At 44.1% G+C, this 127,906-nt stretch overlaps 1 protein-coding gene across 1 annotated transcript; it reads right to left on the reverse strand.

Annotated features, from left to right (window-relative positions):
• Window positions 1-2,574: 2,574 nt before the first annotated feature.
• On the reverse strand, window positions 2,575-116,455 carry PIK3AP1 (phosphoinositide-3-kinase adaptor protein 1). The gene is made up of 17 exons (XM_082611352.1): window positions 116,382-116,455; window positions 108,756-109,172; window positions 63,395-63,531; window positions 60,814-60,958; window positions 58,574-58,716; window positions 58,313-58,445; window positions 55,930-56,126; window positions 53,082-53,271; window positions 37,214-37,309; window positions 31,753-31,950; window positions 27,835-27,900; window positions 25,792-25,997; window positions 22,915-22,987; window positions 16,230-16,385; window positions 11,331-11,401; window positions 9,886-10,004; window positions 2,575-3,006 (listed from the first exon to the last, which is right to left on the reverse strand). Exons 1-17 carry the CDS (start codon window positions 116,392-116,394, stop codon window positions 2,949-2,951), a joined length of 2,418 nt encoding a protein of 805 aa, XP_082467478.1. The 5' UTR covers window positions 116,395-116,455; the 3' UTR covers window positions 2,575-2,948.
• Window positions 116,456-127,906: the final 11,451 nt, after the last annotated feature.

The raw sequence follows: 127,906 nt of genomic DNA on the forward strand, positions 1-127,906 counted from the left end.
GATTCTTCAAAATTGAGGATTGATTTTTAGGATGAATCTTCTAGAGTTATCCAAATTAGCTACTTGTCTTTCTTAGAAATAAATCTGTTACTAATGCTTCTTCAGCCAACCAGCTGCAAAACCACACACTATGCTTTGAAAGACAGCACAGAAAACCAACTTACTTCCAGGGGCAAATGGGAGAGGGATCTAAAATCCCAGTTATTGACGTGATGTAGGACAGAGTAGGATCTCTCTTTTTTAATAACAAAGTAAGACAAAAGAGGGGGAGAGGGTAGGTAACTTAGCTTGACTTGTAAAAATATTCATTGAAGTCATTTACATACTATTACTTTGCCCAATTATGGCAAAGCATTAGAGATTATTCACATCATTAAATACGTCAAGTTAAATTATTTGATTGCAACACAAACCCCCTGTTCAGAGTCTCTCAGGATTCATACTCTGTTGCTCATATAGTTGGGTTGTCTGTTCACAGGTTTTAACATAAGATGAAGGAACAGTGCTGTCCTGGGAACTGGAGGACAATGTACCTTGCACAGTTAGAGGCAAAGGCAATGGCAGTGAATATGACCAATAGCTTCCCTGTCTATTGAGCCAGTTTGTAAAATCTTGGGGAAGGATGGTGGCCACACAGCTGTCTCCCAAGGCATCATATAGAGAACTTTTTAACTGTCTCTTTGGACACCTAGCTACAATTTAGTTTCTGATTCTCACTGTATTTAAATTCATGGTTTTGTTACATAATGTATTCCTAAAAATGTATACAAAAGTTGAGTGTGTGGAAGTTGAATAAATTTACATTATAATGGGTGGTTCTGTTTCTAGAGAATGAAAAATTTCACGCCAGCATTAGAGACATTCTTTGATAACATGGTCCCAGTGTTTCATCCAAAGTTTTCATTTTCCTCTTTTACTTTTACACACAACCAATCATTTTGGACGTTCAATGAACATTCAGTGAGGATTTAAGACTTGTCATTTTTGACTTGGCACTCCTGATCATTTCCTTCTGTGTCCCAAGTGTGTGTCACATTTATGAAACCCAGGTATCTCATAAGCACTTTCAATTTTATGTTTTCCACTTATTTTCATATAAGAATAAAAATGCAATAAAAGATTCCAATATTGCACAGTGATGTGCATACAAAGATGGTAACACCATTGGCTGGCAGCAGATTTTGCCATGTTACTGATCTAAATGCTTGTTAATCAAAGAATGTAAAAAAAAAATAATCTAAATTTCGCATCCAAAAGGGAGCTTAGAGGTACTAAATATCTTTAAAAGTATAGCTCTTATCAAGATCAAATGTGCTTAAAATAGAGACTATCAATAAGAGGAAGGATAACAATATCAACATTGTATTTCTCGTTCTCCTTTATCTCATATTACCCTATTTCTCCCAGATAAGTGACAAGGAGAGTAAAGGGACCATTGCAAAATGGCTACTATGTGCCAGGCATTGTGGTAGGTAAAATTTCCACAAATACTCTCTTAATGGCCAGAGCCAATAGTGTATTTTATGTCAGAAAAAACAAAACAAAACAAAAAAACAGAAAAACAAAAACCCAAGATCTCAGAAGCTATTAACTTCAATAAGTCCTTGTTTGCTGGACTGAGGAATTTGATTGAAAGGACCCCATAAAACTGTACTTAAATGGATCTTTAATAGTATGGCTTTTATATCTTTGTGTGGGATGGAGAATAATTTCATGGAGAAGCACCAGATTTCTGATAATTTTTAAAGAAATAGGTCTGATACTAATTTTACTCTATGTTTAAGCATCAGTTAAGGGCCTGTGCTTTGAAGGTAGATTTATGTGCTAGGGACTTAAAATTAATGATATGTTTAAGGCTCTACATTCTCTGCACAAATTTCCCAAGCCTGGTGGTAATAACGTGTATATAACGAAACAGATAACTATTTCTATTTTAAGTTCCTCCTTCTTCTTCTGACCACTCAGCAGAGTAAAAGTCGAGGGTCCTCCTCTCTCCTATAGCCAGAACTAAGATCTACTGCTCTGTATCTAAGTGTGCAGAGCAATAAGTGGGGTCCCTGGCATCCCAAGCTTCTGGTTGCCAACCATTTTTTAGATGTTCTTTGGTAGCATCCCTGTTTTGCAAGCATACTGACTTATAAATGCTCCAAATACTTGATAGTCCCATACCTGGGAGATATGGAAGAAGGAAACTTCTGGAAGGCCAACAGTCAGTCACTGACCAAATTTCTACATCTGGGCATTTCTTGAGGGAGAGAGCTTGGCTATTTGGAGATGGAAAATATGGTGACCTGATATCAGCAGGTCCTGATTCTAGACCCACCTCTTCGTCTAACCAACTGAGTGTACTTGGTTCCAGGCTTCTGCGAAACCTCAGATTTGTCTTCTATATAAAAGGAGTTAGGACTAATCCCTCTCTAAAGTCCTTTTGAGTTTATTGTATGTGACCAGCCCTGGCATTTAAACACCCTCCTGAAGCTAGAGAAAAGCTGAAGAATCATTTAAAAATTAGGACATATCTTCTTACTTGAATACTGTAAGTCAAATCATAATCACTTCTAGAAATTAGATTGGACTAGCAAATAAGTAAGACCTAATATAAGTACATTTCAGTAAAATCACTTGTACATTTCTGAACAACCTTTTCAGGCTCCTGACATGCCAAATTAGAGGTAAGTATTCCAATTAAGTCGTCATCCTTTTGGCAAACAAGAATAGGGATCAATATACTTGATGATGGTGAATGAAGTCCTTAGTTTCACCTCTTTGTGCCTTAATAATATCTTCTTCAAGGAAAGCCCAGACCAGCAGGGCTGCAACAATATCAGCAATGAGACTGGGTCTTAAGGTCAGCAGTCAGGCTATAAAACTCAACATGAAGACATCATTAACAGGCTGAAAACCAAAAGTCTCAAGGTCCCGAAGTAGGCAGGCTTTAGGAGGTGGAATCAGCGACCTCTGGGTGGAATAGGTGGAGGAGGATGGAAGGTCTCCCTGGTCAGAGGCCTGAAATGAAAGATAACGCAATTATTATCAAACGAATTTAATTAACTAGTTCTTAGGCATCCATGATTGGTTGCAAACTTGGTATACTATGCAAAGGACATGTTCTTCAATGAATAAAAGTGGAGAAACATACGGACCTTTCAGTGGCACACATGCTAAGCTGTGGCTTGCAATCCTAGCTGCACATTAGAATCACCAGCGGAGCTTTGAAAAATAACAGTTGCCAGGCTCAATCCCAGACCTATACCATCATAATCTCTGGAGGATAGGGTTCAAGCATCACAACTTTTAAGTACTGTCCCACCTTCAACCAGTTATATTAACCATGTCGTTTATTTTCTGAGGCTTTGACATCTGGGCCCTGGATGATCCTGGAGGGCCTGCCCCTCCTAGGGAAAGCTAATTCCTAGAGATAGCAAACAACCTGCAGTGAGCACACCTTTCACATGCAAACTAACCAGTCCAGAGCCCATACCCCAACCACGTCCTTTAATGGGACTCTCACATTCGGGACCACTATCCACTGCCCTAATCACCCCAGGGCCAGGTGCCAGACAACTGGAGACAGCCCCTTTGCCCCAGAGCCTGCTGAAATTATTCAAACTAGCCAATCCTTAATCTGCCTAGCCTGCCTCACTTGTTCCTTCCTGCAGAACCCAAAATAAAGCCTCTTGCCCATGTTTCTCCCCTCCCTGACATTTCTCCTGCCTAAACCTGGGGCTTTCCTGTGTGCCCTACCCCAGCATAATGTGCCCCCCTCCTCTTGGGATCTAGGAGTATTACAAACTCCCTATTCAAAGGCAGTCGTCTTCTGATCTGCTGACCTTGCCATACCTAAATAATAATAAAACCTATATTTTAAAACTCCAGTGATTCAAATATGCAGCCAGGCAGGAGACACACTGCAGTGGGGAGATCCCTTGAGAGAGGACTTAAGAATTTCTAAAGTCGGCTTCTCACAACTACGTCCACCCGGGATCACTAAGTGTGTTGTCCCAACTCCATGTCTGCTTTCCTAGAAGCCTCCCTCCACATTCGTCTAGATGGTTTTTGAACAGTACTAAATGATACTCCAGACAGACCTGGGTGAATGTATTTACAGAGGGTTCAACAACTGCAGATGGTATTTTCACATGTGTGCTGTAAAACCAATATTTAATTCTCTTGGAAGCAAGTCAATAAGTCAAGAAAGAGAGCTTTGTCAGGTGCTCTAATTGAACTGTGCTACCCTGGAACTGCCTACTTGAGGACTGAATGAATCAATGAGTAAATATTTACTAAATGTCTCTTGAATGCAAGTTTGCGTAGGTCAAGGAAACGACAAAAGAGTTGGGAAAAGAGAGGCCATTTCAGGAGCCAGAGAGGGAGGCAGAAGTAGAAAAGAATAACAGCAGACATCCTCAGGAGGGTCTGCAGTGGCACCTGGGAGTAGATGGTTTTGTGTGGTTGTCTCTTTTTCCAGAGAAAACAAATGGACAGTCTCCTTCCATTGCTCGACCTGCCCTGTGAACCATGGGCTTAAAGGAGGAAGCTGAAGGACAGTCAGGTGATACCACTTATCACTTGAGTACGCTTAGACTGGCTTCCTTGCTTCCTTCCTTCCTCTCAACAAACATTTATCTACTGTGCATCTACTCCTGGGTGTGGGATATAACAGCAAGTAAAAGGGGCATGGACCTTTCCCTCAAGGTGCTGAGAATATAATGGATGAGACAGACAATAGGGAAAATCAGTACACTGCACTGAAAGTTTTGATAGGGCACATTCAGAACCTATGAGAACATATGGCAGAGGCATTTATGCACACATCTGGAGAGTAAGTTCAACTCCTCTGAACCTCTTTCTCATCTGCCAGACAGAGGTAAAGATACCTATGGAGATATAGGTATCTATATTGGAATTACAGATACCTATACTGTGTGAGATGACAGTTGGAAAGTGGATAGCACTTTCTGGCTTAGAGTAGGCACTCAAGAGGTAAAGCTAATAATTTTATTATTATGATTAAAGATGTATTCTTAGGGCTTCCCTGGTGGCGCAGTGGTTGAGAGTCCGCCTGCCGATGTGGGGGACACAGGTTCGTGCCCTGGTCCGGGAAGATCCCACATGCCGCAGAGCGGCTGGGCCCGTGAGCCATGGCCGCTGAGCCTGTGCGTCCGGAGCCTGTGCTCCGCAATGGAAGATGTATTCTTAGACCTTTTCCCCATGTATGCCCCATAAGCCTTACATTTTACCTTCCATCACAAAGAGAGTCACGATTCCCTACTGGTCTCTCTTCCTCTGCTGCCCGACTCTGCAGTTGGGGCAAGTCTACAAGCAAACCATCTCCACATTTCATTCTGATGAACAACCCAGCTAAGGATTGGAAGCCCCATCTCAGGGAAATGGGTTTGTGATTACAGACATATCAGAACCATGGAAGTAAAGGTTATTAAATCAGAATCAAGTGGTGGTCTGTGGGGGAGACGGCCTCTCCAGGACGCTGGGAAGCTGGAGCTGGAGACAGGGTTGTCCAGTCCAGAGACCTGGGCACTGGCTGCTTTCTCCTCCGTGTTGAGGGTGAGGTCTGTGCTGATGATAAGTTTGCTTCAAGAACCCAGCAATCCTAATGTTGGTTACATTCTTTTAAAGCAGGCCTATTATTCAGATGGTATGCTTTTGTATGATCACAACATTGTTAAAAATATCTTTAAGCTTCCCTATTAGTAAATAGCCTCCGGCCCAAGTCCCCTTACTCTCTGACCACTACCCCCCATCCCCCAGGGACTTCACAGATCTCTTTACAAGTCAGCAGCTAAAGGATTAACTCTTGGTACTCCAGGAGGCCTTCAGAAGTATGTTCTGATTTGGCAGTACCTAGGCTACGCCTTCAAGGGGAATGCATAGATTGTTAGTGATTGTCAAATCACTAGTAAATGGTAAAACATATGAAAAAACAAGGGGGCAATGGCTCAGCAAGATGTTGGCTTTTTTTTTTTCTCTCTCTACTGGCAGGACTTTACCTATGAAGAGTGTAATATTGTCAGCTGCCCACTCTATAGGGACTAATGCCCTGCAAGGGAAATGCCATGCAAAGATATAATGCATCTGCTCCTGTTCTTGTCACCATCTGCCTTTCCTAACTTTGCAGTATAAATATATTAGGAACTTACAGCAGGTGGGAATGTGAAGCTTCTTTCCACTAATCTGTAAGCCACCTGCACCGTGGTACACGACTTGACGGCTAGCTGTCAGCCCAAGCAGCAGCAGTCTATCCATCCATCCATTCACTCACTTGCATGATAAATATTTGTTAAATTCCTAGCAGGCGCCAATTACTGATTTAACTCCATTCTGTGCTGGGGAGAGTAGAAAAACATTTTTTTCTTATCAAAAATCTCTAGGGACTTCCCTGCAGTGGTTAAGAATCCACCAGCCAATACAGGTGACGACGGTTCGATCCCTGGTCCGGGAAGATCCCACATGCTGCAGAGCAACAAAGCCAGTGTGCCACAGCTACTGAAGTCCCCGCGCCTAGAGCCTGTGCTCCCCAACAAGAGAAGCCACCGCAACGAGAAGGCTTCGCACCGCAGCGAGAAGCCTGCGCACTGCAGCGAAAGAGAAGACCCTGCTCGCCGCAGCAGGAGGAAGCCCGCGCGCAGCAGCGAAGACCCAAAGCAGCCAAAAATAAATAAATATATAAAATTTTAAAAACAAACGAAAACAATCTCTATTCTTTTGAGGTTTACCATCTACTTGAGGAGACATATGTAAACAAGGGCCACAACATGGGATGAATTATAATGGAGGTATTTGGGGAACCACAAGAAGGTTCACTCTGCATAGGAACATCAGGGAAGGCTTCACAGAAGAGGTAATGTTTGGACAGAGTCCTAAAGGATGTGTAGGAATTTTCTAAGCAGAGATCGGAAGGGAGTAGGAAGACAGCATTCCAGGCAAAAGGAACAGATTGAGCAAAGACAGCACAAAATGACACAGCTCCCTAGGAATTCTTAAGGGGGAAACATCAGTGACTACAAGAGAGGGGTGGGACTCAGGGTCACGGCATGCTAAAAAATACAGAATTAAATTTAAGGCTTTCATGCCAGGAAGTGACATCACCAGCTATTTCTGTTCTAGAAAGGGCACTCTCTGGTGCGGTGGAGGAGGGACTGACCCTCCGGTCAGGGAGGTGAGTGTGGGCCTACAGGGGTGAACTTAGGCACTGGCACATGGAGAGGAGGGGTAGACCTGAAAGCTGCAAGGGCAGCAAAATGAACAGAGCCTGGGGAGCTGCGAGGGAGGCAGGGATGGAGGCCGACTCCAGGGCAGGCACTTGGGGAAGAGAGAGAATAGTGCCACGTCTCAGGCTGGGAAATGGTGAGAAGAAGGCAGTTTGGGGCAGAGGATGGCAGGTTGGATGATGAGTTCAGTTTTGCATGGGCTGTGTCTGAGATCTTGGTTGGACACCTGGTGGAGTTCCCAATGAACAGTAGGAAACAGAAGACCAAGGTACAGATGGCGATGGAGACTTGGAGTCATTGCTGACAATTCAAGCTCTGGGGGCAGCATGCAGAGTGAGAAGAGGGAGGGACCAGGACTGGAGAGAGTGATGAGCAGGATGTGCTGTTTGAGAGAAAGCGGGGTTCAGGAGAACATGAGAGGGGAAGAGCTGCCAATTCCCAGATCTGGAAGTGGAGTGGAGACCACCAAGGTCAGCCTCCCCTCCTGTCCGTCAGTGGGTCAAGCATTCAGGAGAGAGGCCCATTTTATTCTTTGCTCAAACATCTCCTCATTTTATTATGAAAATTACATACACACTTTCAGAACAATTGCATCTTTTCCAATCTTCACACCAAAAATGCACCCAAACCCCGTTTCTATCAAGATTTCTTTGCAAACACCATTTCTTTCGTAACATATGTTTTCCTCCTTTTCTCTCCCCATCTTGATCACAACATGCTTCCAGACTCCCCCAAAACAATTCATCTGCCATCTCTCTTTACACATTAAATGCATCCCAGTTTCCAGCCTTTAATTTCTGGAACCCATTTCCCTGGTTGTTCTCTCTCCTGTAGACAAAATCCCACAGAGTCTTTGTAGCTATATATTCGAGATTGACATTCTTTTTAATCTTGGTACAATTAGATAACTGCCTCCAAAGTCTTTACCTTCAGGAATAAAAGGTCTTAGATCTTGTATCTTCTCCCATGACACCTGGACCTCCTTGGACAGGTGTAACAAAATGACTAAAAGACTGGACCCTGGAGTCAGGCACACATAGGTTTGCCACAGACATAAAGTCTCCATCCAGTCTTAAGCCCCAGTTTTTACATCTGCAAAATGGGATAACACTAAACATCTACCACCTAGAGTTGTGAAGAGAATTAAATGAGCTAATGCATTTAGTGTGTTTAACAGAACACCTGGCACATAGTAAGCGCTCAATAAATATTAGCGTTTATTACCACAATTGCTCTGCACAAACACCCCTCCCCAATCCCCAACTATATATAATTTTCAAGCAACAGAACATTATGCAAATTCAGGTGATTGGACTAGGTGATCGCTAAGGTTCCTTCTAGGGCTAATGTTCTAATATGTGAACTCTATTCTACACCAGGGAAACATGCTCCGTGAGTGTGGAGCAGCTTAGGACCGAGGGAGGCTTGTGTAGCAAGTGTCAGTATGTGAATGTTGCTGGGAGCACACGGAAAAGTGGTAAGAGCAAGGGGAGAAATGGAAAGATCCTCAGCGCAGGGTCAGCTGCTCTTTCCAGAAAAGCAGAAGAAAAGCCTCCTTGTGGTACTTTCTCAACAAATTTCACTGGTGAGGTTCATTTGAGTTACAAAGTTTCTAATTGCAAAAAAAAAAAAAAAAAAATCTTAGTTTAAAAAAAATTTCATCCTTTTAATCTCCCCCCGCCCACCCCCACCCCCGCCCCACATTGTATTTCACACATCAAAGAATTAAACTCCCAAGGCAAGCCCAGGCTTTTATTCCCAAAGGCTCCTTTCTGCCTTGGCAGACAAGCTAGCTTTGACCACCTCTTCTGTGACTCCAGAAGACCTTAAAAAGGTTCCTGCCAGAAGCCTGAACACAAACAAAGACATACATCAGAGCCCCATAAGTCAGTCACACTCTTTTGTCTAATGCCCAGCTCCAAATCTCCACAGGCTCATCCTTCTGCATAAAAAACACTCAGACTGTTGTGCTCTTACTAAGGGCCAGAAACACAATCCTTACGACTCTGTGAGGAAGTTCATTGACAATCTCCGTTTTTTTTTTTTTTTTTTTGGCCACACCACGCGCAGCATGAGGGATCTTAGCTCCCGGACCAGGGATCAAACCCGAGCCCCCGGCAGTGGAAGCTCAGCGTCTTAACCACTGGACCGCCAGGGAAGTTCCTACTATCTCCATTTTATGGACAAGGAAATTAAGGCACATGACAGTTAAATAATTCACCCAAGTTCACAGGTGGCTGCCGGAGACTTCCCCAGGCAGTGCTTCCCCACCACCACACCTTGCTGCCTCTCACCTTTACTTCCACTCCCAATTCCTTCTTATCTCCTGGTCCCCAAAAGGCACTGACCCCACTATGCGGCCAAGGGAATTAGTTATTCGGGAGCTGAATTCTAACCAGATAAAAATTATGCAAAACATTGACCTTTACCGATGTATTTCACTGACAAAATATTGCATTTGTTATTTAGAGTATGTGCAACTGAATAAAGCATCCCTTAAGTTAATGAAGAGTCCACATTGAAATGTGTCCAAAGTATGCCTTTCAGTGAGTCTAGCTCTGCGCTTATTCTTAGGTCATTTTAGATGTCCCCAGATCCTACACTCTGCTGAAACTCAGAGAGTGAGGAAAAAATGTCCCGTCAGCTTCGATGTTACCTCTGTGAGGCGGCTCGGGGTGGCACCCTGGGGGGCCTCTCAAGGGGCACGATGGGTGTGCTGTCCACTGGTGGGGGGCCTGGACTACGACTTCTGGCAACCTCGGGGGCTTCATTATCCTACAGCAAAAAAGATGAGAAAGAAGGGTGAAAATCACACTAAGCAACAGCATAGTTGGACACTGCCATCCCACAAGCTCCTCAGCCCTCCCCAGGCTTTGGCTGAAGGTTAGTTACTGACTGATAATCAACCCAGCAATACCAGGGCAGTTTTCCACTGACACTGACTCCCAGAGTCACTGAGGAGACCATCAGACCCAAATTATCATTAGCAATTCGAGCTCTTGTCCCTCACTCCTCAGTGTGACATGTGGGCCACCAACATAACCATCGCCTGGGGGCTTGTGAGAGCCACAGGGTCCCAGGCTCCTCCCCACACCTGCTCCATCAGAGCCCACATTTTCACAAGATCCTAGGTATTTCTTATGCATGTTAAAGTTTGAGGAGCATTGCTCTATGTAACCAGATAGGGCTGGAGAAATTTTATTTTTAAACAAAAGTCCCTTTTTGGGACAACAGAACGGTGACTGGTCCTCAGTCACAGGGTCATACAAGCTGTGCTCTGGTGGGCAGCCCACCCCTAGGACCCTACCTCAGGGAGTCTCCTGGGTTGGCAGTGACCCATGTGACCTCACCCGCACATCCCAGTCGCTGGTCACTGGATCAGGATACACACCCTAACACAAATTGGGCCTCAGCCTAAGGCAGTAACTTACACTCTGCTCAGAGACCTTGAGGCTCTCGGGGGACTGTCTGCCACTATCCATGTGGAGAAGCAGAAAAGGCCAGTGCGCAGTGAGAGAAAAAGGAGATACCCACAGGGAAGAGGAGACGAAATAGCGTGTGGCCTCAGGGGGTACAGTGAAGAGTGGCTACGGCTGTGACATGCCCCGCTCCTGACCCAAGCCCCGAAAGGCGACCACTGCCCCTGGAATCCCTGATACTCATCCAGTTCCCTCTCACCCCTTTTGGCTTAACCCTTCCTCCTTCCCTCTCTTCCTTTCTTCCCCTTTTTTAATTGAGGTGAAATCCACATAACATAAAATGAACCATTTTAAAGTGAACAATCAGTGGCATTTAGTACATTCACAATATTGTGCAACCACCATCTCTATCTAGTCCCCAAACATTTTCATGACCCCCCAAAGGAAACACTGTACCCCTTAACCCCTTAAGCAGTTTACCCGCATTTCCCCTACCCCCAGGCCTGGTAACCACCAATCTGCATTCTGTCTCTATGGATCTACCTTTTCTGGACATTTCATATACACGGAATCCTACAATAGGTGACCTTTTGTGTTGGGCTTCTTTCACCTGGGTTTCCATTTCCTGCAGTGAAACGACCCCCGGGACAAGACCTATGGGGGTGCGGGCCCCGGCTCTCACCTCGTTGTCCCCCTCCATCCCGCTGCTCACACTGAGGAGGCTCCGGGTGCTGGATCGGTTACTCGCGCTGCCTAAAGGGCGCAAACAAAATTAGCTGGACTGTGGATTGTCTCAAGGTAAAGTAAATGCAGAACTCTAGCTCTCACTTACGGATAGAAACAATACACAAGCTGTGCATACGGGCTTCTTCAAAATGCTGCCGTCTAATAACTCTACCATGTTATTAGAGTTCAGTTTTTCTTTCAGCATAAAATGAAATGTCATCTTTGTATTTCCACTTTTTGCTTTATAGCTACCATTTACTGAGGGCTTACCCCACATTATGTGCTTTAAAAGCACGACTGCATTTAATCCCTATGAAAACCCTACCTGATATTAGAGCTCCGATCTGACAGACAAGAAAACAGAGATGCTCTAGTTCTCACGTGTTCAGTGGTATTTCTAAAATCTGCAAACAACTTTCGTTGCTAAAGTTTTTTTTTTACCTATTTAGAAATTACAGCATGTGTGAGTATCACACATGTATACATACCTTCTAAAAAGGGGCCAGTGTGACACAAAACACAAAGCACAGATTCAAAAGTATAATTTACATGCAGGGTAGGAATTGTGACTCTGTGAGTTTAGGTGCTCAAGGATGTAAGTTGGGGATTTATCACCTACCTCGTTGAAACAGCATTATCCAATAGAACTTTCGGGAAATGTTCTGTTGTGTGCTATCCAATTTGGTAGCTAGTAAGACACATGGCTAATGCAACTGAGGAACTAAATTTTATTTACTTTTAATGAACTTAAATTTAAATAGCCACATGTAGCTAGGGGTTATGGTATCGGACAGCACAGCATTAGAACAAGCTCAAGAACGTGATTGGTCTAGCAGTGAAGAAGGAAGAGAAACAGTTAATCAACTAAAACTTTGACTTTAATTTACCAGTATTGCCTTTAACGGTATTGCCAGATCTTAGGTCTGCTGAATTTCCACTCAAAATAGCTCCTCATCATATTAGTTTATAGGTAAATTGCCTTAGTTTTGACTTCATTATGGTACCAACTTTGACCTAATTAATTTAGATGTTAGCTTGATGACAGTAGGTTAAGATTATAATTTTGGATTGTTTCTCGGAGGCAGATTTTTAAATTTAAAATAATGTGTCGAAAATATTTCTAGAAACCAGGGGATTCAGAGTTAGTCTATTAAGGAGCACGTGACCCTGTTTCTTTCTCTCCAGCTACCCACACATAACACTGCTTGCTCAGCCAGAATGTCCTTTTCTCCCTGCTCCCCCCAGCCCACCCCTATCCACAAATCGAAAAGCTCCTGTCCCCAGTGTTCAGGACAAATGCTATCGAAACCTTCCCAGATCCCCCCAAATGGAAGTAAACCCTCCCATCCACAGGCTCCCACCCCTGTGGAGCCAAGCCTCCCAGGTCATTCATCATTGTTCATCCCCTTCCCTTACAACGAACCAGACTCCTTCCAAAGTTTATCCACTAGGAGGGAGCAAAAAGCTGTCCAGGCACTGGTTCCAGGATCCTGGAAATTCGCACAAGCCAGCTCCCCTTGTCCCTTCCCTTGGTGTTCTTGAATTTTTAACTCTCACCCTTTGGCTGTGAGCCTTTGCTCCTGGTTTATCAGCCCTGTCTGGCCCTCTCCTCTCTCCAAGGCTGATGACCTGCTTGGCCACAACCTGCCTGGACTGCATCACTAGTAGGAGGCTCTGGCCCCAGCCCCATCATCTTCACTCTTGCTGGGGGAAGGGGGCAGTGCCCAACCCCTTGCCACGCTTCTGTCACCAGGGAAGAAGGATCAGACAAGCATCTAACTGGTACTATTTTTTGTGTGTGTGGTACACGGGCCTCTCACCACTGTGGCCTCTCCCGCCGCGGAGCACAGGCCCTGGACGCGCAGGCCCAGCGGCCGTGGCTCACGGGCCCAGCCGCTCCACGGCATGTGGGATCTTCCCGGACCGGGGCACGAACCCTCGTCCCCTGCATCGGCAGGCAGACTCTCAACCACTGCGCCACCAGGGAAGCCCTGGTACTATTTTTATACCTTCTCTCCTCCATTATAAGTCCCCTGAGGACAGACCCTATTTCTTTTTCAGCTTTATGTCTCCAGTATACAGTCTAGCTCCATATGCACAGAGCTGTCCTCAATATTTGGTGGAGGAATGAATGAGAGAAAAAAAATGACCCTATATATATGACCCTTAAGAAACTTGAACCAGACAATTTAGAAGAAGGTCAATGGTCTTTCTGTAATGAAACTTTTGTTCTCTTAAACATAACACTAATATTTTGTGCTTAAAATTATAGTCACAACCAGAATTAACCTGCAACTGTTTTCCTGTAGTTCCCAAGAGATGACAGCTGCACCATAATAAAATAGTGCTGTTTTTAGGGTATGACTCCAGGGGTTGAGGGGCCGTTGGTGGATCAGAGCTGGGCCATCCTCCCTCTCCCTTTTTGCCCTGGGAACTGTTTCTCTTTGGAAGGCAGTATGTCCCCATGGTTGAGCACACAGAGAGATCTGGATGTGAATCCCAGATGCCCTGCTTAATTTCCAAGTGACTCAGGGTAAGATGCCTAACCTAAGCCTCTGTTCCCTGGTCTCACAGCACTGCTGTATAGAGTAAGACCGCACGGTAACAGGCTTGGCACAGAGCCTGTAAGAGCAAGCATTTGATTAATTATAGCAGCTATCATCATCATCATCATCACCAGTCTCAAAATGGCAGATTATCCACTAATGGCCCAAGGGCCCTCACCTCCAGTGTCCACACCTTTGTATAGCCTCCTCCTCACCTCCCTCTCGGCTTAGCCATGTGACTTACTTTGGCCAATATGACGTTAGCAAGTGTGATGCAAGCCAAAGCTCGATAAGTACTTGAACACTGGGGCTTGTCCTTCTGGAATGCTCCCTTTATGGATCTTGTTATCATACAAGAAGTTCAGGCTATTGAATTAGAGGCCATATGTAGAGAGTCCCTGAAGAGTGAGAGGCCATCGTGGATGCTCCAGCCCGTGCCAAGCTTACAGCTGAATACAGTCACATGAGTGACCCTAACTGACCACAGGGGGTGGAGGTGAACAATTCCCACTTGACTCCTGGCCAAGTTTAGAATCAGACATAAATAAATGATTATGTTTCAAGCCACTGCATTTTGGGATAGTTTGTTACATAGCAATAGATAACTGTACAACAGGGCCTGGATGCGGTCTACAGCAACAGAGTAAAATAAAATCCTCTGGTCTGTCATTTAATAACATTTTCTACCCCAATAAGATAGCCGTCTCTGGGCAGTAAACCACCAGACAAGGTAAGAAGCACAGTTTATGCTTCCCAGTCTATTCTCACTCCAAGCTAACTCAAAGTGAAACATATGCATAAAATGGTTTAAATGAATCTGAACCTGAAGTGAGTACTCTGCATTTATCTTGTTAAATTTCCCCTTCCCCCACCCCAGAAAGCCCTGCCCTCACCCCAAAAGTGTCTATACCACTTCTCCTCTCCTCTGTGACACGTCTGAGTCAGCTGCCTGCCTGTCCCTTGCTTCCTCTGCCACCTGTGATGACTCCCATTTATCAGAATTCTCTAAATTGTCTAAAGGTGGGGTGATACACATTATCACCCCCATAATGTAAGGGGAAGTTTTCTTCTCTGTTAAGTCTAGGCTTGTCATGTGGTTGTATGATATGCTTTGGGTCTGTCTCAACAGGTAACAGTGGCAGAGAGAAGAGCTGGGTTCTACTCTCATTTTGCCATTGACTGGCTGTGGGACCTTGGGCAAAACCCTTTCCCTTTCTGGGTTACAAATACTCTATTAATAAAGTAAGGAGGGGGAATAGTTCAGAGGATCTTGACCTAAGTCCATGGATGGGCAAAATTGTGTGTGTGTATGTGTGTGTGTGTGTGTAAACACATGCATGTGCATTTTTATAGGAAGCACATCCAGAGCATATACCAGCCTCTCAAAGGGGTATGTGATACAGAAAAGATTAAGAACCCCTGGGTTAGGTGAACTTCCGGTTCCTACATCCATGTGGGGGTCCTCCACCTGACATTTAAGGAGACGTGAGTCCTGAAATTCAGCTTGTCTCTTGCTCTTTCACTTCTCTCCTAGCTGTTTTGATAACACTGAAATGTTTGAAAGCAGGGAAACTCGATCTATTTGGCTTGTGAAGCTAGTGTGTCTGAAGTCAGCTAATACCGCCCTGGATCTGGAAACAAAGCACCAGCTCCTGCCTGCACATCAGCGTGTGTTGCCTTGTTGCAATCAGACTCCTAATCAAGCTGTCAAGCCAAAAGGAAGACATTTCCAAATTAGATCCTCAACTTGCCTATAAAGTTGGAATTCTCAAATCCGAGTTCACTGTTTTCTAATGTTTCTGACTTTGTGCCCTTTCCTTCCCCTTCCCACAGATGAAGCAAAAAGAACAGTAGGCAAGAGTCTTGGCCCTGGATTCAGTCCACCTGAGTTCAAATCCCAGCGCTACCACTTGTTAGCTATTTAACCTAGAGGAAGGCACTAAGTTTCCAGTTTCCTCCTCGGTAAATAGAGGCGATAATACCTATCCTGTAGAGTGATTATGAGAATTAAATCAGAGAATCTGTGGAAGAGGCTTAGCATATAGTAAATGCTCAATAAATATTAACAAGTATTATGATTAGGATTTTTCATGTATAAAAGCAATAGAGTAATAATTATCATGCAAGCTGGCTTCACGGGATATTTGTATAAAGGATCTTTGGCGCCCTGAAAAAGGCAAACCTCACAGGCTAAATGTCCCCCATTTCTTACACCTCCCAAGCCCAGATCAGGCTCCAAGTAAGACCTTCTGGGCTCATAACAGAGCACATTTCCAAGGCCCAAAGGCACCTGTGGGTCACCTGCTTACTTGCTGTGCTGGAGGTACTGTCTGTTTTCCAGTCTCCTCGTCTTAGCTCTGTCCTTGCGGGAAAGACGCTTTTCCTGGGGCCACTCTCATAGACTCCAAACTCCACTTTCCCTGGCAGGTGCTGTGAGTGCCGAATTGGGACTGTGATCTCCAAGTCTGGAATCAGAGGGAAAAGGGATAATAAGCTTTAAGGCACCAGGATGCCATTTACAAAACTGCTGGGCTGCTCCCTCTCTCCACCCACCTCCTCCACCTGAATCTGGAGGGTGCCTGGAGGGGAGGAGAGGGGGAAGGAGGAGGAGAAAGGGAGGAGGAAGAGGGTGGGGTCCTGTCCAATTCAGCACTGAAACTCCACAGACTACTGTGTGGCAACGGTTGACAGAAAGTTGGGGTGCAGGAATGTTAGAAAGGGCAGAGAAATGCTTTTGCATCAGGTACAAGAAAGAACATGTGATTAGGGAAAGATCCGGGGCCCCGGCTCCACCACTCACCAGCTGTGGAGCTTGAGTTAAGTCAGTCGACCCCTCTGAATTACTTCCCTTTCTGAGGAGGGGTTGCGAATGCCATTGATTGTAATAATAGGTTATCCTGTGCATCACGCAGAGTTCTAAGAGCTTCCGTATTTTTAGCTCCTTGAATCCTCCCGACACCCATGAAATAAATACTATTGTCAACAGTCTCAATAGAAACTAAGGTACAGAAAAGTGAAGTAGCGTGTCCCATGTCCCTGTCACACAGTCGGTAAGGGGGACAGCTGGGATTTGAACCCAGGCTCCAAAGTCCAGGCCCTTAATCACTACTCAGACTGCCTCTCAATCCCTTAATAAGTGATGGATGAAGGGTGGGTGGTCCACAATGACAGCAATGATCCAGAAAGTTCACGAAAGGGGGTCCATCAGGCCCATGAAAGATTTGGTGACTTGCAAAGCTCATCAGTGGTTTGAGACCCCCCAGATTCAGAAGGATAGATTATCCCTTTGCCCTGCAAAGCGTTAACCTAACCTCTTTACTGGCTTAGCCCTGCCCAGTGGTTGGTCTTTCTTCCTCCCTAGATTTCCACCCCTGGGTGCTATGAGCAGGGAACAACTCCAGCTGACAAGTGGAACAAAACATCTGTGCGGGCCCAAACCAGCTTCCTCGCCAGGGAAGTGGGAGAGCCAGGTGATCTCCTGTCACAGGGCTCCCCTTGAGGCCCTGGACCTTCCCAAGACCTGGGGTGGGGCTCCTGCGAAGAGGTGTAAGCGCGGGGGGCACTTCTGGGGACATGTAGTCTCATTCTCGAGGAACCACTTCCTCCTGGCCTCTCCTCTGCTAGGGGATGGGTGTGGCAGGAAGTTCAGGGAGCGCAGCGTCAGGGGTGGCTCCGCTTGCCAAAGCCAGAGGTCTGCCAAGAAGGGTAAACAGGTTAAACGGGTAAACAAGCACAGGTGCAAGGACAGGGTAGACCAAGCGTGCTCAACATGCTGCATGCAGAATATTAAAACAGTGGACTGCTGGTTTGCGTGAGCTCGAGCTTCCCTCATCCTAGAGACTCTGGTTCCAAGTGTAGTGTCTGGTCCTAGTACTAACCCAGCTTTCCAGGTCTCGGTGGAACACAGATCTTTTTCATGTCCTTGGGCTCTCTTGCTTACAACTGAGCCATGGAGGCACCCACCCAAGCTTGGAAGCACTTGGGTAGAGACTAGCTGGTGTACCCACACGTGGGTGTGAGCCCATGGTGGCTCAGAGCCCAAACAGGTGACACTTCTTCCCCCCCGCCACCAGCTTTCACCGAGCTGATTAACAGCAGTCTCTTAAAGGGAGGTTCCTGTCTGCTTAATTCACTTCAATGAAGCAATTTTCGACTCTGAACAGTTCGAGGAGGAAGGAAAATAAAATACACAGGAAAAATGTTGGGAGTCAACAGTTCAAAAAATCAAGTAGAGCCGGTCTAAGTGTCTACAAAATGCTGATATTCTTTGAATAAAGGGACACTGCCCGGAAAAATAATTATCGTCACTATACTGCGTAGTACTTTTGCCAGAGTGCATTCACATGTGTTACTATTCCTCCTTTGAACTTTGCTACTCCGTGAAGCAGACAAGCTGGGTGTAACCACAGATGAGGAAACTGAGGCACAGAGGGGTTAGAGGAAAAGGCCTGGATCATGAAGTGATTCAGTGACAAAGCAGGGATCAGAACACAGGCCTCCTGGGACCCAGCCTGCTTCTCCAGGTCCCGCTGTGCACCGGCCACAGACACGCCCAGAACACAAATATTGATATTCTCCTCCACGGGGCCAGGCTGTTCAGCAAGTCGGGAGTCAGCCAGACCTCCTCTGATTCCCTACACCATCAGCGCTCTGCACTTCTCAGCGAGAGGAAAACAACTCCCCGGGGCTGAAGAAAGACTGGCAGGTTATTGTGGACAATCTGTTACTTTTTAATCGTCCTTGGTCTTTTAACACAAATTAAAGAAAAATCACCATTGTTTTTCTTTTCTAAGGCAAATGAGGTTTCCAAATGAATAGAGTCAGTCCTTGAGTGGAGTGGCCTCCATTCCTGGAAAAGGTCCTTCAAGCAGAAATGCCATTCATTGGCCCTAATTTTCCTATAGGTCAATGTTATCCTGTGTCGATGGTTTTCAAATGTTCTTTTGTTTTTTGTGAAGCAGGATTCTTTCCTCTAGTGAAAACAGAAGCTCAGTATAGAAAATGGATTTTTTAAAAAGGAGCTGCAATGGTTGAAGCAGAGTAAGTGGCCCCAAACCCTGTTCCAATCCTAATCTACTCCCCTACCCCATCCCCAACTGCCCCCCAGTTCCTACCTGCTACCCCTACAAGCATGGATGCAGCAGCACTGGAGCACCTGAGTGTGAAAATCCCCAGAATAGGCAATTTCAAGTTAGAATGTACTAAGTACACAATCGAGTTTTATGCAAAGATCTAGTATATCATATTTACTCAACCATAAATGATGCCTTCTCTTTGATGCTCTGATGACCTTGGGCCTCACCAGGCAGTACAGGGTCCAACTTCCAACTGCGTGAGCTTTCTCTGGGAGCCAGATTACAAGCGCCCGTCTCCCAGCAGGCCTCACCCAAAGACACGGGAGCTGGTGTCTAAATGCCCCACGGGAGGGATAACTCTTCCAGTGTTCTCCATTGACTCTCAGAGTCTCTGGGGAGATGAAACTGCAGTCTCCATGGTGCTAACTGCACGCTGCTGGCCGCCTTGCCTTCCTCTCTCACTTCCCACCCGCTCCTGTGTTTTCTAGGATCACCTCCCATATCAGCTCAAATCCTTGTCAGGGAAGAAAAAGTTCTAGAAATGGATAGTGTTCATGGCTGTACGTTATTTTGAGTGTACTCAATGCCACCAAATTTTACATTTACATGCAAATAGGAAATTTTATCTTATGTATATTTTACCAAAATAAAAAACAAAAATATAGGGAGACTCTTGGTGCTGATGGATAGAACATTCTCCCCATGTGGGCTACTTGTGGTCCCCAGCCGTTCTTGCTCAGTGTCAAATTATACATAATTTAATCTTTTAATAGTTATGACATTAATTAAAACCCTCGATGTAAAAAGAAAAAAAAACGTAACCCTTCACCACCACCACCCCCAAATCCTGGTCAGGGGTCTGCTTCTTGAAGAGTAGGGTAGCAGGGAAGGTAGGGCATCTAAACCATGTTCCTTTGGAAAAATTTAGACATTGACCATTCCAATCTAGACTAGAGCCACTGGTGGGTATCACTTATTCGGAGCCTGATTAGCCTTGAGTGAACTTTGTAAAATGTGTCAAAAGCCACGATTCCAGGCCTGGCCCCCCGATGGTGAGCCCCAGCTCAGCACACTCTCCCTGGGAAGCCCTGGCTAAGAGGATGCCAGCTGATGTGCGGGTGGTTTTTAGAGTGCCTCCATGTGCCGGGCACTGTGCCTGACCCCAGTTATGCCCTAACTCATTGAATCTTCAGAGAGACTCTCCTGGATGGGCACTTTTATTTGTGCCATTTTGCAGATGAGCACGGAGGCTCAGGCAGGTGAAGTATCTTGCCCATGGTTCCCAGCTAGTTAGGGGTGAACAGTGAGCAGGAACTTGACCTCAACCCTGCTAGCCCCAGGGCCCATGCCTGCAACCCTCTACTCCTCGGCATGCATGTCTGTCTTGCTTCCATCTCTCCAGTGGGCCCAGGTGGAGCCTGGGTGGGTGGTACATGTGTGATGACACCAGTAGCTCAGTCCTGGAGCCCAGGCTGCTGAGCACACATGACTCCAACGCTACGACTCACCGGCCTTCAAACACCACATGCCCCACCAAATCGCAATTCTCTTGATACTACCTATATTTAAAAGCTTGAAATGTTTCATTCAATTAAGGCTTCTATTGACCTCTGGGTTCATGTGCTCTAGTTTTAAAAAGCACCTCAGCCCTCTACCACCGAGAACCCTATTGTCTGACCCTAGGATGACTGCAGCTCTTGAAACAGATTTTCTCCCTTCTCTCCTTTTTCCTCCTCTCAAATAGGAGGCAGACAAGTATGAGGGAGGCTAGTGGCAGCATACATTTAAAACTTAGTCACCCAGGCAGGAGTCTGAGGATGACCCCTCTGACCTTCTGCCACGGTTGTATCCTCTTTACCCCTCTCCTTCCAAAAAGTCAAAATCAATAATATTCACTAGGCTACATTGCTTGCAAAACACTGTGCTAGGCATTGTGGGACAGGCTGTAGCTGGGAAAACCAGACCTACACAAATAAAAGACTAACTCATGAGCTACCAGATGGTGAAGATTGCATCTTACAGGTCTCTGTATTTGGCTGGGTGCCTGGTGCTCAGTAAGTATCTGTGGAATGAATGAATGGTGTCACCAAACGTTTCACTCAAACCAACCATTCCAACAGAGATTTCTTGAGTTCCACCAACGTACTGTGCTACATGCTGGGGATTCAGCAGAGCACAAAACAGACAAGTTCTTGTCCTCACAGAGCTTATGCAGGTGGTGGTGGCAGGGTTCGGGGGAGAAGGGGTGTGGAAAATAACCATGAGAACAGAAACATAATTCCAGTCTGTGATTTGTGAGAAGAGGGTGAGCAAAGGCACAGGAGGTGAGTCGTGGAGGGCTACTCTGGAGAGAATGGCCTAACTCTGAGGGATGAAAAAGAGCCAGTGGGTAAGGATGTGGGAAAAGAAGTGGAGGGGGGACAGCAAGTGCAAAGGCCCTGGGCAGAATGCCCTTGGCATAACAGAGCAACAAAAAGCAGTCCATTGCAACTGGAACACAGGGTGTGAGAGAAAGTGGAGGATGAGCTCAGGCATCACATCATGCAGGGTCTTGTAGGTCACAATGAAGAGTGTGATTTTACTCTTGGGACAAGAGCCTCCAAGGGTTTTGAGCAAGAGAGTGACATCACCTGATTTTTATTTTTGAAAGGTTGTTGACTACAGTTTGTAGGATTAACTGTAGAGGAATAAGAATGGACACAGGGAGACAATTGAAGAGGCTTCTGCATTAATCCAGGAAGAGATGATGGTGGCTTGGATGCAGCTGTGGCATGGAGGGTCTTCAGAAATGATAACATGTACTTTGGAGGCAGAACTTCTGGGAATTGCTGATGGTTTGAAGGAATGAAGTAATAACAACCAGAGGCAACAGAAAAGAAGTGCCAGGTGGATGGAAGGGATACTAAGTTCTATAGATGCTCAAATGAAGAAGGAGTACAATGGCCAGGAGTGATCCAGGAAGGCTTCACTGAGAAGGGGCTGTCAGGGCTGGGTCTCTCAGCACCGGTAGTTTCATACAGGTGAGGAGGGAGAGGCATGAGCAAGGGGCCTGTGGCAGGAAGAGGTCCTGTTTGAAGACCAGGGTATTACCAGACTGACCAGGTTCATGGAAAGTCGGGCCGTGGATGGCAGCTGGAGACAAACTACAGAAGTTATGCACCAGCATAGTTCTTTATGCAATGGAGCGCCATTCAAGATCTGAATGCTTCTGAAAGTCTTTTCTTGCCAGCTCTTCTTGGTATAAGGCTGGCCAGTGTAAATAACAGAGACCCACCATGCCAGAGGCTCTCAGCGAGGATATGCAGTGTGGGCAAATGCGCATTCCTTGCTCAGGGGTGGTGGTGCCACATGGGTAGCACCTGGGGGAGGGAGGGTCAAGGGGAACAGAGGGGCCTGGTCCTCGGTGAGAACAACTGGAATCCATGGCGCTGCTATTGGGCCCCCACCACACACGGCAGGAGCCCTGTTGCACCTGAGACCGGGGCTTCCAAAGCAGTGTTTGGTGTGGACACTGATGACACAGTGCCCTGCTTGAATCAGAAACAGACACTATGTGAATGGGATTTTCTCTTTTGTCTGCTCAAAAAAAAGTGTCTTCCTAAATGCCAAGGGGAGAGTCAGGTGCCTGGGGAGAAAGCATTATCATCCTCTTTCATGGGAGGAGGGATGCAGAGTTCAAGCCTTCCTTTCATTCATTTGCTGACATGCCTTATGTGCCAGGTACTAGATTTATAGAATTAACAAGACAAAGCCGTTGCCCCCAAAGACCTCATAGCCTAGTGGGGGACCCAGATCTATAGACAGGTGACAGGTGCTGGGCAAGCATTCTGCCCACTCAGGCCCCAGCAGAAAGGAGAGTCAATGACAACAGACCACAGCAAAGCCCCCCAGCATGCAGCACCCCCAGGAAGCCATATACCTGTCTGCTTCCCGGATTTTTGCTTTTCTCTCTGTCTTCGGGTGATGCTATCTCTTAGCCGTTTAAGATTTTCCTGGAAAAAAATTTAGTTTATTTTAAAATATACACCAGAATTATACCCTCTGGGCATTAGAGTTTATTCCTGATTTTATGACATTTGCAAGATATATCACATTGCAATAACATTTCCAACGTGCAGATGAGGCTGGAGTGCACTTGCAATCGGCTCCCAGAGAAATTCAAGCCCTCTTAGAAGCTGTGCCTGAAGAGAAGACATCTTGTCCACAGCAAAGTATTTCCCCTCCTCTCTGGTTCTCAGCTCCTTCCCAGCCCTATAACCCACCACCCACTTTGCACGCCCCTTAGAAAAGCCTGTCTCCTACTTGCTTACAAGCTCTCCACCTACATTCCTACCTCTGAGACTGTGTTCTCACACATTCCCCTGACCCTGAGGGACACGGATTCCATGACTTCGTTCCAAGTCTGGGTCAAGGCCCGCCTTCTAAGCGCCCCCTCCCATACTGCTCCAGTCCTTACTGCTGCCCACGCCATCTGCCACTGGGCTACACTGCCTTACCCTGTGTGTGTGAGTGTGTGCACGCGTGCGCGTGTGTGGTCTCTTCAGAGGTACTGTGAGCTCTCAAAGGGCAAGAGACCAGGTCTCGGACCTTTCTGTAATCCTGCAGTCTGGTCTATCGCAGTCATTCAATAAATGTTGAACAGACGTGTGAGGGTCAAGATTTGCTGCTATTTTAGTCAATAAATAACGATCAGCTTGAAGTTAAGTGTCTGAGCATTCTAGGGAAATGCCCCAGGGACCCACATCCAGACCATCTGGTTGGAGCAGAAGGTTCCAGGGAGGGAGCCACGGAGGCAGGACTGAAAGGCTGGTTGGGGTGTGACTGCAGCTGAGAGACTGAGATTGGTCCAGAAAGCAGCAGGGAAACATGGGAGGTTGTGGGCTGGCCATAGCTTTAAGGTCTGGCAGAGAGGAGGGGGAAGGAGTTGGAGGCAAGGAGACCCACCAGGAGACAATGTGATAGGGCAGAGGTAGGCGATACAGGCCAGCACGGGGATGTGGCAGAGGGAATGCAAAGAAAGGAGCAGAGGCAAGAGGGAGAACGTGACGGAGCAAGACCAAGCGAGACCCACAGCCGGCTGGATGCGGGGGAGTGTGGAGGAAGAGCCCAAGAGGGGCTGACGCCTGAACCTCAGCGTCTGGAAGATAACAGTGCAGTGAACAGACACAGGGCGTCGGGAAAGGGCAGCAGCCTCGAGCGACGGCTTGCTGTTGGATGTGCTGCAGGTCTAGGGTGCTTCAGGGGACACACCCAGCTGGTGGCTGGAAAGGTGTTACAGAGACACAGACTCAAGAGTCACGTGCACGGAGAAGGAGCTGAAGGGAACCTGGGCGGTACCTGCTCACGGGAGGGGAAGTGAAGGAGACAGAGGCGTGGAGGAAAAGCACGGTGGGGCAGCCCCAGGAATAGTCTTCACACCCCCCAGTCCTTGGATGGAGGGTGCTCTGGAAGCACCAGGAGGCTGTCAGAGCATGGAGTACTCTCAGCATTTACTATGTGTCAGGCATGCTGAGGGCTTTACAAGGTTTACATCGTCTAGTCCTCTCCCTTCTCATTTCAGAGATGGGAGAGTGGAGGTACAGAGAGGCCAAGGTCATCCAGCCCGAAGAGGCAGAATAAGGCTGAACTCAGGCTGCCTGGCTTTGGAGCCCCGGCTTCTCCTAACTACCGTGCCACGCGACACCAACTTGACAAGAAAGAAAAGCGGTGTTTGGCCAGGACCAGCCTGTTCCCCGCAGCCCCGCAGCCTCCCTGGGTCTCCGGGGTGACGAGGGCCCTGGGTTCCTGCATCCAGACCCCCAAAGGGAAGGGGGGCAGGCTGGGAGAGCAGGTGACCCTGTTTAAGGGAGCGCTCAGAAGGCAGAAGGTGTGGTGCAGGGAGCACAGGCTCTGGAGCGAGAAGGGGCTCGTCGGAATCCTGACTCTGCCCCCTCACCTCTCTGAGCCTCACTTTTCTGTAAAATGGGAGCAATGACACGTATTTCAACACAGGCTGTGAGGGGTAGAAGGGATTAGGTCCACGCAGCGCTTAGCACAGTGCCTCAGGTTGTTGTCAGAGATGGACAAATGCAGCTTTAGGACTCACGTCCCCACTTCTCACTGTGTGGAGTTACATATCCTCACGCTAATAGCAAGAGTCTCCTGACAGCCCAGCCCTCCAATCCCAGTCTCCTCTTGAGTGGTAGCCATTCGGATGGGTGTGGGCTAGCTGTTCCCAGATTTTTGTCTTTGCATTTGCATACATGCCTACAGTTTGTGTGTGTATGTCTGTGTGTGTGTGTACGTCTGTGTGTGTGGGGGGGTGTGTATGCATGTGAATGCGTTTTAACTTGAGTGGTTTTATGTCTGAGACTTGTTTTGTTCACCTAATCATAATTCTTGGGAGTTGTCCCAGTTCTCTTTGAGTTCTAAAGTATGATAGTTCTGTGGGGGTGTTGGCAGTAGGGGTAGAGAGAAGGCCTCTGAGAAAAAAGGTGGAAAGCAAAAGTATAGGGCCACACACAGAGGGAAGAGGCAGGCACAGAACTGGGAGCTGCAGTTGACTCTTGGTTCCTGATCTCTAGCCTCACGACAACAAGAAAAGCCATCCAGCTCTCAGCCAGGGAGCCATGTGGTTAATGACAACAGGTGACAAATACACATATGCACTGACTCACCGTGACACCCAAACAAATGTTCTCAGGCCCAGTCACAGGTGTGCAGCTACAGCAATACACAAGACAGCCACGGACCCAGCCGTCCTCCACTGTCTAGCAGAGAAACAGACATAAAACGAAGTCCATCTGGAGCCAGTTACCTGCTGGAAACGAAAGGACTCAGACCGCTTCTTCTGGTTGAGCTGCCACTCTTTGAAGTGGAGCACGGCTTCATCCACGTTGACGATGCCCAGCTTCACCTGCTCCTGGAGGGTAATAAGCTGCCGCTGACCTGGAGTTTTCATCCCAGCAAATGGGTCATACATGCTTGACTGAGGCCCGTCCCTCCAGGGTCTGACAGGTGGCTCTGGAAAAGATGGAGAAACTCAGCTTGACAGCGGCGCCGCTGGCAAGAGCTGACCGGATGAGTGGGGTTAATGAGGCTGGTCGTGGGCTCAAGAGAATGTGTCTCAAAAGAACAGTTACATGTGGAACCAAGAAAAGGGAGATATGACATGGAATCAGAGAGAGGGAAGCAGCTAATAATTTCAAGTCCTGTTACACTAAAGTAGACAAGGCCACACCATTTTAGGAAGTAAGGCATCCACGGAGTGAGTCAACGTGAATTACTGAGAAGCCTTTAGACCAGCATTTCTCAACCTTGGCACTATCGACATTTTAAACTACATAATTCTTTGTTGGTGTTGTGTAGTTGTCTTGTACACTGTAGGATGTTTAGCCTCATCCCTGGCTTCTGCCTACTCGATGGCAATAGCATCCCCTTCCTCAGTTGTGACAATAAAAAATGTCCCAGACATTGCCAAATGTCCTCTGGCCGGTTGGGGGGTGGGGAATGGAGGAGAAGTCACCCCCAATTGAGAACCACTGATTTAGACTAAAATCCACTCCAGAAGAGAATATACAGGAAAGTCTAACCAGGCTGCTTCTCCCAGCACCACTTCCTGCCCTCCCCAACCGCCCTGCCTCCAAGCAGCATGGGGCACAGAGATCGAGGACCTACAGGTATGAACTGCCTGAGGAGACTGGAGTGCTAATAGAATCATGACCCAGTCCAATATCACCAGGTAAAAATTAGGTTCTGGGTCCCAGCTGACTCTCCTTGGGTTGTTCGTGTGCCAACCTCTCCTCCGTATTAAAAATTTATAGTTCTCTGCTTTGGATACTCTAGGGAAGTATGAAGCCAACTCCTCTCTCTCCAGGCTCTGTGACTCCTCTAAGTTCTGTGGGAAGAAAGAGCTACTTGAAGAGGTGATGGGGCCACTGGAGCATATGAAAACGACTTGACATTTCACTGCTCATTTCCTGTAGGGCTATCTTTGATTCTAAATTTCTCCAGCAGGACCCCATGTGAGTTCAGGGAGACGGTATGAAGGAAAAAGAGATGACTTCACCAGTGGGTATTGAAAAAGCTTCAAAGAAGCTAATGTATCATTCTTACCAACCATTTACTCATCTGTCTACACACACACACATAACTTTCTCCCAGGTTTGCCCTCTTCCAGGCTGTCTTTAATTGTGTTGGGAGATGGAATGTGGGGACAAAAAAAAAAATGCAAAAGCCAATCAGTTCCAATCTCCTACCACCAAAGCCCTTAGGGAAGCTTTCAAACGCTTAGATGGTGTCATAGTTCCTTTTCAGAAGAATCATCAATGGGATAATACTGAATGCCTCTGTTTAGCACAAGGAAATTCATCAAGAACAAAAGAATACTTATCTCTTCAAGCTTCCTTAAAAGGTCTTTGGAAAAAAAAGAAAAATGTCACCCAGTGGCAAGCAAAATGCCTCAAATAAAAGTTGAATTAAAGTATAGTTTAGCTAATACAGATAGGGTAGGTAAATAGCACGGTAGGGCTGCATCACCAGGTAAAGATTGGGTGCTGGGCTGCCCACTTTCATCCTGTTGGTATCCGTCTCAATGTTTAAATTGCACTTTAGTGTGCTGTTACAGACACTTTCTAGGGTATTAATGTTGTTGGTATGATCAATTTGTACAGTGTTCTAAGGCACCCCAATCTCTTCTCCTCTCCCTTTACCATCAGTACAGCTCCACTTCAGGTATCTCTTGGACCTCTCTGTTTTTCAAGGATAAGGAACTGTGACACCTGGAAATCACCGAAACATGAACACTTCCACCACCCAGAAGTTCAGGTCATACAAAAGGAAGCGGAGGACATCTGCTTACCTTTCCTGATGCTCTCTGAGGTAACGTAGAAATTCTCAGACCGCTCTTGACTTTTTCCTGCAAAAACTATGAGATAAAGAGTATTCTAAGTAAAGCCAAATAAGATCTCTTTCTAAAAGGCTTTATAATATTTTATACATTTACCAAAAAAATTACCAAAATCTTGTACAAAAAAATAATAATAATGGATCACAACTTGGACCACTGTATGCAGTTCTATAAACCAAAACTTTAGGAGGCAACCAATGAGCAGAAGATATAGGGATTATGAAATGAAGACAGATCAAACCAACAAGGTCTCAAACCAGAAAGACAGAGCCAGTCAGAAGACATGATCAGCATTTACGAGATCATTAAAGAAAAGGATAAGGTGAACAAGATTACCCTTTTCCGGATCCTTGAATACTGAAGCGAGCCGTGGAACACCTTGAAGTTTAAGAATAAAAGGAAGTGCCACTTCACATGTCAACAAGTGCCATAAGACAGAATTCAGAGCAGTGGAACAGGTAAAATATGTGCAAGCCTCCAAGGGGAGTTAGATGAAGTCAGCCATGCACAAGAGACACATAAGGACTTGTAGGGGGGACTTCCCTGGTGGCTCAGTGGTTGGGAGTCCGCCTGCCAACGCAGGGGACATGGGTTTGAGCCCTGGTTCGGGGGGAGCCCACATACAGCGGAGCAGCTGGGCCCGTGCACCACGGCTATGCGTTCTGGAGCCTGCAAGCCACAACTGCTGAGCCCACATGCCACAACTGCTGAGGCCCGCACGTGCCTAGGGCTCGTGCTCTGTGGCAGGAGAGGCCACCACAATGAGAGGCCCGCACACCACGACGAGGAGGGGCCCCTGCTCGCCACAGTTAGAGGGGGCTCGTGCGCAGCGGCGAGGACCCAATGAAGGCAAAAATAAAAAATATACAAATAAATAAATTTATTTAAAAAAAAAAGACTTGTAGGGAAAACTGGGAAATGACAAGCATTCATTCAGTGGTAGGACTTCACAGTGATTAAGTCTCCCTGGGCTCTGCACACGACTCCCTGGGTTCAAATCCTGGCTCTGCCATTTACGAGCCATACAACCTAAGACAAGAGGCTTGACCTCTTCTTGCCTCAGTTTTCTGATATGTAGATTGAGGATAATAATTGTACCCTCCTCTTTGTGGGGATTACAGGAGTTAATACATGGAAAGTGCTGAGTATAGTGCCTGGCACATGTAAGCACTCCATGTTAACTTTTATTATTCACATCTAAACCTTGAGATTGATGCCAATAAGACAGCAATACCTTGGCTTACTAGTTAACACAAGGGATGTCTACTCAGTGCTTTACAGTTTATAAAATAGTCCCTCATGTATTATTTCATCTGACCCTCACAATAAGGCTCTGGCAGAGTATTATTATGCATCATTGTATACATATATTATTATGATACCCATTTTATAGATGAGGAAACTAAGGCTAAAGAGGGTGAAATGACTTACCCAATGTTCCATACTGTACAGCTGAAAAATATAAGAGCTGAGACTTGAACCCAGGTGTCCTGGACTCCAAACCATTGCCCTGTTTGTCATCTCCTGCCCCTCTCCTTTCCTCCTCACAGTTTCCTAGCAGGTCCATCAAGGCTCTTTAGGAACCACCTATGCCCCTCCCAACTGAACTTCCCACAGTGAGCCAGACCATCAACACCCTCTCCCCACCCCCTGCCATTTAGGCATTATCAACATATATATTTGGAAGCTTCTTCATTTGGGTTCCCTTAGAAGCAGACCTGGGGGACTTCCCTGGTGGTGCAGTGGTTAAGAATCCACTTGTCAGTGCAGGGGACATGCGTTTGATCCCTGATCCAGGAAGATCCCACATGCCGCTGAGCAACTAAGCCTGTGCGCCACAGCTACTGAGCCTGTGCACTAGAACCCGCAAGCCACAACTACTGAGCCTGTGTGCCACAATTACTGAAGCCTGTGCGCCTAGAGCTCATGCTCCGCAATGAGAAGCCCGCACACTGCAATGAAGACCCAACGCAGCCAAAAATAAATAAGTAAATTAATTAATTAAAAAAAAAGAACTCTGGAAAATATGTCTCTTAAAAAAAAAAAAAGAAGAAGCAGACCTGGGGACAGTGATCCAAGTACATGTAGACTATGTATGGTAGGTAAGATGGGGAAGTGGATAAAGCAATAAATGGTGGGTTATCCAGTAAGTCACCATGATGGGCAAGCTGGGGAGCTCTGGAAAGCAATGTAGAGCATGCACCCCAGAGTTCTCCCAGTAAAGGGGCAAGTAAGCTAGGGTACTCAGCCAACAACTCTACTCAGTCAGTGGTTGAGGGCTGCATCCAGGGGTGATAATCCCCCAACTCTTCCAGCCTGTCCTGCCCGAGAAAGCCATCAGGCTAAAAGACACAGGTTCTAATAGGCAGGGTCCATCCAGTGGGCATAAAAACTTAAAGAGCTGGGGAGATTTGAGCAGGACACTCACAGTGTCTGCTACACACGCCAAAGGAGATGCCATCCAAGGGAGGGCAAACCATGAGCACTGATGGCACTAGGCAATATATAATATCCCCCCCACTGTATTTCTACCCAATTTAAGGTTGCCAGATTTAACAAACCAAAACCAAAACTGAAAAAAAGAGTGCAATATTTGGGACACACTTACACTAAAAAGTTATTTGCTGTTTGTCTTAAATTCATACTTAACGAGGCATGCTGTACCTTATTTGACAAGCCCAGCCCAATTACCTGGGGCTCTGGTTGAGGGCTATCCTCCCCAGTTTATAATCTTTGCCATACCTTCCACAACTTGCTTATACTATTAAAAATGGAATGGAGGGACTTCCCTGGTGGCGCAGTGGTTAAGAATCCACCTGCCAATGCAGGGGACACAGGTTCGAGCCCTGGTCTGGGAAGATCCCACATGCCGCAGAGCAACTAAGCCCATGCGCCACAACTATTGAGCCTGCACTCTAGAGTCCACGAGCCACAACTACTGAGCCTGCATGCCACATCTACTGAAGCTCGCGTGCCTAGAGCCCGTGCTCCGCAATGAGAAAAGCCACCGCAATAAGAAGCCCATGTACTGCAATGAGTAGCCCCCACTCGCCACAACTAGAGAAAGCCCGCACACAGCAACAAAGACCCAATGCAGCCAAATATAAATAAATAAATAAGTAAATAAATTTATTTTTAAAAAATGGAATGGAGGTCAAGTGCACAGATCCGGCAATTCCTATACTCTTACAGTACTTGTAATCATATTAATAAAATCAAGTCCTGAAAGATAGTGAAACTGACAATGCTATCAGCATCTAACTAATGTCCCAGGGATCATTATGGGTCAAAACCCAATTATCACCAACTTTTATCAATACGAAGGTAGACAGCATAGCATTGTGGCTGAAAGCCAAGGTTGTGGAGTCAGATTCTTTGAGTTCAAATCCTGGCTCTGCTACTTGATAATCAAGTGACCTCTGTAAGCCTCAAAAATGAGGGCTTACATTTTCCTCATCTGTAAAATGGGGATGATAATGGCCCTTACCTAATAGATTATTATGACATATTCCAAATAGAGCACTCTTGGTAGATTTCAATAAATGTTAACTATTAAAAATTAATAATAATGAGAGTTTCAGGAGATACAAATTTACCAGGGATCTTGCCATTTGGAGTAGAGGGACATCTTGTTTACCTCTGTCTTCACACTATGCATAAATTCCTCCAGGAAGGCCAGAACTGAATCTGACCACTGCCCCAGTCTAGTTCCAGAATCTGCCCCAAGCTCGGACTCTGTCTCCTGGGGCTGGCTGGAGACCATTCAGAAGGGAATGGTCTTGAGCAATGGTTCAGGAAGTAGAAGATCCAGGGAATTCCTGCTGAGAGGCTCTGAAGACCCTACTGTGCATCATTCCCTGCCACACTTGCCTTTAGAAATGTATGGTTCCTTGTCAGACAGCTGGTGAGTGCCAGAAGCACTGGCCTCTGGCCTGGGCACTGGGACAGGGGGCCTGTTGGCCAAGTTCACGGAAGAGGCCTCATCATCATCCGCTGTGTGATAAACATCTTCTTCCTGACCGAGATGGTGTACCTCCCTCTCCAAACTGGACATTCCCATGCTGTTGCCTAGAAACAGAGAGAAAGGTGACTGAAAGCAATTGTCAAACCCTGGGACCCCCAAGTCATGCAGCCAGCTGCTCTGGGACCCAGCTCTGCACATCAGCAAGCTGGCCACCTCCACATTAGGTAGGGCCTGGCAGCCAACCAGGCCGGGGGCCAGCCCCACCTACCTGCACACCCACAGTAGTTGGCCCTGCCACAACAGAAAGACCCATGGGGCACCACTAGAACATATAGCTCTGGTGACCAGAGGGGAGTGTGCTACTGGGCCCCACAGACATCTGCTACATAAGGCCACCACTCTAAGATTGGGAAACATCACCAAGCTACCTAATACACAAAAATTAAAAGAGAGAATTAGGCAAAATGAGGGACAGAGAAATATATTCTAAATGAAGGAACAAGAAAAACCCCAGAAGAACTAAGCATAGTGGAGATAAGCAATCTACTTGATAAAGAGTGAAGATAATGATCATAAAGATGTTCAATGAACTTGGGAGAGGAATGGATGAACACAGTGAGAAGTTTAAGAAAGAGCTCAAAAATTTAAGGAACCAAGCGGATCTGAAGGATACAATAACTGAAATTTAAAAATACACCAGAAGGAGTTAATAGTAGATGAGATAATACAGAGGAATAGATCATTGAACTGGAAGACAGAATAGTGGAAATCACTCAAGCTGAACAGAAAAGAAGAAAAAAGAATTTAAAAAAATAAGGATAGTTTAGGAGATCTCTGAGACAACATCAAGCATGCTAACTTTCCCATTATTGGATCTCTGAAGGAGAAAAGAGAGCAAAAGGGGCAGAGAACGTATATGAAGAAATAATAGATGAAAACTTCCTTAACCTGGGAAAGGAAACAGATATTCAGGTCCAGGAAACACAGAGAGTCCCAAACAAGATCAACCCAAAAAGGTCCACACCAAGACACATTGTAATTAAAATGGCAAAAATTAAAGATAACGGGAGGGGCTTCCCTGGTGGTGCAGTGGTGGTGCAGCGGACGCCTGCCGATGCAGAAGACATGGGTTCGTGCCCCGGTCCGAGAAGATCCTATGTGCCGCGGAGCGGCTGGGCCCATGAGCCACGGCCACTGAGCCTGCGCGTCCGGAGCCTGTGCTCCGCAACGGGAGAGGCCACAACAGTGAGAGGCCCGCATACCGCAAAAAAAAAAAAAAAAAAAAAAGGTAAAGGGAGAATATTAAAAGCAGCAAGGGAAAGGCAACTAGTTACATATAAGGGAACTCCCATAAGAACACTAGCTGCTTTTTAGCAGAAATTTTGCAGGCCAGAAGGGAGTGATATCATATTTAACGTGATAAAAATAAGCTTACAACCAAGAATACTCTACCCAGAAAGGATATCATTCATATTTGAAGGAGAGATAAAGAGTTTTACAGACAAGCAAAAGCTAAAAACATTCAGCACCATTAAGCTGGCTTTACAGAAAGTGTTAAAGGGACTTCTCTAAGCAGAAAAGAAAATACCACAACTAGAAATATGAAAATTAAGAAAAGAAAAATCTCACTGATAAAGGCAAATATACAGTAAATATACAGATCAACCACTTATAAAGCTAGTAGGAAGGTTAAAAGACAAAAGTATTAAAATCATCTATATTCACAATAAGTAGCTGAGGGATACACAAAACAGAAAGATGTGAAATATGAAATCAAAGACATTAAACATTGGAGGCAGGTAAAAATTCAGGGTTGTGAGACTTCCCTGGTGGCGCAGTGGTTAAGAATCTGCCTGGGGCTTCCCTGGTGGCGCAGTGGTTGAGAGTCCGCCTGCCGATGCAGGGGACACAGGTTCGTGCCCTGGTCTGGGAAGATCCCACGTGCTGCGGAGCTGCTGGGCCCGTGAGCCATGGCCGCTGAGCCTGCGCGTCCGGAGCCTGTGCTCCGCAACGGGAGAGGCCACAGCAGTGAGAGGCCCGCGTACCACAAAAAAAAAAAAAAAAAAAAAAGAATCTGCCTGCCAGTGCAAGGGACAAGGGTTCAAGCCCTTGTCCAGGAGGATCCCACATGCCACGGAGCAACTAAGCCCATGTGCCACAACTACTGAGACTGTGAGCCACAGCTACTGAAGCCTGCATACCTAGAGCCCATGCTTTGCAACAAGAGAGGCCACCGCAATGAGAAGCCCGTGTACCACAATGAAGAGTAGCTCCTGCTTGCCGCAACTAGAGAAAGCCCACGCACAGCAATGAAGACCCAACACAGCCAAAGATAAATAAATAAAATAAATTAAAAAAAAAAAAAAAGAATCCGGCTGCTAATGTAGGGGACACCAGTTCGAGGCCTGGTCTGGGAAGATCCCACATACCACAGAGCAACTAAGCCCGCGAGCCACAACTACTGAGCCCATATGCCACAACTACTGAAGCCCTCACGCCTAGAGCCCGTGCTCCGCAACAAGAGAAGCCACCACAATGAGAAGACCATGCACTGCAATGAAGAGTAGCCCCCACTTGCCACAACTAAAGAAAGCCCGTATGCAGCAACGAAGACCCAATTCAGCCATAAATAAATAAATAAATAAATACATAAAATTAAAAAAAAAACACAAAAAACCTCATGGTAATCACAAACCAAAAATCTATTATAGATACATACACAAAAAGAGAAAGGAATCCAAACATAACACTAAAGATAGTCATCAAATCACAAGGAAATAGGAAAAGAAGAAAGGAACCAAAAAGAGATATTAAAAACCAACCAGAAAACATTAACAAAATGGCAATAAGCACATACCTACCAATAAATTGCTTTAACTGTAAATGGACTAAATGTTCCAATCAAAAGACATAGAGTGGCTGAATTCATCTATGATGCCAGCATCACCCTGATACCCAAAGCAGACAAAGACATCAAAAAAAAAGAAAATTACAGGCCAATATCCTTGATGAACATAGATGCAAAACTGTCCTCAACAAAATATTAGCAAAGGGAATTCAACAATGCATTAAAAGGATCATGCACCATGGTGAAGTGGGATTTAATCCCAAGGATGCAAAAATGACTCAATATCTGCAAATCAATTCACGTGATACATCATATTAACAAATTAAAGAATAAATATCATATGCTCATTTCAATGGATACAGAGAAAGCTTTTGACAAAATTCAACATCCATTTATGATAAAAACTCTCAACATAGTGGGTATAGAGGGAACACACCTCAACATAATAAAAGCCATATACAACAAGCCCACAGCTAACATCATACTCAATGGTGAAAAGCTGAAAACATTTCTGTTAAGATCAGGAACAACATAGTATTGGAAGTCCTAGCCATAGTAATCATACAAGAAAAAGAAATAACAGGGACTTCCCTGGTGGTGCAGTGTAAGAGTCCGCCTGCCAATGCAGGGGACACGGTTCAATTCTTGGTCTGGGAAGATCCCACGTGCCACGGAGCAACTAAGTTCATGTGCCATGACTACTGAGCTTGCACGCTAGAGCCCATGAGCCACAACTACTGAGCCCACGTGCCACAACTACTGAAGCCCCTGTGCCTACAGCCCGTGTTCTGCAGCAAGACAAACCACCACAATGAGAAGCCTGTTCACCGCAATGAAGAGTAGCCTCCACTTGCCACAACTAGAGAAAGCCCGCACATGGCAACGAAAACCCAACACAGCCAAAAATAAATAAAATTTAAAAAAAATAAATTTTTTTTAAAAAGAAATAAAAGGAATCCAAATCAGAAAGGAAAGAGAAAAAAGGTCACTGTTTGCAGATAACATGATACTGTATATAGGAAATCCTAAAGATGCCATCAAAAAACTACTAGAACAAGTGGTGCTTCCCTGGTGGCACAGTGGTTGAGAATCCGCCTGCCAATGCAGGGGACATGGGTTCATGCCCCGGTCCGGGAAGATCCCACATGCCACAGAGCAACTAAGCCCATGCACCACAACTACAGAGCCTGTGCTCTAGAGCCCGTGAGCCACAACTACTGAGCCCGCGTGCTGCAACTACTGAAGCCCACGTGCCTAGAGCCCGTGTTCCACAATGAGAGAAGTCACCACAGTGAGAAGCCCATGCGCTGCAACGAAGAGTAGCCCCCACTCGCCACTACTAGAGAAAGTCCGTGCACAGCAACGACCCAACACAGCCAAAAAAAACCACAAACAACTATTAGAACTAGTAAATGAATTCAGTTAAGTTGCAGAATACAAAATTAATATACAGAAATCTGTTGTGTTCACTAATAATAAACTATAAGAAACAGAAATTAAGAAAAAAATCCCAATTACAATTGCATCAAAAAGAATAAAATACCTAGGAATAAATCTAACCAAAGAGGTAAAAGACCTGTACTCTGAACATTATAAGACATTTATGAAAGAAACTGAAGACAACACAAATAACTGGAAAGATATACCACATTCGTGGATTGGAAGAATTAATATTGTTAAAATGACCATACTGCCCAAGGCAAATTATGGATTCAATGCAATCTCTATCAAATACCAATGGCATTTTTCACAGAACTAGGACAAATAATTCTAAAATGTGTAGGGAAACACAAAAGACCCCAAATAGCCAAAGCAATCTTGAGAAAGAAGAACAAAGCTGAAAGTATCATACTTTCTGATTTCAAACTATACTATAAAGCTATAGTAATCAAAACAGTATAGTACTGGCATAAAAATGGACTTCTGTAGATCAATGAAAACAAATAGAAAGCCCAGAAATAAACTCATGCTTATATGATCAATTAATTTATGACAAAGGAGCCAAGAATACATGGGGGGCAAAGACAATCTCTTCATAAATAGTGGGAAAACTGGACAACATACATATAATCACTCTTCAATACAGCCTTGACTTAATAATACCTGTGTATGTTCCCCTATGTTCTCCTCCTTCACCAGAAAGTAAAGTCTCTTGAGGGTATTGATTATATCTTATTTTCCTTTGTGTCCCCTAGCCCAACAACTAAAATAGTGCTTTGCTCATAGTAGGTACTCATTAAATTTTGGTCAAATTAAAATAAACAAGTGTTTTTAAAAAGAGATTTTGCTAAAGGCAACTTGTTTACCCAAAGCAGTGGCTCCAGTGGTGGGAACTTCTGGCTTACTTGTAATAGGCTGATGGGGGAGCTCGTGGGAATAGAGTGCCTTCAAGCACACCATGTGGCTTGTACATGGCAGCCCATTCCTTGAGTGGAGCAACCCTCATAGGGAGCCAGGCAATATCTAACATTTATTTCTCTTTCCCTCTTTTTGTTTCCCTGCTCACTGCTGCAACTTACCTTCTAAAAACTTGCGGATCATAGAATCCTTAGTGGTCCGAGAGAAACCATCTCTGGGGATTGGATTAGATGTACTGGCCTGAAGCATTTCAACATCTAGAAGGAAAAGGAGACTAAGACTTTATATGTTGTTCTTCCACATAGACAAGGACATTTTATAAGTGGATATACAAGGTTTGACAAATCAAGAGATTCAAGAATTCATTAAACCATCCATCTACCCATCCATCCGTCTAATCACCCATACATCCATAGGTCCATGCATGCATCCATACATCCAATTATCTACCTACTCAATAAGGACACTCAGTAAATATGGGGTATAAAGGAGAGCAACATTTACAACCTTCAGGCCCTTTCCTAGACCACAGGACTCAAAAGGTATAGATATGCTCATTTGTGTTTGAAAGAATTTGCCTAATTTTTAAATATATAACTGTAGTCTTTATAACAGCAAAAAAAATAAAAAATAAAAGGACAACAACAAATAATTGGAGGCAGAAACAACAAAGAATAGATAAATTGTAATTTATTTAAACAATGAACCATTTTCAACAGTTAAAAAGAATGTATGGGAGCCACTCTATCAACATAGTACCATCTCAAAAACATAACAACCAGAACTCTATTTTTAGGTCATTCATGTAATTGGTCATTTATAAGAAGCAGCACATAGACCTTTGGTTTTTCACTATTAAGCATAAACCCATGGGGACCAAAAATGTGTGTGAAAACTATTCAACTGTCACAGCAGATTCTACTAAAAACCTTAGTAACCAACATTACTTTATGTTACTTTATGACTCTGAAGTATGCATTTTGGGAGCAAAATTTCAGCCTTGTGTTAAAAGTAGAACTTTGATAATATCAAGAGGTTGCGTTCAGTAAGGCATATCACACAGTTACTGGGGACTTGTTTGCTTAGGCAAAATATGTAGTTTGAAGTTGAATAGTATACGTTGAGAAAAAAAATCATGTGAATTTAATCAGTATACACAGATATACTGTTCCTACTACTTTGATATTTGGGGACCAGTTAAATACAGTCTGGTGAATTTGTATGAAATATTTATATTTATATCACATTTTCCAAGAATATTAATTGAAAAGAGGTCATGGTCATAAAGTTATGTTAAGGATAATGAACTTCACATGACATAATCCTAGTTTTGAAACAAAATATCTGTATGTACATAGAAAAAAAGCCTGGAAGGAAATACATCAAAATGTATATAGTGGCTATTTCTGAAGTAGTATGGATAGGTCATGGACATTTCAGACCATAGACATTTTATTTTCTATTTTACACTTTTCTTTGTCTTCCAAATTATCCATAGTGGCTTCTGTTGCATTCATATATGAGAAAAACCCTATCAGCACTTTTTTAAAAGGCCTAGGTAATTATGATCAAGTATGCACAATTATTTTTTTAAGGAGAAAAATAGTCTTTATTAATTTTTACTATCATATTAAAAAAAATTTTTTTTATTAGTTTCTGCTTTATAACAAAGTGAATCAGTCATACATATACATCTGTTCCCACATCCCTTCCCTCTTGCATCTCCCTCCCTCCCACCCTCCTCATCCCACCCCTCCAGGCGGTCACAAAGCACCGAGCTGATCTCCCTGTGCTCTGCGGCTGCTTCCCACTATCTATCTACCTTACATTTGGTAGTGTATATATGTCCATGCCTCTCTTTCGCTTTGTCACAGCTTACCCTTCCCCCTCCCCATATCCTCAAGTCCATTCTCAAGTAGGTCTGTAAGTATGTACAATTAGATTCCCAAAGCAAAAATAATTTCAGGTTATTAAAAAAAATTATAGCTCACCTGTCAATTACCAGATTACTGATTTTTAAATTATAAAACATACTGCTTTTTATTTTTTTTAATTAATTAATTTATTTATGTATTTATTTTTGGCTGCATTGGGTCTTCCTTGCTGCGCGCAGGCTTTCTCTAAGTTGCAGCAAGTGGGGCCTATTCTTCGTTGCGGTGGCTTCTCTTGTTGCGGAGCACGGGCTCTAGGTGCGCGGGCTTCAGTAGTGTTGGCTCGCAGGCTCTAGAGTGCAGGGTCAGTAGTTGTGGCACACGGGCTTAGCTGTTCCACAGCATGTGGGATCTTCCTGGACCAGGGATCGAACCTGTGTCCCCAGCATTGGCAGGCAGATTCTTAACCACTGCGCCACCAGGGAAGTCCATACTGATTTTTAAACTTTCCAGTGACCAGATATTACATTATTACATAGCATAGCTCTTACCCGACCTTGTTTCAAACTTTGACAATCTTTTAATAATCTAAATATAAATTTTGTGACCATAAAACAAAACAAAACACAATGTTGAGTGAAACAGTTGCAGACTGGTTTTTGCAGTATATAAAGTATTTTATATAAAGTAGTTTTCAGTATATAAAGTAGTTTATATAAAGTTTTAAGGTCTATAAAATGATACTACATGTAGTTTATGAATTCATAAATATCTAGTAAACATATGAAAACATGCTGAAATGCTGGAAAGGATAAATGTTGAGTTCATGGTAGTGGTTACCTCTGGGAGGGAGGGAGGACAATCAGGTTCCAGAGGGGGTTCATAGGGGGCTATAATATGTAATTAAAAAAAAAAAGATCTGAGACGAGAAAAAAAATAGATATTCTTGATGAATCAGAATCTTCAAGAAATACAACATTTCTGAAAATTAATATGCTACCTTTTGCCCCCAAAAGGGGAAAATAAGATTCTATTTTTGCATTTTCTTGTATATGCAAAAAAGAAACTCTGGAAGGAGATATAAGAAATTAAGATCAATGGTTTCCTGGGAACTAGAAAGATGACAGACAGGACTGGAAAAAGGTTTTTTTCACTGTTCATCTTTTTATATTCTAGTTTTTCTATCCTATTGAAAAAATAAAGGAAAGAAATGCAGAGCTCTGATCATGTTTTCGTTACTTTAAATATTATCCAAAAAAAGGGAAGATAAAGCAATTCCCCTTTTTTACCTTTTCAGTTTAATGTTTCTTGAAATGTGTGTAGTGGAGACATTACATTGAATATAATGTACCTTGATACCCTCTGGTCCAGAGCCCTGTGATTCCAAATGAGTAAACTGTTAATTCAGTGAACTTCTCTTGTCAACACTGAATTCTATAAAGTAAACCGTAGAGAGATTAGGGTGACTGTACTGATCCTGAAACACACTTATATGTGTTTTAATTTTAAAAATAAATTTCTGGGACTTCCCTGGTGGTCCAGTGGGTAAGACTCTGAGCTCCCATTGCAGAGGGCCCGGGTTTGATCCCTGGTCAGGGAACTAGATCCCACACGCGTGCCGCAACTAAGAAGTCCACATGCTGCAACTAAAGATCCCACATGCCGTAACTAAGACCCGGCACAGCCAAAATAAATAAATACTAAAAAAAAATTCTAAGAACTCACAATTCATTCCTTAAAAATTCAAGACCAGAAAAACGACACTTATTTGAGATTTCTATTTAAATTGCTTAATTGTGGTTTTATGGGACATGTTTCTCATGGAGTTAGAAAATTGGGAAGAAAGACATATCCTACAGGTGTGCCTTACTGGGAGCAGGACCCTCCTCTACCCTCCTGACTCCTACCCCTACAATCCCTCACCCCTTAGCTGCCTGACCCTGACCCAGCCAACTTTTGAAACTCTTCATTCACACAACAATAAAACACAGAGGAAAAGACCCCGAAGGAAAGACTTGCTTGCATCAGACACCCCTAGAGATGAGGGGAGGGAGAAGTTTTGTGGGCCTATCGTTGGGCTCTGTCATGCCCAGTGCTGCATCCTCCAGGAAACCACAGCCCCCTCAGGCTCCAGCATCTCTAAGAACCTGGTGAGGGCAGAGCAGCGTCAGGACAGTTTCAATCACCAATAACCAGATCTCCCAGGCTGGCAACACCAGAGCGCAAACCTCACACACACAATCGGCCACCCCCACTGACAGTGGTAAAAGAGACATGCACGGCCTAGCTACTTCACTCACAAAGTTCAGTTTGAGACAACTGATTTCCACATCTGAGATGTAGCTGCAAAATTGAAGGAGCTACAAAGAGTGTTGGAAAAACAAAATGTAGACGAAAAATGGAAACAGCAAGAGCAGCCCTGGCTGGACCTGGCACACTTCCGTAATAAGGATGTGGGCTTCTGTGCCTAGTACTATGACCCCATCGTAATGTGCTGAATTTTATGTGGGTTAAAGAAAGAATTTTAAAAAGAAAAGAGAGAAAAAAGAATGAGCACCAGTAAATGACATGTCAATATCACGATCCTTTGCTACAACGCACTGAGGAGGAGGCAACATCATTGTTATGGCATTCTTGTCCAGAATTTATAACCTCAGTCCAATCACAGAAAGCATCTGACAAATCCAAACTAAAGGGCATGCTACAAAAAAACTGATTGGTGTTCTTCCAGAATGTCAAGATGAGGAAAGACTGAGGAACTGTTACACATTGGAGGAGACTAAGGAGAATAACAGCATGCACTGCAGGATCCTATCTAGGTTCAGCATCTAGTCCTATCTACGAACAGAAAAAGAACATTAGGGGGAAAACCAGTGAAATTTTGAACAAGGTCTGGAGGTTAGTTAGTGGAATTGCACCAATGTTAATTTCTTGGCTTTAGTAACTGTACTCTGGTTAGGTAAGATGTTAATATTAGGGAAATCTGGGTGAAAGGTATACAGGAAGGGTAGCATTTTTGCAACTTTTCTCTAAATCTAAAAGTATTTCAAAATAAAAAGGTTTTTTTTTAAAGAAGAAGAACAGGTAGGAGGGAAAGAGATGAGAAAAGGAGAGGAAGAAATGCAACAGCAAAACTAAAGAAGCGTAAGCCCTGGGAATGACCTACACTGACCCTTTCCTGTCCACCTACACTATCAAGTCACCTTCCAGGGACTCCTGGGAGCCACGCACCTCTGGGTACGATGAACAAGGCAGGGCTAAATGAGCCACCTGTGACAAACAAATCTTTTTACTCTGCGGTCACGCTTTCACTGGTGGTTAAGAGCATGATTTTGGAAGGAGACAAACTAGGATCTGCTAAAGATCAGTCCTGAGACATAAGTAGAATTATTTCTCCTCCCTGAGGCACCCTAGAAGGATGGTGAGAGGTTTGGGCACTATGGTCAGAATGCATAGTTTCCAATTTTGACTCTTCCACTTCTGACTGTAGGACTGCAACACCCACCCGTCCAACTGACTTTTAGATCCAACTTTTTGGATCCAGCTGATCATCTGAGCTCGCAAGATGACCGTGGGCCATGCTGGTGCCAGTCTACTCAGAAGGATGGAGGATACAGACCAGCAGGACAGTACCAAGCGGCCTTCCTCATCGAGGGCAGTCTTTACACCAGTCCAGAAACTCTCACGCAAGGAGACAAGATCCATATCAGGCAGGTGGAGAAGCTGCCATGGTGTCTCAAGGGAGCAGCATTTCTCAACTCCGGAGTTTATTAGCAACTCCTGAGGCGTTAGCTTCCAGGGTCTCCATAAGAGGCATCCAGAGACATTGCCCTCAGGGAAGCCCAAAGTATGGTGTCCCTTTCAGGTATTTATAGTTTACATACAACTCCTCTCAGTTCCAGATGCAATTTACCACCAATTAGGGGTCATTTTTATCCTAGGCAATGTTGCCTAGAGACATAATTGACATATGGCTTTTATCAGGTCACCAGGGTAACAGAGTGGAAGTCAACAAAGGTCAAATTCTCCTGCAGAAAGGGAAATGAGAGCTGTTGCATTAACTCTTTGCCCACAATTATCTTGGGCCAAGTTGTTTACATCCTCTCAGGATCTGTTTTCCTGTCTGTAAAATGGTGATAATAATAGTACATATATCATAGGTTTCTCATGAGTATTACATGAGAAGCACAGAGCTTGGCACATAGGAAGTGCTAAATGCACGTTAGCTGCTATTATTACTGTTATCTTTATTATTAAATTCTACACCCATGCTAATGTCCTAAGTAGAGGACAATTTTAAAAAGAGGACTCAATTTATACTTTTTAATAGTAATGTTATTTGTTTGAAGTCAAGTCTCCTCCTTCAGAGTAATAAATGCTTATGGGTTAATTCTAACATCTGAATATCCACACATATTTTCAAATTACCTTTCCTAGCAAAGAATTACACCCAATCAATAGTTTTATATTGAATAGACTTAAAGCACAGGGGCATCGTACGATAACAAACGATAATTCTTCACCATGGAATTATTTGCGGAAACCTGACTCACAAACAAGGCTTGCCAGGCATTGTCTTGATCATGGCTCCTGAACACCAAGTCCAGGCTGGACAGAGCCGGAGGCTTCTTTCCTCCTTGGCCAAGGCTCTGCCGCTGCAGTCCAGACCTAACTTGGAGGCCCCATGCCCATTACCTTGTGCTTTCCTGAGGCTTATCACATTTTTTATTAGAAGGCTCAGCAATGAGCACCAAGGGGAAATTCTAGCAGCTCTTCAATCCCTTCTGGCCCCACCCCATACTGCCGGGATCACAGGTAGAGGCTGATCTTAAGGTCAGAGCCTAAAGCCAGAGGATCTGAGGCTTGGCTGGAAGAGCATGATGGAGGCAGGGGCACAGGGAGGAGGAGGATGGTCTGCAGACACATGAGAAGGCCTGGAAGTCAGCCGTAAAGGCCCTGACAAGGGCTGGAGCCAAGTGAATGGTCTGCATTCAGGCTACAAACATAAGTCAGGGAAAGGCAGCAGTCAAGGCCCGGCAAGCAATAGAGGTCCAGGACACTGGCCGATAATGTCTGTAAAATGGTGATAATAATAGTACGTATCTCATGGGTTTGTCACGAGTATTAAATGCGAAGCACAGCGCCTGGCACACAGGAAGTGCTAAATGCACGTTACCTGCTACTATTACCGTTATTACCATTATCTGTATTAGTAAAGCAGGTCAAGATCACAATCAGAGGTGGTGATTACCAGCGTGGACTTTGACGTCCTGGAGACCTGGGTTCAAGCCCTGGCTCTGCTTCTTAGTAGCTCTGTGTCCTTGGACAAGTTACTTGATATCAGTAAGCGTTCATATCTCCATCTGTAAAGTGGGTATGGATAACAGTACCTACCTCATAGGAAGACTGTAGGAACCAATTGAGACGAGGCTTATAAAATGTTTAGCAACAGTACTAGGCACTAAATATTAATGGTTATCATTATATTGAGGCAACCTAGACAGTTTATTAGCTTTCTATTGTTGCTGTAGCAAATTACCACAAACTTAGTGACTTAAAACAACATCCAGTTCTGTAGTTCAGAGGTCTGAAATGGGTCTCACCGGGCTAAATCAAGGTTTCGGCTGGACTGCATTCCTTTCTGGGAGATCTAGGGGAGGTTCAGTCTTCTTGCCCTTTCCAGCTTCTAGAGGCCCCGCACTCCTCGGCACGAGGCCCTCTTCTTCCATCTTCAAAGCCAGTAATGTTGCACAGAAAGCTCAGCTGAACAGAGTCCTTCTCATGGTGCCATCTCTGGTCTAACCTGATTCCTTCCTTTATGTTTTTTTTTGGCCACGACCAGGGCCAGGGATTGAACCCAGGCCACCGCAGTGAAAGTGCTGAGTCCTAACCAGTGGATCACCAGGAAATTCCCATCTTTCTTCTACTTTTAAGGACCCTTGTGATTATACTGTGCCCACCCTGATAATCCAGGATATTCCCATTATTTTAAGGCCAGCTGATTAGCAACCTTAATTCCATCTGCAACTTTCATTCCCCTTTGCCATGTAATCTAGCATATTCACAGGTTCAGGGGCATTATTCTGCCTACCACAGGTAAGACCAAATGTGAGCACAGTCAACCTGTCATGAATTTCCTTCCCATGTGGGACTGGCGAGGGGAGTGGGCACAGGGACCAGGGTGCACTCAAGCAAGTCCATCATGTCATGTACACATATGGACTCAGTAGCCCTGGCCTGATGTGGGCACAGGCCTCTACTGAGTCTCTGTAGGTGCACTGCCTTAAATGAAGAAAAATACTTTTCTTTCCATTTATATTTTAAATAAAATGATTATTTTTATACTGAGTTCAACGTAAGTATCTTTGAATTAGACCAGGAACAGTGGATACACACATTGGCTTCCATGTCCCTATTGTGTACTCAAGGCAAACATCCCTATTCAATCATAGCACTCTTTGCGGCCTCAGAATCCTTCTCAACACAGCTCCCCAGGCACTCAACACCAGCTAACTGACACTGACACATGAAATTACTTTTAAAACACTATTTGCCATAGCTATATTAGGCAGTAAGTCCTAGTAGTAGCAGATACTACTTTTGTAATAATAAAGAAGGGAAAAGAAAAAGTACCTGGTGGTTTGGAGTTAATGAGAGATAAAACCCTCAAACTGTAAATTTGACAACCCATGTGTACATACAACCCAGGCACACAGTAACACATGAGCGACTGAAATAGAAAATTCTGGAGGTGAAGGGAGTCCGTTTCCAGACAAAGGACATTTTGAAAAGAAAAGCACAGCAACAGATCCCTGTGTCCCTGGATGCTCAGGGTTTGTACTTCAGATTCTAAGCATTTAACCTTCACCACTTAGATAAACTGAAATGTGCTGAAACCTGCTGGTCTAAGGAAAAAGTGCAAAGTTCTTTCATTTCATTGGGAAAAAACCCCAAAACAATAACAAGGAAACTCTGGGGCCACAGTCTCCTTCTGGGAAAAGCAGCTGCAGCGTTACACTATACTTTTTCAAAGGAGTCAACCCCAAAGAAACCATTCCTGGGAAGAAAGAAGCTTGAACAGATGAAGAGAAGGCAGGTAGGCAAGTAATTAAGGAATGAGTCAAGAGCAATAACTAATTTTCAAAGAAGCTCATATGATACTCCTCATGGGACATAAATCTAGATCACTCGGCTGCAGTGGAAACTCCATCCAGATTATGTGTTGTTAATTTAACAGAAAACCTAATCTGAGTATGTAATACAGTAAAATGTCAGATACTGAGAGACTATTCTTCTGGAAAGGCTCTCAAACCCTGAAAGCAGGCCAAAAGAATTTTTTTTCAGCAAGTGCTTTTGTGGCCAGAAAAGAGGCTTAGAACAAGGATCAGCATGGTAAAACATGTGAAGAAAACCTGAAACCCGATTGGTTCCATTTGCACACAGGTGGAATGGACTGCTGGATTGACCATGTCAATAAGAAAGTCCAACCTTCCCATACCCTCATGGAGAAGTGAGGGGAAGGAGAGAGATAGGCAGAGACAGGGACAGAGAGAAAGAGATAGTCACACACATGCAGAGGTTGGCAGGGGGAGAGGGAGAGAAAGGGAGAGAGACAATGAGACAATGAGACACAAAGAAAGAGGGAGTTGGGGGAGGGGAGAGACAGAGACAGAAACAGAGACAGAGAAACAGAGACAGAGAGAAGAGAAATGACAGTCTGAAATTAGAGGTGCTAAGGAGTGATTGACATTGAAAAAGAAGCTAAGCATGAAAGGGTTAGGAGAAGCAGCATGCTAAGTTTTGTGGATTTCTTAGCAGACAACAAGTACCTTAGTGCGGTGCTCCTGGTAAGCACACAGGCCCTCTGTCTTGCAGGAATGAGTCCACGGGACGAGCTCCTGATCGGGTGTAGTGGGTACTATGACTTGCTAAGTCACAGGCACCCCTCCCCCAATCCATTCTCTACTAGCTGCCCTCTTGAGGGCACCGTGTCTTTTTCCTCAATCGTACTGTCACAGTTTGTAGTTATATATTCAGTTATGCAGTACCTTTGTTTAATATCCAACTCTCCCGCTAGAAGGGAAGCTCTGGAAGGCAGGGATCATGCCAGCTTATTTACTGACTCCTCATCACCTGGCACAGTGACTTAAGCACTCAAGGGGGTTGATAAATGTTGTTGAATGAATGAATGTGAGAATGGACAAACTAATGGGTAATAAGCAAATGAATACATGGATATGGAGATCTTTGGGCTTTGTTAAGGAATGTGGGCATTTCCCAAGCTGAGAAAAGAGAAGGGCAATTCAGGCAGCAGGAAGAGCGCAAGCAAATGAGTGGAGACAAGAAAGAAAAGGCAGCTGGGAGCGGCCAAAGATGTCCCACCTTCGGGGACATCTAACAGATATCTCACTACCACCTATCGGGGAAGTGAAGTCCCTGCACTGGAACATCAACAAACAATTCCACACCACAACATCTAGGATGACTTCTTATTTTCTGGTAACTCTCAAATTCAAGAAATAATTGAGCACCTGTTGTGTACAGCCTGTGGATGATACATGCTTCCTAACTGAAGTAGGAGCAGGTAAGCAGAGAAGCGTGTACGTAACCAGAGTGCAAACTGATCGGCATGCCATGCCCCGAGGAGGGTGTGACCCACAGCTGTACAGGTGCAGAGGGGAGCGAGGTCGCTGCTGATGGTGAGGATTTTATCGTATTAATTTAAAAACATTCAATCCAGCATGCTTTCACTAAGTGCCTATCTCCACAACACAGTTCTTGTACATCTAGAGGAGGGAAAAGCTACAGAAGTCAGGAAGTGCCCTGAGGATCCCTCTGCTTCACCAGGTCAGTTTCAGCCCCAGACAAGACAGGAACAGCCAGCCCTGCCTCAGAGGGAGTTCCTTGCTGGTAAGACCTCATGCCTTGCACCCAGCCCCACTGCCTCTAAGGCACTTCTTGGCTCTGCTAGCCAGGGTCTTCCCAAGATGAATAGCAGGAGGATGGCAGAGACTCCGCGGCTGCAGGAAGGAAGACTCTTGAGAGAAAAGTGTGCAGGTGGGGGAGGCAGCGTGTTCCAGTAACTTAATTTTACTTACAAATGGTCCTTCAGGTGGGCTCAGACCTTACATGGCTGGGCTATGAGGCTGCTCACTGGGCCCAGTTATGCCCCCAGCTCAGAGGGGACCCCGCTCACAGAGACGGTAACCAGAGAGCCCCAGTAAAGAAAACACTGCTGGAGATGATCTGTTACAAAGACGGCAGTTACCAAGGAGGTTGCTAAGGGAAGTCAGCAAGTTAGCTGGGGCTAAGTTGGCTCTCCACTGCACACAAACTTGAGCCACAGACCCAGGTGGAGGGAGCAGGGGCGCAAAAGAAACGTTCAACGCAAGAGTCACAAGAAGCAGAACAGCCCTCTGGGATGGATTAGAGTGACACGTGTGAGTTTAGTCTCTAGTAGCGAGACATTGCATCCTTCTCCTTTTACTCCTCTCTCCTGATGCAGAAAGACAAACCTCTGAGATAGTCAAGCAGCACTAAATCCACAAGCGGATTACCTTTGAAACAGCTGGACAAGGGCCTCCCAGAAATGGCTCCTGAGGCCTTAGTACCCAGAGCCTCATCAAAGTGCCCAGTCACAGGGTGAGGCTTTCCACACAAAACGTACTACCTAAGTCAAAGGACCACCAGGACCATCGTATCATTCTCTGAAAGCAGGGATAGAAGCAAACGAAGTAAATGAGAAAAATATCAGGAGATAGTGAAGATACCCAAAGAGAGGTGTGCTGTGATGTTTAGTTAGTGTTTGCAGAAGCTTACCCTAAGAACATTTATTTCTTACATAGTACGGTGCGGAAAATGATGGTTTAAATCCGTGGGCGTTTGAACACAAAATTCTCAAGAGAATTGAGAGCAAAGTTGAAAGTCTGATAACAAAGACGTAGTTACCACCTGGTGGCAGCATATCTAAACTAAAGACAGTATGAGGAGTGTGTATGTGCCTGTGTGTGTGTGTGCGCACGCGTGTGCGCACGCGTGTGCACCCGCACCCACGCACGCAAGTTCAGGGGAAGGATCATAAAATCTCAGGATCAGAACCCAACATTGCTGCCCAGCCAATTCATTCAACACTGGGAGTTTCCCAAACAACCTTCCTACTTAGTGGTTGTTTGGATTCCCTTTGGGGACCTCATTACTATCCCCTTTCCAAAACTCTCAAGTCAGAAGGAGGCAGCTTTGTCCCAACACAATCAGATGACCTCCAAAGCTGTGGTAAGGAGATGGCATAGAGCCTGCACTCCATAATGTTTGTCCTGTGAGTGAATGAATGAATGAGTGAGCGAGTCAGCTAGTGAATAAACACGGCCTAGTTTCCTTCCTATTTTCAGCCTCTAGGGTTGAATGGTAACAAAGGTGGGGCACTGATAACCTCCGCTATTCAGATTTAGGAAATAGCTCCCCTGTAAGTATCTGTCCCAGGGCTGGCAAGTCCTGACCCTAGAAGAAGGGCAGGCCAGGAGGGTCCTCTAGCTCCGTGGGCAGCTGACAGACTTGACCCCTGGGACTACGCAGACCCAGATTCCTGACCTGGTTCTCCCACGATTAGACTGAAGTAAGTTACTAAATCTTGGAGCCTTAGCGGTCTCCTCTATAAAATGAAGATAACTTTATCCACCAAGCCCCAGGACGCTCAGATGAGATCACAGAGATGAAAGCAGTGTATTGACTTGAAAGGGCCAGAAGATTACTGTGCTGGCTGGCGTTACAAATATGCATCTTAGATTTATCAGTCTTATTTATGACCTAAACTGCCTTCTCCCCCAGAGAGTCACTGATAGTAAGATGAATGGTTCCTCCCCAGGTACAAGTTGCTGCTGCTTCTGGGCCAGTAGGTAAGTGGTCATTCTCAAGATTAAACCACAGAGACAGAAACACAAATCATATCTAGATTCAGAAAATTCAGAGTTTACATGATCTGGCAAGTGAAAACTGCAGTGGGTTTCCCCTGCCCATTCCCCAGACAGCGGAATCCTACAGCCTGCCTGTTGCTGGCCTCCTCCTAGCTCCACGGCAACCAGAATTCCCCACCCCCCCACCCCCTGGAACTTTACAAGATGCCAACTGGCCGCAAACCAGGCAAGCTCCATAGCACTCCACCGCCTTGGGAAGTGCTGAAGAGGCTCAGCGCTCCCGCTGTGAGAGGCCCAGCAGACAGGAGTAATGGGATGGCTGCTGTTAGCATTCCCTACAGCTTTGCACTGCTGTGGTGGGGGGATTTCCTGTGTTGGAGCATCCAGAGGGATAAGAGGTGTTAAGCCTGTCTGTCAACACTAAACCAACTGCCAGTAAAGTGCGGGATCCTTCAATTGTTCAACTGCCCCACCGCAGGGACACAGGGCAGAAATGATGATGCATGGTTTCTGGCTTCCCAGAGGGGTACTAGTTTTTCTCCAAATGTTCTTTTGTGAATGAGTCTCTGTTCCAGACTGAAAAGGACTGTGTCTTCCCTCCACCCCATTGTCTCACCAAAAACCAGGAGTGGGAGCGGCAAGTGGCAGAAACACAGATGCTCCAGAATGCTTGTTGGGTCCATGGAGAGATGGACAGATGTGCAAGGGTAGGGGGCGCCAGAGGCTGTTTTGTGAGCTAACATCTGGGCCGCAAAAAGAGGAGGCATGGCTGGAGCTGCTAGATGGTTTTTCTAAAAGAAACCACGACTAAAATTTGTGGTGTTAGATGGAAACTTCTGGCACAGAATAAGGAATATGGTCCTCAAGACAGAGAGACCTGGGTTCAAACCTGGACTCTATCACTTATTAGCTGTGAGACTTTGGCGGAGTTGCTTAACCTCTCTGTGCCTCAGTTTACTCATTTGTAAAGTGCAGGTTAATAAAAGCACCCCTGTATGGCTGCTTTGAGGATTCAGTGAGGTAGAGGATGTGGATGGTGAGGATGACGCCTTCTCTCCTCACCTTCCTGCTGGGTCATGGCTGATTCAGGAAGAGCTTCCATAAGTACCTCAAGTCCTTCCAGTCAGGTGCTGAGAGAGAGCTTCCACCGCTCTGTCCCTCTTTCTTCTGTTCCCCCAGAGGAGCAGCCAATCTGACTAGCAAGCACCTAACAACCACTGGACCACATCTTCCAGGTGTTAGGGTTGCAGTGTCAAAGGCTCTGCTGGTGTCAGGGTTCACCTCTGGCCCCCTGACTCGCCCACATTTCCTGCTCCAAAGCGCCCTCTTAATGCCTGCTTTTCCGTTCATGGATGGGAAAATCAGGCCCAACTCCTTGTGGGCCCAGGTCCCCGCGGTCTTCTCCTCAGGCTGAAAATTGGCAATACTCAATCTAGCCCATTCCAGAAATTCCTCTGTCAATAAAGCCGATGGATGTGTTGATAGGTATGTGTCTTGTCTTTCTTGAATCTATTAATTAGACCAGAGGGAAGGAGGGAGAAGTTGTAGGCAGTGTTTCAGAGCTCCTAGCATCTCGTAGCAAATGGTGGTAACATATAAAGAAGACCCTTAGAGGGCTGGTTGTGTGGTCCTCCTGCTTCAACCCTGATATGTGCATCGAAAGCCAATGTTTATTTAGACCAGTGGTTCTCAAGGGGAGTGGCACTGCCCTCTAGAGGGTGTTTGGAAAATCTATGAGGGTATTTTGGGTTGTCACCATGATGCAGGGACACTACTGGCATTTAGCAGAAGGGAGAAAGATGCTAGACAACCTTCACTGTGGGAACAGCCTTGTTTTGTGTCCCTCATGACTTTTAAATATTTCACTAGATAGACATATGGGTTAAAAAAATAACTGCTTATGATACATATGTGTATATTTGTACCTATCTGTTTATATGTATATGTGTATGTGTATATTTTTAAATTTAATATCAGCAGGTATAAGGAAAAATATGGGCAAAAATCCCCACCAAACTATTACACGTGCTATATAGGTTGGTTGAGTGGAGTCATGAACTTTTAATAGCTCGGTTATACATTTTTTTTTGTTTCCAATTTTTGGAAGAATATATTATTTTTGCTGTTAAAAAGAATTAAGATAAACAAAAATGGGCAAAATTTGTTAAGCAATTTACAAAAAAAATCATATCCTGGAGATATGATATTTTGGAAATAAGTTTATTATATATTAATCCAGTAAAATCAGGTTATCAAAAAAAACCCTGCTTATAATTTTCTGAGCCTAGAAGCTAAACTGCTTCATTTATGAAATACAACTTGTATTTTTGCATGGTTTTGATATACACCAAATTTTCCAGGAATTCAATTACTATGAAAATGGAGAAGAGAATGTGAGGAATCATTCACCATTTAGGAAAATCCAGGCATTGATGCCAGCGCTGCTGGCGGTATCCAAGTCACTGATACAATAAACATGTCAGTCAGCACTTGAGGCTGTGACTTTGGCAGTGATTCTGAGCGTAGGTGACTGCAACTGACTAATGCACTATGTCCTTGTATGGAGGCACATCTGAGAATTTCCTCTCCTATGAGTTCTCTTCTATATTTCAATTGGGACTTATATTTGATTTCTAAAAATTTCATATGTAGGTAGGTTATATTATATGTATCTCATGTCAGGGTAGTAGTGGGGGCATTACAAAATGTTTGCTATAAAAAGGGCCCGTTGGGGCTTCCCTGGTGGTGCAGTGGTTGAGAGTCCGCCTGCCGATGCAGGGGACACGGGTTCGTGCCCCGGTCCGGGAAGATCCCACATGCTGCGGAGTGGCTGGGCCCGTGAGCCATGGCCGCTGAGCCTGCGCTCCGCAGCGGGAGAGGCCACAGCAGTGAGAGGCCGCATACCGCAAAAAAAAAAAAAAAAAAAAAAAAAAGGGCCCGTTGGAACTGACGGAGTCAAAAGCCACTGATTTTGCTTCTGGATCACAAGGCACAAAGCCTTCATCGACTCTGACTTCCAGGCCCTTGCTTAAACTTTCCAGTCACACAGCGGTCATAGCAGAGGAAGTTTGGAGAACGATTCTGCTTGTCACAGCACATGATGACCTGTCTAACTTTGTGTGAAATGGGATCTTCATCACTGCGGAGTAGGGCAGGGGGTAAGCAAGGGAATTTCCCCAGACACAGCAGAAAGAAAAAACGCATTTCTCAGCAGAAAGATGGAAGCAGAACTGTGCTGTGCTACTTACAGAGGTCCTCGGTGGCAGCTGGGACAAAGGCCGCCATGGACTCATACAGCTCCTCGTCACAGCCGGGGTTGAGGGAGCACTTCATGAGCAGGTCTGTGGAAAGGTGGGCCATGGACTCATACACAGAGTCAGCCTCCTCCCCTTGCATCAGTTCCTCTTTAATGTGACTCTTCAGCATGTCCACAGTTTCCTGAAAGAGAAGGTGGGACCCCACAGGCACACTGACACAGCCGGGCTCTCTGGGTAGAGTCAGGCCCTCGAGTGGGTTTGTGACAGCAAAGTAAAACCTCACACACATCAGGGTTGCAACTATGTGCGCATGTCTGTATTTTCCACCACACTGAAAGCCCCTTGAGGCCAGGCTCCAAGTCTTTTTCTTTGTTTTATGTTCTTTGTTTTAACCTTTGTATCTTCCTCCAACACTAAGAACAGAGTTATGCACTCAGAGGAGACACCCGTTAAATGTCCAGTGCCCAGAGGATACAAATTTAAAACTTTCTCGTGGGTACCTATTACGTGTCAGGGACAGTGCTATGGATGTGCCTATACATTATCTCATGGCATCCTTTCCACCACTGCTTGAGAGTGTCTCCTGTTCCCTGGTCAAAAGATGTGAAAACCAAAGCTCAGAAAAATCTAGTGCCTTATTCATGGGTCTGCAATCCTGGCTTCTGACCTTTCTACTATACCCTAGTGGTTCCTCAAATGGCAACAAATGGCACACAAAGGTATAACCCTTGCTGATTAGCCAAATGGAAATTCAAATGGGCTAAACAGGGCTGCAGCCAAGGTGCTCTTGCGCTTGTGTGTAGTCAGAAGTCCCTTGGGGACTTGGTCCACTAGTTCCTTCCTGTTCCTTCCATTAGGCTGCTTCAAAGTGCCTGACAGCACACTGCTCCAAAGTGCCCGCCTCAGTTTTACATCCTGTGCCCAAGAGGAGAGACGGTCTTGGGTGAAATGCCCTGAAGTCAGAGAGGCCCCCTTTGTCATTCTGCCTCCAGGTGGTTGTGAAGTCAGAGAGGTGGCTTCTCTGAAACCCCTGCACAACTTTTCCTTGTAAGAAACTGTGGTGTTTCACAATCCTTATTTCAGCATCAACCCACAGAAATCCTCATTTTCATCATCACTACCCCAAGAGAGCCAATCTGCTATCTGACACTCCGTGTTGGTTTCCTGATGAGCCCCAAGGAGTGGACCAGGTGACAGCTGTGGAGTGTTGGAGACTCAAGGTCTGGCATTTGGTTCTGATATGGTGGAAAGAGGAAACGGGACGGTTCTTAGAGGTCATGAACAACACAGAGCAGCAGCCTTTTAGGGGCTGTGCTGGAGATGCATCAGTTGAAGTGATTGTAGTTAGAAAACAAAGATGATAGGACAAATGTGAACCAGATTAACCTCAGTGCAAACTAGAAGTGCATCTTTCCACGTCCCTGTGACAGAAAGTAGGATAATGCTCCCCAGCTTTACCATCAGCTAGGTTCAAATCCTACCTCCACCCTCACTAGTGTGGGACCCTTGGCACAATGACTCGGCCTTTCTAGGCCCTTTTCCTCCTTTGTTGAAGACAGAGGACAATACTGTCAACCTCAAAGGACTGTGGTGAGGATTAAAGGAGATAATGCATTTGCCAATCAACTAAATTCAACAGATCGTAGTGATTAATATGAATACAGTATGTTCTTAATAAAAACTATTGGCAGGGAAATGAAACACTGCAGTTTACACATTTGTGACTCCAAAGTAAACTGAAGTAAACACTCCTGGACTCTAAGTACCTTTTAGACTCATTTAAGTCAATGATGCCCCAAACAGGCACTCATGCTATTCTGTTTATTCAATACATTTAATCACCCCCTAAATTTTGGGAGGCCTCCTCTGTATGTCTCAGTGAGTCGTTGCCTTGTAGATTGTCAAGCACAGAGCAGAAAGGTAAGTTTCTGGGGAGGTGTCAGGCTCACTCCTGTCTGGAGGTCGTGTTAATTGTTCCTTTTCAGGTCACAGCCCCATGTGAGAGGATGAGCTATTCCCACGTCACTGCTGTGAACTGTGAAAATGGAGGAAAACCAGAAAAGGGTCGAGACAGGAAGGGCAGCTGCCTCCAAAACAATGGAAGCAATACTGGGGCATGCAACAAGGCCTAGGCATGGGATGAGATTACACTTAAAGACAGACCCAGAAGTCAGTGATCAAGGAGGATCTGTGGGTCCAAAACCAGGGAAGCAGATAAACCTTAAGACGGGCAGGGGCTCAGAAAGAGAGAGAGGTTGTCAGCAGAAGGTGGGGCCTCACGGTTGGCCTCCCTGAAGCCTCAGGTGCAGAGCTTTACTGTGGTCTCTGCTAAGGAAGGAACCAAGCCTAACAGTTCACCTGGGCCTGACAGTGGGCAAGGGAGTGGGGGGCATCCTGCCAAGTACCCTGGAGGTGGGGGGGGAGGTGACTGAGAAAGAGGGATCAGCATCTACCTTCAGCAGATTCACTCTATCAATGCTCTGTAAATTCTTCAAGGGTGGATCTCAGTGCTTTACACATATTATTTCTTCTTATTCTCAAAACAACCCTAAGGGTAGAATTATTATAAACTTTCTCCGCATATCACGAAACTGAGAGAGACAGAGGACAGATACATGATTTGCCCAAAGGCACATGCTGACAAGTATTGGTGAGGAATTTGGATTCAGATCCATGTGACTCCAGAACTCATCTCTTAAGCCCACGCATACTGGCCCTGCCAGAAGAGGCATGTGAGAACACGCTAGAGATGAAATCCACCCAGGTCTTTAGTGAAAAGGCAGCCCTGGAACCACATGGTACATTTCTAATCCTAGAGCCTCTCCTGCCTTGACCTTACCACATACTCGTCGATGAACTGCCGCAGGTCCCGGAAGCCGTGCTTCTCAGCAATGGTGTTGGGGTAGTGGCCATGCTTGTTGGCCACACTATAGGCCTGTAGGGCTCCTGGGCAGGTGAGCAACAAGGCAGTGAGGTTCTTCAGTCCATACTTGGCAGCAAAGTGCAACAAAGTGGGCAGCTCTTCATCCCTCTGATCTGAAAAATTGTCAAGGAAAACTTAATGGTCAGATAAAAAGGAAGGCATGGGGTGGTGGGGCGACTTCCCTGGAGGTCCAGTGGTTAAGACTCTGCACTTCCACTGCAGGGGTCGTGGGTTTGATCCCTGGTCAGGGAACTAAGATCCCACTTGCTGCATGGCATGGCCAAAAGATTAAAAAAAAAAAAAAGAAAGGAAGGCACGGGGCACCTTGCTCATGGAGATGAAGCTAGAAGCCTAGCAGGTGCTCAATCATTACTTCTTGGTTGTTTGACCTAACATCTAACAGCTTCTTCTGTGGCACCACTGAAGATGACAGAAGAAATGATATATCAATTAATTAGCAAATCTAATCATTAATATTCTACCTTCTTTCTTTAAAAGGATCGGAGAATCCTGAGAAATAATACTAGTCCAAAATGTGCTGATGTTCTAAGGGCTTAAGCAGCAGCCACAAAGTACAACAGGGATCATGTTTTGACGTTCTCTTAAAATTTCAGAGCACTTTAAAACAATTGCTTTACGCTGATTAAAAGAAAGAAATCCTGGGACTTCCCTGGCGGTCCAGTGGTTAGAACTCAGCGTTTTCACTGCCGAGGGCACAGGTTTGATCCCTGGTCGGGGAACTAAGATCCCGCAAGCCATGTGGCGCAGCCAAAAATATATATATATCCATCTTCTTAGCTCTTACACCCGATTTCATAAAGTATGCCAAGTAATCCCAGGGCTGTTACTTAGCCTTTCTGTGGTCCTTAGTTTTGAACTAGAAAATATTTCCAGACTATCTCAAAGGGACCTGGAAGGATTAACAAGATGGTTTTCAATGAGCTCTTTGTTTAGGACAGGTTTTGAATGATGGTATTAATGCGTGGGAACCCCAGGATGCCCATTAACCCTCTGATTTGTGGGAAACAAAGTACTTCTGAGAGTCATTGGATCCCCATGACACCTTCCACCTACTAATATCTGGATACGGCAAGTTAAACTCAACCAAGGAAATAGACGTGTTTGTGTTGTGGAGTTGGGGACAAACCTTTTTTTTAAATTTTCATAAAAGTTGATTTCTAAACCCGAGTGATAGATAGATGTATATATACATATATTTTATGTGTGTGTGTATACACACACATACACACACACACACACACATACATATGTATTTTTTTAAATAAGACAAACCCAGCTTCCTATTCACCAGGATATGATCCATGGAACGAAGGTCTGAAAATGTCCCCAGGATCCCCCTGAGCCTCAAGTTCAAGAATAGAGCATATTAACACCTGTTGGAAGTGACGCAAGAACATTCCACAGTAGGAAAATGGAGAGAGGCAACAAGAGAATGCGCCCAGGAGAAGGACATGAAGGTAATATAACCTCATCCTTATGGTTCTCGGAGGCTGTGGAAAGATGGAACGCAGGCACTGGGTAACCAGGGGCTTGGGTCTCATTTGTGTAGTGCAGCTGAGATGTGAAGGAAGAGTGGTGTCTACAAAAGAACCATACCAGGCGCGCCAGGCATCATCCCCATGCAAGTGTTTCTCCCAGCTCCCGGCATGTCACATATGCCCACGAGACTGCTCCTCCCTCATCAAACAAATATTTGTTTTGAGCCTACAGTGAGCCACCAGGCACTGTCCCTGTCGTCATCCAGCTGACAGACTAGCAAAAAAGACAGACACAGCTGAAGAGTACAAGAACCCAGCATGCTAGGGGAGCTGCAGTAGGTAGATGGAACCTACCCGAGGAAGTGCTGCAGGATGAGGGGAGGAAGAAACGGCGTTCCCATGGGTCGAGGTGGCAAGAGGCAGGGCGGAATTTTCATTAGGTAAAAGAAGTTCATACCTTCCACAGAGCAGAGCACAGAAGCCAAGGGAGAGAGTAGAGAGAGGTGAGAGCAGAAATGCAGCAGGAGCCCCTTGGGAAGGCCTTGTATAAAGGTTGAGGAGTTTGGACTTTATCTAGAAGACAAGTGGGAAACACAAAGGATTTTTAGTAAGGGGATGACATATTCAGATTTACAATTTGGAAGAATCCCGGGCTAGCCAGAGAAGAATGACTGCTTCTCAGAGGATGAGCTGTAGAGCAGGACCCAGCAGAAAACATGAGCACGGGCTGACTGCACACTGAAACCGACAAACTGGAATCAACCCACTGCTGGTTTCCTGAGGTTTGACTGTTGACTTACTTGTCATCATATCTTCTTCTTCCAGCTGGCTGATTCCAAAGAGGTGCAGCCCACTTGCAGGGATGTTGTTCTTTAGGGACTCTGTTAGCAGTTTATCAAGGGTCTCTGTGTTGTAGGGCACAATTTTAAAGGCCTAAATACAAAAGTGAAGATGGTCAGATTTTAAATCCAGCTATCTCCCATCCAGCAGATTTGAGACTGGTGAACCATGAGCAGAAACTACAGGTCCAGAAAACTCCAGTGTCCTTTCATCATCCTTACCTGACACATGAACTCCACAGGATTTGCAGCATTGGACAATAAATTCCCAATTTCCTCCATGTCAGTATAATAGCTGATAATGGTTTCGCACACCACTAAATCCCCAGAATATATCTTCAGAGAAACATTCCCAGATGATAGGTCTGAACAGAAGAAAAGATACTATAAAACTGCTCTTTTTTTGTAGTACAAGAGTACAGGGAAAAGCGTTCATGGATTACTTAAATGGTGAAGAAATTAATTGGGGACTGGAAGAAAGATCTTGGAGGTGAGCTGCAAGATTGGGAAGTGAGGGAAACAGTAGAAGTAGCAGTGGGCACACTAACACACGGGAGGGCTCTGAGTCAGAGGAATTATCCTCACTGGGTCTGCAATTTAACTTTCGGAAGATTTTCATCTGTTTTGCTCATTACTGTAGGCCCAGTGTCACAACAGACAGGAAGAAGAGTTGAATTTAAAGCACTTTATACAAAGGGCAGTGGTCGCCAGAGGTGGGACCTGGCGGTGGGACTCCGAGCTTCCGCCCCATTGGGCCAGTAGAATTGATTCACTTGCTCTGCTGCCGTCATTACTATGTGCTCTCCTTGGGTGCTCTCTCTCTTCTACACCACAGGAAGGGGTTTTGAGGGGAAAAGAAAAAACTAAAAATACACCAGCCATAAACATTCGATTCACAAAAGAGGAAATGCGACAAGTAGAGAACATGGAAAAATATTTAACCTCACTACAAATCAAAGGAATACAAATTAAAACAATGGACTACTTTTTAGAAACATATCAAATTAGCAAAAATATTCAAAGTGATAATGCCTAGCATTGGTGACAGTATAGCAAATAAATGAGAATAGTAATATTTCATACAGCAATTAAGCACTATCTTCCAGGACCCTTAAAAATGCCCATTGTTTCAGGGATTCCATCTCAAGGACATAATCCTAAACACAAAAGAAAAAAACCCTGCCTGCATAAAGATGCTCAATATATCATCATTTAAAATAATAAGACAATAAAACCAGACATAGAGAATGGACTTGAGGACACGGGGCAGGGGAAGGGTAAGCTGGGATGAAGAGAGAGAGTGCACTGACACATATACACTACCAAATGTAAAACAGATAGCTAGTGGGAAGTAGTCACATGGCACAGGGAGATCAGCTCAGTGCTTTGTGACCACCTAGAGGGGTGGGATAGGGAGGGTGGGAGGGAGACGTAAGAGGGAGGGGATATGGGGATATATGTATACATATAGCTGACTCACTTTGCTATACAGCAGAAACTCACACACCATTGTAAAGCAATTATACTCCAATAAAGATGTTAAAAATAAATAAATAAATAAATAAATAAATAAAATAAGACAGTAAGAAATCAGAAATTACATAAATATGCAACAATGAGGAAATGAAAAATTAAAAGATGATACTTCTATTCAACTGAGTATTATACAGCTTTAAACATTATGGTTTTAAGATATAGATCCAACACAAGGGACTGGTTTTATAAATTATGGTACATCTGTACCATGGATTACCTTGCAACCATTAGCATCATTTTGTAAAAGAGTATTTATTAACATGGGAATATATTCATAGTGTATTTCCAGGTAATGAAAGTTGGTTACAAGACATAAAGCTATGTACACAGATGTGGAAAAATACAGAAACCAGTGATTTCCTTGGCAGGGTGGGCATATGGGTAATTTTCTATCTACTTTCTTTTATGGTTACTGTATTCTCCAAGTTTGCTGTATGAGCACACATTACTTTTGTAATAGAAAAAATATGTTATAAAATGGAAAGTTACAAACTCCCTGTAATAGTACAGGGATAAAGGGATGAAGAGAGAATAAATGAAGATTACATAAAGAAAAACGGAATATAAGGTAATAGATTCTATTGGAACAACTATGTTTATAAAAATTATGAAAAAAGGCAAAAAAGACTGAGTGGTAGGGTGTCAGATGACTTTTTCCCCCACTTTTCCTATTTTTCTCTAATTTCAAAAAATGTTAATATATGAACTTTATAAACATTTTAGTATATCCATCTCCCCCCGCCCCAATCACACATGTATGTTTATATAACTTCCTTTTCCTTTAAATAGAACATGGCAACCAAATCCAAATCTTGGCTGTCACTTTTCTCAGTGGCTGATGAAGACAGTTGTCGGCAAGTAAAAGAAAGTAAGAGGGGGACTCTTCACATGATGCCTAATTTCTGGAGGTAAATGGGGCAACTTACTGGGAGCTTTCATGGAAACGGTGTACTCATTCTCCAGCTTGGCATCCACCGTTATCGAGGGAGAATCCTCAGGAGAAAATTCGGCTTCTGTTTTCACCCTCTCATCCAGCTTACATCTCACAATGACGTAGACAGTGGTTTCTGCCTGGAACGGGAAACCAGTCATTGTCCCTTCTCCCTCCTGTTAGGGTGCTGAGCCAGAGGGCCTCCCCAGCTTCTGCAGCCCCAGCTCTACCTAGTGAGGCTGTTCCAGAGCAGGGTGGGGTCTGCAGTCCAGTGGCGGGCAGTGACTGCTTGCCATGAGTCCCAACAAGACAAGTTACAAAAACCAAGAGTGAACATTTATAAACCTTAATAGCAATTTGATAGAGTAATTTTAGGTCTGTCAAACCTAATAATAATTTTAAAACCTGGGGCTTGTATTTCATATGTCTTTTTATTTAATTTTTATAGCATTTCTTTTTGTTGTATATTATAAAAGTATTGGTCCATGGCAGAATTGGAAATTTAAAACAACAAAAATTTTTTAAAGTTCTTCACCACAGATAGTTTGAGAAGCACTATTCTAGATCAGCCTTGCTATTCAAAGCGAGGCCAAGGGACCAGCAGCATTGGCATCCCTGAAAGCTTGTTAGAAATGCAGAATCTCAAGCCTGCCTGGACCGACCACACCAGAGTCTGCATTTTACCAAGACCCCTGGGTGACTCATGCACCTTACAGAGTGAGAGGTACTGGTTTAGAGAAGCCCTCTTGGGTTCTGCAATTTATGCTGTTCTTAGATGGACAAAAATAACTTACTGGAGGATTAATTTTCCCAAGGCACTGAGCAACCTAAGTAGCTATTTTACATTGCTTTGAGACCTCCTGCCAAAACTGCTAAATGGAATGATCTGTTTTACTGGGCTGGTTACGCGATTAAGCTCTTAAGACACTGAACTGGAAAGAACAGGCCCTCCAAAAAGCAGGGGAGAAGGAGGAATTTCTGGCCATAGCTAATCCCCAAATGTTCATTGTAAGATTCTGCTCTCCAGCCCTTATAGTAGGCCTTCATGACAAGGGCCACGATTCCAGAACAGGTGGGAGGGGGATGTGGTCCTGGCTCACGGAGACTGCTTAGGGTGAATGTGAATGTGTTTGTGGTTGACCTGACTCCCACTGCAGGTCCAGCCCTCTCCCACCTGCCCCTTCTCCCAGGGAGCATGGGGAGCCAGAGAAGACGAGTGTGTCTCTCCTATTGACGGTCAGGACCCAACCCCAGCCCAGCCGCCCCAGGAGCCAGGGACCAGGAGCAGGCAACAATGAGAATCCTGGGTCAGTGGCAACAAGCACAGGAGAAGGAGCCAAAGCCTGGAAAACCAGGGGGCATGGGAGGGGCATCATCCTTTAGTTCTAAACCCTCTCCCCACAGGCACCCACCAGCGTGGTCTCAGGATGAAAGGGGCATGGGGCAGGCAGGAAGGAGCACGAGGACACTGGAAACTGAAATAAATGCCCACTACAAAGGCCTGGACAGTAAGGAAAAGGAGTGAAGTGGGTACAAAGAAAGGGGAGTGATGAGAACCAGCGACCTGGGGATGCACAGCCCCATCTAAAAGGTCACTTGACCCAGCTGCTCATCTCAGGCCTGGTATTACCAGATTCTGATTCAAAGGAGGCTGGAAACAGGTTTTCATGCCTAACTCTTTAGAACACTGTGCAGCTGGAACCAAACATGTCTATGAGTTCAATCCAACCCGAAGCAGCAGTTTGCAGCCCTCATGGAGGGAGTCCTTGCCCAATGCCTTGTGGCCTCAGGCTGCGCAGAAAACCACTCACAAGTGCAGGGAAGCTAGGACTTCCCATTTCCATGGCCATCATGCCCTCTTGCCTACAGGAGCCCACAGTGGCAAACTTAGCACAGGGCTCCTACCCACAAAAAAGTGTTTCAGTGCTCTGAACCAGTATCACACATTTCTCATCAGGAAAAGAAAGATAATGAAAAACTATCAATACTATGGTAGGATTCAAATGACAGTGGCCCATCAGTTGGCCATCACATTCAGGTCACCTCTTAACATAGGTCCTACCCCTGGAAACATTAGTCACATGCTCAGGCATTAATTTTCTCCCTTTTGCAAGCAATGCTGGGCAGCAAGTTTCAGCCACCGAGATTCAAGGCATTCATTTGGGCCGTAAAGGGGGCCAGTTGATGGAGAAGCAAGCTCTCAAAATGCCCAGCGCTAGGCTGGAAGGAACAGACCCCGGCCTCTAACTCCAGGGTTGGCATACAAGTGTTTTGTAATGTTCACGTCTGCTGGTCTTCAACACGTTCTAAGTTTTTGATCATGAACTTAATGTCTTAGATTGATGACACATACATTCCTGGGCTCATCTCCCTTTGACTTAAAGGAGTGAGGTGTGCCCAGGGCCCAGGCACCGGGGGTCCCAGGGTAGCTAGTGCACAGGGAAACCCCACGGGAAGGCTGGGATTACAGTAAGGTGCAACAGGAGAACCCCGCTCCCTTTACTACAACAAACTTCCACTGAAAAGTCCCAAAGCCCACGCTCCAACATCCATCCACCAGCCCCAGCAGTGCCTACCCCACAGCGGATGCGGTCCGGCTGCACCACCATCAGGTTCCCGGGTGAAGTCTTCGGGGGCAGGCTCTGCTGCTCCGAGTAGGGAAGGACCTTCTCGTCCTCGGTCTCAGTGTCAGTGACTGAGTCGCAGCCAGAATCTGTGGCACAGAGAACACGGCTGAATGGACAGAGAAGGAAGCAGTGCTGGGCATGTTCCACCCCCATTAAAACCCCAAAAGTTACCAAATAGGAAATGGCTCTGACCGTCAAACAAATACAGGCTGAAGGTAGTGACTCAGGAAATCATGAAAGAGGACCTCATGGGGAAAAGTCAACCACCATGGAGGCCATGAAGGGAGGGTGAAGACAAGAGGACGATGGTGTGGAGAAAAGCCAAAAAATTTGAGGCGGGCTGCTGTCTGAGGCTGACAGGTCTAGTCGCAAACAATAGACTTCTGGAAGCTTTACCTCTGGACTTCTTGCAGGGCTGGCTTCAGTGATTGTGAGGAAAGAGGCCCCTTCTCCTCGGGGGGGGGGTGTCAAGAACGGACTGTCCACTTAAAGGTCATCTTTTGAACATCAAGTAAAACCTGCACTTTCCAGGAAGCGATTATTCCTCAGGGTCATGGCTAGCTAACATACTCTCTCTGGAGCAAGGGTAAAAAGCAATCACTTTCAACAAATCTTAGAGTATAACTGGGTTCCAAATCAGTACCACAGCCAACACCTCTGCTGTGGAAAGATTAGAGCGTGCACAGATTCAGTGAAGGCGAGCAGGGGTGTGCAGATAGGGTGTGGCACAGAATGAGATAATGCTGAGATGGGGTAAGTGGAACCTACCAGCGTTCTAGGGCGGGGGCTCTTAACCAGGGCTCATTGATTGATAGGGTACCTGTGTGCAGGATTCTGTGTGTGTGTGCATGTGTGTGTGTGTGTTCCTCAAAGAGGAACAAAATGGTTAAGAATGGAAGGTTCATCTAGTCCCTTCGTTGGGCTTGCTCTTCTCCATTCCTAAACCACTGACAGAGCCAGACAAACATACTAGGTACTGCGAGGACATGAAGGTGAACCGGACGTCCATCCTACCTTCAGAGAACCCTCATCTAAAAGGGCTGGTGAGAGGTAGGGGTTAACTTGGCTGATTCCTGCAGGCTGGCCTCCCATGGAAGGAGTGCAATCCTTCCTGGGAGAAAGCTGGGGTGGCAGACCAGGCCACTGATATGTCCCCACAGAAAGCTGTAACACAAGCTTGCACTCTAGATCCCAGGTCATGTCAGGAATGGGATGAGGTGGCAGAGCAGGGATGGGGAACCAAGCACCACCGTGTCCTGGGGCTGTAACTGTGAGGCAAGGGCCTCCAGGGACCTTCTCAGGCTGGGAGAGGGGCCGAGGCTTCCCAGATACGCAATTGAAAAGCCCCACAGCCTTGGACAGGGGTCTTGTCCTACAGCCTGACATGTGTGCTGACAGATGTCTACACAAGGCCCCACAGTGTGATGGGCAGTGAGGCACGTACTCCTGCTGCTCATCCCCTCTCTGTGATTTCTCCCAAGACGCACTATTCCAGAAGGCCGGGCTGAGGGCAGCTTGGTCTCTGACCTTGTTCACACAGCAGGAATCCAGGCAGATCTTAGTGCTAAGAGAGGGGTCAAAGAACCCTGGGAGTTTCAAGGAGGAACTGTTTATCACTAGGCATCAGAACCATCAATCTCTTCTATCTTTCCTTTCCTTTCAGTCCTACCTCACTTACTCAGTGCTAATTATCCCCCTGCAAAGGCTAAGTGCAGTAGTCTTCCCACCTCTCTGCGGTCCAAGCGAAATTAACCAAAGGCTGCCATTTTCTCCATTGGATCTGCCCTTCCCCACATCCTTTTCTCCTTGACTGGTTACTACTAAAATGACCAGGGACCATCTCCATGGACAGAGCTGTACACGCCATCCAAGCAACTCCCACCCACCATGGGAATCTGTGAAAGAAAGAGCCAAAAAATTAGGGATAATATTCTTCTTCTTAATAATTATATAACACCACATCAAGCTTTAATTTTGTATTATTTGATGCCTGAACATGCCAGTTTTGCATTTCTGAAGTTCTTCCTGGATGAGAAAATAACCCCATTGACTTAAAACATTCAGTCAGTTTCTTAAAGCTGCAAGAAGTTCCCTGGAACTACTTATCGTTCTAGAATTGTTTAGACACTATTCTGTGTGGCTAGCGTGGTGGGTATCAACCTATTATAATTTACTGTACAGGTATAATCTCATTGGGATAGACACACAGTACAGTCTATTGCTTCAAAAAAAGAAATCTCTTCAGGGACTTCCCTCATGGTGCAGTGGTTAAGAATCTGCCTACCGGGGCTTCCCTGGTGGTGCAGTGGTTGGGAGTCCGCCCGCCGATGCAGGGGACACGGGTTCGTGCCCCGGTCCGGGAGGATCCCACATGCCGCGGAGCGGCTGGGCCCGTGAGCCATGGCCGCTGAGCCTGTGCGTCCGGAACCTGCGCTCCACAAGGGGAGAGGCCACAGCAGTGAGAGGCCCGCATAACGCAAAAAAAAAAAAAAAAAAAAAGAATCTGCCTACCAATGCAGGGACACAGGTTCAAGCCCTGGTCCAGGAAGATCCCACATGCCACAGAACAACTAAGCCCGTGCGCCACAACTACTGAGCCCGCGTGCCACAACTACTGAAGCCTGTGCGCCTAGAGCCCGTGCTTCACAACAAGAGAAGCCACCACAATGAGAAGCCCACGCACCGCAACGAAGAGTAGCCCCCACTCACCGCAGCTAGAGAAAGCCCATGTGCAGCAACGCAATGCAGTCATAAATTAATTAATTAATTAATTTAAAAAAAGAAAATCTCTTCATTTCTCCCAAATTACTGACCCAATTAGTTGGCTGGCCAAAGAGCCAAAGCTATAGTAAATATAATCAAGAAAAGAACAGAGAAATAGAAATAAGCGAAATAAGGAAGAGATGATAACAGCAGATATGGAGAAGAATTTTAGAAACATACTGATGTGAAAACTCATTGCTAAGAGTTTTTTTTTATTTCAATACAACTTTTATAGAAAAATATAAATTACCAAAATTGTCTCAAAATAAGTAGAAAATCTGACTAAAACAATAATCACACAGAAAATTTTTCTCACTTTTCAAATAAAATGTAAAGTACAGGTCACACACCCATTGCTGCATTGAATTTTAAATTGTAGTTGCCATGATGTTTTTCTTTACAACATTTAATTTTCCTATCTAGGAAAATTCCGTTTATATAGGTTTTGTGTCTCCTACTAAAGTTTAAAAAACAATAAAGGGTAGTCTTATTTTATATTAAATGTATCAAAAAATTAAACCAAGCAATTAAATACAATAGACAACTGCAAAATCAAGTTTCATTCTCATAAAAACTTAATATGTGGTAAAGAAAGCACTAAAAATCAGTACAGAATAAAGAAAATGGTTGGTGAGGATGATAGCAGATGGTACTGAAGAAATTTAGCTATTTGGGGTGGGCATGGAGGGACAGAGAGACTGTTTAGAATCTTCCTAATTCTTATACACTCCAAAATAAAATTTAGATGGATTACAGATTGAAATGAACAATGAAAACAAATTTTTAAAAATTAAAAAGATAAAAATATGGTTGAAAATTTTATCATTGTTTTGGGAAAAGATTTGTTTACCTTAAAAACAACTGAAGAAATACAATCCAAAAAGCAATAGAGTTGATGGCATGAATTTAAAATTTTAGTAAACAAATTTATAAAAACCTAAAAACTAAATTGTAATGCTTTGGCAGCATTAGTCATAATAGACACAGGTGGAAACAACCCAATAGTCCATTCTTTGATGAATGGATTGACAAATTATTCAGCCATAAAAGGAATAAAATACCAATATATGCTACAACATAGATGAACGTTGAAAACATTATGCTGAGTGAAAGAAACCAGCCACAAAAGACCACATATTATATGATTCCAAATATGCGATATGTCTGGAATAGGCACATCTATAGAAACAGAAAGTAGATTAGTTATTGCCTAGGGCTGGGGTTCTTGGGAAGCTGGGGGAGGTTGGGAGATTATAGCTAAAGGGTGTGAGGTTTCTTTTTGAGGTGATGAAAATATTCTAGAATTGACTGTAGTGATAGTTGCACAAGTCTGTGAATATACAAAAACATCATTGAATTGTACACTTTAAATGGGTAAATTGTTTGTTATGTGAATTATATCTCAATAAAACTGTTACCAAAAAATTCAATGGCAAACCACAAATTGGTTAAAAAATTTGACATAAATATGCCAAGGGGCTGATCTCCTTAATATATGAAAAGGTCATAGAAATCTCTTTAAAAATACCCAAAGCCCAATAAGTAGATAATTCACAAAGGAAGAAATAAAACTTACCTCCCCATTCAAAAAAATTAAAAATCATTCATTATCTCTAATCATCATGGAAATGCAAATAAAAATAATATATTACTATTTCACCTTTCCTAATTAGTAACTATTTGAAGGTGAGGTAGGACAGGTACTCTCATTTGTTGCTGAAGAAAGTATAAACTGGTACACCCTTTCTGGAAAGCCATGTGACCACATACAGAGAAAGAGCAAGTCTTTAAAATGTTCACATCTGGCCACATAATTCTACTTCTAGAAATCTCTCTTAAGGAGGAAAATAACTGTTCAAAATGTAGACAAAGATAGTGAACCAAGATGTCTGCTAAATCATTCTTTGCATGAGAAACTAAAAACAACCTGTCTGATAAAAGAATGTTAAAAATATTATTTTCAAAGAGTTTTAAGTAAAAGCTTATGATATGTTAAGCAAAAAAGCAGAATATAAAATCATATATCTTATAATGTAGTATATCAATTATATGAAGGAAAATGCATTTTAAAAGGTCAGAAGAAAATGTATGGATAAACTGCATGATCCTTCCCTCCCTCCTTCTTTTCTTCCTTCTTTCCTACCTTCCAACTGTTCATGTATTTTCATATTCTCCACAATGAGAAAGCACTTTGATGATGGGGATGGGTGAAGAGAGAAGTTAACACCTGAATCTTTTGGCTAATCACTTCATCAGCTTGGTATCATTTATGATGAGTTTGGTCCTCATAGTACAGCACTTAGCAGGTTTCCCCAGTGTTCAGATGGGTCCTATAAACAATCCCTTCCAGTAGGTCTATTCATTTCGTTACCTGAAATGAATTAGCTACTTGGCAGCTAATTCATTTCAAGAAGTCAGGCAGGATGCCATTCACTCTGTAGGGAGATTCTGGTGGCGCTGATTGACAGCACCTTCACTTAAGTTTCTTCAGCCACTTCGGCCTCTTCCACAGCACACTACAGACCAAGCCAGGGTCCAACCACTTGAGCAGATGCAGAGTTTCCTTTGAAGGAATACCAACCCAGACAAAAGTACCACTGAAACCCACCTGAAAGAGTGAGATGACCCCAAAGTTTCCCACTTAAACATGTAGATTCCTCTTGCCCCCTCCCCACCTTGAAGATAAACACCAGCTTTACTGTCCTGCGACTCAAATAAATAAAAGTTTGAGTGAAGGTACACTGAAAACCCCAAGGATCCTCGCCAGTTAAAGTCTTATTAAGACACCAATAGTATCCTTACTGCTTTAAAATTTAACAATATCCTCTCAGCTTTTATAAGGCCTGGAGAAACTCTGGAGAAATTATAGAAGACTTTCTTTGTGCATCCAGCTCATCTATAAAGGGCCCTCGTGGCAAACACTCCTTGAATTCAGTGGTAGGAAGTTTGTGTCCCCAGAGAACTTGGCTGCTTTCTCTCATTAGACAATAGAACAAGCTAACATGGTGTGTTTCACCTTCTGCCCTTGCTGCCAGGTAGCTCAGTTTCAATTTTGGTTCTTAACCACTGTTAACACTTTCATCCAGGTCTTGGTCTTTCCTATTTCTCTTGTTTATATTGTGTTATTTTGGAGGCTGCTTCAAAACTTTGGGGATCTAGGCAGGATGTGAATCAATCTTTCTCAAAACTGGTATCTGCCAAAAGTCCACAGATGTAGTCTTATGAGAGTCAGTGCTTGGGCTTTTCATTTAGATGACAATGCCTTTAAAATGGGATGAAAAGACATTCCAGATTATCTGGATGACCACATTATAACTGGGTCCAGCCACAGGACTGTGGTGCCCGTGTGTGTGTATCATTTTGCAACTAGGTCTCGCTAAGCTGTCAGGGGCTAATGAGGAAAGAAGACAGGGGGCAGGATGACATGTAAATGAGGCATTTGTGCCAAGTGAACACAAGAAGGTTTCCCCATACACTACTTCACACAGAGAAATGCAGTGGGAGATCGAAGTCCCACAGTAACACTGGGGAGCTGTAGCAAGTGTGACAGAATCAGCGAGCACCAGAGCTTTGTGCCACATTCATGATGCTGCTTCAGTAAATGACCATCATCTATGACAAAACAAATGTAAGGCTTCCCTGGTGGTGCACTGGTTGAGAGTCCGCCTGCCGATGCAGGGGATACGGGTTCATGCCCCGGTCCGGGAAGATCCCACATGCCGCGGAGAGGCTGGGCCCGTGAGTCATGGCTGCTGAGCCTGCGCGTCCGGAGCCTGTGCTCCGCAATGGGAGAGGCCACAACAGTGAGAGGCCCGCGTACCGCAAAAAAAAAAAAAAAAAAAAAAATGTAGTCAGTTTACCCTGTATTTATTTTATGCATGTATTTGTATCTGGTTCATTTGTTTTGCTTTTGGAGTTGGGAAAGAACAATAAGCATCAGGAGTTGAATATGTTTATACGTATTTCAACAACATCAAAATAATCTACCAACACTAAAGGCTCATAATTCTTTTTCCTTTACAAGGGAGTCTAAAAAGTTATTTAACATTATTTGGGTCTAAAGAAACTATGAATTTTAAATGAATTGAGCATGTGTATGCACTTGGACACACACCAAGCCACGTGGACAAGCTCATACTAGGTAAGAGGGCTGGTGACAGATTCCTGATTACTACTAATATTGACAACAATAAAAGTTACCATTTATTGAACGTCGTGGTGACTGCTTTAATAGTCAATCTCATTTAGTTCTCACATCAACCCTGTGAGATAGAAATCAATATCCTATTCCTATTCGATAGATGGAAACGCAGTGCCTGAAGGATTGAAGTAACCCAGCCCAGGTCGTGCAGCAAGCAAGCAAGAGGCAAAACGGGAGTTCGCCCCCAAGGGTCTGTGCCTCCTTTGAGGATGTGGACCAGGGCAGGAAGCAGCATCACTTGCTATTCCTGGTCTGGGGTTGTAACTGTAGCTCATGAGACATGACATAAACTTTTGCTCACCAACACCTGGTGGTCCTGCCTTGCTCTGAGCAATACTGCCTTGGTTAGGTATGCCATGACCTGCCACCACGGCCAACAGGCACATTCCAAGGATGGGGTTTAAGTCAAAAGACACTGAACTCCAACTGAACCAGCCAGGGTCCCACGTGCTCCAGGGGCCTCTGCCCCAAAGCTACAACTGTCTCACTTTCCAAATAAGTTTTCAGACCACAGTGCTTACTGCTTCTTTCCTGTACATTGGTGTTCAGTCAGGACTGTTTTTTGGTAGTCTGAGGGAGGGGTAGGGTAAGGATGGCCAGAGAATGATGTTTTCTGATCTTGAAGCATTTTTTTGTTTGTGTGTTTTGTTTTCCAGAATATAAAAGCTAACTTCTCTTGGAAGGTAATGCTAAGCTTTGGGGAAAGTACTATAAACAGATATCTTTATTCTTTAAAAGGACCACAACTGCCATTGTTGAGCATTTACTATAGGACAGGAGCCATGCAAAACCCTTGACATATGTGATTCTATTTTATCACAGCTAAGAGATTGGAATAATTCTGCCCATTTCACAGATGAAAAAAATAGGGCACTGAAATTTAAATAAATTGTCCAAGTCACACAGTGCACGCTGTATAGAAAGTTAACCCCCAAATCCATGCTCTCGTGCACTCTGATAGTTTCCCACACTGGGAAGCAGGTGACTGGTACACAGGAAATAATTCCAAAGTGTACAGCAAACATGCAGTGACACTGAGCCACATAGTAAGAAAGCAGTCCCCTTTCAATTCTTTCAATCCCACTCATATCAAGAAGAAAGGCTCAGTTTGGTAAGAGGATGCCTTTAACTTCTCCTTAACATGCTTACCTCTCTCTCTGAACCAGGGAAGGAACAAGGCCTTAAGTCCACAGGCTTCTGCAGGCATGAGTGTCTAGTAGAATTTACTACCACTGTTTTGTTTTTATTGTCTTTATTTTTATAGTTACCTTGTTTCTATCAAGAGATACTGTTTTTTCACTTATAGCAGCAAAGTTTCCTTTTAAAATAAATTTATTTAAATAAAAAAAAACGGGAATTGACTTAAAGAAAATATTGTTAAGAGTATAAGGAAAAGTTTGGAAACAGATAGTGGTAATAGTTGCACAACATTGTGAATGTATTTAATGCCAAATTGTATACTTAAAATTGGTTAAAATGGCAAATATTACGTTACATATGTATATACATATATGTGTATATGTATATATATATTCACAATTTTTAAAAATTGATAATCTAATATACCCCCCAAAACCATTGAATTATACACCCTATATGGGTAAATTGCATGGCATATAAATTATATCTCAAAAAAGCTGTTAAAAAAGATAAAGCAAAACCCATGTTGATGATCCTCAAGTGACTGAAGTTTGGGAAAAGCTGAATTATGCTATACTGCTTTCATTGTTGTTTTTTTTTATTCACTCATTTTATTTATTTATTTATTTTTTAATTAATTAAAAAAAATCTTTGGCTGCATTGGGTCTTCACTGTGGTGTGTAGGCTTCTCTTGCTGCAGAACACAGGCTCTAGGCGGGCAGGCTTCAGTAGTTGTGGCGCACGGGCTCAGTAGTTGTGGCTCGTGGGCTCTAGAGCGCAGGCTCAGTAATTGTGGCACACGGGCTTAGTTGCTCCGTGGCATGTGGGATCTTCCTGGACCAGGGATCGAACCCGTGTCCCCTGCACTGGCAGGCGGATTCTCAACCACTGCACCACCAGGGAAGTCCCTATACTGCTTTCGTTTTGTCAAGCTAAATTTATTAGTGATTTTTTTTTAAATAAGGTAAAGCAAAGGTGGGAAGGCAGGAAGAAGGCCTGTAGCATAAACATGTCGAATTATTTTATCTGACTTTTAGATAACAAGGAAAAAAAAAGTGAACAGAGAAGGAAATTAAGGAGATAAATATCGACTGAGAATTAAGAGCCTTCCACCAATCTAGCCAAAAATGGAATGAAATAGAAGTGGTCACTGGAGCCAGACAGGGGCCCACATGTGTCTCTGGGCTGATATGAAGTAGGAGGACATCATCAATTTGCATCCGGGATTTCCAGTGTGGCTGATGAAAGAAAGAGTGAAGAAGATTCAAAGGTTTCTTAGAAGAAAGCAGAAATGAATAGCGAAACAACCTAGGCAGTGTGGTCCATGAAGGAAAGGGGCCATGTTCCGTCTGCATTTGCATCCCGGATTGAGACCCAAATTTGACCACCACACAGATGGGGCAGGTGTATAGAGAGTTGCCTGAGGTCTGGAGAAACTTCCAGAGGCTTTTCCACTCAGGATGAAATTTCTCAGCTATTATGAAGCTCATCCAGCCTATCTAATCCATGATGATTAAATCATAAAACTATTTCTCAAAGCCCGACATAAAATGTTCTGAAGCCTGAGCTTCCTAATCACTGAGCAAGTATCTACTGAATATGCATGACAAGGATCCCACGGGGGTTCCCAAGAGTGTGCCTCGAGAGTGTCGGCCTTAAGGAGCTTACAACTGAACTGGGAAGGTGAGGTTCCACGTGAAACAACTGAGAGAACTATGTGATACCAGCAAGCATTTTGAGACCATAAATATAGCTAAATAAAGTGAGTTATGTTTCTAAGTGTTTATAAAAGTGCCGGCACATGAAAAATGTAACAGAAGTTTAGAAAGTTGAGAAAAACTTCCTGAAGGATGAAGAAGACAGGTTAATTTACTTTAACTAAGGCAAATAGCATTTAGGTGCTGAGATTACCATTCTTGTGAAAAAAGCATATTTTCCATTTAAATTAATAAAATAATTAGTAATTCATTCCTTTATTCCTTCAACAAACATCCAATGCCTATCAATGAATAACAAATATTCAAAGCCTATCCTAGGCCCCCTAAGAAATGTCAGGGTGAGAATATTTCTGTCCTCGCTGATAGTGGAGGGACCGCACAGGAGAGAAACAGCTTCTCTCCAACCTCCACAGACAAATGATAACAGGAATAACTTCAAAACAAAACATTACAATGGATAAGCAGGGATTTATAAAACACAGTTTATGGGGCTTCCCTGGTGGTGCAGTGGTTCAGAGTCCGCCTGCCGATGCAGGGGACACGGGTTCGTGCCCCGGTCCGGGAAGACCCCACATGCCACAGAGCGGCTGGGCCCGTGAGCCATGGCCGCTGAGCCTGCGCGTCCGGAGCCTGTGCTCCGCAATGGGAGAGGCCACAAGAGTGAGAGGCCCGCGTACCGCAAAAAAAAAAAAACACACACAAAACAAAAAACACAGTTTATGGCCACTAGAGGATCAAAGAAGGAAGAACATCCCCAAAGACGTGACAAGTAGGGCCTTGAAAGGCACAGAGAATGCGGGCACAGGTTAGGAAGGAGTTTCCTGTCAGAGGTAAAGGCATGATTAAGGACACAAAGGCAAGAGAGCAAATGATGTGTGTGGGCCACAGGAAGCAAGGGATGCACCTTCTATATGAAGCAGGGAGGGAGGGTGAGGGGAGAGGGACAGGGAGGGAACCCCAAATGCCATGCTAGGAGTTTGGTTTACACATAGAAGACCTGTCACCAAACAGTATTCATGAGAAAAGGAAATTCTGTAAAATATAGATTAAAACCCTAGTTTGTTTGCTTTGTTTGTTTGCTTTTGGCCACGCCACACGGCTTGCAGGATTTTAGTTCCCCGACCAGATCAAACTCGTGCCCTCTGCAGTGGAAGTGCAGAGTGCTAACTGGACCACTAGGGAATTCCCAAAACCGTAGTTTTATTTTTCTGAAAGTTGAAGAATTTTCTTGAATTTGCTTGTTTTTGAAATAATTCCAGACACACAAGTAGACTATGTCAGCTCTTTTCTAAACCTTGGTCAGAATCGAGAAGCAGAGGGGCTGACCACCCAGCACACCTTGAGCAGCAGTGTCTTTAAGTCTGTAAAATAACATGAACTAGGGGCTAACAAAGTGTTACCAAGCCAACATCCTGCTCTATCTGCTTTCATGAGCAAATAAGATGCTATAATTAACCCAATGTCTGAAAGCATACCACAAGCATGGTTCACAAAATGCTTAGAAAAATGGTTCTTAAGTAGACGAAACATTTCTCCTACCGTGTATCTTGTTTACACTAGCTATAAGCTTAGAAAATCAGTGTCATAGCTATTGTTATGTCCTTAGAAAGCACAAAGGGAGACCTCAGTCCTGGCCTTGTCCCCAGATTCTAAACGTGTGGATCCCAGTGAAGGAGCTTCTGTTCCACTGCAAAAGCATGTGGGTTCGCCGGGGGAGGTGAGAGGCTGGCAGTGGTGGGACTCAGATCTTGAGTTTCGACAACCCCACCTTCCTGCAGCTTCCTGGCAAACATCAAGATTGCTTTTTCATTTTAGTCATCACCCATGGGTCTTTCTTTCTCCCTTTTCACCCACCTTGGTTAATGGGTATTGAATTTCCCGTCCACCTAACCCCCTTCACTTAAAAAACTCCCAACACAGTGACAAGTATACCCAACCCGCAAGTCACCAGCTACCCCCTGAAGTCATGTACAGTCATCAATCAGAACGATGCTAAGAGGGTCAGTGGAATGCCAGACTCTTACCCACCACGTCTTACTGGCACTAAAGTCAGGGGAGGGAGGAGGTGATGATTACTTAGTGGTGTTAGTGTGAGTTCATTAGAGTGACGTCAATCATCGTCCTTGTCACCTTCATCATCATCATCCTCATGATGCCAGAAAGGTAAGGCAGAGCCCTGTGGACACATCCCCAAGTCAGACTTTAAATAAACTCATGGTGGCCACTCTGCCTCCCTGGAAATAAGGAGAAAGTAGTAGAAAGGAGAAGGAAGAATGGATCCGCTCCTCCCATAAGCCCACACTGACTTCCTGAGGCAGTCGACGCGGCTGACTTTCCCCACACAGGCTGACTCACCTGTCACATCCAACCTGCTTTGCCATCCAGATGGTCTGTGTCAGCTGCAGATTCCTGAGGCTGCCCAGTTTCACTACACGTCGATAGATCTGCAGCACTTGGTAGAGGGCTCTGGATCAGGAATCTACTGTACCTCAACCCCAGTCTTTTCCAGCTCACACAGACATGGAATCCTTTTTCCTTCATTCACCAGGTAATTCCCCTGGCCCTCCTCAAGGTACTCAAAGTTCGGGATAAGGCGGTAGGACAAGAGGAGAGGAGAGCTCAGGCCCCTAAGCCCTTTATCCAGGCCCCACCTAGTTGCTCTAAATGAGCTATTCAAAGTGTCAGTTTAGTTTAGTTTTGTTTTAAAGCAAAGGATGATGGTTCTTCCCGTCCCCTCCCCAACTCACCCTACTTGCTCTTCAGCTTGAATAAAAATAGCCCCACAGCTGAGGCTGCCATGACAACCGATGAAAGTGTGGGCTCACCCTTGTCCACCAGTGATAAAATCTGCCTCCAGCTCTCCTACCCGCCCAGCTGGGGCTGGGGCCCTCCAACCCCCTCCCAAGTTCAACCTTCAGGAAACTTTCCTGAGTACCGCAGCCAAGTCACTCTATCCTCACCCGAGAAGCTGAGGGGTATTTGGAGCTCTTGCACCACCCAGTGCCTCAGAACTTTTTAATGTGTTTTCATTTGTTCTTTTCAGTGTTCCCAGGCACATGTGACAGATGTGACCACCTCCCTTTTGCAGATGGGAGAACTGGAGGCATGGGGACATGAACTGACTGGCCCTAGGTCATTAGCTGCTGGTTTAATGGCTGAACCACATTAAGAACTCAAGATTCCCACCTCCTATCCAGTTCCCAGACCAAAGGAGCAGCTGTTCTTCGGAAACAGGACCCCAGTGGGGAAATAATTTCCCTGTGTGAGCTGCTTCCTGGCCACAGGCTGAAGTTCCCTCAACCAGTCTCTGCGATAAATCTGGGAAGTGTTGGGGAAAAGTCTGCTGCCGCATCATGGGATCCAGGTTCCACAGAAACCCATTTCTATCCTGGACCCATCATCTCTGGGGCTGCTCCAACCAAGCACAGCTTCACCGCCCAAGTTTATCAAGAGCTTTAAGACACACTGTCCATACCTACATTCCAAAGGCCACCACTAGGGAGAAAGTTCTCCACCAGGGCTCTCAGGGCTGGAGGCCAGCAGGTCCCTGTTTCATTGTCCAGGAAACCCCACTGTTGCTAACAAAGCAGGGGCTACTACGGCCCCCCATGAAAGCTTCCTCTTTCTTCATCTCTTTCCGACACTTATAAATGTGCTTCCTCTCTGTATGTAAATTTCGCTCAAATGGCATGACACAGACTTGTAATGAGGCCATTAATAACTAGTCTTTAAACTGCTTCTTCTTGGTTTCCTGGTTCAGGAATCAATTCTAATCTAAGAAGACACTGATATCTGGATTTACTGGTGTGAGGACAGACAAATGGGCTTTGTTGGGAGCAGACCACGAAAATGCAGCTTATTTTCACCCAGCCAAGAACAGACAGGATGAAGGCAACTCTTGATAGTAGAACCAAGGTTAAGAAATTGTAAAGAAAACTCCTCTCCTTTTGTCTCTCTACCACTCAGTCATCACACTTCCAGGAAAGGCCAAGAGGGTGTTTACCTGCCCCCACTTTTGCTGACCTTTAGCATTCTAACCAGCTGAAACTATGAAACTGGACTGGTCAGTTTCACTTTCCATCTTTGGAATGGGTAACTTTCTCTCACTCCTCACCCTGAAATGCTGTATCTGGTTTTCATGTACGATCAAGTTGGGGTGGGAGCATGCTCTCCTCAGTGATCTGCTTAAAAAAAATACAAAACAAGATGGCATCCAAATCTGCTTAAATACTTGTGGGTCAAAATAAAAACCCCTTTATTTTTTATCCCAAAATTAAAAAAACCCAGGAGCTGCTGACTGCCCCCAATAATTAAAACCTGGCTACTAAGGGCAAGGCTCTAAAGATATGGTGTAGTGTTTCCTAGCAACATAAATGCAGCTACCAAGGGGATCTGGAAGAGTACAGTCAAGGAAGCCACAGAAGGCCTGGATTTAAGTCCCATCTCCCAAGTCACAGGGTATTGTGACTTTTCAGAGCTTCAGTATCCTTTCCTTTAAAATGAGAATATTCACACCTGCCTGGCCTGCTGCACAGGCTTATTGGGATTAAGTGATAAACACTTAGAAGCCCTTTGAAAACTGAAAAGTACTAGACAAAGTTATTTGTTATTTTTGTTACTATTCATTTAACGAATGAGAGTTCCTATGAAATGATTCTCCATGTGGAAATGGGCAGGAGCATACCTCTGCATACAGTAGTCCAGGGCTAGCCAGTCAAACGTGACCCAGGAAGTGAGTGTCAGGCAACCCAGGGATGCTCTGGGTAGCCATGGAGACAGACACCAGCAGAGATCCTGCTACCTCCAGGCAGGCAGGAGCAGCAAGTCTTGATCATCCACAACAAGCAGGCATCTGCACCCACCAGACTGCCCAGCAGATCACTATGGCAGCTGACAGGGATTTTTAAAGTGGGAACTGAACTGCTCTGAGCTCAGGGTTTCCATCGCAGTGGAAGCCTGCATTCCCCAGGCACAGTCACACTCTTAGAAGAGGTGGCATGGCAAGGGGCAGTGTAGCACAGCAGTGAGTGAGAGGGCTCTGCATGTGTTCAAATCACAACTCTGCGACTTACCTCTCTGTGCCTCAGTTTCCCTGTGTGCAAATGGAGATGATAATACCACCTACCTCATTCAATAGTTGTAAGTATAGAATGAGCTGATTCATATAAAACACTTAAAAGAGTACCTGACAAAGAGTAAGCACAGAAGAGTCATTAGCAATTAGAGTCATTTATCTGTCGACCAAATTGTTCTTCCACTAGTCTGTGATTTCTTTGAGGGCAGATTCCCTGACATTCATCTTTGGATCCCCGGGGTCTAGAAATCACCGTGAGAAATCAATAAATGCTTCTTGCATGAATGGATGAATCGATGAATAAGACCAACCACCTAAGTTGCCAGCTGGGGGGAAAAATACAACACAGGGAGGATCACTGAAAGGCCTTGGGCCTTGAGCATCTTAGTGTGGAATCTGAAGAGAAGCAGGAAACTGACTAATCCCCAATTTATGTTGGCAGGCTGAACCAAGCTGTCCTGAAATGTGGTGTGGTATACTGTGTTAGTCCAGCTCTTCTGAGAAGCAAACACTAAAATGGGATTAAACATGCAAGGATTTTATTAGGGAAAGTGCCTGCAGCAGAAAATGGGGAGGGAAGCTGGGAAAACCATCAGATGGACTGAGCCTGAATGAAGAACAGCAGGAAGGAAGGATGGGTGGAAGCAACCTAGACCACTGAGTAGTCTAAAGAAAGCTCTGCAAGATGAAGTTGGCTATTGGAGGAGTCCTGTGTCTTCTGGGAGCTGACCTGCTATAGCATCCCTGCTATGCTGTCACTGGCTGGGCACAGCCCGTGGGAAAATGCCATGATGGATTCAGAGCACAGGCCTGCGGCCCTTCGTCAGTTGCACTCCTGGCAGCTGGAGGTCTGCAAGATGCATTCTCATGGCTGCCACATATATGGTGGTCCTTAAGAGCATGGGATTTGGTGCTCTTACCAATCTAAGGTGAATCCCAGCTCTTATAGCTGGTTACCTTAGGCAAGTTACTCAACCCCTCCATGCCTCATTTTCCTTATTTGTTAAATGCAAATTATAATTTCAGCCTCTTAGGATTGTTATTGTTGAGCACTGTGCCTGACACATATTAAGCGCTCATTAAAAAGGCAGCTGCCATTCCCCTGGCCATTATTATTATTAATAATGAAGTACTTCTATTAACAATTAGGACATGAGAACAGCCCCCATTGTTACATACTTGGATTTGAGTTTTATGAGTCTAAAACCGTGGCTTGGCAGTATCACAATTCAAACAACCAAACCAGTTTGTCTACAAATGAAAGGTCTTAGGGACTTTCCTAGTTCGGCTATTTCCTGAAAGGGAAAGGTGGGTTGTATTGTGCCAGAATCCATCTACAGCCACAACTCCCTCTGTTCTCTTCCACTTGCTGCACTTCATCTGCAATGTCCTTGGCCTGTCCCCTGCCAGCTGTCCACCTTTGAATGAAAGCGTAGTCAGCACACCTTCCCCCCAAGAACAGGCTCAGAGAGACACGACCCTGCTATGCTGTATGTGTTCTGAGCACCCGTTTGGGACTCCTTGCTTGCCTTAGTCTCTGTGACCTTAATTCTTTCTTTAAAACCTTGGCCAACTTTCTGGTAGTGGTCACTGCTGGCCACTGCTGGCTTCTGGCCACTCCATCTGACTGGAATCCACAGTGTCCCCTTGTTGGGCTGGCTATGACCTAGGGCAATCACAGCTTTCATGGCCCCAGTTCAGCGGGCTTGGGCCTCTCCCAGCCTTGCTGACACTTGTGCCTTGGTGGCAGTAACAGCTAAGAACCCACAAAAAAGAAGCCCCCAAACTGGGAACCACACTCTTACCCCTTCTGCTACTACCTCAGAGGCTTTTTCTCTAGCCCCCATTTCCCAGAGGGTCACCAAAAACACACTGGGATTTCTGGGTTTTGGTTGTTTTTTTGGTTTTTTAAAAAAATCTTTGAAGGAATGACCTTCAGGTTTTTTTTAACTGAAAAGAGTCAAAATCAAACTAAAAATTATTGATTTTATTTAATAATTAACATCTTAACAAAGCTGATCAAACTGTTTCTTCCAGAATGATATTCTCCATTTTAGAGGGACTTTTCTAGGTAATTTTAAGTGTCTGTGTTGGAGCTGGAATCCAACACTTGAGCTGCCTTGTTTTAGCCTGACGTTGGAAAGCCAAGAGCAGGAAGTAAAGAAACTGGTTGAGTGCCCCCCAGTGAAGCCGACTAGGCTTTCCCACCTGAGAGAGGATGAGGTCTCTGGGAAGTGGAGGTAAAGCCTCAGAACAGTAAACAGGCTGGCCACTTACACATATGGCCAACATGAGCACTGAGCCCATCTCCGAACTTGCCTTCTTTTTCTCCTCTGGTTCCCCAGCCAGAGCTAGGAAAATGCTGGCCACCCTGACACCAGAAATGCCCAGTGCCTGAGACTGAGAATTCCCACCACCAGGGAGAAACACTGGTTGGACAGTCTTCTGCCCCCATTACACATGAAAATATTTACAAGCTTAGTAATTAGCCTCTTCACACCACCTTGGCCTCCTGTTTGCATTGATCCTTCTCACTAACTGAAAAATCAATCAGATTTGATTTCCTTGCAAATCCAAATTCTTAAAAAATGATCCCCTGAAGTAAAATCTGGGCATGCTCACACTCCTACCCTCAGGTCAGTGATTCATTAACCATTGGGCCCCCAGTGAGTCACATCCCTGCTCACAGATGGCCTCCCTGGCGTTACGATAGAGTGGACAATACAACTGTATTTCAGAGCCCCTGTCCAGCCCTGACACTCTGTGAGTGACACCACACCAGCCTCGCCAACTACATTCTCAGCTTCTGTGAACATTTCTCCCCAACCATCCCAGTCTGGTTACGTATCATACAAGATACACAGTGTGAGATCATACTTTCTGGTTCAGAGTCATGAGCATGAGGGCAAAATACAGTTTTCACTACTATTTTATATTTAATTATAGAAACCACTAGAAACCTAATCAACATTGGGACCAGTATCATGAAAAATCTATCCCAGTGATCCAAAATTTCTCAGAGGGGAGGCAGGAGTGTTTGCAAATGTCCTGTCAGTGATCAATTAGAATGGAGAAACTGTGTAGCTTTTAAAGCAGAGTCAATATTCTATGATGTTTAACATTTTTTTAACTATAATTTTTATAATATGAACTATGGAAGGGGGACATTTGTCAAAAGGGAGCATGGGTTGAAACAGGTGGAAAGGGACTTCCCTGGTAGCGAAATGGTTAAGAATCCTCCTGCCAATGCAGGGGACATGCGTTCGAGCCCTGTTCCAGGAAGATCCCACATGCCGTGGAGCAACTAAGCCCGTGCGCCACAACTACTGAGCCCGCGCACACCACCTCTGAAGCCCGCACGCCTAGAGCCCGTGTTCCACAGCAAGAGAAGTCACCACAATGAGAAGCCTGCGCACCACAACGAAGAGTAGCCCCCGCTCGCCGCAATTAGAGAAAGCCCACATGCAGCAACAAAGACCCAATATAGCCAAATATAAATAAATAAAATAAATAAATTTATTTTTTAAAAAAGCAGGTGGAAAACTGCTTCCCTGTAATCCTTGCAAGGTTTAGTCTACCTCTCACCCCTCCCCTCAGCCTCTGTGCCCCTCCCACTAAGAGCCCACAATCCACAAAACCTTCCTCTTGCTCACTTTTCCTCTTCGTGATATTGTCGGCCCTTTGTATGTTGTCTTTTGCAAATCCAGCAGTCACAATATGGTTTATTTCCTTTTTGGTTAGGGTTCAGCAACCTTCCAAAACTGGGGACCCCAGACACAGACCCTTATAGGCAAAGAGGACAGTGACTCACTCATATGAAGTAGGCAAGGAGCACCTGGAAGGCTCTCATGCACAAAACCTCCCCCCACCTCCACATTCTACTAATATAAGCTTCATCTGAGTTATGCTGGAGATAATGCAAATGTCCCGGGGAAGAGTTCAGCTTCATGGTCACTCACACCTTAGTAAAAATTATTTTTGAATCTTACATCATCAGGGTTTGAATGACACTTGAAAATCATTTAGAGCAAAATTCCACTCAATAAAGGATTTTTTAAAAATCAAGTCAAACTCTATTTGAATACTTACAGTAACAAAAGCTCCCTTCTTGGAAGGGTCTAACTCCACTGATGGGTATTTGGAATTATCTGTGAAAGCTCATCCTTATCTTCAGCCCAACCCTGTAGAATCTGTTAAGATGGTTCTGCTACAAGTAAAGGAAATTCCAACTTAGGATGCCTTAAACAATAAGGACATTTATCTCTCAGAATAGCAAGTCCAGCAGCTGGGAGGTTTGGGGGTGGCTGACATAAGGATTCAGAAACATCTTCACGGCCCTGGTTCTTTCCATTTCTCTCTTCCCTTCACTCTGTTTCAACTTATGTCACATGGACAATAACTATCACCAGGGGGATGCCAGGCACTCACTGACTCCACTAATCATCCAGGGTGGAAGGAATGTTGGAACTTCCACTGTAATGTCCACCACTCCTGCCTCCCAGGAACATCCACCTCAAATAGAGTTCTTCCTTCCCCCACAACTCAGAACACAGCCACAACCCTTTCCACAACATGACAGCTCATACAACATGTTTCCAAACTCTCTGGTTGCCCTTCTCTGGATATAATCTAGTTGGTCAGTTTCCTCCTAAAAAGGTGTCACCCAGAATGAAACACCATTCTAGGTAGATAGAGTGAAATCATAATATTCCACGACTGGGGAGCTATCTTTTTATTAATGTAGCTTAATTTTGTAGCAGCTTTCAGCAGCAACATCATACTGTTGGCTTCTTATCAATCAAGTAGTCAACCTTAACCTGTAGTTCATCTTTACAAGTTAATTGCCATGCTGGACATCTAACTTGCTGCACTAGTTGAGTTGCTTTTATGGACCTCAGAGCAGAACTTAGGATCAACCCCATTGAACTAGATCAAGATAATTTTGAATAATGCTCCTGCCACTCAGTGTAATAACTACCCAGCCACCTACAAATGTTATGCATCTATAAATCTGTATTAGTTTTCTAGGGCTGCCATAACAAAATAACACAGACTGGGTGGCTTAAACAACAGAAATCTATTTTCTCACAGCTCTAGAGGCTAACTCCAAGATCAAGATATCAGCAGGTCTGGTTTCTGGAAAGGAAATCTAAGACCAGAGTCTGGCACTCCGCTAGATAATTCTTTAAGGAGGACCATAAATAATCCAAATACCTTCTCGCATTATGCTGAGATCAGTCACTTTGGAGAGGAGATTTTAAGTAAATGTGGGAGAGTGTTGAAGAGAAAGATCATTCTGGAAACTGGGGCATTTCTAAGTTGAGTAAAAAGAGGAGGACTCTACTAGGGTGTTTCCACAGTCAGAGTGCATGACTTTGGACACAAAGGTGCTGAATCAGGGGGCTGCTGAGCAGTGAGCTGTCTGGAAATTGGAGGAAAAAGAGCTAGAAGGTTATCAAAAGGCAAATTCAGTTACTTCCCAATTTTACTTAGGACATGAGTAGCGGCAACTGAAATTGAGACACTGACAATTACCCTGAGTGCCCATAGCATAGATTGGCCATGCCTGTCTTCACTTCTTTGGTCTGCAATTAGCCAGGTGGGCAGTGACCACTTGGCATTTTGCCCAGGGACTTGAAGACCCATGTTTTATAGACATGATGAATGGAAAGCAATTGCTATGCTTTCTCACTCATACCCTCTTTAAAAAACATAAACACAAATATAAATAATAAGTAAGTATATGGTGCTATTAGAGCAACTACACATAAATACTAAAGAATTAAGTAGGTAGCAATAGTTAAACAAACACCTGTTCGTAATTAGCTCCGTTACTAACTGATCCTTAACTGTTCCTTCTTAGATTAAATCCCTTAATTTAAGAGGCAAAAGCCTACTCTCCAGGTGGATTTACAATTCTAATGCCTGAAGCTTTAGGGTAACATGATGTTATTAACCCCTCTAGCCAGGTGTTTGCTTTTCCTTCTTGCTGGTTTGAGCAAGTACTCAAAAGATGGGGAAAAGTGGCTAGAGGGTCTGCAAAGGACATCTGATGCTTGAATCTCCTTTCCCACAACCAAATGCCTATTTCAAACCAATAAAACTGGCACATGGGAGTTCATCTTTGCAAGAGCTGCCTTCTCCCCAAGGAAGCTCTCTTGTCTTCAATTTCCTCAAGGAAGAAATTGTCAAGGGAGAAGAGAAGCACCATTTTTCGTTCCCTGCTCTAATTTGTACTGCCGTGGTCAACATTATGTGGTTAGTATGTGCTGACATGATACCTGGGTGGGGAGAGAGCTGTGTGACCCCATTCTTTTTTTTCTTTTGCCCCATTAATAGATGATTTTTAGCCACTTTACCAACTGACACCAAGCCTTGCCTCTGGTCTCTAATCAAAACCTTAGCAGAGTTTTACATAAACTGAAATTTACATTCAACCGTCACCATAGCAACCATCACACAGAATTAAATACAACTTTTCCCCCTCTGATATCATCTACTTTTTTTTAAGAGCTGTTTTTCTTTTCAGTTGCTAATCTGAGCTATTCAGAAGATAACCATTAAAAATCTATTTTGAAAAACTGCATTTAAACAGATTGTAACGAGGTTCTCATAACAGGCATTTGAAGTGGTTTCTAGACACTTAGCACCATACACTTTCTCCCTCAGTTGGTGGCTGTACATTGCTGAAGTCTCAAGGATTCGCCTCTGCACTGGAAATTGTTAAAATCAAAACAAGGGCTTCGCTCATAATTGTGACAACCATCCCTTGAAAGATGCCCCAAGATAATGACCCTGAGCTAGGGCAGAAAATTCTGCTAATTGCAAAATGGATTTGCATCATGTTTAAAAAAAATTTTTTTTAATAAAACAACATTTCCATTTGACTATTCAATGTGAAATTGGCAAATCTCCTGAAATTTTCAGGATTCACCTGTTGACTGAATAGGAGATATTCAATTGTGAATGTGGCTCAAGGCCATATGGAAATATGCAAAGGCAATGGAGAATAAACTAGAGATAAAAGGATAAAATATCCCCACCCAAGAGGTCTACTTTTTTCTTATTCTAGAGTAAAATGCCACAAGAGCCCTGAGTATTTGCAGCTGTTGGAAATATATTTCAGATTTAGAAAAAGGTAAGAAAAGATACCTTTCTAAATTTTACTAAGACCAAAAAAAATTCTACTTATGACAGTAACCCCAGTAACAAATTAATGTGCACCTATCTCATTACTCCATCTCATGCCCTTGCTACTTACAGTCCCAGAAATTGGCAATTCAGTTGTACTGAAAATTGAGACAACAAAATTAAGTCATTTTTCATAAGCCAAATAATTTGATCTTGTTTATTTAAAGCCAAACTATAATGTGATACTCCAATCGTTCATCAAATATTTATTGAGCACTAGATGCTAACATATGCTGAGAGCTACATCTCACAAAGATGAGTGAGACTTCATCCAAGACTTCAAGAACTTTACTCTTCTAATTCCATCATATGGCAGATGTTTTATACCAAAATGTCACAGAAATCTTAATGTATTTTCTCTGAATGAATACTAAATGTTGTATCTGTATATACAGGAGGTGATGCCCATCCCATGGCTGTGCCCATGACCTCAGTCTGGACAGCAGAAACTAGACCAATGGCTCACTTTTACTACTAAGACCTAGTAGACCTCAGCAGAGGACATTCATTTTGAGGTTTCTGAAAATATTGTGACTTGCTCCCAGTGCAGCTCTGCCACGCAGGAGATGTGGCTGAATCCCACCCTAAATGATAAAGAAGCCTCCCCCAAACACTTCTAACAGCCGGGCATTGCAGAAAGCAAGGCAGCTCATGAAGGTTCTCAGTCATTCTTTTCCATTCAAGAGCATTGGCATAGCTGGTTAGGCAACATGAGCAGGAGGTGGGGGTATTTCCAAATAGTGGTCAAAATACCTTATATGCCTAAAAGTAAGAAATATTACATATTAAGTGAGATATGTGGGAAAAGTGCAAGACCAGGAATGGGACGCTGGCTTCATTCACATCAACTGCCAGCTCCAGTGGATGGGGATGGATGTCTAGACCACTGAGTGAGACCAACGCTGAGGCCAATACCAGATCAGTGAGAAAAGATGGCTTGATTTATTAAGTCTGATCTATGAGCAGGCAGGCGGCACTGTACAATATGTCCCACTGTATAAGACCATGGGAGGAGGAGCCTGGGCCGTGCTGGAGGAGGAATGAGGAGATACATGACACTGAGTTACCTAGGAAAGTGTAGGGAAATAATCAAAAAGAAGATCCCAATGCACTCAAAGACCAATGAACCTGTGTCAGCAATCTTAAGAAAAAAGTTGAGGCACAATTGGCAGAATTTAAGACAGAATGGGTACCTTCCAAATAGCTGGAAAAGGTAAGAGCTAACTGAACACATTCCATATTAGAAAAAAATGTACGAAGAAGGGTTAAAAAATGGAAAACCTAAATATGAGCACAGGAATCAGAGACCAGAACATCTGAGATGACACCCTCTGACAGATATGCCATGTTGCCAATTAACCAGACAGGCTGAGGATAAAGTTCAAATCCTTTTCTAACAGTTGAAAAGCCTAACCAACATATGCATTGCAACCAACACAGGAGTTCCTGGCTTTTGTTTGTTTTTGCTTTTTTTAAATATAAGTAGGAAGATTGCAATCTCCCGCAACACAGCCTACTGGTAATGAAGCAGATGTGTGGCTTTTGTGGTCAAAGGAAGCAAAGAATGTCATTTTGAGTATCTTAAGGCTGTAGACTTACTGCTTTTGAAAAATATAAATAAATAGAGCCACAAAAGCCAAAAAATTCAGCTTGTGAGTTATTTATGTCTTGATTTTTCTTCAGAGTTTCTTATGACTGGTGTCGAATCTAAAACAGTCCCAGCATGGTTTTCGGGTGGTCATTCAGTGGTTATCAAACTCAAGATACACAAAGCTATCACTGGTGTGAATTAAGCAAAGAGAGAGCACCCCCAAGTCTCCCCTTTCTGTTTAGGTCTATGCAGATGGGAGGAGCAGAGGCAGCCAGGTTGTGGTTTGGCAAGAAGGGATGCTGACCAACCGTACCTGCCTGCAGCCCCAGGGACCACTTCCAAAGCTATATTGACAGCAAACTATGGGCCTCACACACCCAGCAATGGGAATAACTGTATCTCTTCCTCACCCTTGTTGCAGAGGGAACTGTCTGTCATACCTGACATGCTTTCTGGGGGTGAAAAGTTTATTGAGCATTTACTACGTGCCAGGCTCTGAGCTAGATACTGGGACCATCCAGCTGGATTCATTTTGTTTTGCAGCTTTCTTTCTATCTTAGCTCATGGACAGCTGTGCTCTAATTGGTCTTCTTGCTTCAATCATAAAGGACCTCACAGTCTTTGGATCATAAAGATCTAAACATAATAGTAACTCCAGAGCAAAGAGAAAACGTCAACAATAGGAGAAGGCCTAACATGTTCACCATGAAAAAAGACAGAAAAGCGACAAGAATGAGTCTCCAAAACTGGCTCTCTAAATCTCCATGTCTAAGGGAGGACATCTTAGAATCCAAGAGGAATCATTCAGGATACGTCACCAAAAAGTTAATAAACATGAAATTGATTTCCTCCAGGTAAGAAGGTTAACAAGAAGCTTCCAGGTTTTTTTTTTTTTTTTTTTTGCGGTATGCGGGCCTCTCACTGCCGTGGCCTCTCCCGCCACGGAGCACAGGCTCCGGACGCGCAGGCCCAGCGGCCACGGCCCACGGGCCCAGCCGCTCCGCGGCACGCGGGATCCCCCCCAGACCGGGGCACAAACCCACATCCCCTGCACCGGCAGGCTGACTCCCAACCACTGCGCCACCAGGGAAGCCCAGGTTTGTTTTTTAAGAATTGAGTTGCAGGCCTATAATGAAAAAAGAGAAGTTGGGAAGGTTTGTCTACACCTCTGATCTTTTGAGGCTGATCTCAAGAAGGACCAACACGCCCTAAGAGAGAATATAAAGCAGGATTGAGAATGGGGCTTAGGGTACAGGGAAGGGTGCCTGAGCAGCTGGGGTCTAGAGGCCCCACCTATGTACACATTAACCCCAAGAGCTCCATGTTTACCTGTTTAATACACTGGGGGTACACATAGGTTTTGTTCAGAGGACAAAAGGTTTCTGCTGCTAACAGCAACAACAACAAAATCTAAGAAATAGTCCAATACAGTTGCAGCAGTCAGCAGGGGACAGATGGTAGAGAGCTTTGAACTGTCATATCAAGAAGTCTGGACTTTATCCTATGATCAATGGTTCCCCATTTGGGTTTTAGAAAAATCATTCTGACAGGTTGGTGGAGGATGGGCTGGAGAGGTATGAGATGGAAACAAGAAGACCAATTAAAAGACAGCTGTCTATGAGCTCAGATGAAAAGCAAACTGCACAATAAAATGTATACAATAATCTACTTTATAAAAAAAGTCCACATGTGTATAAATTCACACAAAAAATCAATAAACTGAAAAAATCAAGTTACAGAATAATATGTATACAATGATTCTATTTATAGAGAAAAATGTCTGTGTGTATTTTATAAATTCATAAAGATGGTCTGGAAAGACACACCAAACTGTTTATGGTAGTCACCTCTAAGAGAATGAGGATTTGGGGAAGCAGACAAATATTTTCATTTTTTCCTCTACAGATTTCTGACGGTTAAAATTTTTTTACATAACAAACATGCATTACCCCTTATAATTTTTGAGACTTCTAAAACTTAAAAAAAAGGTTTACCATAAAGTAAAAAGATATCATTTCGGTGACAAGAAATGATCAGGGGTTAAAAGCAAACCAGTAGTCATGAGGATAGAAAGTGGGGAGAAAACCCAGCAGACAGATGCTGATCAAAGAGCAGATATGAGCCCAGGGGAAGGAGGTGGCTGTGGGGAAGTGAGGGGCGATGTGTTGCCATTTATCTTCTCAGTTACATTTGCTGATAGCCCTGTGAGGTGGGCATTTTCACCTCATTTTACAGATAACGAAATGGAGTCTCGGAGTATTTTGCCCCTTAACCCAGAATTGGATACCAAAGCCAGGACTAGAACCCTGGCCCTCCTGACTCCACGTCTTAGACTTAACTGCCTTGGCCAACTGATTCCCTTCCTATCCAGGGCCCTCTTAACTGACTTTTGTGTGCTCAAGTTCTGATCCCATGAGGCAGTAGGGAATAAGGGAGCTAGTTCTGACAACGCAGGCTGGGACAGGGGGAGACCGGCAAGGCGGAGATGTGTTCCCATCCTCCCTGTTGGGTGGCAAGTCCCATATGCTGAAACTGGCCTTTAACAGAGGAATGCCCACATGCCAGCTTAGCTCATGAGGATTCTTGAGGGCAGAGCCTATGTTCTCTACAGAATCTGTAATGCCTCTACAGCATCTATTACAGTACCAAGTCCTCACTAAATTCACTGAGTGGGTGTTTGATAAATACATATTAATGGGAGGGCAGCAGGATCACCTGAAGCAAATATGAAACTGCGGGCCTCCCTGGTGGCGCAAGTGGTTGAGAGTCCGCCTGCCGATGCAGGGGATACGGGTTCGTGCCCCGGTCTGGGAGGATCCCATATGCCGCGGAGCGGCTGGGCCCGTGAGCCATGGCCGCTGGGCCTGCGCATCCGGAGCCTGTGCTCCGCAACGGGGGAGGCCACAACAGTGAGAGGCCCGCATACTGCAAAAAGAAAAAAAAAAAAAAATATGAAACTGCATTTAATTCCTTATTTAGATCATGAGTGTTCTGAAAGCATTTTTTTTCTGAACAATTCAGGATGTAGGCAGTCAACGCACATTTGTGACAGATAATGACTGTGACCCTACTGAGAGAGTAATTTAATCATTCTGTCAAAGCTGCTTTAGCTGCAAAGTAACTATAATATCTGTGCTCCAAGACTTCAGCCAAGCAGCCAACCAACCTTACAGCATTTACTAAGATCTCTGGGTGACCACACCGTGCTAGGCACAGTGGAGAATCCCATGGAATAATACATGGGCCCTATTCCTAAGGAATTTAAACTCTAGCTGGGGAACCCAACTGAAATTCAAGGAACGATTAGATAAATGAGTGTTACCTGTGGATGTCCTGCAAATGAGTTCCAAAGGAGTCCAGAGAGAGGAGAGACCATGCATACCACAATCTAAAGAAGACGGACGTGGGCAGTGAAGTAAAGGATAGTATCAGACAAAAACTAGGGCTTTCCCCAGACTCTTAGGAGCATAATGGCATTTCATAATATCCATAAAAGCACCCATAGCTCTCAGGTTATTCACCCTCCGTACGGAGCGGCTGCTTTGCCAGAACTCTTTAATGCCTTGACCACCCTCGGTTATGTTTATGTGCAGATTTAGGAACAGATAACCCCACCCCACCCCCCGACATGCCATGGCATTTCCCCTGTTTATTTAATAGGCAACACTGGGTCTCTGCTCCTTCCAGGCAACCATCATTCCCCACCCACACGGGAGATGAGACCTTGCACGAACACACCACCTGAGCTCTCCAGAGCACATACCACTTGAGCTCTCCAGAGCACATACCACTGATAGTAAAGGGGGGCTGGTGATAAGAATCAAAGGACAAGAATAAGATGTCAGAGGAACTTAGCACTTGATGTTATCTCAATAGAATACATGAGCCTATGTAAACTGACTGGAATATTTCATCAGAAAATCTGTATGTAACATGGGTTCCATTTCTCATTTAAGTAGGGTCTATATACATTTAGCGCTATACCCAACTGACACTGGAGAAAAGGCTGCCTTAAAAACAGGGCCCTGTCCCTACTGCTGCTTTTCAGCTCGGGCCCATTATCACCTCTCCCCTAAAGGATACAAGAGCCTGCTGCTCAGTCTCCAGCCTCCAGCGCTGCCCACACAGCCACCAGACTGAACTTACTGAAAAGCAATCCTGATCATGTCAGACTCAACTTTCAGCCCTTCAAGGTCTCCCCACGGCCTTCAGAGCAAAGTTTAAGCTGTTCAGAGAATTATGAGGCTTTTCAGGATCTGGTCTCCCCTCCAGCTTTCCCTAGAAAGCTCTAGACCAGTGGTTCTCAAACTTTAATGCCCATCAGAATCATACTGGGTACTTGTAAAAAAATGCATATTCCCAAGTCCATTCCACACAGACATTCTGGTTCCTTAGGTAAGAGGTAGGGCCCAGGAACATAAATATTTACCAAAAATGTGGGGTTCAAACATATGGGGAACATGAATATTTATAAAAATATGAGTTTCAAGATATTTGGTTCTGCATCAAAACCAAACATATACGGTTCTCACACTGGTGTTCTGAAGATCACATTTTGAGAACACCTGAGAAAGACACTGTAAAAATGGAACTGGAAACAAACACTTTTTGAGAAGCCATTGAATGTAGTGGTTAAGTCTAGGGGCTTGGGAGCAAAAATGAAGTTTCCACATGCCATTGGGAAAGTAACTTAGTGTTTCTGTGTCTCATCTGTGAAATGGAGCTAATAATAGTATCTATATTATAGGTTAAGTTTCAATGAGATAATCATTGTCAAATGATCAGCACAGCAGTTAGCACTGTAAACGCTGTACAACTGCTGCAAACTGTAGGAAAAGAGTGAAAAGCAACATCGTCCAGCTTTTTAATCTGCAGTGTCTCTGGGTTGGAAGGAATTTGAGGGATTCCTTCTTCAGCATCGTTGGCAGATGTCTGCATAAACATCTTTATCTGGGGGTTTGAGGTGACCACATGCTCAACAGGGATCAGCAAGGTAGCACAACTGCTCTAGGATGCAGTCTTTAGTCTGAAGGCTTCTGATGACGGGGCTTCTGGCCACCGCCTCCTGAGGCAGCCTGCTCCATTGCTTGGCCATTCCAGGTGTTGACATTCTTCCTTAAATCTAGTAGAATTCTGCTTTTCGGTTACCACTGCCCATGAATCCTAACCTGACCTTTGAAGCATCATCAAATAACACCGTTCTTATTTCCACATACCAGTCCTTCAAATGTTTGAAGGTAATTTTCTTGCCTCTCCTTGATATTTTCTTCTTTAGGAAGACAATCAAGTGTAGTGGATGAAACTCTGAGTTCAGAATTCAAGGCCTGGGCTTCTGTCTCTACCCAGCTGCGTATCCTTGGGCAAGTCATTTGACAATACTGGGCCTCAGTTTCACTCTAGCCCCAATTCTATATTTCTATGATTAAACACCCCTTGGTTCGTTCCTCTATTCCTCAGGCACAAGCATGTTTCCAGATCCCTCATTGTGGCAACTGTCTTTTGCATTGCTTGACAAAAACAGAATATCAGACCCTCTTTGGGAAAATTCTGCATCCCTCCACTCTCACCAAGTGGCTTGAGTGGAAGCTGCCAAGTTTTTCGAAATCCCACTCCCCAGGCTATCAACATGGGCCAGTCATAGTCCTCCAATCCCCTTGGCCTACAGTTAGGCACCTGACCCAAGTTCAATTAGTTAGATCTTACCCTGGGATTTTAAAATTTTGGACCAGAGAGAGCAAGTATCAATTCCTCTCTGGAGTTAGAACTGGAAGGAGTAAGGAGTGGCAGCTCCTACGGGCTGTAATACTCCTTCTTGGAGATGACTCATCAGAGAATGATGCCAATTTGTGGACAGACATAGAAGGAGAGGTGGAGAGGTAACCCTGGAGTTCAAGTCCTTGATTCCACGTTATCTCTGAGGACCAACTACATTCCTACCTTTCCTATAGTTTAATTAATTTCTCTTTGGCCCAGGCTGGGGTTCTCTCCCTACAAACAAAAAAGTCCAGAGTAATACACTCACCTTTCTAAGCAGGTCCCAAAAAGAGAGAGCTCTGGCTTATGTGCCTCCCCACCCCTCCAACCTAACTTTCCACTCCTCCACCTTCTGCCAATAGCTACTCCAGATGGGTAGCTACAGCCTGTGTGTAAAACAATAAGGGCCATCATTTCTGCCAATATGGCTATTGTTCAGAAGGGCAGCTCAAGACTGCAACTTAGAGCAGTTGTGCCACCTTGCTAAGTCATATTGAGCATGTGGTCACCTCAAACCCCCAGCTCTTTTTCATGTAAACCATGGAAGCCAGGACTTTCCCTCTGCTATGTTATAATTCTATAGCTCAGTTTGTTTTGTTTGGGTGGGGGGGAGTGGGGGATGAAGTTTGAGACCTAATTACAAATAAACACCTAGGTTTGTTAAATGTTATATGTTGGTTTGGAGCCAGCGTTCTTGCCTGTAAAGATTGTTTTGACTCAAGATCCCATCGTTGGGCTTCCCTGGTGGCGCAGTGGTTGAGAGTCCGCCTGCCGATGCGCACGGGTTCGTGCCCTGGTCCGGGAAGTTCCCACATGCCGCGGAGCGGCTGGGCCCGTGAGCCATGGCCGCTGAGCCTGCGCGTCCGGAGCCTGTGCTCCGCAACGGTAGAGGCCACAACAGTGAGAGGCCCGCGTACCACAAAAAAAAAAAAAAAAAAAAAAAAAAAAGATCCCATCGTTAACAGCAAAGCTTCCCAACTGGTCTACCAAATGGGATGGGTTACAGATGTTCCAAGATACTCATTCCCTCAGTTCTCTGCTTGGTGAAACAAAGGTTGGGAGCTGAACCCATGTTAGTGGCTTCCAACTCTGGCAGCCTTGTCATTTTCTGAGTACTCCTATTTCAACTCTCCATAGTTATGGTATCATAGGAAAGCTATATTTTTCATAACATAAAAGCATTTACTAACAAGATGCGCATTTACAAAATTGGTCTTCACTTAAACATCTCTGCTTGCTTAATGTCACATATTTATTGCTTATTCTCTCCTAGATTTAGAATTTATCCACAATAAACTATAAATGCAATGTGATTTGGTTATATAGGGTAATTCTAGATTTTGCAAAAGAGTCATCATTTTATAAAGTTGATGAAAGTGACGTTGGAAAACTGTTTGAATCACAAGTAAAGTCACTGTCCATTGGAAAGGTGACCAACTGGACAGGATAAAGTCCACAGAGATGCTGCCCAATAATCAAAAGCAAGTGATAGGACTACATAATGATCAAGAGGCGGCCTTGAAAATTGTAAAAGTCAAACTGGTTGTGAATCTTATTTCAATACAACTGTTTTTTTGAAAAGTCAAATGCAAACTAAGGAATGTTATTTTGTGCTGGCATAAAACTGTGTCAGAAAACTGTACTCAATTCTTCTTCCATAAAAGCCAACAAGAGTTGATTCAGTCTCTGTGTGGCTTAAGACTTAGTATAGAGCTGAAATTATAATAAAACCTGTGTTAATATGTTCAAATAAATTTATTTTCTTAACTTTTAGAGTTACTTTTCAAAATAAAGTCCCAATAAAAAAATTTTTGTCATATTTATGGTGAAATTTTGGTCCCTGCTTAAGTGTATCCACTTTAACCTGACCTTTTCCTAGGATCAGTTGTCTTTGGATTGCAAGGGCCTCCTACACCTGCATTGTTGCCATTGTTCCACCTTTCATCCATTGCTCCTTGCCCCGTCCACCACAGAAACACAGAAAAGCCCTGCTCCTCTGCTTTTCCACGTGAAAGGCCTTCAAAACTCCGTAGACAGTCTCCATGGTTCCAGTGACACTTCCTTATAACAGATTTGTTTCCTTCAACTGTTTATCTGACAGATTTTGAAATTACCCCATTCACTACAATCAGTCATTTGACAACTTATTGAGGGCCTACTATGTGTAAAGCATTGTTCTAGGCACTGGGAATACAGTAGTGAACAAAATCCCCACTTTCCTGAGGCTTACATTCTATTCAGGGGACAATAAACAAAATAATTGAATGGATGGATAAGTGGATAGATGGATGAATGGATGGACGGACGGATGGATGGATGGATGGATGGATGGATGGATGGATGGATATCTGTATGTGCTTCCCATTGACACAGAGAACACCTCTTAGGTAAACTGACCTATAAGGGTAGAGGAGGAGCCTCTTCTAGGACACCAATACTTCTGTTCATAAATCTGCATGTGGCATTTACTTTTTTTGGAGGTGCTCTGTTGACCATGCTTAGCTTGCCTTCAACTAAAACCACCAGATCTTACAAGCAAGTCTTAAATATATATCCCTTCATCCTGCTCTTGTACAACTGCTCAATTATTTTCTTGAACCATGAGCAGAATTTTATATTGATTCTTATGAATTTTCCACTTATCTTTAGCCTGTCCTTCCAACCAACTCACATTTAGGTGAACTAGAATGTAAAACTTCCAAATTGTGGGAACATAGTAATATATATACCTCAATATCACTGCCATATAGAAACTTAAGGGAACAATCAAAATGTTTATTTTAAAATTAAGTAAAAAATAATAATAATAATAATAAAAATTAAATAAAATTAAGTAAAACTACATAAAATTTTAGACAGTCCTAATCACTACTCTAAGAAAATGACAGTCCTGCCTGAAAGCCATGGTTAACTTGGGCAATATGTTACCATTAGATAAACAGGTGCATAATAATTGCCATAACTACAAGCCATGCCTTTTCTTCTTTTTTCCAAGATGGATGCTCAGGAAACTCATTCTTTCCTTAATGGCTGATAATAAGGAACTATCAAAGGGGCCCTCAGGAAATCACAGGTCCCCTTTGTTATTCATAGAGAGCTCCCTGACTTCTGCTTCATAATGCTGGACACTCCTGGCATTACGTAATTAACAGGACAACTGGCTGTTTAGTGGCCATCTACCTCCAGGACACATAAACTCTGCAAGAGCAGGACTTGAGTATGACTTTGTCATCAGGTCTTCCCAGGGCCTTGCAGAGTGCCACCCCCCTGGCAGGCACTCCATAAGCTCAATAAATATTTGTTGAATATAAACATAAATTAACAGTCTCATCTCTGCCACGAACTGTGTAACACTGGGCAATTCCTCTACCCCTCTGAGTCCTACTTTGTTCATTTTAAACTAGAGAGACTGTGCCAGATGAGCCCAGAGTTTCCTTTTCTAATGTTAATATTCTATATTTCCATCTTGTTGACTCAGTGGCTCCCTGTATCTCTTTTCCCACTAGAGACTCTAAAGCTAGATTGTTTCCAGAGTATAGGCAAGTTTTAATCGAATGAACACCCTGGACCATGGAAGGGATTGTTATTAAAAATAACATTTAGGCTGTCCAATTACTGTATGATTATTTCAGCATTACATTTTTCCTGAAAAACTTCTAACATGAAAATGCTTTATAATCACAGCTGGAGACCTTCTCTAGCAAGAAACCAAGGTTTGGGAGATGATATTCAGAAAGTTTTGGAAAATGAAAAGGGGGATCTGTTTCAGAACAATAACAGGTTGACTCTGTAAGCAGATAGGTTAGAGGGTCCCTGGAAAGAGAAACAAAAATGACTTTCTTGATTTAAGAGAAGCCATTTTGGCCTAAGCCATTTTGTGATCTAAGCCTGGCCACAATGCTTGCCCTTGAACAGGTCTCAGTAAGTGATGATTTTTTTTTGGCCGGCTGCGTGGCTTACAGCATCTTAGTTCCCCAACCAGGGATTGAACCCAAGGCCAGGCCGCAGCAGTGAAAGTGGGACCACTGGACCGCCAGGGAATTCCCAGTAATCTACATCTTAAGGGAACAAACGAATGCAGAAACAGAGAGAAGGCAGTCAAACAATAGTGCAGTGATAAAGCAGAGTCCTAGTTCCTCCTCAAGGGATATACATAATAATATATCTTTGAGTTCTACAGGAACTAATGCCCCCACCCAGGTGGAGGATGGAATGATGAAGTTGACCCTCCCGACGTCAATCAACTGAAGCTTCGACTCGTCCACCTCTGCCCCAATTCTATGCTGAATTCTCCTCTGCTCCAGCCCCTTCATGAATACGCATATACCCTTAGCTTAAAACTTCCCCAATTTTGCTGTTCAGAAAGACACTGCTTCGGGAAAGCGCCCAGAGTTCTCCTTACTTGCTGCAAGTAATAATCAGTCCTTCTCTCGATCTTTGGCTAGGTTGTGTCTTCTGGCTCAACACCCACCAAGGGGTGAACCCAGTTTTCTTTTCAGGTTACAACTCCACTTGGGATGCTAAATGCCATATCCTGCAACAGAAATATTTTCCCACATTTTACACGCTAAAAAAAAAAAAAAAAAAAAAAGAGTCAACAGCTAACGCTAATATTCTCCTATCTGCTAGTTTTGATGAATGTCTATCCCACTGCAAGCCTTAACAATAGCTACAGCCTCAAACATTAGCTGTATATGTAAAAGAAAACTTATTTTCGTCCAATTTAAAAGTAGAGCATTTTCATTTCATCATCAGTCTCCCCTCTATTTCCTGTGTTATCAGATGTTAGAGAGTGAGCCAACAATCTGTTGTGAAACTGGCGACTTGGCAGATAAAATATGCACATTCAATCAGTACTCTTTTAAATTAAAGGCTAGTATGGGTCTAACCTTGTAAGAGTGATACGGAAGATACACATATGCAGAAGATACAAACCAAGAAAAAAAAACCTACCAAGGAATTCCCAAAACCACTAAGCCAATTCTAGAGGTCTCCTCCGATCATTTCAGATTTCTTCATTTTAATGCTCTCCTTCAAAAGGACACACCCAATTTAATGTCTGCCACTAACGATCCACGTGCACCCCATGGAGTTAACCATTCAAATTATTAACTAGCCTCTGTAATGGCATACCTGGTTCTTTTCTGGGATGGGTTGTCATAACTGGTACATTTTTAAGTATGAACAGAGCAAAAAAGGTGCACTCGATAGACCCTGTCTTGCTCTGAATCAGTCAGTTTCTGTTTAGACACATCCTGACTATGTGACCACAAGACAAACCTGCTCCATGGTAACAGCTGATGATCCAAAAGGCACCAGCAGCACAGGCTCCCTAAGGATACTCATGGGAAGGATGTCTTTTTCTCCAACTAGGACATTCAAAATGGGCTCAAGAGTAAGGAAAATGGACAACAATCCATGGTTGCACCCACCCATCCAGTCATCCATCCATCCACCATTTACTGGGCACAAAACACTTGTCAGTGGAAACCAGCATTTTCTTTAAAAACATAAACACAGTGAAAATAAAGTAGTCTCCAAATGCTTTTTCCCCTACAGAAAAGGCAAGTTTATCAATTATTGATTTTGTTCGTTTTTCTGTGTCATGGAAAACCAACTTACCACTGTTTACATCTACATTTTACCAAGCTGGCTAAATTAGGAAGTTTTCTGCCCAGCAGTCTATATGACAGGGCTACCATGGTTTCAATAACTTCTCCAATGAGCAGATAAAGAGTCATTTACAGCATAAATCATCCTATTTCCTCAGCCATCTCAGACACACTCTCAGTCATGTGAATGGCGGTGGAAACTAAATTGAAAAGCTGTCAAAACATCCTGCAAAAATAGGGAAATTAACAGACCCATTCTGTCATGCATACTTGCTCCCATTTCCCTTGTCCCCATTATCTTCCTATGAGCCCACATTCGTATACCTACATGTACACCATAATAAACTATATATATATATATATAATGTTAAATATATGCATTCTTTCATTCCCACACAGATAATGGCATATTATTATGTTCTAAGACTGAACTTAGGCTAATGTCCATAAATAGAAAGCTATTATTATGTCATTTCATGTTTAAAATTCTGTTGCAAAGGATAACTTTTTAGCTGAAATAATACACTATACCTTGATGGGATTTTGAAAAGTATCAGATTGAGAACCAGCAATGAAACATAAGATATTTAAAATCACATATGGTTGGAATCATGGAATTTCATGGCTGCAAAGGTCTGAGATGTCAACTTGTGCTCCTCCCAGCATTTTAATGAAGATAAGAATAGGTCCAGGGTGGCCAGGTGACTTTCCCAAGGTGGCACAGCCCGTTAGTGTCAGAGTCTGTGAAATACACCCACATTCTCTTACTTCTTGTAATAAAGACTACTTCTTGTAATAAAGACTGTAGTAAACTAAGAAGACATCGATCTAAATTCCACAAGAGTCAAATTCCATTTGACAAGAGTAAGAATATGACTCAGTGATAAGTAGCTGTTCCCTCTTTTCAGGCATAGCCCACACGGAGTGAGTGATGGCACAGACATTACAGCAATAACGCAAACCAACGTCACTTCCCCTTACCCAGAAAATCAATCTAATGAAGCTGAGAAGAAGGCCAAGGAGCTTGTACAACTCCTTGTTCCTTGTGGAACTTAACCAGAAGCTCAAACTACTTGGGTTAGCTGGTGTAAGCCCAACTCCTTCCTCTAGATCCATAAAATCCCCATGACCCCATCAGTTTTCCCTTCTAAAATCCCTGAGAACAAAAATTAACATCGTAGAAAAATTAAAACACTAGAGAAATGTCTAAAACAAAAAGTTCAAAATGTCCACCATCCACCCAAAGGCAACCACTATCAACAATGTCTTGTGTATCCTTCCAGGAAAAGAATTCATAAACCAGTATAAAAAATATATATACACATATACACCAGCATAAATATAAATAAATATGTATAAATGCTGCTATACACATACTTTTAAAATTTAGATAGATAGGTAGGTAGATAGATAGAAACACCCTGGTTTGATTCTGCCTTCACATAGGTTGCCAGGAGCTCAGTCTCACTAGTTCAGATGATAAACTGGTTATTCCAAGGACAGAAACCCTGTTGTTGATCAAAGCTAATTTTGTCTTACCTGACTCTGTATTTCTGGAGCCTGGGAACATAGCTAAACAGCTGACAAAATATAGATAGAGACAAAGAAAGGGGAGGAATGAGGAATAAAAGCAAGAAAGAGGAGATCAGAGAGGAAAGGAAAGAAAAAGATGAAGAGGTATTCCCTACAGACCAGCACCTGGCAGATACTCATTCAATACTTTCTGAATGACTGAGTAAATAAATGAATAAAAAACCAGGACAGGCATTTTTTAAAGCACATATGACATTTAATGTATTAAACTTTTAACAGATGTGGCCCCAATTCTCTGAGAAGTAAGCATCCTTCTTGATCTATACTGTCCAATGCTGTAGCCACTGGCCACACGTGGCTATTGAACATTTAAAATGTGTGCTCTATGTGTAAAATACACACTAGATTTCAAAGACTTATTATGAGGAAAAGGATATAAAATATTTCATTAATAAGTTTACATTGATTATATGTTAAAATTTTAGATATATTGGGTTAAGTAAACCAGATTATTAATTCACCTGTTTCTTTTTATTTTACTTTATTTTTTTACTGCAGCTACGAGAAAACTTTAAATTTCACGTGTGGCTCACATTATACATTTTTTGGATAGCGCTGGTCTAGAACATAGATACTATTATAGCCGTGACTAGATCTGTCTTCCCTGCTCTATTCCAGCACCCAGCACAGGGCCTTGAGAATGGAAGGCTCACTGTGATATCTAGATAAGGCAATAGCAGGTCTTGAACAACAAGGCAAGAGGCCCTTCCCCCAATCCCAGATCTAATGGAAAAGCAGCTGTGTGAACCTGCCAGGCCTTGTTTTCCTCATCTTTAAAATGGTGATGATAATAATAATGTCTGCCTTATAGGAAAATAGCATGGACCAAATGAGACAGTGTTTACAAAAGGGCTTTGAAGGGGTAAAACAGATGTCAGGTTGCTCCTAAGTTCTAGTATCCTCCTCTAGCATAGTCCCAGAAGTGAGATGCAGAAACTACAAAAACAGCAGGGTAAGAAACTAACCGATAAAATTCCTATATCTGATATTTCCATTCCAGCTGTGTTAGAAAGTTTAGACAAAAACAGGTGCAAACTTGAGATTCTCACACTGGTGGAAACTTCAGCATTCATCACTCCCTTTTCACTGCATCTCACCAACCACAGCTGACAAGGTGACTTGCAGATATTTTCCTTGAGGGACCACAGAAAGTCTAACAACTGGGAGCAGAAGGCTGCCTCTGGGTGGCTGACGAGGTTCACAGCTTTGTGGGAGATTCATAATCCTAGGGGACTCGGACGCCTCAGGGGAAACGTTCTGTGGGCACAAAAATCTATCACGGGCATTAGTCCTCGTTAAGTGTTTCAGGTGCAGCTAGGAGAAAGTATCTTGTTCTACAAGGCGGTCAGGGTACCTGGCAAGGGATATCCAAAGGACCCTTGGACATGCTGTAGCTTTTAGTGACACTGGGACAGATTTTACCATCCCACCTGGGCATCTTCTTCTCCAAATCAAAGATTATTTCAAAAGGAAGATTGTACGAAAAAAGTATTCTTCTGCAAGGGGCATTTAAGGAGGAGCCTTACGTGTGGACTAACCCACAGCGGAGAGAGAGCAGACCCAACAACCCAAGGCCACAAGGCAGGAGGACAGCAGAACAAAAATAGTCAATTTCAAGAGGCCCAAGGTCAGATTCTCCCCTCAGTCTCTGCAAGACACCACAGAAGCTCAGAAGCCATCAATGACTTACCACCGGCGAGGCCGCCACACCAAGGAGAGCGAGGAGGGCATGGTGACTTCCCCTTTGCTGGGAAGGTCTGTCACTCTTCCCCTCTCTAAGAGCTGCTGCCTGTGACGTGGAAGTGAGCTGTGACATGGCCAAGCCCTGAGCCCCTGGGAACACTGCCCCGTGACCTGCCCTGTGACGGCCCACAACGCCTGAGTTGCTGCTAGCTCCTCTAACTGGAAAACCAAGGGAGAGGGCAGCAGGCATGGAGCAGAGCTTCCAGAACATGGCTGCAGAGCATAAACCACAATGGAGGCTTTCTGAAATTCATATTCCCCAAACCAGCTGCTGAGATTCTGGTTCAGTACGTCTAGGGTGGGGCTGAGGCACCTGCATTTTCAACAAAGTGCAGGGGCAGTGCCAATGCCCAGTCTGACTTGGGGACCTGTGGTCTGGAGAACTCAGGGAAGCTTCATTGTCCTTAATCCTTTCTCTTTCACAGGCTTTCTTCATGCTTCTTGTCCCCACATGGAAGAGGAGGGTGTGGGGAAGAGGCTTAGATGTAAGCAAGGCAAAGCAGAGAAGGAGTCTGAAGGCCCTACGTTTCGATGTGAGCTATTCCCAGTCCTCATGCAAGTCATTTAACCTTTCTGAACCTCAGTTTTCTCATCTGTGAAGTGGGGGTAAAACCATCTACCCACTCAGGGTTGTGGGGGGAATAAACACCCATGAAGTGCCCAGTGCATGACACAGGGTAACTGTCAGAGCATTCACCTTAGTATTAGCTCTTTCCATTAGGGAAAGGAGGGGTGCAAGCAGTTCTCCATATGAGTATCTTGGCAAGAGAAAATGTAAATGTAAATAACTGACTTAGGCATAAAGAGAAAGAAAAATAAGTAAATAAACTGCAACAACAAAAAAAACACAGTAAGGGGCCATGAATTCAGGTTACACGGGGAGGGTGGGGAGATGCACAGAGCAGGTATGCAACACCATCTCTGGGAGCTCTACAGAGATTGGCTGGGAGGAAATCAACAGAGATTCACAAAGATTTAGGCACAAAGTTGTGTGAAGATTTACTGCAACGTTATTTTTTTTTTATTAGAAATAGCCTACAGGCATTTTTTCATTTTCTTTTTTTTTTTAACATTATGATAAACATGTATTACAGTTGACCTTTGAACAACATGGGTTTAACAAGTCATACACAGATTTTTTTCAGTAAAAATGATCAACTACATGATCCGCAGTTGGCTGAATCTGCGAATGCAGAACCACGGATACCGAGGGCCTGTGTGGGACTTGAGCATCGTAGATTTTGGTGTCCTACTTCGGTCCTGGCACCAATCCCCTGCCAATACCGAGGGATGACTCGAAGATTTTTGCCTGCACAGGTTGGGGCAGGGGAGTCGGCGCCCCTAACCCACACGTGGTTCAAGGGTCAACAGTACTTTATTTCAGAAAAAAATGTTCCTTTTTAAATCTGGGTGAAGATTTTGGAATCTATTAGACCAGCTAAAAGCACCTGTATCTCAACTGTTTTCCTTTTAAACTCCAGTTTAACATTCAGATTAGAACATTAATATCAAGAAAGGAAGGCCTCTAAATTTTCCCCATGTAAACAAAAGGCAAAATACATTATAATTGTGGGTACCGTCAACACTTCTGAAGCACAAAGGGCATGAGGAAGGATTGGGGGTGCCTAAAGAGAAAACACATATAAAGAAGCAGACAAGATCTCCAATGTAATCCTGAAAAGTACTGGAAGAATTGGGTTCACTGCTTCCCTTCTCCCTCAACACAACAAACATACACACACGCATGTGTGGACACACAAAATTATGAGAACTTTTGAAATAAAACTCAATGTTACCCACCAAGTCCTCTCCCGCACAGACCAACAGAATCTATTTTTATATTCCAGTGAGGTTTGCAGCAAAGAATAGAGTACCAGTAAAAAGAGGAAATAATTTCTGTGCTGTACCTGGGTTTTTCTCACTTCCTTATTTTAAAATAATCACCTAACAAGTCCAAAAAATTCAGAACAATAGTACAGTCTTCTATGCACTGGGTATATATCCCTGCAGACATTTTAGAACTAAACTGAACCACTTAAAAGGTTCTGGGTAATTTGCCATCTATTTAGAAAACTTATAATGATATATTACAGAGCTGGGGGGCTGGAAGAAACCTTCCAAATCATCTGGTCCAACCCCATCATTTTATAGATGAAGATCTTGGGAAATAAACTGGCTGCTCCAAAACACTAAAGACTCTTAATTAAAACATCTGCTCAATTTTAAGGTGGCTGACAAACTTGGAGAGAGGGGATGGGAAATAAAATAAAACCTCCAAAACATTTTTTAGTGGCATAGTAATTATAATCAATGGTCCTATTAAATGAAGAAGCAGTGAGGATCGTGACGGAAGTATACCCCCACTCCAATGTCAGGACCACTTACATCTGGAAAACTGAGAGGTTTAAAGCTGTCAGAGCTAACACATTGAATCTATGGGTTGAGGACGAGGAAGAAAACTCAGGAGCCCTACCCTGAAGTCTACTGGCCTAAGCATCAAACGCTGGTCTAATTTTATACCTAAACACTGGTCCAGGAGTCACCCTTATGTGATGGTGCCTTCATTTCCAGAAAAAGTAGAGATTTGAGAAAATGGTCCAGGCATAACAGAGATACATGACAATTGACGTGACAAAGGAAGGGTGGCTTAGGCCTTAGCTCAGTTTTCAGTGGACCCCTGACCAGCAGCATCAGCATCACCTGGTTGCTTGTTAGAAATGCAGAATCTTGGGTCCTAACCAGACCTATGGAGGCAGAATCTGCATACTGACAAGAATCCCAGGTCCTCCTGCCCACATTAAAGTTTGATAAGTATTGATACTTATTTAGATAACACAGAAGCAAGAGAAAGTGTAATTAACTGCCTGTAACCACATTCAATCCAAGTTTCTGGAATAATTACCTCCATCACCAGCTCTACTTTCTAAAGCTTTTGATCTTTAAGCCTTATTTTAAATTTTAAATGGTCTAAAATTTAGCCTAGGGCTTCCCTGGTGGTGCAGTGGTTGAGAGTCCGCCTGCCGATGCAGGGGACACGGGTTCGTGCCCTGGTCCAGGAAGATCCCACATGCCGCGGAGCGGCTAGGCCCGTGAGCCATGGCTGCTGAGCCTGCGCGTCTGGAGCCTGTGCTCCGCAGCGGGAGAAGGCCACAACAGTGAGAGGCCTGCGTACCGCAAAAATAAATAAATAAATAAAAATAAATAAAATTTATCCTAAATTTTAAATGGTCTCATTGAATATCTTATTAAATAGTAATATTTGTTGACAAAAATTCAATTAATTATCAAGTTAAGAAGACAAAAAGGGAATTTTATCTGAGTCATTCTGAGGATTATATCCCAGGAAGCAGATTCTCAGAAAACTCTGAGAACTGTTCTGCCTGTTAGAAGTTGAAGGCACAGTCATATACATTTCTGAAACAAAGGATCATACATCAAAATGACATACTGATACTTTACATAAAGTTCACCAAGGATAAATGGTCCAGGTAGGCACATACAAAGCGAGCAGCAAGTCACCGTGACCCCGTACAGGGCTGGGAAAGAACACTATTCTTTTAAGAAGTCACACTGCTAGTGTCAGAAGAAAGAAAAAAAATTGATCTTTATGGTTGAGCAAGCACTCCCATCTTTGAGGAGCTCTGGTTAATGTGTAATGTGGATGCACACTGCACATTAGGGAGGGAGGGATGAGGTCCAAACAAACACAAAGAGAGAATTTTATGTTTAATTTTTTCTTATCCTGCCCTAAAATATAAATTTTATTTCATCATGTTTTCTCACCAACTGTCTTAAAATTGAGAAAAAAATATAAATATTCTGGGCACATAACTATTTTCAAGGGTTACATAGATTATGAATTGAAGTCTTTTTTCCTGCTATTGTCTGCTGGGGTCATAGTAGAAACATGACCAGTATTTCTTCAGTTGGGAGTTAGAAACCCCAGGGAGATCTGGTGAAGGAGGAAGACTGAATTTAGAATAGAAATGTTTTCCTAGCAGAAAAAAGAGAAGCTACAGGTAAGGGAATTTTATGATCAAAACGTTGTGAAGGTCACATGGTCCAATCATGGTTCCAAAGCTGAATTCCTTTTACACCACACATGCAGTCTCTGCTTGCACACTCCCAGTGATGTGGAACTCATCACCTCTAAAGGCTACCCATCCCATCTTTGTATGCTCTAATTGTTAGAAAGATGCCTGAAATTTGTCTCCCTGTAGCTTTCGATAGCCCCACAATCAGTAACCCCACAATTACTGTCCCTACCATTAGCTCATTCCCATTATCAATTTTCCATTACATTTACCAGTGGAATTTTTTTTAACAGAGAAAGTCAAAGAAACAAGTTTCATGTATTTATTTTCTCATAGGACTGGAGCAGCTTGTATAGTGGGCTGTATGAAAATTTTATTTTTTGCTTTTATTTTGAAGTGTCTCAAACCTCATGTGTACAAGAGGGATATTAAAATGAATAAATCGCAAGTTGTAGAGACTGTAACCAAGGACATAATCATACCAGAAGCCTAGTGTAGGGATAATACTGTCCTTAAACACTGTTTTAGTCCTAAACTTCCTGGGAGTCAAACAAAGCAGGTATGAAATAGGGCAAGAAGGTGGTGCTTCAAAAATGTTTGAGACTCTCTGGCCTAGGGGACTCTAGGTTATCAGCCGTGGAAAGTGTCTTAGATCAAGTCTAATCCCACCTCTTACAGAGAAGGAAACTGAAATTCAAAGAGGCTACATAAATTGCCTAATATTGGGCACCTAGTAAGCAGCTGAGCCAGGCAATAGAGTGTCGCTACTCATTTTTGCTACAACGCCAGACCTTGAGTCTTGGGTTTGTTATGAAAGCTTGTTCAGGGCTTCCCTGGTGGCGCAGTGGTTGAGAGTCTGCCTGCCGATGCAGGGGACACGGGTTTGTGCCCGGGTCCAGGAGGATCCCACATGCCACGGAGCGGCTGGGCCCGTGAGCCATGGCCGCTGAGCCTGCACGTCCGGAGCCTGTGCTCCGCAACGGGAGAGGCCACAACAGTGAGAGGCCCACGTACCACAGAAAAAAAAAAAAGAAGAAAGCTTGTTCAGCACAAAATCAGAGATAATAGCACCACATTACTGGGCCAACAGGACGCTCCCAAAGCAAACCCAGCCATCCTGGCACACACAGAGACCTCTAATCCCCAAATTCGCAAGTCTAACACCAGATAAGAAAATGATATTGGAGGCATAAGCCATCCTTCCTCCTACTCTTTTTCCTATAATTCCACTTGTCCCTACATATCCATTGATTCTGAACTACAGAGATTTTCCACTAAGCAGCTTATTTTAATCTCCCATGAAAATAATCTCTTTCTGATGAGAGGTTATTTGCTCTCAAAGCAGAAACACCACTGTGAAACATTTCATTCCTTCTGAAACACTTGAAGCTAAAGTCTCATAGCACACTGAGCCAGAGTCATTAGTGCAGAGTAAAATATTATAAGCGATCAACTTCCCCAGGCATCTGAACATTGGACTCATCCAAACGATATTCAGAGAATTCCTTTTACCATCTATTTTTAAAAATAATACCACTGTAGTATTTTACAGAACAATCTGGTAGTGCACATGGCATGAGATGCCAGTACAGTGACAATACATCCATGGTACTCTGAATGATTGGCAGGTGGGTCACAGCAGCCTGCCCACCAGATCATAAGCTCATCCTAAGCAGTGACAGAAGCTCATGCGCAGAAACAACTAGTTGCATCTCGCTCCTCTGTAAGTTTCAGCAGACCCCTCAAAGCAATGAAGGGCAATCATGCAAATATGAATTCTGTGCTTTTTCTATCCTCGTGTCCTTCCGAAGTAAAGATAAGCAAACCCTGGAAAAATGACTAATCCAGGTCCCACGTATTTCAGGTGAGACATCTTCTATGCTCACACTAGTCATTTATATTACAAAATGACCTGGGATGCTACTATGTTAGGTGACCTGGTCATATTTATTGGTTTAGAGCAGGCCATTCCTGGGATAAAAGCACCTAGGGAGCTAAGAATTTGTAAATTCTTGATTCAGTTCATTAAATGAAACGGGGCAGATGAGCCAAATTAATACCCAAGTCAAACCAGGGATAACTGAGCACAGTTACATCGCCCCATAATTTTCCAGGCTTCTTTGCTGGTATCAGGTATATAAGAGCTCAAAGGCAAGAGAATAGAAGATAAACACATAGCCTGCTCATAGCCCACAGTGAGGCAAAAATAGAAAACAAGAAGAGGAAGAAAAGCCGTGACATGCATCCATCCCAGAGCACATCTTCCGTTACTGCTAATCAGAGCATATGTCACACTTCCTGGGGCCACTGAAGTCATTAGCCCCACCAGAGAGGATCGGAATTTTCCCACTTTAAAAGGAGAAACAGGGCAAAAGACAGAAACTAGGCTAGCAGGAAATAGAGAAGGGAGGTATTTCTCTATAAACATGTTATCCAAAAGCGACACCTTTTCAACCAAAATCTTCAGGTGACCTGATGATAAAATCGAAATGGCTTGCAAGCAGGAAGGTTGGCAGTTGTATTCCTCACACCCCACCAAACTAAGTCTCAGCCTCCCACCCCCACTGCCCCCTAGGCTGGAACCTGTGTCCAATGTCTCCCAAGGTGTAGAAAATTCTAGAAAGAGGGCTAGCTTATCCTAGCACAAAACCCATGGGAAAGTGTCATCTTTCTTGCCTGCGGTCAAGGAGACCTACTCTATCCTTATCCCATCCCAGAAATAGGCTGCTCTAAACCAGTAAGTATGACTGGGGCTCTTAGCATAGTGAGGTCCAGGTTCAGCTTGTAATAGGAATGACTAGTGTTAACACGACAATGTCTCAGCTGAAATGTCTAGGACTTGGATGGGTCTTTCTTTCCAGGGCTTGCATATCTGTACTGCAGGAGAGACCCTTACCTTCAGAAATGGCCTTCCTCACAGCTGCCACGTAAGTCTCAGGCTCATCGTCACAGGTGAGCTCCTGCCAGTGTGCCCAGTCTGGAAAGAAGTCCAGAAACTCCTCGCTGTCCTGCACCCCGCAGAGCAGGCGCACCACGCGGTGTGGAGGATGGAAGGCTCTCTGCAGCAGGGGCAGCAGGGCCGGCTGGCAGAAGCACTGCACCAGCTCCGCAGACAGCAGCACCACGATGCAGCGTGTGCGGAGAAAGAAGCTCAGGTCCTCGGCTGAGAAGGAGGTCTTGGGGCCCAGCCTGTAAGTCAGCATCTTCTGGCTATGGACCTGCCGACTGGACAGGAAAAGGTCCTGGAGGTACTGGCACCATTCCTCGGCATCCGAGCTGTAAATGATGAGGATGTCGCATCCTACAAGCATCCCTGAGCAAGAAGGAGGCACAGAAGCACATTAACACACCTGCTCCTACTAGGGCTTCCCATGACCTGCAAGATATACCATCCAGATGAGGAGCCTGGCACCCACAATCTTTCACCGTCTGCCTCCAGCCTACCTGTCTAACTTCTTTCTCACTTGCAGTCTGTGTTCCAACCATTCCAGACTCCCTGCTTTTGCCCAAACATACCATGCCATTTCAGATCTTTGCATAAGCTATTGCTTCTGCTGGCATGCTCTTCTCCCCACAGCTGATGCAGTATAGGATGATGATGATGATGATGATGAAGATGATGATAGCAACTTCAAGCACTTATATAGAGCTTACTGTGTTCCAGACACTCGTCCAACCTTATTGCCTCCCAAACTCATTTTATCATCACAGCAACTTTCTAAGGTAGGTACTACTATTAGCCTGATTTTGAAGATGAGAAAATTGAGGTATGGCAAGTTAAGTGATTTACCCAAGAGCCCCAGTGGCAGAGTCAGAATTTGAACTCAGGCAGTTTGATCCCCGAGCCTAGCTCTTTCCCAAATACAGTGGTTACAAGCACAGGTCTGGAATCAGGCAGCCAGACTTAGCATCTTGGCTCTCTGAAGTATTAGCTGTGCAACCTTGGGCACGTTGCTTAAATTTTCTAAACCTCATTTATTCATCTGTAAATGGAAATATAAAGGCAATATTTATCAGTGTTTTGTGAAAATTAAATTAGGTATTTCATGTAAAGTGCTAAGCATGGTGCTTGACGTGTAGTAAACCCTCAATGATTGGTAGCTGGTGTCATTATCCTCACATTAATATAAACAATGCATTAATGTAAAAGTAACCATGGTTGAATTAACGTGTTGACCTACACAATACCATTTATAAGGTGCTTCTCGCCATATATGGTCTGTCACATAGGCTTTCTTCTTCCTCTAATAAAGCACAAATGCCAGAAACAGAGTCCAAAGCCTTAGAGAAGTGTTGAATTAAAAAGGTCTGGGCTTCCCTGGTGGTGCAGTGGTTGAGAGTCCGCCTGCCGATGCAAAGGACACGGGTTTGTGCCCCGGTCCGGGAAGATCCCACATGCCACGGAGCGGCTGGGCCCGTGAGCCATGGCCGCTGAGCCTGCGCCTCTGGAGCCTGTGCTCCACAACGGGAGAGGCCACAACAGTGAGAGGCCCGCGTACCACAAAAAAAAAAAAAGAGGTCTTTTGGGGATCACTTGGTCCAAACTCCTCATTTACAGATAAAAGAAATACTTCATCTGGGAGATAAAGGAATTTGCTTAAATTCACACTCAGCAAATTAGTTCAGAGCCAGGACTGAAACTCAGGTTGTCCCCTGGTTGCTTATCCAGTCCTCTTGCCAATCTACCTGCTGCCTCCCATCAGGAATTCTGTCAAGAATCTTATGAGCAATAACTCTGATCTTCCCATTATCAAAGTTCAAAGATGCTTGGCTCTTATAACGGTTACCACTGTTGTGGGTCTTCATCTCCCACTAATTCAATGAATTATTCTAAGGGATTCGGAAGGGGTGAGCGCAGAGAAGTAGCCATACATCTACAATGCAATAGGGATCCTTCCTCCCACTTAGAGAAGGAAGCTTGGAATTTTGTCAAACGGGAGTCATCTAAGTTGTGGATTATCACAATTACATGCCATCCCTGGGCCACACTTAGCTGAATGGTTCCTGGCCAAAAGGTCAGAGGCAGGAGTGGGGCAAGACCTGAGCTTCTCCGTTCTGAAAACATCATGAGAGGAACCCCCTTTCCTGCCCCCATCCATCACCATATTCAAAGTTAAAACAATGACATATAAAATGTAAACTCAACACAGTTCTGATATCCCCCAGGATGACAGTACCAAATCTTTTAAAACAGTAAATAAAACAAAAATACGGAGTTTCTCTCTATTTGGAGTCCCTAATTTAGTACTAATATAAGACTCAACAGGCTTCCAGTAGCTTCTGTTAACAGCACATTGCAATACCTGCTGCTCATTAAAGACCTCTAGTCATCAAGGAAAGTTTAAAGGTTAATAATAGGGGAAACTGGGTGTGCAATATATGGGAATTCTCTGTATTACCTTCCCAATTTTTCTTTAAATCTAAAACTTCTAAAATAAAAGTTTAAAAATACAATTTAAATAAAATGCGCTTAAGGGTTTAACCTCTTCTAAATGGAAAACCTATTTAAAATGTCTCATTCCTGAGGTTCCAGTGTTAAATTCAACCTCCCTTTGAGCAAAAGTACAGGCATACCTCAGAGATATTGCAGGTTCGGTTCCAGACAACCCCAGCAAAGTGAATATCACAAAAAAGCAAGTCGTCCAAATTTTCGGGTTTCCCGGTGCATATAAAAGTTATGTTTACACTATACTGTAGTCTACTAACTGTGTGAGAGCATTATGTCTTAAAAAACAATTGTTAATTAAAAAACACTTTATTGCTAAAAAATGCTAACCACCATCTGAGCCTTCAGCAAGTCGTAACCCTTCTGCAATAGTCAAAAGTCACAGATCACAAATCACCATAACAAATATAATAATAATGAAAAAGTCTGAAATATTGCAAGAATTACCAAAATGTGACACAGAGACAGGAAGTGAGGAAATGCTGTTGGAAAAATGGCGCCCATAGACTTGCTCGATGCAGGGTTGCCACAAACCTTCAATTTGTCAAAAATGTGGTATCTGTGAAGCACAATAAAGCCAAGTGCAATAAAACGAGGTATGCCAGTACTTGAGAAGGAAGTGGTTAGTACCTCAGGCTAGTTAATATCACAACCTACTTGGTCACCAACTCATGGTGTGACTTCAGACCAATATACTATATCTAAACAAATTTTTCCTCAATGTAAATGAGGACAACAAAATCTATCACCTCCCTGAGCTTTGCTCTGCTGCTGAAACTGAAAGCTGGGGAAGTTATAGAAAAGTGTAAGTTAAAGTCCCTCTACAACCTTCTGGGTAACAACACAGGACTAAATGCTTTGTCGGGGACTCTCTCTCATATGTGGGGACACCCCTTTCTTCAAGGAGAATTCCCTTCCTTTAACCATAAGTCACTTCTTCACATGTGCCAAATCATTCCTCCCACTGTTGTTTGTTTGTTTATTTAGAGAAATGAAGTACATGAATCAACAAGGAGTCCATAAATCCTAGACAGAAATAAGGAAGGGTCTTTGTCCTTGTCGAGCTTAAAGACCAGGTTTGGCTATAGAAGGAGAAAGGAATGGATAACAGTAGAAGCAGGAGCTGGCTGGTGGCAACAGGGAGTGATGGTGGTGGTAAGAAACACAGTAACCAAAAGAGAAGTTCCTTTAAAAGATTCAAAATCCACCTGAGAAGAGAACCGAGAAGAAGAGCTTGGAAGCTTCTCAATCTACCCAGCCCAGACCGCTTTTTAGTCTGGCACTCCGTTCATCTGTCCTGGAACCCATGTTTGAATCTGGGCACTGTACTGAAGAGGGGTGTGAGATAGGGAAGGTGAATTGGATAGGGAGAGATCTGGAAACAATTAATGTGAGGAGCTTCCAGACTCCGAAGGTTTCAAGTATAGAGACTTGGCAGGAGTATTGAGGAACCTCAAGGTTCACGTGGAAGTTAAGACGACAAAAAATTAAAGGTCCCTTCAAGCCCTTTTGTCCTAATAAATCCAGGAATGGTAGAAGGATCTGGAGATAAGAGAAGCCTTGGAGAAAGCGGGCAGAAAAAGGTATGAGAGCTTTCTTCAAATACCTGGAGGCTGACACATGGAGGAAAGGATTCTGGTTTTCACTCAACCAGGCTTGGCCACTTGGGAAAATCACTTATGGCTTCTCTCTCTTCTCTCTCAAGAGTAAATACAAGAGACGTCATCAGGAGCCTAGAGACTATTCCAGGATAGGCTGACTCCATTTCATTTTATCTTGCTTCCCAAGTTCTTTCAAAGACTGGGAGCCAAGATTCTCCTTGATTTCCACAAGCAAATACGCCTCTCAAAAAACAAAAGACTAATGCTTACTCTTCAGTGGAAGGGAACTGAAGAAGACCACATGATTGAGCCATAAGAAGGAATGAAGTACTGACACATGCTACAACTTGGATGAACCCTGAAAACGTCATGCTACAAAAGAAGTTAGTCACATACTATATGATCCCATTTACATGAAAGTCCAGAGTAGGGAAGTCTACAGAGACAGAAAGTAGAATTTAGGGCTAGGGAAAAGGAGGCAACAAGGGGGTGATGGCTAAAGCATACGGAGTTTCTTTTTGAGGTGATGAAAATGTTCTAAAATTGACTGTGATGATGGTTGCACATATCTGTGAGGATACTAAAAACCATTGAATTGTATACTTTAATGGATGAATTGTATGGTATGCAAAATACATCTCAGTAAAACTATTTAAAAGAAGATGAGGGCTTCCCTGGTGGCGCAGTGGTTGAGAGTCTGCCTGCCGATGCAGGGGACACGGGTTCGCGCCCCGGTCTGGGAAGATCCCACATGCCGCAGAGCGGCTGGGCCTGTGGGCCATGGCCGCTGAGCCTGTGCGTCCAGAGCCTGTGCTCCGCAACGGGAGAGGCCACAGCAGTGAGAGGCCCACGTACCGCAAAAAAAAAAAAAAAGAAGATGAAGGAGGGGAAGGAGTGAGGGGGAGGGGGAGGGAAAAAAGAGGCAAAGAAGAGGAGAAGAAGAGGAAAACCACAAAGAAGAGTGGCCTGGATGACTCCAGAGCCTACAGCATTTTGGCAAGAGACGCTCTCACCACTGTCACCACTGTGACCTTCCACCATGGGTCCTGGTACTTCCAGACCTCAGGGAGTCCCGGGGACTCCAGAGGCCCAACTCCCACTTGCAGCCCCTGGAGTGGTGACTCACCACAGAGGACGTTTACGGCAAGAAGGTTTGACAGCTCCAACCCGTTACAGACATCTGCAAAGCCACTACAGAGCCCATAAAGAGCCCCAGGTTTGGCCACCAGGCGTGAGTTCCCTTCTGAATAGAAGCACACCCTTCTAGCCCCTTTGGTCACGCCCACTGGGGGGGCAATGCACATAGGACACTGGACCAGGGTGGTTTTCTCTGCCTCCGCTGCCCAAAGTATGCTCTTTCCTGGACTTAACAGCCCAGGGCCTGTTCCTAGCAATGCGAGGAGGTGGGAGCTTCACTGGCCTTATCTCCTACTTCTCCCCAATCACCCACCTACTGTGGCCACTGTGGTCTGCTCCCCGTTCCATAAATACATCACGTGCACCCATTTATTGTTCCCCTGACTAGAGCACTCTTCCCCGACACGACTCCTCCCCCGCCCTCCTTCAGGTCTTTGCTCAATGCCCCTTCCTCTGTGAGGCCTAATCTGGCTGCCTCCTTTAAAAGTATAACCCCAACCCACTTTACCCCTCTACTGTTTTTCCACTGCACTTATCATATCATGTACTTTCCTTATTAACTGTATTGCCTGCCTTCCCCCACTGCTGCATAAGCTCCATGGGGTCATGGCTTATGTCTGTTTTACTTACTAAATATACACCTGACACCTAGAACTGTGACTGTACTTGGTTTGTTTCTGTTTTTTAATTTATTTATTTTTGGCTCCGTTGCCGTGTGCGGGCTTTCTCTAGTTGCGGTGAGCGGGGGCTACTCTCCATTACGGTGCGCGGGCTTCTCATTGCGGTGGCTTCTCTTGTTGCGGAGCACGGGCTCTAGGCACGCGGGCTTCAGTAGTTGTGGCACGCAGGCTCAGTAGTTGTGGCTCGCGGGCTCTAGAGCGCAGGCTCAGTAGTTGTGGCGCTTGGGCTTAGTTGCTCCGTGGCATGTGAGATCTTTCCGAACCAGGGCTCAAACCCGTGTCTCCTGCACTGGCAGGCGGATTCTTAACCACTGCGCCACCAGGGAAGCCTTGTATTTGTTGAATGAATTGATTCCCTCTAGATAACTCCACATTGGCTTCCGAATGGAATGTGTGGACTATGAACCTACTATTACCTTATTCACAGTACAGGTTCTTCTAACCTCCAGAGCCCAGCTAGAGAGCCAGGAGGCTAAGGTTAGCTACCTTCCCACTTCCCGTAAATAATGAGCCTGCATCACCAAATCTAACAACTGTCTCCATTGGCCTCTTCTTCCAAAGCACCATTAGAAGGCTCAGGGGATCTAGGGAGAGCTGGCTCTTCATTCTAGCATCTGCCCACAATTTCTCCAAGAACAGCACCTTCTCCCAGCCAACTATATTTTATTTTTCAAGAAGCTTTTACATCCCGTTTCCACATTTTATCTCTACTATAACATCATAAGATGGGGTGGGGAAATACAAGTAAACCCATTTGCAAACATGGTAACTCTAATCTTCTCATCTAGTAATTCCCGGTTTACTTATTGCTTGCCTTCACAGACTATAAACTCCTTGAGAGCACAGATTAGGGTGTCCTGGTCACCACTGAGGATATATTTAGGTGCACATTGTCTATTAAATTGTAGAGTTAGTGCTCATTAATTGTCTCTATTCTCATCATCATTGCCGTGTTTGTCCTGTATCTCAGTGAGTGAGTGACTTGCCAAGTGTACACGCCCATGAACCAGAAGGGAACCCAGGGCTAATGGGAAGAGACTCTTGGCACCTTTCGATGGGTCGATTACCCAGTCCCCTCCACCTCTCCCCAGTCCCCAAAGTTCTGCAAAGGACATAAGAAAAGTAAAGCTAAAGGAATGGTGTTCCTAGAGTCCTATGGAAATTCTAGACAAAAACAAAGCCCAGGAGGGTAGAGGAAGCGGGCATAGGAAGGTGGCCCAAGGGCCCATCTCCAACCTCGGACTGTCTGAGCTCCCCCTATTGGCCCGATGGGACCCGAAGAGAAGCATTTCACCGGCCGAGAGACAAGTCGGCTCTCCACCTACTTTAAACTTGACTCTCGGCTCACAGAGTTAAGTGCAACAGGGAGATCGACCCTCAGAAGCTCGGGCCAGTGCTGGAGGGAGAAAAGGAAACTTAGAAGACGGGGGACAGGGGAAGGTCGGGCAGGGGCTGAAGAAAATCGCGCAACAGGCTGGGAAGGGAAACGTGAGAAAGTTGGGGTGGGAAGTTTGCGACAAGGAACAGAGAAAAGAACAGAAAGAACGCAGATGCTACGCCGAGGAAGCAGCCGGATTCGAAAGGGTACAGCGTACAGCAAGAGGCGGCGGGCGAGAGGGCGCGCGGAGGGGAGGCGGAGGAGAGTCCGGCCTACGCACCTGAGGCTGCCATGCCGCCGGCCGCAGTCCTCCGTGCCCGGCTCGCTGCGCGCGGGGCCCGGGGCCGGAGCGGGCCCGGCGGCGTCCCTGGCGCGGAACGGGAGGGGCGCCCAGCTCCGCGCAGCACCAGCCGCCGCTCTGGCGCTTCCTCCCGCCGGGCAGCGAGGACTTGCCGCGAGGGCGTGTCCACAGGGCCCGCCCCGCCGGCGGGGCTCGGCCCGGGGCACCTGCACCCCAGGCCGTTGGGGAGGGGAAGTGAGAACAGCGCCCCCCGCCAGCCACCGGCCGGCCGTCGGCCAGCTCCCCGCGCGGCCCCCGCTCCCCCCATCGCTCACTCAGGGTAGGTAGGAGGCAGGGGGCTTCGTGCGTCCCACTCCCCGTGAAAACAGCCGGATGGGCCACCAAAGGGCAGCCTGAGGTAGAGGGAGCGTTGAGAGAGGAAGCAGGGAGAAGGGTTAGCTGCCCGGCCTCTGTGACCTGGGGCGGGGGCTGAGCACAGCTGGCCAAGCCATCTCCCCATCCCCTGGGGCTTTCTCCCTGAGCCGCTGCCCCGGCAGGAAAGGGAGGGGTCAGGAAGGGGAAGAGGCACCTTCCCTGGCACCTGGCCCTGGGTGCTTGGCGTTGCCCTTGATTACCCTCCAGTGACCTGCCTGAATTCCCTAGACCTGGTCTCCTGATGGCACATGAACGTTAATGATAATCTCTTATGATAAATGCATGGTATAGTTATCATTGCTTTTTATGCCTTTGAGGTAGCACCTATCACTGTCTTCAAGTTAGCGCTGAAGAAACAAACCAAATCCCTTGCTCAGACTCCCACAGAGAGTAAATGCTCCCCGAGGTTCCATACCAGGCCTGTCTGAGTCCAGAGCTAGAGGTCTGCCTTAACCCTCGCACTCACCTGCCGGCTTCTTGTCCTTCTCCCTTTGCTGCTCCTCTAATGGATCTGAATAGCTCTGTGACCTTGGAATCCTCCACGATGCAGGTCCAGGGGATGGGTCCAGAGAGCAGAGATGACAGAAAGATAGGGTTCCAGCGCAGGTGGAAAGGAATGAAATGTATTTTAAAACGGAAATATCAGGGTTCAGGCCGACAACTAGTTTTCTACTGTTGCCATAACAAAAATTACTACAAAACTTAGTGGCCTAAAATAACACAAATTTCTCTCACTGTTCTGTATTTCAGAAGTCCAACATGAGTTACACTGGGCTAAAATCAAGGTGTCGTCATGGTTCGGTTCCTTTCTGGAGGCTCTAGAAGAGAATCCATTTCCTTGCCTTTTTCAGCTTCTGGAGAAAATTACACACATTTCTTGATTCATGCCCCACCCCCATCTTCAAAGCCTGCAACATAACATCATTCTGACCCTGCTTCCCTCATCAGATCTCTCTCTGTCTGTCTCCTCTGCCTTCCACTTTTAAAGGCTCTAGCGATTACATTGGTCCCACACAGATGATCCAGGAAAGCCTCTTTAAGTTCAGCTGACTAGCAATCTTAATATCACCTACAACCGTAGTTCTTCTTTGCTGTGTAACAACGTATTCACAGGATCTAGAGGGTTAGGATGTGGACATCTTTGGAGGGGGCATTACTCTGCCTACCACAGACCTGGAATTCTGAAAGAGGAGATGAGCCTGCTACCTGCTCTACCTTATACCTGTTCTCCATGTTCAGGATTTCTCTGGCCTCCACACCAGGTTAGCCATACCTGCTACCCACCCCCAGCCCCCTATCAATGCACTGTCACAGCCCTATACTGTTCTTTAATAGAACTTATATTGATAGTTTTCTGCAATTACAAGTAGCTTCACAGACAAAACCTAGAAGCCTAGCCCTCTTGCAAGCTTCCTTCCCTACCTACCAAAAGGGCCACTCCCCATAAAGTTTCTGCCACTTGTCACCTTGGGCCATTTTGAGCAGTAGCAGTGCCCATTTCCAGGCTGGACCTCAGGTTCAGAGAAATGAAATGTTGGGCATCTGCTATGTGGCCAAATCTGCTCAGAGTGCTGTCACTTATTCAGCTTTCATGAATCTTTACCTGAAACCTGTGAGGTAGTCATATTATTATGATCCCATTTTACAGGGGAAGAAACTAAGTCTCCAAAAAGGTAATTTGCGTGATCCATGGTCACTTATTTAGTAAGTGTCAAAGCTAGATTTTGAATTCAAATCCACGTGCTACACAAGAGCTGACTCTCTTGTCGTGCGTTGTGATTCAGAAGCCACACCAGCCATTCCATGCCAATTCCACGATCTCCAAACCAAAAGTGACCTTAGTAACAGGAAAAAGGAGTGTCGTAGAGATTGCTGGTTGCACACCCAATATCTATTGTCCTTAGTAACAAAATCACAGTTTTATCTGTAGGCAGCAATGTGCCCCACTAAAAGATTCCACTCCCCAGCCTCTGTTGCGACAAGATGCTGAAAGATGAGGAGGAGGCTGACAAGATGTAACTGGAAGTCATTAGCTGGGCATCCAAAAAAAAGTTCTCTACGGTGTGCTTAATTCTGCTGCCAGATATCCCTTTTGCCTTTCTCTCTCTCTTTTAGTGCCTTCTTGGAATGTGAATGGATGGCTGGAGATCCAACAGCCTTCTTAGATTTTGAGGTGACCTCGTGAATGGAAGCCACACACTAAGGACAGTAGAGAACAAAGATGGGCAGAATCTAGTTCCCTACTGACCATGGAGCTTCCATATGAAATCCAGGGTACCCATATTCGAATTATTTTACTTGAAAGAGAAACAAACACATCTCTGTCTTGCTAGAGCCATGATTATTTGTGTATTCTGCTATATGTAAGCAAACCTAATTCTTTACTGACATGGGAATGGAAGCTAACATTTATTGAGCACCAACTATAATTCATGGACTTTCTTATGCTATCTCAGTTTAATCCTCACAGTAATTCTGAGTCATAGGTGTTATCTCCACTTCAGAGATAAAGAAACTAAGATTCAAAGATGTTAGTTTTTTCAGGGTCATTCAATAGTTAGTATAACTATGATTCAAACCCAACTCAGTCTAAACCCAATGTCCATGGTCTTTCCATGGCACAATGACATAATGGATGACTTCAGAGAGTAAATTAAAACTACTTACTGAGGATACTTGGGTGCTCTCAAGTGAGGGGTCCCCCTTGAGTCCTCGGCACTTCAAATCTCACACAGATGGTGCCTTCACTTGTGCATGAAAGCATATCTTGCACGTTTTCTACTTCTTCCTTCTGAGGTGCTGAAGCAGAAAGTTTAGGCAGCTGTGATAAAAAGTTTAGGACTTGGCCTCATATACTCTTAGAATGTTAAAGCTGGAAAAGACACTAAGAGGTCATTATTCGACCCATGTGGAAACTAAGGCCAAGAGAGGTAAAGTGACCTTTCTAATATCATACATTGAGTTGAAGGCAGAACCAGGATTAGAATTCTAGTCTTGATTCCTAGTCTGGTGGTTTTTAGCTATATCTGGCCACTTATTTTTTTCCCCTATTAGTAAAAGAAAGCAACTGTAGAAAATTCTTTCCTTAATCTGATGTTTCAACTTTGTAGTTCTTTCCCATAAATCTACCATAAGCTCCTAGACAGTTAAATCAAACTCGAATGCCTCGGATAAGCCCCACTTGGTCATGATGTATCATCCATTTTATATGTTGCCAATTTACTAATATTTTGTTAAGGATTTTTGCATCTGTGTTCATGGGGGATACTGGTCTGTAATTTTCTTTTTTGTAATGTCTTTATTAGTTTTTAGTATCAGGGTTAATCTGGCCTCATAAAACAAGTTTGGAAGTATTCCTTTCCCCTCTATTTTCTAATAGAGAACAACTGGTATTATTTCTTTCTTAAATGTTTAATAGAATTAACCACTAAAACTATCCAAGCCTAAATTTTCTTTTGTCAGGTTTAGCTAGCCAGTTCAATTTCCTCAAAAGACATAGGGCTATCCATGTTTCACATTTCATCTTGTCCAGTATTGGTAAATTGTATTTTTCAAGGAATTTGTCCATTTAATGTAAGTTTTAAAAATTTATAGATATGAAGTCACTCATATTTCCTTATTATCCTTTTAATGTCTGTAGGATTCGTAATGATAGCCCCTCTTTTATTTCTGATATTGGTCATTGGAGTCTCTTCTCTTTCTCTCTCTCTCAATCTCAGTCTTGCTCTCTTGATCTCTAGCAGTCTAAATAGATGTTTATCAATTTTATTGGTCTTTCCAAAGAACCAGCTTTTGCTTTTAATTTTTCTGTCATTTGTTTTCTACTTCATGGTTTGGGCTCTTTATTATTTCCTTCCTCCTATCTACCTTGGGTTCCCTTTGCTCTTATCTAGTTTCCTAAGGTTGAACATTTGGCCATTGTTTTTTATTCCATTCATCTTTTTTTTTTTTTTGGTAGTATTCTTTTATTAACTCTATAGTATAAAGTAACAATACAGACTTCGAAATGCCTAGCCTCATCATGGCCGGGGGGCCCTACATCTATATTCCAGCCACGATGGTCTCCTTTCAGCCCGTCAGACAGGCTGTACTTTCCCAGCTCTGGGTTTTATTTCATCTTTCTTAGAGGCTTCTTTCTATAGAATAGACTTCCCTGATCATCTGTCTTCCAGATCTGATTTACGTCCCCTTCATTTCTCATATGACCTCACACTGCCACCATCACGGATTTTATCACTATGTATTGTGACCATTGATTTATTTTCTGCCTGCTTCATGATTCATAAGCTCCAGGAGAGCAGTGTCTACTTGACTCTTACTCTTTGTAATGTGTTTCCTGTCACAGTTAAAGCCCACCATTGGTAAGTTGTCATTACATTTGGGAGATAGGATGAATGTATGAGAAGACCTATGTGTCAGCCCAGGTCTCTCTACTGGTTGACTCTGTCAATGATAGTGTTGAAGATAATACCTTGCTCTGGGGGTTGTTGCCAGGATCAGATGAGATAGTACAGGTGGAAGTGCTTCGTAATCTATAAAATGTTAATTATTACTCAATCTTCTTTTTTTATTTTATTTTTATTTATTTTTTTATTAGTTTCTGCTTTATAACAAAGTGAATCAGTCATACATATACATCTGTTCCCCCATCCCTTCCCTTTTGCGTCTCCCTCCCTCCCACCCTCCCTATCCCACCCCTCCAGGCGGTCACAAAGCACCGAGCTGATCTCCCTGTGCTATGCGGCTGCTTCCCACTATCTATCTACCTTACGTTTGGTACTGTATATATGTCCATGCCTCTCTTTCGCTTTGTCACAGCTTACCCTTCCCCCTCCCCATATCCTCAAGTCCATTCTCAAGTAGGTCTGTGTCTTTATTCCTGTTTTACCCCTAGGTTCTTCATGACATTTTTTTCTTAAATTCCAAATATATGTGTTAGCATACGGTATTTGTCTTTCTCTTTCTGACTTACTTCACTCTGTATGACAGACTCTAGGTCTATCCACCTCATTACAAATAGCTCAGTTTCGTTTCTTTTTATGGCTGAGTAATATTCCATTGTATATATGTGCCACATCTTCTTTATCCATTCATCCGATGATGGACACTTAGGTTGTTTCCATCTCTGGGCTATTGTGAATAGAGCTGCAATGAACATTTTGGTACATGTCTCTTTTTGAATTATGGTTTTCTCAGGGTATATGCCTAGTAGTGGGATTGCTGGGTCATATGGTAGTTCTATTTTTAGTTTTTTAAGGAACCTCCATACTGTTCTCCATAGTGGCTGTACCAATTCACATTCCCACCAGCAGTGCAAGAGTGTTCCCTTTTCTCCACACCCTCTCCAGCATTTATTGTTTCTAGATTTCTTGATGATGGCCATTCTGACTGGTGTGAGATGATATCTCATTGTAGTTTTGATTTGCATTTCTCTAATGATTAATGATGTTGAGCATTCTTTCATGTGTTTGTTGGCAGTCTGTATATCTTCTTTGGAGAAATGCCTATTTAAGTCTTCTGCCTATTTTTGGATTGGGTTGTTTGTTTTTTTGCTATTGAGCTGCATGAGCTGCTTATAAATTTTGGAGATTAATCCTTTGTCAGTTGCTTCATTTGCAAATATTTTCTCCCATTCTGAGGGCTGTCTTTTGGTCTTGTTTATGGTTTCTTTTGCTGTGCAAAAGCTTTGAAGTTTCATTAGGTCCCATTTGTTTATTTTTGTTTTTATTTCCATTTCTCTAGGAGGTGGGTCCAAAAGGATCTTGCTGTGATTTATGTCATAGAGTGTTCTGCCTATGTCTTCCTCTAAGAGTTTGATAGTTTCTGGCCTTACATTTAGGTCTTTAATCCATTTTGAGCTTACTTTTGTGTATGGTGTTACGGAATGATCTGATCTCATACTTTTACATGTCCCTGTCCAGTTTTCCCAGCACAACTTATTGAAGAGGCTGTCCTTTCTCCACTGTACATTCCTGCTTCCTTCATCAAAGATAAGTTGACCATATGTACGTGGGTTTATCTCTGGGCTTTCTATCCTGTTCCATTGATCTTTCTGTTTTTGTGCCAGTACCACACTGTCTCGATTACTGTAGCTTTGTAGTATAGCCTGAAGTCAGGGAGCCTGATTCCTCCAGCTCCGTTTTTTGTTCTCAAGATTGCTTTGGCTATTCAGGGTCTTTTGTTTTTCCAAACAAATTTTGAAATTTTTTGTTCTAGTTCTGTGAAAAATGCCAGTGGTAGTTTGATAGGGATTGCATTGAATCTGTAGATTGCTTTGGGTAGTAGAGTCATTTTCACAATATTGATTCTTCCAATCCAGGAGCATGGTATATCTCTCCATCTATTTGTATCATCTTTAATTTCTTTCGTCAGTGTCTTATAATTTTCTGCATACAGGTCTTTTGTCTCCTTAGTTAGGTTTATTCCTAGATATTTTATTCTTTTGTTGCAGTGGTAAATGGGAGTGTTTTCTTGATTTCACTTTCAGATTTTTCATCATTAGTGTACAGGAATGCCAGAGATTTCTGTGCATTAATTTTGTATCCTGCAACTTTACCAAATTCATTGATTAGCTCTATTAGTTTTCTGGTAGCATCTTTAGGATTCTCTATGTATAGTATCATGTCATCTGCAAACAGTGACAGCTTTACTTCTTCTTTTCCAATTTGGATTCCTTTTATTTCCTTTTCTTCTCTGATTGCTGTGGCTAAAACTTCCAAAACTAAGTTGAATAAGAGTGGTGAGAGTGGGCAGCCTTGTCTTGTTCCTGATCTTAGTGGAAATGGTTTCAGTTTTTCACCATTGAGGACGATGTTGGCTGTGGGTTTGTCATATATGGCCTTTATTATGTTGAGGAAAGTTCCCTCTATGCCTACTTTCTGCAGGGTTTTTATCATAAATGGGTGTTGAATTTTGTCGAAAGCTTTCTCTGCATCTATTGAGATGATCATATGGTTTTTCTTCTTCAATTTGTTAATATGGTGTATCACATTGATTGATTTGCGTATATTGAAGAATTCTTGCATTCCTGGAATAAACCCCACTTGATCATGGTGTATGATCCTTTTAATGTGCTGTTGGATTCTGTTTGCTAGTATTTTGTTGAGGATTTTCGCATCTATGTTCATCAGTGATATTGGCCTGTAGTTTTCTGTCTTTGTGACATCCTTGTCTGGTTTTGGTATCAAGGTGATGGTGGCCTCGTAGAATGAGTTTGGGAGTGCTCCTCCCTCTGCTATATTTTGGAAGAGTTTGAGAAGGATAGGTGTTAGCTCTTCTCTAAATGTTTGATAGAGTTCACCTGTGAAGCCATCTGGTCCTGGGCTTTTGTTTGTTGGAAGATTTTTAATCACAGTTTCAATTTCAGTGCTTGTGATTGGTCTGTTCATATTTTCTATTTCTTCCTGATTCAGTCTTGGCAGGTTGTGCATTTCTAAGAATTTGTCCATTTCTTCCAGGTTGTCCATTTTATCGGCATAGAGTTGCTTGTAGTAACCTCTCATGATCTTTTGTATTTCTGCAGTGTCAGTTGTTACTTCTCCTTTTTCATTTCTAATTCTATTGATTTGAGTCTTCTCCCTTCTTTTCTTGATGAGTCTGGCTAATGGTTTATCAATTTTGTTTATCTTCTCAAAGAACCAGCTTTTAGTTTTATTGATCTTTGCTATCGTTTCCTTCATTTCTTTTTCATTTATTTCTGATCTGATCTTTATGATTTCTTTCCTTCTGCTAACTTTGGGGGTTTTTTGTTCTTCTTTCTCTAATTGCTTTAGGTGCAGGGTTAGGTTGTTTACTCGAGATGTTTCCTGTTTCTTAAGGTGGGATTGTATTGCTATAAACTTCCCCCTTAGAACTGCTTTTGCTGCATCCCATAGGTTTTGGGTCGTCGTGTCTCCATTGTCATTTGTTTCTAGGTATTTTTAAATTTCCTCTTTGCTTTCTTCAGTGATCACTTCGTTATTGAGTAGTGTATTGTTTAGCCTCCATGTGTTTGTATTTTTTACAGCTCTTTTCCTGTAATTGATATCTAGTCTCATAGCATTGTGGTCGGAAAAGATACTTGATACAATTTCAATTTTCTTAAATTTACCAAGGCTTGATTTGTGACCCAAGATATGATCTATCCTGGAGAATGTTCCATGAGCACTTGTGAAAAATGTGTATTCTGTTGTTTTTGGATGGAATGTCCTATAAATATCAATTAAGTCCATCTTGTTTAATGTATCATTTAAAGCTTGTGTTTATTTATTTTCATTTTGGATGATCTGTCCAATGGTGAAAGTGGGGTGCTAAAGTCCCCTACTATGACTGTATTACTGTTGATTTCCCCTTTTATGGCTGTTAGTATTTGCCTTATGTATTGAGGTGCTCCTATGTTGGGTGCATAAATATTTACAATTGTTATATCTTCTTCTTGGATCGATCCCTTTATCATTATGTAGTGTCCTTCTTTGTCTCTTCTAATAGTCTTTATTTTAAAGTCTATTTTGTCTGATATGAGAATTGCTACTCCAGCTTTCTTTTGATTTCCATTTGCATGGAATATCTTTTTCCATCCCCTTACTTTCAGTCTGTATGTGTCTCTAGGTCTGAAGTGGGTCTCTTGTAGACAGCATATATATGGGTCTTGTTTTTGTATCCATTCAGCCAATCTGTGTCTTTTGGTGAGAGCATTTAGTCCATTTACATTTAAGGTAATTATTGATATGTATGTTCCTATTCCCATTTCCTTAATTGTTTTGGGTTTGTTATTGTAGGTATTTTCCTTCTGTTGAGTTTCTTGCCTAGAGAAGTTCCTTTAGCATTTGTTGTAAAGCTGGTTTGGTGGTGCTGAACTCTCTCAGCTTTTGCTTGTCTGTAAACGTTTTAATTTCTCCATCAAATCTGAATGAGATCCTTGCTGGGTAGAGTAGTCTTGGTTGCAGGTTTTTCTCCTTCATCACTTTAGTTATGTCCTGCCACTCTCTTCTGGCTTGTAGAGTTTCTGCTGAGAGATCAGCTGTTAACCTGATGGGGATTCCCTTGTGTGTTATTTGTTGTTTTTCCCTTGCTGCTTTTAATATGATTTCTTTGTGTTTAATTTTTGACAGTTTGATTAATATGTGTCTAGGCATATTTCTCCTTGGATTTATTCTGTATGGGACTCTCTGTGCCTCCTGGACTTGATTAACTATTTCCTTTCCCATATTAGGGAAGTTTTCAACTAGAATCTCTTCAAATATTTTCTCAGTCCCTTTCTTTTTCTCTTCTTCTTCTGGAACCCCTATAATTCGAATGTTGGTGCGTTTAATGTTGTCCCAGAGGTCTCTGAGACTGTCCTCTGTTCTTTTCATTCTTTTTTCTTTATTTTGCTCTGCAGCAGTTATTTCCACTATTTTATCTTCCACCTCACTTATCCATTCTTCTGCCTCAGTTATTCTGCTATTGATCCCATCTAGAGTATTTTTTATTTCATTTATTGTGTTTTTAATTGATGCTTGATTCATCTTTAGTTCTTCTAAGTCCTTGTTAACTGTTTCTTGCATTTTGTCTATTCTATTTCCAAGATTTTGGATCTTGGAAATAGAATCTTGGATCATCTTTACTATCATTATTCTGAATTCTTTTTCAGGTAGACTGCCTATTTCCTCTTCATTTGTTAGGTCTGGTGGGTTTTTATCTTGCTCCTTCTCCTGCTGTGTGTTTTTCTGTCTTCTCATTTTGCTTATGTTACTGTGTTTGGGGTCTCCTTTTTGCAGGCTGCAGGTTCGTAGTTCCCGTTGTTTTTGGTGTCTGTCCCCAGTGGCTAAGGTTGGTTCAGTGGGTTGTGTAGGCTTCCTGGTGGAGGGGACTAGTGCCTGTGTTCTGGTGGATGAGGCTGGATCTTGTCTTTCTGATGGACAGGTCCACGTCTGATGGTGTATTTTGGGGTGTCTGTGGACTTTTTATGATTTTAGGCAGCCTCTCTGCTAATGGGTGGCGTTGTGTTCCTGTCTTGCTAGTTGTTTGGCATAGGGTGTCCAGCACTGTAGCTTGCTGGTCGTTGAGTGAAGCTGGGTGCTGGTGTTGAGATGGAGATCTCTGGAAGATTTTCGCCGTTTGATATTATGTGGAGCTGGGAGGTCTCTTGTGGACCAGTGTCCTGAAGTTGGCTCTCCCACCTCAGAGGCACAGCACTGACTCCTGGCTCCTCAATTTGGGATGATTCGTTGTCTATTCATGTATTCCACAGATGCAGGGTACATCAAGTTGATTGTGGAGCTATTTAATCCGCTGCTTCTGAGGCTGCTGGGAGAGATTTCGCTTTCTCTTCTTTGTTCTCACAGCTCCGGGGTCTCAGCTTTGGATTTGGCCCCACCTCTTCGTGTAGGTTGCCAGAGGGCGTCTGTTCTTCACTCAGACAGGACAGGGTTAAAGGAGCGCCGCTTCGGGGACTCTGGCTCACTCAGGCCAGGGGGCAGGGAGGGGCACGGAGTGCGGGTGGAGCCTGCAGCGGCAGAGGCCGGCGTGACGTTGCACCAGCCCGAGGCGCGCCGTGCGTTCTCCCAGGGAAGCCGTCCCTGGATCCCGGGACCCCGGCAGTGACGGGCTGCACAGGCTCCACGGAAGGGGGGTGTGGACAGTGACCTATGCTCGCACACAGGCCTCGCGGTGGCAGCAGCAGCCCCAGCATCCCACGCCTGTCTCTGGGGTCCACGCTTTCAGCCGCGGCTTGCGCCTGTCTCTGGAGCTCCTCCAAGCAGCGCTCTTAATTCCCTCTCCTCACGCACCAGGAAACAAAGAGGGAAGAAAAAGTCTCTTGCCTCTTCGGCAGGTCCAAACTTTTTCCCGGACTCCCTCCCGGCTAGCTGTGGCGCATTAGCCCCTTCAGGCTGTGTTCACGCCTCCAACCCCAGTCCTTTCCCTTCGCTCCGACTGAAACCCGAGCCTCAGCTCCAAGCGCCGCCCGCCCGGCGGGCGAGCAGACAAGCCTCTCGGCCTGGTGAGTGCCAGTTGGCACTGATCCTCTGTGCGGGAATCTCTGCGCTTTGCCCTACCCAGGTACGTGGGGAGTTTCTTGCCTTTTGGGAGGTCTGAGGTCTTCTGCCAGCGTACGGTAGGTGTTCTGTAGG

This window comes from Mesoplodon mirus (genome assembly GCF_964341445.2).
Source record: "Mesoplodon mirus genome assembly, chromosome: 2".
Classification (NCBI taxonomy): domain Eukaryota; kingdom Metazoa; phylum Chordata; class Mammalia; order Artiodactyla; family Ziphiidae; genus Mesoplodon; species Mesoplodon mirus.

What these genes read in the sequence shown, in the direction of transcription:
- PIK3AP1 (XM_082611352.1), bottom strand. An exon ending in AAAATCCGGGAAGCAGACAG is followed by an intron (nt 16,386 to 22,914) that starts GTATATGGCTTC and finishes CTCTGATTCCAG; the next exon opens with ACTTGGAGATCACAGTCCCA. An exon ending in GGATGGAGGGGGACAACGAG is followed by an intron (nt 10,005 to 11,330) that starts GTGAGAGCCGGG and finishes TTTTTGCTGTAG; the next exon opens with GATAATGAAGCCCCCGAGGT.